The sequence below is a fragment of the Adiantum capillus-veneris genome, chromosome 13, assembly GCF_014529385.1.
Source record: "Adiantum capillus-veneris isolate H3 chromosome 13, ASM1452938v2, whole genome shotgun sequence".
NCBI classification, from domain to species: domain Eukaryota; kingdom Viridiplantae; phylum Streptophyta; class Polypodiopsida; order Polypodiales; family Pteridaceae; genus Adiantum; species Adiantum capillus-veneris.
This window is the reverse complement of record NC_140943.1, coordinates 160472773-160616951: the sequence shown is the minus strand read 5'-3', so window position 1 is coordinate 160616951 and position 144179 is coordinate 160472773. Positions and strand designations below refer to the sequence as shown.

At 43.6% G+C, this 144179-nt stretch overlaps 1 protein-coding gene across 1 annotated transcript; it reads right to left on the bottom strand.

The window, feature by feature from the left end:
* Positions 1-50579: 50579 nt before the first annotated feature.
* On the bottom strand, positions 50580-133660 carry LOC147445187 (serine/threonine-protein kinase 12-like). Its single transcript, XM_086527633.1, has 11 exons — positions 133294-133660; positions 131929-132003; positions 131740-131835; positions 131350-131432; positions 130906-131026; positions 130722-130801; positions 77008-77070; positions 74300-74421; positions 72307-72392; positions 71609-71733; positions 50580-50899 (listed from the first exon to the last, which is right to left on the bottom strand). The coding sequence occupies exons 1-11, from the start codon at positions 133603-133605 to the stop codon at positions 50767-50769; spliced, it is 1296 nt and encodes a 431-aa protein (XP_086383759.1). The 5' UTR covers positions 133606-133660; the 3' UTR covers positions 50580-50766.
* Between the last annotated feature and the right edge of the window lie 10519 nt (positions 133661-144179).

Here is a 144179-nt window from a genome sequence, read left to right as displayed (position 1 = left end):
ACGCTTACAATGCTACATTAGAGTAAGCAAATGTATGAATTTCTTGTGAATGACCATGTCTTTGTCTTATGCACAAATTTAAATAGTATGCATGCTTAGAGTCATGTTTGTGATTATGATGTCTGTCAAACACCAAGTAGAATTTGTCACTCTACTTTGGGAGAATGAAATGGACTAAGGAGAAGACATGTTTGCGGTAGCTATGTCTCCCAAGCACCAAATGGATTAGTCATCCATCTTGGAAAGATGTTGTAGGGTAAAAAGGGATCCTCTACCCTCTAAGCAAGATTGACTAATGACTATAAGAAAGATTGACTAATGACTAAGGCTTTATCTCTTCTACCTCATAGTTGAGGATGACTATGATTTCAAGAGAGAGGTAATGTCATAAAATCTAATATCCAACCAATCCAAATTCTTTTCTCATATTAAACTGATCATTTAATGTGGGAGAATAAACGGGAACAACGGTTAGAATATAGACATGTGCTTTCAGATCTATCTCAACACGGGGCCAATGGTAAAGGGGTCCAAATGAGAGATGATATGTCAAAGAGCAAGACTAGCTAATGGCGCTTAAAGACCCTAAGGTTAGCTTCATTAAAGACCTCCAAAGGTTAGTGTTAAAAAGTCCTTTGACCTTAGGTAAGCTAGGGCTGAGCTTGAGGTGGGAACCCGGCCCAAGCTTGAGGTCCTTGTCGTGCTTGTTGACTAAGGTGCTTGAGGTGCTTGTCGTGCTTGATGGCTAAGATGATTGAGGTGCTTTCCGTGCTTGCCGACTAGGGAGCCTAAGGTGCTTGTGGGAACACTACCCAGGCTTGACGTGCTTTGTCATGCTTGTTGACTAAGGTGCTTGGGGGTAAGGTGTGCAAAAGTCAACAACTATCCCTACAAGGAGGGGGTGAGCCCTACAAGAGGGGGCAGAGAGAAAAGACACACACCCTCACCCAAGGCAATCTTGGTACAAAGAAGGCAAAAGGGACACTTGTCAAGCTCCTCCTCATGTTGCCCTCATGGTGTGCATAAAGCCTGTTGGTTGGCCTCCCAAGGGGTCCAATGATAAATTAGTTAATTTAATTAATTGTTTTATCATTTATCAAGTCCTCTCTCTCAAAGAGTAAAGGGGGACACTTGTCCCGAGGCTACCCTTGTTGCTCTATATGCCCCTGCTTGTGATGGGCTAGGCCTAAAGGGGTCCAATGAGCTTGAAGCATGAGCTACAAGGGGGGTTCGACCAAAACATGCTAGGGGGTCTCTTGAGGGGTATACTCACTCTCTCTCTCTCTCTCTCTCTCTCTCTCTCTCTCTGTCTCTCTCTCTCTCTCTCTCTCTCTCTCTCTCTCTCTCTCTCTCTCTCTCTCTCTCTCGTTGTGTATTGTGCAAAATGCAAGAGCTCCGTCTCCTTTCCAAGCAAGTAGAGAGGTTGAGATCCTTCACCGACACTCTTGGCTATGGAATGAAAATCCAACCAAGAGCTATGCTTCAATGCTTAAGCTTTCCATCTTCATTACTATGCTATTATGTATGCTAGCAAGAAGACTGACGATAAGTGAGAAACTAATTCTTTCTCCTATGAAATGTTTCTTCTTTCTCTTCCCTACCCTCATTCCCTGCTATCTCTCTCCACCTTCAAAGGTGTTTGAGGTCTTGGGACTGAGGTTCAGGATAGTTAATGCTTTCCACAAAGTTTATGTTATGCTCATGATGCATGAAGCTTTCCATCTTCATTGCATCACCTAGGTCATAAGGAGCACAAATATTGTATTGTACCAAGTCTCCCTTGATGGGAGAAACTATAATACAAATGCCTATTGGAGGGGGGACCCGCTCCACATAAATCCGGTCCTCAACTGTTGTCATGTTCTCTAAACTCTCTCTCTTACAAAAGTATTGTTCATGTTAAGTTAACTAAATCCTATGTTTATGTTGCTACCATCAATTAAGTTCACCCACTATGCTCTCAAAGTAATTTCTAAACTGTACTCTCTCTAATTTCCACTACTCTCAAAGTTAATAGGCAATTTCCATTACAGCATGCACCAACACGCACACACATAGGGGGCAATAAGCCCGAACATCACCCAGCATCGGCCCATTTCTTAGGTTTCTTCTCGACTTCATATTTCAATGACCCGATATCATTTTCAACACTGATCCGACTCGGCCTCTACGGCTCAACACTGGCCTCGAGCATAGGCGTCTATAGCTATTCAGCTAGCCACTCCCGTTTGACGGCGGGAGACGACATCGACAACGATGATTAGAGCCGTTTTGACACTAAATCTCATGTTTTGGCATCAGCTCGCATTACTACCGTTATAAGCGGATTTTTTCGACATCCAATCCGACACTAGTTTCATGCGGACGACATTTTTCCACGATTGACAACTATACTTGCCACACGCATGGGTGAGGCGCTTCTACCATAGAGGAGTGAAAACCAGCATCAGCACCAAGCGCATTGATCGCGCCGTATGGCACGGTTTTTGGCTAGGACGGTGGAAATCGGTACATAGCGACACCGACACGCAGGTCACAGGTTACAGGGGGCTTTTCAGCCGGTTTACACACAGATTCTCTAGGTTTCTAGACACAACGCTTTCACAGGCAATTTGGCAGTCATTTCAACAGTAGATTCTCTACGGACAGATGCATTTTTGTGTGAGCACACCTAGTGCTACTGCGCTCTTTCGAGAGAAGATATCCCCACAAGGATCACTTTTATTGCATGCAACAATTCTTGGTGCCTATTTGAGCGCGGTTTACTCATGTACGTTGACCTGCAAAAATTACCCATTGTAATACGTATGGAGCCATTTTTGGCTATTTTGGCGGTTTTTCTCGGCCATTTCTAAGACTCGGACCGGAGGAGCCCTTTCTAAGACTGTGGCTAGTCCATTTGTGTCTGCATTAGCCTTTTGGAGGGTCAATAGCATGAGGTTTTCTTTGAGTTGGGGTGTGCTTGAAAGTTGAGACACCTTCGGTGATATAGATAGCTAGAGTTTCCCTTTTACAGTACCCTCGGCATAGAAAATTTATATGGACGATTCCATATGCTTTTGATGCCAAGTTGGCAATCACATTGGCAGTGATAGTATCAATTTTTTGATGCCCAATTAGTGCAGCTGGCACATTTATGCATATTTTGACTTGAGTTTTGACTTCTCATACAAAGGAAACTCCGCCCAAATTTCTGCAGCTTATCGACATAGTTTGACACCTCTCAAACCCTCTTGTCAGTGATGGCTTATTCTTCAAAAAAGGAGGAGTATTTCATTCACAAGTTTGCTGGCAGCAACTTCACCATGTGGAAAGAGCGCATGAAAGATGTTTTGACAAACAAAGGCCTATCAAAACCATTGAAAGAGCATGCAGAGGATGATGACTCTATGCAAACTCAATGGGAGCTTTTGGATGCGAGAGCCATGGCTACGATACGTCTACATATAGCAAAGTCAATGTTCTTCACTATCACAGGGAAGATAAAAACCAAGGAACCTTGGGATAGCTTATGTTTAGCATGGGAGAGCAAAAGTGCATCCAGCAAAGTTTCTCTCATCAAAAAGATTATGAAGCTCAACATGAAAGAAGGTAGCACAGTTTCTGGTCACTTAAATGAGTTCAACTCCTTGTTCAGTGAGTTGACATATCAAGGCTTTAAGGAATTTGACAACGAACTCAAGTCTAAATTCTTGTTATGCTCTCTACCCAATTCATGGGACATCTTTTGCACAACCATTAGCAATTCGACTCTGAATGGCAAGTTAGTGTTCAATGCTGCCACAAATGTGTTGCTCACTGAAGAAACTCGACGTAAATCTCTTGACGGTGCTAGTCATGGAGATGCATATATGGCTGGCAGTTCAATGAAGGCAAGAGGCCGTGACAGCAACAAATACAAAAGAAAAAGTAGAGAGAAAAATCCTCGTAGTCCTAGTAGACACAGGAACTCAAGTAGAGATTGAAGTACCAGAATGTCATGTTACTATTGCCACAAGAAGGGCCATTACAAAAAGGATTATTGCAGTTTCCTAAGAGATCAAAAAAACATGCAAAAGGATAATTTTGGCAAAGGCAAAAGTACGGTAAAGATTGAGGAGCCCAATGTGGTTGAGTCTCCCATACCTACCATTGCCGTAGAGGATGCTTCTCCTCTAGTGATGATCATTATGCCAACAGAGATTCATGCAGAGGTGACAGCATATCCCACAGATGTTCTCATTTTCACTTCAGATCTCACTGTAGATGCTTTGGTTGCACAGGATGAGGGTTATGCACAGAATTGGATTCTTGATTCTGGTGCAAGTTTTAATGTCACACCGCATAGAGAGTGGTTTTCCTCTCATGCATCCATGCATGGCATGGTCAAGCTTGGTGATTCCGATGAGCTTGACATTATTGGCATTGGTGATGTGAAACTTCATAAGCATAATGGCACTACTTTTGAGTTGCAGAATGTCATACATGTGCCCAAGCTTACAAAGAGCTTGTTTTCTATAGGGCAATTGGATGGTCTTGGCTACACTACAGTTTTTGGTAATCGTTCTTGTTTGATCCGCAAGAACAACCATGTCATGATGAAAGGTTGTCAAAATGGATCCATGTACTCTATGTTTGTTTTGAGTGTTGACGAACACTCTATCTATGTTGCCGAGCTGCTGTCTACTGAGTTGAGCCGGCTAGGGTATATTAGCCAAAAGGGAACGAAAACACTTTAGTGTTTAGGCTGCTTACCTGTGTTTGATTACACGAACTTTCCATTGTGTGAGCATTGTCTATACGCCAAACAAACTAGGTTGACATATTCACCATTGAACAAGAAACTAAGCGAACCCCTAGACTTAGTGCACAATGATTTGTGTGGTCCAATGCCACATAAAACTCTAGGGGGGCAAACTACTTTCTCACATTCATAGATGATTCTACCAAAAAGGTGTGGGTGTATCTTCTTAAGAGTAAGGAAGAGTTATTTTCAACATTCCAAAAATTCCTCTCCATGGTTGAGAACCAATCAGGAAAAAAGCTCAAAGCTTTTCGCACAGACTATGATGGGGAATACGTCTTTATAGATTTCAAGGATTTTTGCAATCAAAGAGGCATTTGTTGGTAGTTTATTGCTCCATACACACCTACACAAAATGGGATAGCTGAAAGATTGAATCACACAATTTAAGAGCAAGTTATCTCTATGATGTCTATGGTGAATCTTACTCCAGAGTTTTGGAGGGGAGTTATTCTGACAGCAGTGCACATCATCAACAGGTCACCTAGTTCTCCTTTGAGCTTCAAAATTTGAGAGGAATTATGGACTAGAAAAAAACCAAGCTATGAGCGTTTACGTGTATTTGGATGTGAGGCATATACACACGTGCCCAAGTAACTTTGCTGCAAGTTAGATCCCAAGTCACACAAATGCATTTTTATCAGCTATGGTGCAAATGGAGAGATGGGCTATTGTCTCTGGCACCCGGAATCCAACAAATTCATTCGTAGCTTACACGTGATTTTCAATGAATCAAAAATGCACAAGAATCCCATTAAAGAAGTTGAGTACAGACGCGTTCATTTTGAGGATGTAGCCTTCGAACCAACTCATTTCAGTAGTGTTGCACCTAATCCTCAAGTGCAAGATACTACTATTTCTCCAAAGAGATTAGAGTCCAGCAGTCATGCATTGAGATGATCTGTAAGAGTATCACGTGCACCCGAGCCGGGTATACACCACATTTTGGTCATTGCTGACAGTGGAGAGCCAACCTGCTACAAAGAAGTTATACAAATGGACGATAGTGTTAAGTGGGAGCAAGCTATGAAATCATAATACAATTCAATTGTGGTTAATGAAACATGGGATTTGGTTGAATTACCAAAAGGAAATAATGCTTTACCTTGCAAGTGGGTATACAGCAAGAAGAATACAGTGGAAGATCCCGAGCCTAGGTACAAGGCTCCTCTAGTTGCCAAGGGTTTCAAGCAGCAAAAAGGTGTAGATTTTGATGAAATTTTCTCTCCAGTAGTCAAGATGACTGAAGGAGTACGAGCGGAAGTGTGATGCGAGAGAGAGTGCGAGAAGAAGAGCACGACGATATGGTGAACTCGCTCTACTGTAATGTGTAGAGCATAGTGAGTTCTTATTAGGTTTTAACAAAAGAATATGTGTACATACCTGGCAGCCCTCCCACTTACCTGGGCGACCACATTGGGCTTTATACCCCGACAACCTCCCACTTAAAGTCCAATGTGGTACTTTAAGTGTGAGAGAAGCTACTATACAAGCTAATATACAAGAGATGTAGAGAAGTGATGTACTACCCTACACCTAACTGCTTGCAAAAATGCGCAAAGCTCTCTCAGGGAAGTCCTTTTGTAAGTAGATCAGCAGGATTTTCTGTGGTGAACTTTGACAAGCTGAAGTTTCTTATCCTCGAGCATTTCCCTGATGAAATGATACTTCACATCCACATGCTTTGTCTTTGAGTGATAAACTGGATTGCGAGCCAATTGTATAGCACTTTGACTATCACAATATAACACAGGCATCTCTTCTTTGATTCCCAAATCTGTTACTAGTCGATTAAGCCAAATTGATTCTTTGCATGCCTCTGATGCTGCAACATATTCAGCCTCTGTAGTAGACTGAGTAACACAATCTTGTAATCTAGAACGCCATGATACTGCTCCACCAGCCAATGTAAAGACATACCCTGACGTAGACCTTCGGTTGTCTAAGTCACCTGCATAATCTGAGTCTGTAAAACCCTTTACACTTAGCTCCTGACTCCCATATCATATACGCATACTCTTTGTAGCTTTCAGGTATCTCAATATTCCTTTCACTGCCTCCCAATGTTTCTTTCCTGGGTTTGACATGTATTGACTTACTACTCCCACTGCAAATGCAATGTCTGGGCGAGTAGCAATCATTGCATACATCAAACTACCCACTGCAGACGCATATGGAATCTTATCCATTTCGGCCTGTTCTTCTTCAAACACAGGACAATCTTGTTTGCTAAGTTTCACATATGGTGGCAATGGAACACTATTTCCTTTCCCTTCTCCATATTGAAATGTTGCAAAACCTTGTCAATATACTCTGTTTGAGATAACCAAATCAACTTCTTTGATCTGTCTCTCTCAATGTGCATACCAAGTATATGACTTGCCTCACCCATGTCTTTCATGTCAAACCATTTTTCCATCTTTGACTTCAAAGCTGAAATTTCTTCCAAGTGCTTGCCAGCAATCAACATGTCATCCACGTACAAAATAAGGATCAGCCAACTACCATCCTTAGCCTTCTTTGTATATAGACAGTGAGCGAACTCACTATGTTTGTAGCCTTGAGAAAGCATAAACTTGTGGAATTTATGGTACCATGCCCTCGGTGATTGTTTTAAGCCATAAAGACTCTTTAAAAAATGGCATACCCAATCTTCCTTTCCTTTCTCAAAAAACCCTTCTGGCTGCTGCATGTAGATTTCCACATCTAAATCACCATGCAAGAACGTTGTCTTGACATCCATTTGGTGCAACACCAAATCTAATATGGCAACCAATGCAAGAAAGCATCTCAATGTAGTCATCTTGACCACCGGAGAGAAGACTTCATCAAAGTCAATGCCTTGTTCTTGCTTAAAGCCCTTGGCAACAAGCCTTGCTTTGTACTTTGGCTGACTATCATGAGCGGTAATCTTATACCTGTAAACCCATTTACAAGGTAGAGCCTTTTTGCCCTCTAGTAATTTAACTAGCTTCCATATATTGTTTTTATGCAGAGCTATCATCTCTGACTGCATGGCCAATTGCCAATTCCCGGAGTCCTTCATTTGCACTGCTTCCTTGTAACATGAAGGCTCATTGCAATCAGTCAACATGACATAGTTCATAGATGGAACAAACCTATCAGGAGGTCACGTGACACGTCCAGATCTATGCACAATAGGTGGCTCAGGCTCAGCCACAACCTGTGGTTCCACTCTATCCTGTCCTTGCTCCTCTTGAGCCGTGACATTTTGTCTTGCACGTGCAGGTCCATCTTCTTGGAAGACAACTCTTCTAATCTCCTCAAACCTCTCTAGTTTAGAATGATATTTGGATTCATTAAAGTGAACATCATTGCTGCGGACAACCTTTCTGGATTCGGGATCCCAAAGTCTGTACCCCATCTCACCATAATTACCATAGCCTAGAAAGATGCACTTTCTACTCTTTGGCTCAAGTTTGTTCCTAAATTCCTTTGGAACGTGAGTATATGCCTCACAGCCAAAGACTCTGAGATGCTTGTATGAGGGCATTTTGCCTGACCATACCATCTCTGGCACTAAATCCTTCTGCAAAACCTTGCTAGGAGATCTATTTACAAGATGAACAGCTGTTGATACAGCTTCAGCCCAAAACCCATTTGGCAGATGTGCATTAGACAACATACTTCTGACCATCTCTTGTATGGTCCTATTCATCCTCTCAGCAACACCATTTTGAGGAGGATTGTAAGGAGCAGTAAGTTCACGTTTTATACCTTTTGACTCACAAAAGTCCTGAAAGGCCTTTGAAACATACTCTCCACCATTGTCAGTGCGTAAGCATTTAAGCTTCTTGCCACTCTGATTCTCCACAAGTGTCACAAACTTTTTGAAAACACTAAACGCTTCATCCTTGTGCTTGAGAAAGTAAACCCATACTTTCCTCGAGTAATCATCTATAAATGTCATAAAGTAAGAAGCTCCCCCTAGAGATAGGTTAGGCATAGGTCCACACAAATCACTATGAACAAGTGCCAACTGTGTATCTCTTCTACTGCTTCTATGCTTATGTGGCTGCTGTGTTTGCTTACCATACAGACAATGTTCACAGAATTCAAAATCATTAAATGAAAAGCCAGGCAAATAACCAGAACGAGACAAGATTTCCATTCCCTTCTTGGACATATGTCCTAACCGGCTATGCCACAAAGAAACGTTCGGCTGCTCGGTTACATTGATTACATTTTTAGAGACATTTGATACATAAATCATGTAAAGTCCTCCAGACTTTACTCCATGTGCTACTGTCATAGAACCCTTGGATATCTTCCACATGTTCTGTCCAAAAGTGGTGACGTAGCCAGCATCATCAAGTAAACCTGTGCTGATCAAGCTCTTTGTAATTGCGGGAACATGTCTCACATTCTTCAGCGTGAAAGAAGAGCCATTCTGAAACTTCATTTGAACATCTCCAACACCTAAGATCTCAGATGTCTGCCCATTGCCTAGCCGAACATGATCTTTAGTGGTCACATAAGAGGTAAACCACTCCTTGTTTGGAGACACATGAAGTGATGCCCCTGAGTCTATAATCCAGTCACTCAATGCATTTCCATCAGATGCTGTAAGAAGAGCTGAGTCCATTGTATTCTTCAAGAAGTAGATGTCTTCTGACACTAGATTGTCATCCCTTGCAACAGTGTTTGTCACATTTATTTCTTGAATCTTCACTAAGGACTTGTTCTTCTCACCATGCTCTTCAGCTTTCTCTTTGCCTTTTTCTGCTTTCCATTCTCTGCAGTCTCTTTTCATGTGACCCTTCTTGCCACAATGGTAGCATTCTATGTCACTCTTGCCTTTAGCACCGAGGGACTTGCTACGAGACTGATTCCTCTTTCCACCTTTGTACTTTTCTTTGGTCCTTCCCTGACAACTAAGGCTGTTCCTTTGCCTTTGTCCATTGTCTTTCTATTGGTTTCTTCAGTAAGCAGACTTCCTTCTACACCTGCTATGTTCAAACCATCTAGAGGTGCAGAATTACTCAAAGCTGTGCGAAAAGTGTCCCAACTTTCCGGCAATGTGATCAACAGGAACATAGCTCTAACAGGTTCATCAAACTTGACACATTGAGCTGACAACTGACTGTAGATGGTGTTGAATTCATTCAGATGATTGGACATAGGTGTCCCTTCTTTCATCTTCAAGTCAACAAGATTTTTAAGCCAATATACCTGTGAAGCTGCACTCTGCTTCTCATAAAGATCACTCATCTTTATCCATGCTTGATCAGCCGACATCTCGTCTGCTACATTGAAGTAAACGCTTTCTGCCAAAGTCAGCATAATGGTAGAAAGTGCCAATTCATCCATTTCGCTCCATTCATCTTCGTCCATATCTTCTGGTTTTATCCCCTTGAGCTTTATAGGTTTTATCTGCTTCTTTTGTACCAACACGTGCCAAATATGCTTCTTCCACAATGGGAAATTGGTTCCATCCAGCTTCTTGATATTGTAAAGAGCAGTGTCCTGTGATTCATCCATTGCTACGCTTCACAATGGTTTACTTTCCTAGGAAAAATTCGGCAGAGTTTCCCCTGTAAACTGACCTCTGAACCAATATCAACCTGTCAAATGAACCAAGAAAGCTTCAGATTCTGCATAAATTTCGGCAGAGTCTCCTTTGTAAAATGGCTCTGGTGTACTAAAAACAGACCAAAAAACAGCTCAAAAAACCACTGTCTCTCTAACACTGTAAGCTGTGGGTAAACCTGTCCTGCACCTGTACTGTCTCTGACTGTCCTGTCACAGTCCTGTAAGCATAGACTGCGACAATGCCTCAACGGCAGTAAAGCAAAGATGCAATCCCAATTGTCTAACTCACAGTCAATACATCCTAGCTGCCTATCTAAGGGTGCTTGAGGGATCGCTCTAAGACCTGTATCACCGAAAGGATCTCAACATTCGAGAATCCCCCAGCTCAATAAAACCTCACTCGACCCTCAACAAAGGCTACAGTAAATATGACAGTACATAGACTTCCCATAAAGTCATACATCCATAAATTTCCCACTGTATGTTGTAACCACTGCGGCGGTTGTTTGTTGCGTGACTCACAGCCAGCAAACCCTCAACAAACATACATCATCTCTGACAATACATCCCATGTGGAAGTACCTGCAATGTCAGGATGAAATCTAGAATATCAAGCAGCAAACACAAGCTACCTGATGAACTAGTGGATGTCGCCTACAGTCTGTGTGTAGATGCGCCTGTGTCGTATGTGACACGCCTCCAAGAACTGTGAGCCGTCCTTCGATGTGTATACAGCCACAAATCAACACTCTGGGAGTGTCGATATCCTCAGCACCTGCAGTCGTAAGCCGAAACCCCAAATTTGCAGAGTCGGATCTGCACCCGCCGAGACCACGTAGTCGAAAATGGCCTGCGCAGAACTTTGTCGAAGCCAAACGGTGGCCAAGATGACCTCAGAATGAAATTCTGAGAACACCAAGCCCTACGGGCTTACCCACAGGATTTGGGGCCGTGTCTTCGCCTGTCGAATTTCACTCCAATCTGAGCTGGTGACTCTACCTCCTGCAGTGCTGCCCCGAGCCTTGATCTGAGCTCTGATACCAGTTGAAGGAGTACGAGCGGAAGTGTGACGCGAGAGAGAGTGCGAGAAGAAGAGCATGACGATATGGTGAACTCGCTCTACTGTAGTGTGTAGAGCATAGTGAGTTCTTATTAGGTTTTAATAAAAGAATATGTGTACATACCTGGCAGCCCGCCCACTTACTTGGGCGACCACATTGGGCTTTATACCCCAACAATGACTACACCTTGCATTGTGCTTGGCTTGTTTGCTACATCGAGGACATGGAACTTGTCCAAATGGACGTGAACATAGCATTCCTTCACGGGGATCTAGATGAAGATGTCTACATGAAACAACCAGAGGGCTTCGTATGTGAAAGGCAAAAGCCAATGAGGGTAGAATTGGTTTGTAGACTTAAAAAGGCACTATATGGCCTCAAGCAAGGTTCAAGGCAGTGGTATCAAAAATTCGACAAATTCATGCAGTCTCAGGGTTACATAAGAAGTCAAGAGGATCACTGCTTATACACAAAGAGGTTGAATGATGGTTCTTGAATTATCTTGATCTTGTGTGTAGATGATATGCTTATTGTAGGCAAATCAATTGATGAGATCAATCAGTTGAAAAGAATGCTAAGCACTCATTTTTCCATGAAAGGTTTGGGAAATACCAATCACTTTCTTGGTATGCAAATCAAGAGAGACAGGAAACATGGAACTCTTGAATTATCTCAAGAAAAGTACATCCACAAAGTCTTGCAACATTTTAGTATGTAGGGGGGGAAGTCACTGAGTACCCTAATGCAAGCATACTCCAAACTTAGCAAGGAATATTCTCCCAAAACAGTGGTGGCTGATAAAGAGGAAATGGCAAAAGTGCCATATTCTTTAGAGTTGGCAGTTTGCTATACACTATGGTAGCCACAAGACCAGACATGGCACATGCAGTGGGAGTGGTTAGTAGGTACATGGTAAACCCTAGCAATAAGCATTGGAAAGCAGTGAAGAAAATCCTTAGATACTTGAAGGGTATAGCTAGCAAGTGTTTACGCTTCAGAAACAATGATGCATCTATTGTAGGTTACACGGATGCGGATTATGTGGGTTGTGTGGATCCACATCTGGCTATGTATTCATGCTTGCAGGAGCAGCTATATCTTGGATATCATGTCTCCAAGATTGTACGTCTTCATCTACCACTGAGGTAGAATATGTTGATGCGTCTAATGCAAGCAACATATGGTTAGCTTGTCTAGTGGGAGATTTGGGCATTCACAAGGTTCCAGTACTGCATTGTGAGCAGAGTGCCATTGCTTTGGCAAAGATTGGGTGTTTCACTCAAAGTCAAAACACATAGAGGTGAGATACCATGTCCTACAAGATGCATTGGATGGCTAACGCATCAAGCTTGTCAAGGTTCACACTGAAGACAACCCCGCAGATGCTCTCACGAAGAGCCTAGCCTTGGAGCAATTTACACATTTTGCAAAACTTATGGGTGTAGGATGTAGCCTAGGCAATGCTTCATCAACTTTGTATAGACTAACTATACTGATTCCACTATTGGCCACCATGACCTTCAAGTGGGAGGTTGTTGGGGTGTAGACCAGGTGGCAGTGGGAAACCACCCTTACTTACTTTTTTCCCTAATCAATATAGGGAGATAAAGTGAGAGGGTCAACTCTCTCATTTTCCTCTCCACTAACCCACTCTGATGTGCAGCTTCTCCTTCTTCCCCAATTCCTCCCTCTCTTGCATGCTTACCTCTCTTGCACACTCCACCGTAGCACCCATCAGTGTACTCCCTAATTATCTCTACATCTCTTATTGGTACTCTCTTATACTCTATCCTTGTCAATCTATTCTCTTGTGTGTGTGTGTGTGTGTGTGTGTGTGTGTGTGTGTGTGTGTGTGTGTGTGTGTGTGTGTGTGTGTGTGTGTGTGTGTGTGTGTGTGTGTGTGTGTGTGTGTGTGTGTGTGTGTGTGTGTGTGTGTAGTTGTTTTACCTTAGATAATAAGACATGATTGAACTTTTACATTCAAAAGACAGCTGGCTTTAGAAAAACAAAAAGATAAGTACAAAAACAACTCAATATTAGAATCATTTTTGTATAATTTTTGTAAGAATGAGGTCCCATTCTAGTATACAGATAGTAGATGAACTTCCTGAGTAATAAGTGAGTGTGCAATCCAGTGTAGGTCAGCTTGCCAAAGTCAAAAAACCATCCAAGATAAGATAGAGTCCTTACCTGCATCCATCCAAACAAGACAACAGATATGTTAGCCTTGGATGTGTTTTACAGGTATCAATGGACTATACCAGTTGTTATCCATGTCCATCTTACAAACTTTTTCTCTTCCACAAGCTAAGTTTATGGTAAAAAATGGTTATTAAATTAGAAGAATTATACATAATTCTGATTAGAAGGCCATCATACCTTCTAATCCAAGTGTTAGAATCCCTCCACTTCTATCATAGTTCCTTTTCCTAGATTAATGAAAGCTTTAACAAAGTTTTTTTAAATAAAATAGGTTTTCTTTAGCAAATAATTCTTATAATAGTTCCAATCCACCCATCGGCTGGTTCGAAGTTAGTTTTTAGTATGGTAAAATTTAGGCAAACCATGTTATCCAAACTAATCAATTAAAAAGTCATCAACTTTAATACATTAAGTTATGGCCCACCCAGGTGGCAAAATTCTTTTGCTGAATTGAGTTAAGAGCATGCGTCTACAAAAGTTTATACTAAACAATAACCAGTTCATTGAAAGAAAAAAGGAGATACTTGTATTTCTTTTATCATGATGGTTTTATCCATTCAACAAGTTACCCAAAAGAAGTGGGGTAAAAAAGAACCATCTAACACCCATATACAATAGGGTGAAGTTCCACCTTTTTGTAATTATAAAACATGATGCCAATGCAAACAATAAATCGGCCAAAGTTAGGGAACCGTTACAAACAGTCGTATCAGAATGTAATCCGGGCAGCTTTCCTTACCAAATGATGCCAATCCATATTGTAAAATAATACAACCCCTTTCTGTTCGGAAAAACCAGTCCAAAACAGCAACCAGCAGTAATTGTAATATCAAGTCCTTAATGGGAATACAAATAGCTAGTGGGCAGGCTAAAAAATCTGAAGTATAGCCCTTTTTCCATATAATGAAGGTTCGTTCAGTAACAACAGTAACGCACAACCTCACACAGTGAATTAAAACACACACTCTCAGTGTCCAGAGGGTGGAATACCACGCACCCCACTTCCCCAATTCACCATCAAAACCAACTATGGTTCAATTAGTCAAAAAGCAACAACCCATGTAATCAAGGCACCATTTAGCCGACCAGCCTGCAAACATATTAGTGCAAAAAAAACCCGTCTGTACCAATTACTAGGGCAAAAGGCCATCCCCAAACAAGTGGTCCAGCCACCAAAATAGTAGTTAATAGGACGATCAGTACCATGATAGCGAACCAAATAGTATAATAGAAAAAGTAGATAGTCAATTGTATCAAAAAAAAACCAGTAATACGTCATTTTTAACAAAAAAACGCAACACAATTTATAACCAAAGATTTTGGGATTAAATTCCAGTGGAAAAAACAATCCATTGTACCATACTATACTGAGAGAGAGAAAAATTCCCATAGCATAACATGCCCGTAGAATAAACATATTGCCAAAAAAGCAGGTGTAGAAAAATGTCGACCTATGTTACTTGAGTCGAGAGCTCCATGTTTTGATGCAGTAGCAATACAGTCAGACAGTTTTTATTTCTAAAAGAACAGAGCACAACCAAAGCTAAGTGAGGGGCAGAGATGCGCCCTCATCTTCCTAATAGAGGAATGAGGGCGGTTGCCAAATTATGCGCAGATTTCATGAGTGGAACGATCCCAGTAGAGATGGCGAGGCCACCTGCAAGATGTAATGAAGAGGCACTTAAATGTATTCACAGTCAGGTAAGCCCGAGGTAAAGATACGATGCAGCACTCAAGTCCTTACAAGGGCCATGCCATATGGTGGAGGTATTAGGCAATAAAAATCCAGTAGAATCCTAAGAGAGTAAACTTGGGTTTGTTTAATAGGTCGGTGTATAAAGTGTGTGTGTGTGTGTGTGTGTGTGTGTGTGTGTGTGTGTGTGTGTGTGTGTGTGTGTGTGTGTGTGTGTGTGTGTGTGTGTGTGTGTGTGTGTGTGTGTGTGTGTGTGTGTGTGTGTGTGTGTGTGAGATAATCATCCTGGGCAGAAAACAACCCAACCATGCTATGTCCCTTAAGATGGGTCCCGTCCCAGGGTGTGGATTTTTTGCAGTGAGGTAAAAAAATAAGCTAGAAGTACTATGTGTGTGTGTGTGTGTGTGTGTGTGTGTGTGTGTGTGTGTGTGTGTGTGTGTGTGTGTGTGTGTGTGTGTGTGTGTGTGTGTGTGTGCGCGCGCGTGCGCGCGCGTGTGCACGTGCGTGCACGCGGGCGCACTATCATAGTCTAGGTGTGTATGTGTACTTGGATTTGGGAGGGATGGTGAAATGTTGATAGGGAGGTGTGCAAGCAAGATTGGAAATTGGAAGCATCCATTCTCCCCATCTCCTTCCTATAACAGGGACACTTTCATAAAATGAGGCAAATGATTTGGTTTTCATAAGGGTACTTGCCACCGTTTGCACCAAATTTTGTCCGTTGTCATTGGGGAGGAAAGAGAGGCTTGTTGAGAGACCTTGGTCTTCAAAGTCAATTTGAAATTTGACCTTCTCTTCCTTTGCACTGGGATCTAGGACTTCCTCAAACACCTCATCTCCCCCTATCATTTGATCTTCCTCCTCACTAGAGTTGGGCTTTTGCAAGAGGATGAGTGCCATAGATGTTTCAGTATGCTCATCAACCTCTACGATAACTTTGTTTGATTCCTCCACAATGGTCACTGGCGGTTTTTGGCTAGTGTTTTTCTTTGATCTTACCTTCTCCATGCCATCAAGCACAAGTAAGACCAGAACCATGTCCCAAGAAATGAATTGGGTGCCTATGCACCCCATGCCTAAGTTTATGAGGTCATCCGCATCCTCTGCAGTAGTCTCATTCAGTGATCCCTTTAATAAGCCTCAACAAGTGAAAGAGAAAGTTTTTGTTGGCCACATAGAGGTGTTTGAGGGAATTTGCTGGCAACCATGCCATATCAGATCCCTTGAACAGTATGGAATATTGTTCCATGTGTTGCATCATGTAGTCAAGAAAGCTTTGGAATGCCTCTGCATGCATATTGGAAATGACTTGCATGTCAATTGTCTCTTCAAACATACTGACTAGTTCATATGCTTGCTCTTCAAAACCTACCTTTTCTAGTTGTGTGAGAAGTACATCAGAAGACGTTGCCATGGGTTCATTTGCAAAGTAGATGGGAAGAGAGCTTAGAGCTAGAGTTTTGTGAATGTGAGAAATGAAGTTTAAAACCTAGAAGTTGCTTATATACCCAAGGTCACTTTTTAAAAAGCACTTAAAATTAACGTCAAATTAACTTAAAACTATAATTTTAAGCAAAATCATGTGACAAAGCATTGGAAGACACCAACATTGAAAGCATTCGCACTCCAAATCAGAGAAATTGCACATTTCAATCAAAATATTGAACAAATTGAGAATGAACATGTACAGAGGCGAGACTGAAAACACCATATGTATTAATGGGAGCCAAATCCACATTAGTTACAAGATTTTACAAAAAATACATCGCCGAAACGCAATGTTCTCAGATAAAAATCTCTTCTCATTAGGACTTGTTTGGGATCTTCTTGGGCCCTTTAATCTGCCCCAATCCTAATGACAGTGTTTAAGAAGTGGAGCAAAAGGAGGAAGCCATGTGGGATCTTCTTGGGCCCTTTAATCTACCCCAACCCTAATGACAGTGTTGAAGTAGTGGAGAAAAAGGAGGAAGCCATGTGGACAAAAATGTTGGGTTTGTCGGTCCCTAAAAGATTTGGGCCTATTTTTTATTCTAAATACTATTGGCTGGAGTAAATGAGCCACCCTCAAAAAGTGGGCTACCCCAGAAATGCCCCCTCATCATTAATTTGATATTCAAGTCTACTTTCCCTTCCTCCACTCACTTCTTCTCTCTCTACATACCAGATCTGACCCCTCCTCTCTCTAGAACCAAAAATCTTGGTTTTCACTCTCTCTCCTATTGAAAGAGTACCTTATTGGCCTCCTCTCTCTCCAATCTAGCTTCCTCTTCTCTCCCAAGCGTAATTCTAAGTTCTGGCTCCTTTTTTGGTATGGAGAGCTTGTATTACAGTCTATTTTTCCCTTCGTGGAGGTCTTCCTCTCATGATTGCACCCATTCTCCACTCTCATCTTGGGGGATCACATACATCTTGTAGAGCTTAGTAGCTTCAGCTATCCAAGCTTAGGGTTTAGGGACCTTCAGTTTGCAAATCTTTAGGGTAAGGGAGCTTTAGCTTAAAAGGTTTTAGGCTTTAGGAAACTTCAACTTGCAAAGATTTAGCGGCAAGGGAGCTTCAGATTGCAGAGTACAAAAATCTTGGATAGCATGAGTCGTAGACCTCATTCAAGGATAGACTCATTCTGCTGCAGCAACGAGCAACACGACAATGGCCATTGGGTAACCACAACCTTTGTGATAAGCATGTGGGTGACAATGCAGCCAAGCATAAAGGGAGCCCACAAAATCTCTCGTCAATTCATTGGATTGAAGTCCCATCATTGGAAGGCTCATATATTGAAGATGAAGTAGGCAGTCAATGGAAGCAAGCAAGTGAAGATACAACACGTCTACAAAGCTTCTCAACTACAAATCATTGATGTCAATTGCAAGCGCTTAATTGTAAGTATGTCTACTGTTGTTTGTAAGCAAACGCTATGCTTTCACATGAACTCTATAATGAGGAAACTTTGTGGGCATGGTATTTGGCTTGTGCAGATATTTTTCCATCAACATTTATGAAATGGGTGCCTCTGGAGGTGCTCTTCAAAACTTTCAAGGCTCACCACTTTGAGTTCGGCTCATTGCTATCAAGGATTTCATTAATGTGATCATGAACATGTGAACATGTTAGTAAGTGACTTGCAAGGCCCATTTTAAAGTCACTTTCTTGTTTTTGACCTTGTCTCATCTTCTCCACTGCTTCCTTGCTCTATCCATCCCCAAGCACGTTCCATTGTCCCTTGCACTCTGCTAGTAAGAATGGTTGTTGCTAATCAAGCCCTCGTTTCCCATTTCCTTGTGCATGACCTAGGACACATGATGGAGAAGCTTAGCGCCGTGTTCTAGGTATCCATCGACATGACCTAGGACACATTATGGAGAATCTTAGCTCCGTGTTCCAAGTATCCATCAACATGGAAGCTACCATCAAATTGCATGCTGCTACATTTGAAGTGCTTACATCCTACATGGAGACACATATAGCATAGTACTCCATCAATTTTGAAGATGAAGAAGCTTTGTGGGTTCCAGTTGATCTCCTCAAGCACACCTTCAAAGAGGACAGTATCTTCCGCTTCAGATTGGGTAGGGTGATCAAAGGGCTCACCAAAGAACACTACCGAGAGGAAGAGGAGGACAACCTCATAGATCTAGGCATGGGTAACATTGGCACGGGATCTATGAGGTGGGACATGGTGACCATTGTGATGGTGATGGAGGCAATTGAAAATAGCAAGGGAAAAGGTAAAGCGAGTGATTGTAACAAGCCGTCTCCAAGGATTCTTGTAAAGGAGGTGGAGCCTAAAGAAGAGAAGATATCTAGCCAAGCAGAGACTCCGTTGACCCTCCTATGTCTTCAAGGCGAGCCTCCCTTGGAAGAAGTTGATCAAGTCCTAGAAGGGGAGGATGTGCAAGATGAGATCCCAAAGCTGCTCTTGTGCACCCTACATCCAATTATAGCAAACGGTCAAGAATTTCTCTTCCTTGATGACATTATCCACTCCCTTGAAATATATTAGGAGGAGGCCCTCTCTATTATTACAATATATGCTGGGGTTTATAATGCAGAGAACCCCACTCACAAGACTGAGTTCCAAGTGGATTGATCCTTTGCTCCCCTCATCAACACGCTAGCCTTGCCAGAGGGACACAATTACATGGATTCCCTTGTGGTGGTACCTCTACAAACCATTGAGAGGAGAAATGTTTCTACGAGAGTGTTCTCAAGAGTAGCTTTGCTTGCCACAAATGTCTCATGTGCTCGGAGTGCACTGATCTTGGCAGAACTGACATAACGAACAAGAACCTTTGCAAGCAAGATGATGTGACACTAGTAAGTACTTTATTATTCTCAATTCCATAATCTGACATTGTTTCCTTGCAGTCTGCTTTGGAGATGGATCGGTTTTCCAAATGGAAAGGTGGATCTTTCACGGAGGGTGACTCAAAGGATGTCGCCTTGTGGCATTATCTCCCAAGCTTCAATGAAGAGATGATATGGGTCATCCACAATGAGTATATGGACTATGCATTAGTGGAGATGTATAAGTGTAGTGTGCTAAGCTGGCTGAGTTTCCTATAGCCCTAAATTCCCACAAATGTATTCTTGCAAACAAAGAGGCAATAGTCCATAGTTTTGGTGAGAAAGGGGCCATATTCATATGGCCCGTGGGGCTCGAGATGGGAACCACATGAGCTGTATTTGTAACTAGCCAAATTACATGGATCCCACAAGCCTAGAAACATTTTTTTTTAGCAACTTGCAGATTCAATGTGCCTCATGAGAAATTCGCGTACTAACATGATGTTTTCTTGTCCATCCTGAGCGCCTCGGGCCGTATGAACCCCATAGCAATGCACATGGCAAAAAATTGAGCCGTTTCGTGGCCTCGTATGCCACTTGCCAAATAACATGGATCCTACAAGCGTAGGAGAGGAGAGAGAGAGAGAGAGAGAGAGAGAGAGAGAGAGAGAGAGAGAGAGAGAGAGAGAGAGAGAGAGACAGAACTCACAAACTTATAAAAGACTTTAAAAGCTCACTTGATATTTATAGGGCCCAACTTTTTAAGAAATTATAATTTGTCATTAATACGCTCCAAAAAGTGGAAATTACAATTGTTAATACGTGAGAAGCCATGTGCACCCTACTCTTGGCAATTTCTCCTCTGCGCTGATGCTCTCTCCCATGAATTTGGCCCATGGTATCCCTATATTTGGTGGACACTCACCACTTTCACAATATGGTGCCTAAGAGACAAGTTGCCCCATGCCTTTGCTTCTTCCTATCGGCGGTTAGTGCACGGTAGAACCAATTGAACATCTCATGAAACGCGTTGCTATGGATCTTGCCACCACCATGCTAAGTGCTCTTAAAATAGGTAGCCTTTGTTTGGTAGTGTGACCTTTCCATCCCTTGATTGCTCCAAGCGCAAGGGATCCATACTCATCAAGAACGTATGGACCGTGGGCGAGCAAGATATGCATGTAATGTGTGATATGCGTTTTGCCCCATGCATCAACCATTGGTTCTATGAATTTATTAATAGACAACTTTAATGATTGTATCTCATCTTCACTAAGGTGCAGCTGCTCAAGAAGCCTCATCATCTCATTGCATGCTTCCCACACACGCGCTCTCTTTAGCCCTAGTGTTGCCTTATTGCCAAGGTAGATTTTTATGTCAAAAACCTGCTTCCATATCTGAAAAGGAGTATGGCTTTGAGCATCACCATAGTTTGAAAGCAAGTGTCTTGCCCTTTCCCCACCCGTACATATCTTATTAGGGTTATCATGTGTGGTTGCTGGGTTTTTGTGGTGGGTTACTACACTGGATTGAATCCCCATTGATGACAAAGTCATTTCAAGCGCGCAAATGCACTTCTCTTGCCACGACTCTGGATCCATGTTCCATGCATAATTTATGTGGAGAATTAGCAAAATTATAAATCTCAAATGCAAGGAACACACATGCACTCGATTGAGGGGAATTGAAAGAATGGGATGCCAATCTAGATCCTCCTGGTAGGGGTCCCCTGAAAGGTCTTAAAAGACTAATGTGGAATGCATTGTGAATGTGCCAATGTGAAGGTAAGTCTAAACAAGATGAAACATCATTGACCATAGTAAAAATTTTGAATGGACCATTAAAACGAGGAGCAAGTTTAACAAAAACATTCGTATCAACACTTTTGATCCTTCGTTTTTCAATGTGAAGCATAAGATAATCACCTTCCTTAAACCGGTGTGCCTTACGGTGCTTGTTAGCATGCTTAGTGTAAAGTTCCTGTGAGGGTTTAATGGTAGAATGTACACTTGCATAAACATCATAAAAATTAGCAGTAAAATCATTAGCGACAGGCATAATATTAGAAAAACGTGAAACGGGATTAGGAAGAGAATGACCATACACAATTTCAAATGGAGATTTACCTGTGTGGCAGTGGAGTGGTGTTGTTATATTCGAATTGTAGAATACGCAGGTAATCATCCCATTTGTTGGGTTGAGAAGATACATAAGCTTTTAGCAAGTCAATGATAGTGAGATTAGTGACTTCAATTTGACCATTAGTCTCGGGATCGAATGCAGAAGTAAAATCAAGTCTAGTTCCAAGATTTTCAAAAACAGTAGTCCGAAAATCACTACAAAATTTTGAATCTCGATCGAATATTATGACTTTAGGCAGAACATGATGTGGAAAGACAGTTTTAAGAAATAGAAATGTAGCTTGATGTACTATGAGTGTTTGCTCACAAGTAAACACTCATTACTTGTGTTTGCTCACAAGTAATGAAGTATGCTTGTTTAGAAAAATGGTCAATTACAGTCCAAATCATATCATGCTTGTGAACAGTGAATGGAAAACCAATAAGAAAATCCATTAAAATATGTTCCCAAGGTTTTTTAAGAATAGGGAGAGGGTGTAAAAGTCCCAATTTCTTACCTATTGCTGATTTGATCTTTTGACAAATCAAACAAGTTGAAACATATTGTTCAACATTAGTTTTCATAGCAGGCCAACAGAAATCACAACATAAGTTTTGACAAGTAGGAGCAAATCCTTTATGTCTAGCATAGGGTGGTTTGTGAAACTCTTCAATGATCAATGTACAAAAAGGTTTAGCTACACACAATTTATGTTTGAAATAAAGAAAGTTTTCTTGAATAGTGTATTCCAAAAATGTGTACACATAATTATCAAACAAATGCAACCATGTGGTTTTGAAATCATCATCTTGTACATAAGTGTCAGGCATTGAATCAAATGAAGTACTCGTAATGGTTGATAGATTATTAAGAGATGTCTTCGACTCAAAGCATTAGCTACAACATTTTTCTTACCAGGTTGGTATTGAATGTTGGGTTGAAAACTTTGAATGAAGACAGACCACTTAATATGTTTATCATCTATTAAGGGTTGAGACAGTAAGTACTTGATACTTTGTTGATCAATTTTGATGATTAAATCAGCACCCATTAAATAGTGTTTCCAAATTTTCAAGGCATGTACAACAGCTGTTAGTAGTCAATTCTTTATTGTACGTACTGAACTTTGATTTAGAAGGTTTGAACTTACGACTTTCAAAAGCAAGTGGATGGTTATCTTGCATAAGAACTGCACCGATACCTTTTCCACTAGCATCACTAACTATGACAAAGAAGGGTCTATCAAAATTAGGTAGTTGTAGTACAAGTGAATTCATCAAATCATTCTTGAATTTTTCTTTAACAAGAGAGTGGGGTAATGAGATTTGTAAGAAAAGTTACGTACAAACTTCCTGTTATAACTGCATAGAGCAATAAAAGAACGAAGCTCAATCAAATTTTTGGGTCTAGGCAATGACTCAATGGTTTCAATTTTCTTGGGGTCTACATGTATTCTCTTGCCAGAGACAATGTGTCCCAAATATTCAATTTCAATTGAAAAAATGAACTCTTTTCAAGATTCAAATACAAGTGGTTGTGTGCAAGCAGATGAAATACACCTGTTAAGTGCTCTTTATGCTCTTGTTTTGATTTACTAAATACAAAAATATCATCAAAGAATACAATCACAAAATCTTGATGGTCTATGAAAATTACGTTCATCATGCGTGTGAATGTGGCTGGTGCATTTGTTAGACCAAATGGCATGACAAGAAATTCATAATGTCCCGTTTGTGTTCAGAAAGCAGTTTTGTAGCCATCTTGGTCAAACATTTTGACTTGATGATACCCTGATTTGAGGTCAGTTTTGCTAAATATGTTTGCCCCTTTCAGTTTGTCTAACAGATCATCCACTCTAGGAATAGGGAACTTGTTCTTGATGGTGATCTTGTTTAAAGCCCTATAGTCAATACACATACAAAAAGTTCTATTTTTCTTCTTAACAAGAAGTATTGGAGCTTTGTATGGTATTATAAGTCCTCGATCAATCAAGTCAACGATTTGAGTTTGTATCTCTCTGTCTGCAGTCAGATTTACACGGTAAGGTGCTCTACAAGGAGTTTCACTACCCGGTAATATATCTATTTTGTGGTCTTCTGGGTGCACGAAACAATTCTTAAATTGTGAGAGAAAATCATCATGTGAGCTATGTGGAGTTTCAGTTTCATCGGAGATTTGATTTACCAACACCATATATGTTTCCTCCTGTTTTTGAATTGCTGTTTTGGCCTGAGTGTGAGAGAGAAGTGGAAATTTTTGATATGCTAGTGTTGCTTGGATGGAGAAATTTTGATTATTATGAGTGAGAGATATGGTACATGTTTTATAATTAATCAAATTCATAATGGAATGGCATTCCCAAAATCATATCAAGACCATGCAATGGTGCTACCAAAAATGTACGTGCTTGTGTAAATTTACCGATGCAAACTTCAAAAGTGACTTGGATTTTGCAGTTAAAATGTTGACTATTAAAACAATTTTGACCTTGTGAGGTGAAAATTTTTCAAAGAGAGAGTGTTGTTTTGTCAATCGTGCAAAAATGAAATCATGGCTACTGCCATCATCCAAACGAATGGTTACACTTTCACCCTTAATTGTGCCTTACACTTTAAACAAAGTGTGAGAGATATAGGAGTACGTGAAGATGGATCGTCATTGTGATCATACTCAGGATCATATCCCTCACCGTAATTGGCTTCTACTTCATTGTTGTTGGGATTAGCATCTTTGATGAGGTTAACATTAGCACCATTGGGGCGGCTGTTGTTGAAGGTCTTTGGTTTGGATTTTGGGTGACTCCATTAGATTGGCCATTGGGCTAGCCATTGCACTTAGCAGGATCATTTGGACACTTATCTGCATAATGGCTATACCGAAAACATTTAAAACACTTCACCTTTTTGTTACCATTACAATTTTGAGCAGGACATTGGTTGGAAGAATTTTGGTTGCCTCATTGCTATGTGTTGTTGTTGTTGTTGTTGCCATAGGGTTGAGAAGTTATAGCAGAGTTGTCAAATCTACGTCTCTTGAAAAAGGTATGGCTTTGATGTTTGTTCCTCAAGGTTAGGAGAGACAGAATCTCTATTGTATATGGTTAGTGTTAGGATAGAAAGAAACTCTATTGTTATACGGTTAGTGTTAGCAGCTTGTTCTAGGTGAGAAGGTTGTCCACCTTTCTTCCTCTCCACATTAAGATCCAAATTAATATCCTTTGACAGTGACCAGTTCAAACATATCTACCTCAGCACCAATTTGTAGTGCTAAGCCAGATATATATACTTACGCTTCAATTTCTTGCGACAGACATGTTCAATAGCTTGCAATTGAATTATCAGTTTTAAAAACGATCGGCGGGGTACATCTTCATTTCGACCCTGTCAAATTAAATCCCACTGCCGTTATGCTTTAGCTTTAAACTGTGTGGATAAAAATTGAGGTGAAAACAACTTTTTGAATGCATGCCAAGTACGTGGTCTTTTACCATGTTATTTGGTGGCGTTCCACCACAATGCAGCGCTACTAGTGAGATGATCATTTGATGCACACTTTACCATTTCACGTTCGAGAAAGTCATCATTATAAAAATAGTCATGTAGCTGACTAACCCATGCTAGAACCATGCTAGCATCTTTAGTGCCATCAAAATCCTTGAAAGTAAAGGTTTTTTTGCTAATTTTGTTTTGCTTTGGTGCCGGTGTAGATTCTATGCGTGCAAACTTTAGTAATTTATCTTCAAGATCTTGCCTTCACATGCATTCATACGTGAGAGATTGTTGCAAATTAGTGAGCTGCTCAGCAATCGTGGGCAGCTATGAAAGATGTGTCATGATTGCGTGCTTTTCTTTCTTTCTTTCTTTCTTTTTATATTATTTTATTTATTTATTTATTTATTTTTTATAAATGGATGTAATTCTATATGTACTTGATGATATGCAAGATATTGCTATTAAAAAAAAGAATAAAGGAATAAGCAAAAATAAATGGGTACTTAGCTTGTCGATTAATGACACCGTCAAGTCCAAACTATGGAATACTAGGGCAAGGTTGAAAACGGTAAGCAATTGAGTAAGTCAGGTGCAAGTCAATTGAATTTTTGGCGTTTGATCTCTCTCATCTGGTTTTTTATCTCCGGTTGAGCTATATCGGTTAACAAAGTCATTGGTTATTGGAATTTGTGTGGCTTGAGGATTCTTGGACAAGGCAAGGTTAAAAGAGCTCCAATCGTAGTGGCATGTGTATATTCGAGTAATTGCCTTGCCCTTGAATCTATAGTGGAGGTCGGAGAGAATGTGTATATTCGAGTAATTGCCTTGCCCTTGAATCTATAGTGGAGGTCGGAGAGAATGTGGAGAGTGGGTAGCCGAGATTTGCTGACGTACGACCGCGAAGGAGCTCCTTTGTAAATGCAATAGCCCAGTAAGTGGTTTGTTTCTCAAACCCAGTGGCCAAGAGTTGAGGGGAGTGTGAATAGTCTCTTTAAAAAAAAGCGGGTTTAATGGTTCAATGGGCGGCTAGCTTGTTGGAGTGCTAAATTAAGACACACTTTGTAAAGCTTTAAAAAAAACCATGTGAAACCTGTCGAGGTCAGGGAGAACACGTGAGGAAAAACAGCTGATGGAGGCCACTGCAAAGGTTCTTGACTGTCAAGGCTTTGATAGCAATTGATGACGTCCGAGGGGCACTTATTTTGATGCAAACCTGGTGCAATTTGGCCGGGGTTGACTGAGGACTTGTCTGTATGCAAGAACTCGTTCCCACGGTTTTGACAGGCACAATTCAAAAGGGCTTATGTTTGTGAAGTTCAAAGTCTTAGAACTCTCATTAAATTCCCACCCTCTTCTTCTTGATTGGTCGTCTCTCTCTCTCTCTCTCAACCCACCACCTTTGTCTCTTCTTAAACTCTTTTAATGGAATCCAATGCCGAGGCGGAATCATCAAATCTCCCAAAACTCTTCAAAATCACCTTCTTCTCGATTCCTCACGTGCATATCTTCACAAATCCATCAGATTTAGCAATTATCTCGAATTAAATCTTGCACATACCCGATTATGTTGCCGATAAGCAAAAACTGTGGAATAAATTGCCAAGTAATTTTTCAATTCAAGAATTCCTTCAAAAATTTAAAATCTCGTACCAAGTAACTCAAACCAAAGCTCTGATACCACTCTTAGGAAGGATATGGGGAGAATGGATGCCTTCAATTTCCAATCTTGCTTGCAAACCTCCCTGTCAACCTTTCACCATCCCTCCCAAATCCAAATACACACACACACACCTAGCTATGACAGCACGCACACACACACACACACACACACACAAGAGAGAGAGAGAGAGAGAGAGAGAGAGAGAGAGAGAGAGAGAGAGAGAGAATAGATTGACAAGGACATAGTGTAAGAGATATAGACATAATTAGGGAGTACATCGAATAACAAATCATAGCATAAGAGAGAGGGAAGGAAAAAATTGAGAGCATCTACACAAGAAAGGCCTAAAATCATAGCCCCAAACTCCTCGACACCCCTTTTTGTGGAGTTTGGTATTTAATTTATTATTTGAGTTTTGGGTGCCATAATTGGAGGGCCCTCTTTTACAACCAGTCCGCTTTAGTACTTGAGTGGAGCACATCACTTATTGCATGTCTCCTAAGGGTGAGTTCTCGCTAGAGCTAGTTACAGCAGCCATAGTGGCTTATATAATAACAAGTCTAAAATATTTTGCAAAGGTAAAATGACCGAGAGGATTATTATTTGCAGGCAAAGGTAAAATGACCGAGAGGATTATTATTTGCAGGCACCTCCTTTTCAACTCCCAAAATTACAATCTACAAATCATCATCCTTAGTAAAATCAAATAGACCGCACATGATTAACCATTAAGCCAATTATCCACATGGTAGTTAACCACATATAACAGGAGAGATGCCCAGTCTCGTAACAGTCCCGAAAAGCACACCTGGCTTTGTCCCTCGGGCGCCAGGTGCTTGAATGGTGGAGGTGAGTTTAAATTTAACAACTTGAGCAATTCAAATACTAAAGGAACACAATGTACACAATCAATTGTTGCAATTGCTGAGAATGGTAGAAATTCGACTCATTGATATTATATGAAAAGATTACAAATCCATAAAGAGAGGTTACATGGGATAGACTAATTCTTATGCAGGCACCCTTCATTTCTTTGCTAGAGCTAAATACGTATATTTTAGGGTAATTAGCTTAGCATACACCATACAGGAAACACCATCCTAGAAAAGCTGCACCGAAATGTCCTCGGCGGTATCTTGTAGGGCCAATAAATCCGCACGTTGTATGCAGGTCACGGAATCACTATATTCATCTATTATCTCTCACACCACTCAAGAGAAGGTCACTTTGGTATGAGGGTGAAAGCATGAAAAGGTGGTCAAGAAGTAGTGTCTTTGACACTACCTTGTACACATATGGACACTCAACTTAATGTCTAAAATAGAGATGTACATGATGTGTCACATATGAGGAGAAATCTCTTGATGAGAGGGATGTAAACATGTAATCTCCGATAGTTTTTAATATTTTTCAAGAATATTTTACCATGTGACCATTTTTCTTGAAAGTACTTGGAAGGTAGAAAATAATGACCACCATTTCATGCTTTTGCCCATGATCAACTCAGTGCTCTTTTGATACTTTCGGATCTCCCGCAAAGTGATTGTGCTTGGCCTCCATCTGTGTTTCTTCTATGTTGTTGGCAGTGGTGGAGGAGCCGCTTGCCTGGCCCATTGAGGAGGGTCATTTTTGTACTTTTTTCTCCTCTCCTCCTCGGCCCGTTGCTCTTCTGGTGTGAGCTTGTCCTTCTTCTTCTTTGCACATTGTTTTTCTTTTTGAGGAATTTTGGAAGGCCTAGAGCTCCTAGCCTTTGCTTGTTGGGCTACTTAAGCTCTATCTTCTGCCTCTGCCCGTGCTTGTAAATTATCCAAGTGAGCTCTCTCGGCCTTGGCTTTCTTCCACTCCTCTTGCTCCCTTTGTCTTCTCTATTCTTCTTGCATTCTTTGTGCTTCTTTCTTAGCTGCCTATTTCTTTCCATCTCTTCCTTCTCTTGGCTTCTCATGCTTCGAAAATGGGGTCACCTGGTATTACATTGATCACCCTTTGTTTCCACTCCATCTCTTCCTTCTCTTGGCTTCTCATGCTTCAAAAATGGGGTCACATCGTATTACATTCATCACCCTTTGTTTCCACTGTTGAGGAGATTTACACGATGTAGTTGCCACAGTTCCTTGAGCGCCAAGTGTTATGGTAGCACGCGAGGGCTCCTCATTTAGCAGTGGACCTCAGTATTCTTCTTCACTTGCTCTTGTTTCTTGTGTGGGTCTATTTAGAGACGAGATTGGTAGGGGATCCGGTAGAGGTGTGCGGTTGGCGTAACTTAGTGATTGGAGATTACCAAAAATCTATAGCATGGTGGTTTGATCATTTGGATTTGAGGGTTGAGGAGGCAGTTAGGCTTCTAGAGCGGGTTGCAGTGTTGGGTTATCTACATGTGATTGAGGATGTGGATTTGAAGCCATAGATTCTGCATGAGGTGTTGGTCGCGGATTTTTAGTGGTGTGAGTGGTGGTGGTGACATTGATGTGCATAGTGGTCTGCTCTTGTGAATCGTCCATGTGGTGCAAGATATGAGTGTGTGCTCATTTAGGCTCGAGAGGATCTTTTAAAATGTGTAAACGAGAAATGAACTTCAAGTTGTGACTTTTGAATTGTATAGTACTTAGAGATTTTTTAATATTAAAAACTCAATAAAACGAATAAAAATTAGAAAATTTTTCAAAATAGACGAAACTAGACCCACTAGACCATTGATTGGGGCGTCAACAAATCACTTGGTTTTACAATGCATGTTTACAATGGAAATGGTTAGTATCAAAAATTTATTAGTTTTCCACCCCATGCCTGCCATTTCGGCACCTTATCTCCAACCATCGTCGGAATCGATCTTTGGCACTTGAAGCATGATATGATTGTGATCGTCTCATGCTAACCACTTTCCCTATTTTGCATTCCAAACTTCTTTGCACTCTAGTCTTCTTCCTCTTGAAGCATGATATGATTGTGATCGATCTTTGGCACTTGAAGCATGATATGATTGTGATCGTCTCATGCTAACCACTTTTCCTATTTTGCATTCCAAACTTCTTTGCACTCTAGTCTTCTTCCACTTGAAGCATGATATGATTGTGATCGATCTTTGACACTTGAAGCATGATATGATTGTGATCGTCTCATGCTAACCACTTTCCCTATTTTGCATTCCAAACTTCTTTGCACTCTAGTCTTCTTCCTCTCTCTCCCCCCGCTAAAACTCTATAGAACCAGTTGAACATCTTGTGTAGGACATTGTTCTTTTTCCTTCTACCTCCATGCCGTGTATTTTTCAAATACACAGCTTTTGCTTGATAGTGTGAATGCTCCATTCCTTGGCTACTCAAGACGCCCAATGAGCTATAGGTGTCGAGAAAAAAATCACTATGTGCATCAAGAATGTGCTAAAAAAAACAAAATTAAGTTCAAACACAAATGCATTTTGACTATAGATACCAAGTATTCAACCCACCAGGTAATGTGTTATGTGTGTCTCCCCCTAGGCATCCACCATTTGCATGTTATGAAACTATTGATTACAAAATTTAAGGTGGATATCTCATCACAGGTTAGCTTTTCCTTTTCTAGAAAACAAAAAAATATCATCAACAAACTTCTACACACAAGCACTCTTAATTCCTAGGGCTGCTTCGTTACCTCTGTAGGTGGTAATGTCACACACCTTTTTTCACAATTGAAACTCATTGGGACTTTGGGAGTCAAAATAGTCTGAAAGAAAATACTTAGCTTTACTACCACCCATATATATTTTATTGGGAAAATCTTGTGTACTTCCAGATGTCTTCTTGTCCTTTGATAGCTCAACTACACCAGCATGTAGACCAACACTCGATAGAGTAGCCTCGAGTTCTCTTATACACTCTTCCCTTCTTTGTGCATGCTCCATTTTCCAAGAATAATTAATATGGAGCATTAGTAACTTGTCAAGAATTTATAGACAGGAATGAAGGGTGCACACATGTACATTTATCAATGGAATCAGTAGACTAGGATCCCAATATGAATTGTCCATGTCTCGATTAGGGGGGTACACTTTGCTCACAATTGAGGATACCATGAAACCATTATTGTAGTGCTTTACCCATTGTTTGTGTAGTGGGCACACCTTTCACAGAGTTGACTATAACTTTGTCACCCTTACCCTTACCCTTACCACCCTTTGACTTGCTAGCCTTTGCACCCTTGCCCTTAGTTCCCATTGATACTTTACTGTGGCAGTAATAAATGCATAGAAAGAGGGCCAGCTTGCACCCTAACATACACTTGAGAGTTTTCAAATCTCCTGTTAATGCCACTCAACTTGGAACGTACCCATACCCGAAACCTGCAATCTTTTTCCTTTGTGTTATTGACAAATGACATCAACAATTGGGGTGTGATTGAGATACCATTTCAGAGACTCATGTGTCTCATGCTGCGGGAGATGAAAAGCTGACAGCCACCAAATATTCTTTTCTGATTAAACACCTAATTATGTGTTTCCCTTCTGGTTGGCATTTAGCTCAACATTGAAGCCCACTAAACCATTTTTATCAGTGTAACGCTTACCCTTTTGAGTCGTTGACCTTTGACAATCTGGCACTCATCGAGCTTCATTACAAATATAACTTCGTCGTCACACTCTTCCTATGTCAACCCATAAAATTTGATCATTGACTTCAGGAGATTCAACAAGTCAAGCTGAATTCGTTGTAGCAGAAGGACTTGTTGTCTTCTAATCACATGGCATTCTCCACATATTGAAATCCACCCATCAAGCTTGCAACATCATTATTGGTGCATTTTTTTTGCAACGCTGATATTGTAAGGTGTTGGCAGTAACCTAAACATACCATTTTCCCTATGACCTAGTGTGAAAATTCTGTACAAAGCTTCCTAGACCTTGAAACTTATTCTTGCGTTGCCACACACCTCCATCTTCTCATGAGGCTAGGAAATGCTCTTTATCTCACTGAAATACTTCTGGCGCAAAAAGTTGGCAATACTAGCTTTGGATGGATCATCTAATAGCTCCACCAACTCCTTTGTCTTGATGACATGCTGCAATAGAGTACGTCCTATCGTTTGAGAAAATCAATTCGCATCATTATCCAAGCCAAGTTCCTGCATATTGAAATAAAGTTACAGCAACCTGCAAACAAATAGGAAATCAAAAGCTTGCATTTGTAACCTTACCGAGTCTAACAGATACGTTTCTTTTGAGCTCCACCACTTAAAGATAGCATAGACATCGCATGTCTCTTGTGGTTACGAATGTGATAGCCCAAGGGAACATGTGTGAGATGATCAATTTGTCGACGCATATTACGTGCATCCTGTTGTAGCTGAGCGTAATTGTCTAGCCAGTGCTCTTGCTCCTTTTTTTGTTGCTCTACTTTTTTATTAAGCTTCAAAATCTCATCCTTCAGCTGCTTCGTCTTCTCGTTGGCTTCCACTCTGACTTGTTGAATGTCTTTCACGTACTTTTCTTCTTCTTTGCGTATATATAATGATTCACTTTGCTCATATGTCATTGAGACTTCATGAAGACACAAACTGGCGATACCATGCACATGCTTCAAACCATTAGGGTTCTTGATCTTGCACAACAAGCTCTCTTTGCCTTTAGCAAAAAAAACCCTCTTGCAATCCCATCTATATTTCCTCTCATGAATATTACTAGAAAAAATGGCACCTTCACATCCATCTAGACACGCTTCATGTCCTCTCAAGCAACCAAAGAAAGAACTATTTTGCAAAGTGTTAACCCTCGTGGCTCACGGACACCCTATCGCCTACGACGGACACCGTAACCGTATTATTTATTTAAGTAGAGTCAGGCACCGGGCTTGTCGGTCCAATAGGGAAAGGTAGAGTGATCGCCGATGAGAGGCGCACTCTAACACGAACATTCTAGGGTTAGTTGGCTAAGCATGGGCGCCCAAGTGTGAATGGGGTGAGCTCACATAAAAGCCAATTAAACCTAAAATTGAGGCATTCTCTCATTGTGCAATAGAAGCTGCTCTTGCTCCATCTCCACCTTCTCCTTCACCATCTCCTTGTGTGTGTGCGTGTGAGAGAGAGAGAGAGAGAGTGTGTGAGAGTGTGTGTGCGATCGAGCGTTGCGGCGGCACGACGGCGGCGAGGCGGTTGAGCGTGGGGTGGCGGCGAGGCGGTTGAGCGTGGCGTCTCCCTCTTCTTCGCGGCGCGGGAATCCTTCATTCGCAACTACGCAGGAAGGTGAGTGACACACCGTTCTTCCTTGTGAGCTTGTCTGTTGTATGACTGTGTGCTAGGAGCCTTTGTGGCTCGCACACGGCGCGTAGCAAGTCCCTAGCCTTGACATTTTTGGCGCCGTTGCCGGGGAGCTGCTGCGCGTGAAGCTCCAATGGTGACCTGTAAATTTGTATTGAAGCTATTTTTTATGCAGGAAAGGCTCGGCTTAAGTTTGATTATTGTTGTCTGCATTCAAGTTTTCTGTGTTCTGTTAAGGTCTGTTTTGCTAGTTCTATTAAGTTCAGATTTCAGCTTACACAGTTAGCATTTCTTGCGTTTTTGCATTTTCTGCATTTTCTGGTTTGCACTGCACAGTTCTGTCAAGTTTCAATTTCTGCATTTTCTGTGTTTTCTGGTTTGTGCACAGTTAGGCGCACAGTTAGTTAATTAAGCAGGTTAGTAATTAGGTGAACCACTGATTAGCAGGTCAGTAGGTAGGTGGGACAGTAAATAGTTAGGTGAGGTCAACGCGCACCAAAACGCGTACCAAATAATATCTCCAAAAAAAAAAAATTAAAAGAAATTTTTCTTTTTCGGAAAAAAAAAATTCGAAAAATTAAAACGTGAGTGAGGGGGAGGTTAGATTTTCGAAAGTAAAAAACGTGAGTTATAAAAACGGACGGGTTGGTTTGCCCAAGCCCAAGCCCAGGCCTCAGTCCTCAGTCTTATGATATATACTAGACTCACTCTTATATATATACCCTACCCCCTCAAGAGGGAATGAGAGCATGTGGGACAAGTCCTCCACTCTCCTCCCTTCTCTTCCCACTTGCACCCTTAGACTTGCTATTTGGAGCCTAGTTCCCCAGCTAGGAAAAGACTGTTTCGGGCTTTTCTGGAGCAAAATAGAACCAAACGGTGGGCTGTAAAGCACAGCGCGTCCCTCCTAGCGATACGCTCGTTTCTAGCTATCACACGGCCCATTCCACGACACGCTCTAAAAAATCTAGCAAAAAAACAAACAAAAAACACGCAAAAAACTAGTCACAAGGCCTCCTAGAGCAGCTTTTTGACACCTTAGGGTATCAAAAGCACATGCACTTACGCTCTGGGCGGGTGCTAGAACACGAGCATATTGAGGGTGCCTCTGTTCGTATGGACACCCATTACCCATCCACGATAGGCTCTAGACCCTCAGCGGGGACACAAGGTAGCACCACCCAAGACCCTAAAATAGCCGCTAGTGATTCCTCCTCCGACTCAGAAATCATGGAAGCATACCCTACCCAAAACACTGAGAGAGAAGGCCATGCACCTCCCGAAGCTCCACAGCCTAGTACTAGTATGTTTAGCCGTTTCATGGAAACATTAGGTAGAGCTACTCGCTCGGAACCTGATGCAAATGAAGCACACGAAGGGGGTGGGGAAGTGGACTCTCCTTTCACATCGCACGTGGACCCCACACCACCAAAGAGTGTCCATGTGGATATCCTGCCAACTTCTTACCAAGAAGGCCCTGTTGAGCTGCCTCCTTCAGAAGTTCCCTCTAGAGTACCGTTGGTTACAAGTAAAACCACGGGGAGCAACATTACTTCTACCTCACAAGAAACCGTTAACACGTCGCCTCTAGAAGGATTGTTCATTAATGATCATTGGACATACGACCTCCACACTGAGGTGTTGACGGATCTACACTCTAGCCACGCCTACCATGTAGGATGGATAGAGATTGTACAATCCACCTCTAGTGCCACGAGCATCGAAGATCAACAGAAAAAGATCTGTAATGTTATCCATGGCATTATTCAATCAGAAAGGCAAAACCGAGGGATAAATATACTCTCAACTGGCCCCATGAGATTTCTGGATACGAGCAAGGCTCAACAGCCTACTCTATCACAAATGGAGACTCCTCTAATGAGCCCCATGGACCCATCTTACGTCATTTCACCTGGGGTCTCTATGAAATCTGAGCTTCCGAGCGACAACTTTAGCTTCCCTAACTTGGCTCAACCCTCTATTAAGGAAAACACAGTGCTCACTCCAGGGATAGGCCTGACAGAGAATGTACCGATGACATCTACGGTTAGCGCAGTGCCACTACCTAGTGTCGTAGTACCTAATATGGGGCCTCGACCATATTTGCCTCTAGTCCCTTATGCACACATGGCCCCCACACCTCCAATTGTACCACTTGTTTATGCTCCTCGAGTGCCGCTCCCTAGCCCTTATCCGAGTGGACATATGCCCGGTTATGTTCCATATCCTGCATCATCCACACATATGCCAAGACCGGTACCCGTCCCTCTCCCACATATGATTCCAAGAGTACCTCCACCGGCCCTGCCTCCTCACATAGGTGACTTGGCAGCGTTTGCTCAAACCATAGGTCGATCTATCGCGGAAAATATGCGTCATGCATCTGATAGAGAGCCTAGAAGTAAGGCAGTACAAATTGCCAAACTCACGCAAATATTCAATGGGGACGAAGATGCTAGAAAACACATTGAAGTGTTTGAACAAGTATGTGATTCCTTAGGGGAACGCAACGAACTACATAAGTGCAATGCCTTAAGCTTGACATTAAGTGGGAAGGCTGGAGATTGGTATAGAACCCTAAGGGTGGACGAGAAAACAATCTACCCTACCCTTCGAAGGTTGTTTCTAAAGGAGTACATACGAGAAGGTGTGCTTTGGGGTGTAGCATCTCAGCTACAGAAGGCCGAACGTAAGGAAGGAGAGTCAGTAAGGGACTTCATTAGTCGTCTAAAGCACTTAAACTCTCGCTGCCCTGTAAATGAGCGCTTCAACAATAACCAACTGCTTGATCGATTCATCCGAGGGTTGAGGAATGAAGGAATCTATAATGGACTAGTGATTAGAGGTATCACAACCTGGGAAGATGTCACTGCCAATGCAATCCAATTAGAGGACAAGTTGATGATAGCAGGAATGAGGGTGTCTACTGACACGAGATCCACTAGCTCACAAGCCATTGAGTATGAACCCATGACTGCAAAGCCCATTGCCAATGAGCCAAAGGTATTTGAGACATTCTTGACAGACCTCACCAAGGCAATCCAAGAGTCTCTTAAGGATAATCGACCCCCTCAAAATAGTCACATGTATCCAAGAAGGGAGCAACAATGGTGTTCCATTTGCTTAGGTCCACATAGCACTAGTGAGTGCCCTACGTTTAGAGTAAATTTAATGGAACTTGCAATGCATGTGGTAGGTATGGTCACCAAGCTAAGGATTGTTTAATGATCAAACGTATGATGGCAAATAGACCACCTGTAGCCTGGACGGATGCGCCTCGAGCTCCTGTATTGATGCCTGCTCCACCTGTTGAGCAACTACCGCAACACATGGTCCCTAGATCTCAAAATGTTGTACAAGCTACGCCGCTACCACCTCCTGTGCTAGGACCGCAGCCACCGCATCCAAGAGTCGCCCCTATGAACCAAGTGGGTTGCGAGCCATCTAATGCTTATGCAAATGGCTGTGAGGAGGAAATAGACACTAGTATTGCCTACGGACTTGATACATTGGAAGAGTGTCCTATATACTACATGGAAGATTGTTGGGGGCAAGTCAAGCCGGTTTATCAAGCTGCTGCTCTCGCATCCAGAGGTCAAAATATCAACACCCAGGCTAGGAGGCCACCTCTTCAATGCTACGAGTGTGGTGGACCACATCGAGCAGCGGAGTGCCCTATTAGGCTGCAAAAGAATGCTGCACAGATGCAAATGAATCAAGGGAGCACGTCTGCAATGCCAATACTCACATGTAATCGTTGTGGCATAGATCACTTGATTGCCCAATGCCCCTATAACCCAAATGCGCCTAAAATCACACCCCTAAATTTGGTCGAAATTGCTAGTGTGACATCGCCAATACCACCCGTCGCACCCACTTATGCGATTACACGGTCCATGCTTCAAGGGCCAGGCCATATCCTCGAAGAGAGAGATACCGCATCAGTTATCCAAGCAAAGAAAAAGAAGACACGAAGGAAGAGGTCGCAGAATACGGGAAATTCAAAGCCAAGTTCCAAAACAAACATAGGAACAGGAGATGACCCCGTGTATATGAATGACCTCGAGGATGATTCAGATTCAATCGAGACAATGGAGACTAGAACCAATACCACAAAGGGAAAGACCGACAAAGAAAACCGTAACATGGAACCAAATGAAAACCGAATAAGAGAAAACCATAAAGAGCCTCTGAAAACACCACAAGTGTCTCCAAATCCAATCCAAGACCCCCAAGATAAACCGCAAGGGCAAAAAGGGAAGAATCGTAACAAGAAGATTGGGACGTACCCAAACCCAGTAGACGAGATTGAGCAGGTGAAACATCTAAGAGGTTTAGTGGAGGAGACTCAAGGGAAACTAGAACCAAAACCCATGCATGTCAAAATTCATGACACAGTGTTTCCCACGCAAGTTCATCCACCCCACATGAACCATAGACCGTTAGCCATATCTAGTATCATCCAAGAAGGGAGTGAGGACGGGACATCAGAAAGTGAGCATACACCCTTCTTGTTGGAAAGGATGTTTAATGAAGGAATACCTTATCCCATTGAGGAATATGAGATTCCATCCTCACCAGTTCCTAGTCAAGGACCTACACCCTGCAAAATGCCAATGAATGTTGCCAAACTAGTGGACTTCATGTCTTCTGAGGTCTGAACCACGATCATAGCAAAGCTGTATGGAGATCCTGAGTTATTCCTTGCACTTCGAGCATTCCTTAACGGAGAGCTACGAACGGGATTACCACCGTTTGCGCAACCAAATAGGCCTGAGTCGATTATAATTGATGAGGAAAATCATGTGCAATCACTTGACTGAGATGGACACGAGTCTGTGATCGAGGTACCCATTAACGAATTAGGGCAGTATTTTGAAGGCGACGAGTCTAATGCGACCCTACCCATCACTACCAAGGGATTAACTATAAAGGGAATTCTTGATGGTGGTGCGGGAGTTAGCATCGTTACAAAAGATTGTTGGGAATCCATGGGAAAACCCCGCCTCAGTGTTACTAACATTGTGGTAAAGATGGCAAATGGTACCATAGCCAAACCTATGGGGATGCTCAAGGATCTTAAGATCAAAGTTCTAGGACACAAGGTACGACATACGTTCATTGTAATGGATTTCTCTAAACACCTTATGTCATATGAAATGATTTTAGGATGACCATTCATGAGTGAAGCACAAATGGTTCATGATTGGTCTAAAAATCATGTCTATTTGCAATTCCAAGACTCTGTCCTTAGAGTGGATTTGGTGACTGGTAAGGTACACCCCTTAGGGAGTAAAACCATTATTGATCATCGCTCTGACACCACAGTTCACTCGGCCCCACTACAATATTGTTACACTTGTAAGAAGGATACAGACATTGGCCAAGATTCTCCTTACATGGATGTGTTACCGGGTATGACGGAATCAGACAACGTAGACTAGGTACACCTAGCTGCAACCATAGATACCTGGGGAAATAGAGGAACCACTTGGGTCACACCAGAGGGGGAAGAGGTACCACAAATTGCACCTCTGAACATGATAAGTGCCATACATGCATCTTCTAAGGGCAAGGCAATTGTAGACCAATCTGACAGTGACACCGATAGCTCAATAGAAGACTTTGACCAACACGACTCAGACACGGACTCCCACAGTGAAACGGATTCTGAATCTCATGAATTAGAGAGTGGAGCAAGTTCAAAGTCAAAGCATTCGGAAGGACAGAGCACATCAACCGATGATAGCTCCTCCGAGAGTGAAGAGGACACCAACGAGGACTCCTTTAGTGAGCCAGATCTAAATGCAAATCAAAAGCAGGTCTCAAATAAGAAAAAGAAAAACTCTAAGAGGCGTCGATATCGAGCCAATGTACGTGCTAGGATAAAAAAGAAGAGATCCTCAGCAGAATGGCTCAGTTATATAGGAGCATGTGATGCTCATCGAAAATTGGTAGACAATTGGGGTGAATATCTCCAAAATGTTATGTGGTGAGACCACGACCCCATGACATAGCCCAATTAGAGATTATAGACAAGCCAAAGTTGGGCCGCACTGCAAGGAGGCGTCAAAACCAAGAGTTAGCTCGACAACACAAGAAAGCAGAAATAGAAGCACATACCAAAGCACAACCAGAATCCACAGACTTGCATCCTGCACCAGAACATTTCAAATCTTACACCACTGGGGAAGCAAAGGTTGTGTACACAAAAGCCCAAAGAATACCTATCGATGGGAATAATGGAATCTATGATGGTCCGGCAATAGTTAAAGAAATAGAATTAGCTGACCCCGGTGAAGAATCAAAACCTATTTTTATTGCCCAAGACCTCACAGGAGTTGAAGAGGCGGTCCTCAAAGAGCTTCTCAAGGAATTCAAGGACGTATTCGCTTGGACATACCATGATATGAAAGGTGTTCCACCTTCTGTGGTCCAACATACAATCCCTATGATTAGCACTGCGAAGCCCGTACAACAAAGACCCTACCCGATGAATCCTAAGTATGCAAAGATCATTCAAGCAGAACTAGAAAAGCTTATCAAATGTGGGTTCATATATCCTATTGAACACTCTGAATGGGTGTCTCCAATAGTTATCGTGCCAAAAAAGAATAGGAAACTCAGGGTGTGTGTGGACCTCAAAAAAGTTAATGCAGCTACTAGAAGAGACCATTACCCCCTACCATATTCCGAACATGTACTCGAAAGAGTTGCAGGCAAGGAAGCTTATAGCTTTCTAGATGGGTACTCAGGCTACAACCAAATCACGATAGCGCTAGAGGACCAAGTTAAAATTGCCTTCATCACAGAATTTGGCGTGTTTGCATTTCGTGTGATGGCTTTTGGCTTAACAAATGCCCCTGCTACATTCCAACGATTAATAAACACTGCTTTTAAAGAATATTTGAGAGAGTTTTGTGAAGCTTTCTTAGACGACCTTTGTGTTTACTCTTCTTGGAAAGAACATCTATCATGTTTGCGGAAGGTGTTTGAAAATTGTAGGTTATATCGTATCTCATTGAACCCGTTCAAATGCCAATTTTGGGTCAAGCATGGAGTTATTTTAGGGCATATAGTATCTAACAATGGTATCTCAACCGATGAGAGCAAAATTAAAGTGATTCTAGAGTTACCACCACCAACCAATTACAAGGGAGTTCAAAGGTTCATGGGACACGTGGGTTATTATCGACGGTTTATTTTATTTTTCGCTAAGATAGCACGTCCTTTGTACAAGCTTCTCATTGAATTTAAATGGACTGAAGAGTGTGACCAAGCCTATGAACAATTGAAGAAAACACTAGCAAGTGCTCCAATTTTAAGGACACCTAACTGGGATGTCATTTTCCATGTGCATATTGATGCATCAAACTTTGCTATTGGGTGTGTTCTCACTCAACCAGGAGAACATAAATTGGACTATCCCATTAGCTTTGCAAGCCGTCAATTGAACGATGCTGAAAGGAACTACACCACTACATAGCGAGAAGGTTTGGCAATGGTTTATGCAGTAAAGAAATTTCGCTACTACCTTCTGGCAAACAAGTTTGTATTTTATGTGGATCATCAAGCATTGTTGTATCTGGTAAACAAGCCATGCTCCACAGGAAGAATCACATTATGGTTGTTAATTCTTCTAGAGTTTGATTTCACGATTGTAGTGAGACTCGGTAAAAGGCACGTCATGGCTGATCATTTGTCTCGCATACCCAATGGTGAAGCCCCTACAGGAGTTGATGATGAATTACCCGATACTTCCCTATTCATAGTTGAGACTATGCCTGAATGGAGTGAGAACATTGTTAACTTTTTAGTTAATGGTTTTCCACCCAAGGAACTTCGTAAGGATATCAACGAAGGCTAGTAAAAGAATGTGAACCCTACTGTTTGATTGCCGGAACTCTGTATAGACTAGGCAAGGACGATATTCTTAGGCGTTGTGCCCGCGAGGATGAATATTTGTATATCTTGCAAGAAGCACATATGGGCATAGCAGGAGGACATTTTTCAGGAGACCTGACTGCTAGAAAGGTGCTGCAATCAGGCTATTGGTGGCCAACTTTATTTAAGGATGCATCACTTTTTACAAAAGGGTGTGATGAGTGCCAACGTTACAAGACCACACAGCGCAAAGACAGAATGCCCTTACATCCTATTAAAGTAACCCAACCATTTGAAAAATGGGGCTTAGACTTTGTAGGTCCAATTAGTCCCGCAGCTCACAACACTCAATATCGATATATTCTAGTTGCTACGGACTATGTAACAAAGTGGGCTGAAGCTAAGGCTTCACAAAAACCTGACGCGAGGACAACAGCTAAGTTTCTTTTTGAGAACATTATCACAAGATTTGGTTGCCCTTTTGAAATTGTTAGTGATAATGGTACCCATTTTATAAATGAGGTAATAAGAGAGCTTACCACGACCTTTATGATATCCCACCATAAGTCTACACCTTATTACCCTCAAGCTAATGGACAAGCCGAGAGCACCAACAAGACTCTAATCTCTATTTTAACCAAGACGGTAGAAGCTCATCGCACTGATTGGGATTTGAAGTTGACATCTGCTCTATGGGCTTATCGTACTGCTTATAAAGTGGCTATTAATTGTACGCCATTCAAAATGGTATACGGCCAAGAAGCGGTTATGCCTTGGGAGTTTGTCATTCCTAGTCTTAGGGTAGCTTCGCAAGAAGGATGGAATGGTAACCCCTTAACCGAGCGTTTGTATATCTTAGAAAAACTAGACGAAGAGAGATAGTTGGCTGTGCAAAATGCTCTTGTGGAAAAGGATAGGAGAAAGAAGTGGTTTGATCGCCATGTGAAGGATAAGGACATCAAAGTTGGTGATAAAGTCCTTATGTATGGAGTACGTAAAGAGAAGAAAAAGTTGAAATATGCTGGTAAAGGACCATATAGAGTATGTGAAATTACCCCACAAGGTACCCTTCGTGTGGAAACTCTTGATGGAGTTGAAACCATTGGATTCCTCAATGGGAGTAAATTCAAAAGATATTATGATCCTTTAAGCCAAGAAGAACTACGGGCCATTCATCAAAAGAAGGCCGCCAAAGCACAAACCGAGTTAAACAAGATACAAGCTCAAGCTGAGGCTAAGGAGCGACAGCAACGTATAAGACAAAAACGAGAGGCTAACCTTGGAGTCACAAATGCATTCCACTTGGAAATCGAAGAGGATAGGTTGGACTCTGACACACCTCTACGATACCCTATTGAGTTAAATAGTGCCTATGGAAAAGTGCTATATAACGCCTTATTCGACACGGGTGCTAAATATAATCTGCTATCCTATGGGGTGTGGTGTCAGTTAGGGAAGCCACCTCTATCTGAGAGTATTATCCAAGTCAAGGGTGTCAACAAGAAAAAAACTACGGTTTTTGGAATCTGGCACACTTTTGTCAGTTATGACAATGGAATTGTAGCTCAAGACTTTTTGGTCATGCCTACTGGAACTATGGAGGGTAATATAAACCTAGGCCGCACGTGGATGATAGCCACCAAATGCACTATTGATTGGGGGACTGGGGGTGTTACAACGCAAAAACCAACTCTTAGCCCTACCATTCAAGACATAGTCCCTGAGATATTGCCTAAGGAAATAAAACCCAAGACATTGCATGTCCAGGAGGTTGAACCATACGTCCCCATAGCCCAACTCTCTAGAGCTTCAACTGATGTAGTTGAAAGAAATCTTGAGACACACAAGAACCATCCTAATATAACAGAGAAAACATACAAGTGGGTCCCTAAAGCTTCTGTAGTGAGCATGGTTGATGCAAAAAAACGAAAACCTCGTAAGAACCGTCCCACTCACACCAAGAAATGTAAAGAAACGTTGCGTTGGATTCCTAAACGACTATTGGAAGCCCAAGGATACTATGAAGGAAATGATCAAATCTAGGTGCCCAAACGTAAAGTGTACTCTTACCTGTCACCTGGCCCATGTAAACCCAATCCTGTGGCTCCAAAACAAATTGAAAATCGCGGAAAGGAAAAAATCATGGAATGTTACACACCCGCTCTAGAGTTAGTTTGGGTACCAAAGAAAGAACGATTTGTTCCACCTAGCTCAGGAACAGGGAAATCAAATGAAGCTTCTTGCTCTTCATGTAGTTCCTATACGCAAATAGAAGCTTCGACACAACCTCCACCTACCACTATACATATCCATACAAGCACGAAAGAGTTTGCACCTCCCGGGGTAAGTTCACCACCTACAACAATGTTGCAAATAAAATCATGGGAGAGTACCTTACCACCCTTGCAACTAGATGAAACGCATAGGGCGGTCGAAAACTATTGGTTAAAACCTTCACCCATAACAACTTGGAACAATTGGTTTCAAAAGGTGACGACCTCATTCCAAAAGGTACGATCTACCCAAGGAAGGGGGGAGTGTTTGCTAACATCAATCATTCACTCGCTCCCCTCTCAACCTTCCTCCCTGACCTCTCAATTCCAATCTTAGGGAATGTATATATATAGCCTTATACTCACAAAAAACAAAAATAGTAAAGAGCAAGAGCGACTAGCAACGAGAGAGCACCCTATCAGATCTTACATATAAGTCCAAATTCACTGTGTCAATTCAAGAAACACACAAAAACAACTCTTATGTTTTAAAGGCCTAACCAAATCTATCTGTATTGTCAGAAATGGCTACTTCACCAGAGGCATGCACTTCTATTTTTGATGAAAGGTACCCTTTGTCTTTTCCTCAAGTGTTCTACGTATGCTACCCTATACTTTCTTGCGAATGGGATTTGATAGAGAGCCTTGCATGTGAGAGAAATTTTGAGGAGTTAGAATGGCTGATACGTCTATGGCTAACTAGTGATCCCTACCCAGTAGCGAATGTGTCTCCAGTGGCACATGCTTATTCTTTTGCACAAGATGAGTATCCACGCATCGCGAGGTTCTTGATTAGCATGCTTGCACAAGAGGATGATGAAGAGGAACTAATAGAGACCGAGGAAGACTATGGCCTCACGGACAACGATTTTATTTATCTAGATGATGAGGATAGAGACCTAGCCTTAGGGTGGCCACCCGGTTTATATAATATCCTCTTTCCTTGATTCTAAAAGGGGTGACAGATAGGTAGGTTAGGGGTCTAAATTGTGTTTTGAGTTTGTTTTTTAGGAGTTTTAATTTTTCACACTGACATGCCTCCTAGAGGTATAGTGCCTGTTTTTGGATGTGTTAGGTAGAACTTATATGGATCTCCATCCACATGGCTGAGGACATCTGCTTCAACGAAATGAGCCACTCCATACCTCCAGGTGTACTACTTTCCATGATTCATGTTGGTGGATATGTGTAATTGCTAATAATGATTTTTCATGCTTTGTTTGAGCGCAATAGTTATGATTGTTATCTGCCATTATAGATGTATAAATTTGTCTTTGCTTAAGTTGATTGAACTCCAGTTTAATCTTATGGATGAGCCTGGAGATTAGGAGACCGTGACTTTAGGTTAACTCATTTACTTGACCACTAGGCCTAGCTAATAAAATTATCCGAGTATTTGAGACCTTAGGAATGTTTTAGGCAGAGAAAGGCTTGCTCACTTAAACAACAAAAAACACTAGTGCGAATACCAAGGAAATGGAAGCAAAAAAAAAAAAAAACAACATAAGTGCCACAAATGAAAAATCTTACGCTGGAAGAGAAATCCTGGCTTGAATTGGTACTTCACTCACATGTATTGTCTATGGTACTAGAGCCCTAGAGGTTCCCAGTGTGGGCGCTTTTCCTTGAGAAGCAAAAAACCCCGGACATACAAAACAAGCACACACGTCACATGATTGTGACCCAAAGTAAAAAAGTATTTTTTAAAAAAAATAATAATAATAATAAAGAAAAATTAAAAGACTTCCATTGAGCTTACAGTTAACATTTCAAGGTTTTGTTTGCAGTTGTGAGAGCGAGTTGGCTAATCAAAGCTGAAAAGCATAATAAGGGAATCTTGCATTTAGATAATCTTCTTAGCTTAGCTAGTACAAGAGTAGTTGTTTTAACCTTAGTCATAGCTAACTAATTACTCATTTCCACATGTACTTTACATTCCCCTCATGATTTATGGCAATATAATTCCGCTTGCTAAAACAGTGACTTTGCCTTGCAGATTCAAATCTAGATGCTCTACAACATGGACATACCAAGCTTCAACTCACTAGCTTCCGAGGACGGAATCTACATCAGGAAGGGGGGCAATGTTAACCCTCGTGGCTCACGGACACCCTATCGCCTACGACGGACACCGTAACCGTATTATTTATTTAAGTAGAGTCAGGCACCGGGCTTGTCGGTCCAATAGGGAAAGGTAGAGTGATCGTCGATGAGAGGCGCACTCTAACACGAACATGCTAGGGTTAGTTGGCTAAGCATGGGCGCCCAAGTGTGAATGGGGTGAGCTCACATAAAAGCCAATTAAACCTAAAATTGAGGCATTCTCTCATTGTGCAATAGAAGCTGCTCTTGCTCCATCTCCACCTTCTCCTTCACCATCTCCTTGTGTGTGTGCGTGTGAAAGAGAGAGAGAGAGAGAGTGTGTGAGAGTGTGTGTGCGATCGAGCGTTGCGGCGGCACGACGGCGGCGAGGTGGTTGAGCGCGGCGTAGCGGCGTCTCCCTCTTCTTCGCGGCGCGGGAATCCTTCATTCGCAACTACGCAGGAAGGTGAGTGACACACCGTTCTTCCTTGTGAGCTTGTCTGTTGTATGATTGTGTGCTAGGAGCCTTTGTGGCTCGCACACGGCGCGTAGCAAGTCCCTAGCCTTAACACAAAGCCGTCATTTTGTCAACAAGAGCAATACCTTGTCAAAATCTGTAATTGTGCATCTGCTTCACTTTTGGCAAATGTATCAAGTCTCAAGTTTAAGTCTTGCAAAAAGAACCATTTTTTTATGCATGGCTATCTTAGTTAAGCGTGTCACCCCTCAATATAGCTTCATTATAGCAAGACGGCCCTCTACTATTAATCAACTTGACATAATCAAGAGACAAAACATGTATATCTAAAGGACCTCAAACTTATTATATAGTTTTCCTCTATCATATGTCGCAATGGGAAAATTGCCAATTGGCATATCTTGTCCTTGTCATTCAAAATTTATAGCATTTGGTACATTTTTATGCACAATTTCATCTTTGTGGATGACCATCCTTTGTATATCAAAGATAGAAATAGGCTTGTTGTGCATATTGTCCTCAATTTTCTGGCTTTTGGATCATATGGCTAGTATCACATCTCACCTTACTTGCCATAACCAATATAATACACTTTCTAAATTTGAGACAAGCTTCCTTTGTCTTCCCTTACAAATGTGACAAAAGGCTTAACAAGTGAAGACTTTTAGATGCACATAAGCTCTTTTGTAACATATCTCCTTAGAACCTTATGATCCAGGTCGATAGTTCATCTATCAATAACTTGTAATTTTCTAGCACTATCTTCATGGTCCAAAATCCACCATATTACATGCCTTATCATGAATTGTCCTATTCTCCATTGTACTTCACCAACAGAGTGTTGCCACAATGATTTCCCACCTATTGAAATACATCTTTGAAAGGCTTGAAACATTGTATCTTTCTCTTTCTATTTAGAGGATATAGCCACGTTATCCACAAGAAACAAAAGGAAAATTTTGGTTACCTCCTAAAGACAGAGGCCTACAAATATCAATGTGAACTAATTATTAATTTCACTTCTCCTATTATCACTATTTTTATGTGGATTCTGTCCTTGCTTACCATAAATACAAGCTTTACAAGTAGACAATTAAAAGAACTGAAGACAAGAACATACCCAAAATGAGACAGTATAGTGATCCCCTATTGGCTTATATGGATGAACTCATGGTGCCACAAAGAAACATTTGGATGCTTAGTTAGTTCAATGGGATGGTATTCTTAATACAAGACACTTGTAGCATATAAAGTTTTGCATTCTTGGATCCAAGAGCACCAAAAAATCCTTTAGGGATCTTTTAAGAAGTACTACCAAAAGTGATATGGTGACCAAGGTCATCAAACTGGTCATTGCTAAGAAAACTCTTCTTTAACATGATGAATTAGAGAGGAGTGATCTTGCAATCAACACATGTTCTACTCCACTTTACATCATTACCGGTCCACATTCATATGGAGAATATTGATTACCATCCACACAGGGAGATATTTTATGAAAGGGAATGGGGTTATGGTGGAAACGAGTGTATCGTTCATGATGTGGTTAGAGTGTCAATTACAAGAAATTCGGGAGAGAGAGAGAGAGAGAGAGAGAGGTTTTCACTAATAGAAGTAGCAAAACATGATTAGATTAATGAGAAGCTAGATGCAAATGGTGGGTAAGAATGATAAGTAATGCTCGGATATGAGATGGATATAAAGTGTGTAGTTAGGCTTCTTTAATGAGTTGGGAGAGAGCATCCGATGATGTAATCAATGATGTCAAATGTGTAAGCTTCCAATGTAGAGGGGGTTTTCACTGATGGTGTGGATTTGTCACACATCCCAACAAGCCTCCCCGTGTGTGTCATAGTAGCACCCAGAACTACAAAGGTATCCTCCCCTAAAGAATTTAACAACAAGGTGTAGGATCAAAGTAAAGTCCAAACATCCTCCCCAAAGTTTTATCAACTAGGTGTAAAATCAAGATGCGTATCCCTAGAGAATTTAACAGTATGGTATAGGCCAAATACACTGAGAATGAAAGACAACTAGGTGGTAGGTCAAATACAAATGGGGCTTTCTCGGATGTTGGATATCAAAGGTGAAGGCCTACTACAAATCTTCAAAGTATTTGGTGTTGTGCTTTGTTGTTGATATGAACTACAAAGTATCCTCCAAATGTGTTATCAAAATCTTCAAAGTGGATGCCAATGCTAGCATGACATGTGAGCCAGATTTTGTGCAAATGTGTGCAAGTGAGGATAGTCTTACCCAAAGTTGGCAATGTTTGATCCTTGTACAGACCTTGTCATCTTTGTGATGCCGAAAGTGATCGTGCCTTAATACATTGCAAAGATGAATACAAAATGCAGAGACAAATGTGTGCAAATGCATAGTATGGAGCTACTATGGCCTTTAATCATCTTGCCATAAAATATCTTGGTATTGGGCGTGAAATCAAGCTCCTTGTAGATCAAAGCCTTTAGGCTTCTGCGGAAAAGGCCGCAAAGTGGAACTTTGGCTTTGAAGACTCTCGGACTCGACAACGCAAAAACAATCTTTGACGGACCGAGGGCCTCTTATAGGGCAGTCTAAACACAAATTACGTGTCCGATCGGTGACTCTGCTACTTGAAAGATCTTATTAACCGTCTTGTTGCTATCAATAGCACCTCTCGTCCCTCGTGATGCCCACATAGAGCGTTGCTAGATGTGCTTTTGCATCAAAGCATACCCTCAATCTTGGCTGCCTCTCATCAAAGACAACACAAAAATGGCTATAATCAACATCCCTACCTTGCTACTATCAATTCGGACGACCATTAACCAAAAAAATCTCTCCCTCTGACTGTGCCTTCCCACACACATGGCATCTCTCTCTCTCTCTCTCTCTCTCTCTCTCTCTCTCTCTCTCTTCTTCTCTTCTTTTCCCCTCATATCCATAGCAGCATCTGCTGCTATACCCTTCAATGCAACCCAAAACCAATTAGACTACATTTTAGTATATATATTTATTTATTTTTTATTTTTTTATTTTTTCCACATATTCTGGCTACAAGGAATTAATTTCTAGATTCCCCCTATATATTTAACACACACAAACACACAGCCCCGCCAAAAAAAAAAAAAGCTCTCTATCGCCTCTGCCTCCTCGCCCCGGTACCTTTCTTCAACAGCCCCCAATATACAAATCTCCATCGCCTCTGCCTCCTCACCCCCTCCCTTTCTACAGGCCCTGCAGCTCATTGGGAAAGTGGGCAGCCAGAGAGAGAGAGAGAGAGAGAGAGAGAGAGAGAGAGAGAGAGAGAGAGACGTGTTGCTGCCAAAGAGATCACGGAAAGAGAGGGAAAGAGCATTCGCAACCATTTTTAGAGGCATACATGTGTGTGTCCTCTGAAGTGCGACAAACAAAATAGACTGACATGGGAGGGGGTATGCATTACTATATGACAAGAGTGGGGGCTCTCTTAACTCTACTGGGTGTGGAATTATATGCATAGCAGAGTACAACCATGATATGCAAAGGGCTACCAGGACTAAACTCGGGATGTAGTATGGCATGCCCAGAGAGAGAGAGAGAGAGAGAGAGAGAGAGAGAGAGAGATATTTGACGTTTAAAGACCCTTACGCACCCCTTTTGATCAAGCACACGGAGCCCTTTTACTAGAGAGTACCCCCTCACTTACCCTAGAACACTTGCCACCCCCTACTGCAGAGTATGAAATTTATGACACTGATGAAGGATGGCCACCCACGACAACCAAAAACATTAATGTAACTTTTGTTCTTAATATATTCTTCCTCGCGTTTTTTTTCAAAAAACATTAATCCATTGAAACAAGAAGCACAACTAACCTTTGAGACACCATAATGATTCCCATGAGATGCATAAGCAAGTTACATTTAGAAGAGATTAATTGTAATGGACTCTAGAAACTACACAGGAACTCTAGTATCGCAATGGCTGTGTCCTTCTCAAGACACTCAAAAGGCTTTTGACGAAGCATTGCCTTTGAGTTATAGAAGCTACATTTTTCTCCGAGGTGCGGACCTACCTGTAGGCTACGCGGTTTTCTGCTGCCTACTTCTCAAAAACAACATAACTTTGTTATCACATGTGAGTCTTGCCTCTCGGTATCCTGCCCTTGTCACAATCTATCTGAATACAAAATGAGGAATGAACTCAACAGCCCATCTAATTGACACATGACACGGTCCCATTCTACAGATGGCTGGCATCCTTCATAATTGTGGAATTATAGGTTCTAAGAACTGGAATTGCTTTAAGAAGCACTTAGCTTAGCCAAAGGCCATTCCCGTCTAGACGCCATCCCTACTAGCATTGTGACCAAGAAGCTCATCCCTTAGCTCACACAATCAACTCCATTTGAAGAATTAATGAATGAGGACAATGTCCATCTTCTCTCCTTTTATGAGCCCGCGGTAGCATCTTTTATCGAAGTCCACTCTGGCAATGAAAGTATCACCCATATGAAACTAGGAAAAGTCTTAAGATTTTCCTACGAAGAAATCTGCAAGCTAAAGAATCACAAGATTTTAAAATAAACATCAGCTTCACTGTGCTGAGCATCCAAAAGAAAAAAAATGCTCGACATTTTACATACCCATTAACAGCATCAATGTGCACTAGAACATCTCCATTAATGCAGTCAATGCCCATTAGCCAGTGTAGAACTATGCATGAAAATATGTTCTCATAAATGCAGCCACACATCCGTGCGCACATACAAATAAGCATTACATGAATACAAATATCTCCATGCTCAGTTGCTGCCAAAGTCTGAAGATGCAAATTGTTAATCTTTTAAGCCTTTTATTTTTTATATTGTCAAACTCAAATAAATTTATTTCTTCAATGCCACAGAGAAAGTTGTAAAAGCATGTAAATTTGTTGCAATCTGAAAACAGCTGAACAAAAATACAACTTCAGAACCGCTCTGTACAGGGATTTCGTAAACCGGAAGGGTTTCATTGACTCCAAAGAGTTGCTACTCTCCAAATTGTTTTTCGTTGTTTAGCCTTGATGCTTTCTAGTCGATCTATGATGTGTGTGAATGTTGGCCGCTTCTTTGGATCTTTATCCCAGCATTCTTCAATCAACCTGCACTTTACAAAGCAGCAAAACAATCAACTGCCGACCTTAAATGCTGTAAGAACTTGTAAAACTAAGGACAAAGTAAGCGTGCCAGACAAGTCCATATAAGGGTTTTGGGTTTTAAGTTTGCTTGGGTTAGGTGCTAATCTTGGAGTGAGGTATTCTTTGGGAAGGAATGAAATTAAGGCAGGGAAATAAGGTCATTTAAGCAAACTTTAATCGTTCAAGGAATTTTTGGTGAATGGTTAAAACTTGTACTAGTTTACGTCATAGTCTTGAAAATGACGGCAGGTGAGGTGTCATAAAGGAGGATGGTAGGTTTGAGGGAGATGGGAAGGCAAGGGACGTGAGGCTTATTACGTGGACTACTTAGTTGGGATTGAAACCACAAGGTGTATGTAGGGCAAGTATTATGGGTACAAAGGTGTGTTTAGGAAGAAAAAGGGACTTTGTTGTAGCCCAAGGTGCAATTTTTGAAATAAGGCTAATGCTTGTAATGCAAGCTCATTACTCTAATCAAGGTGGCTCCTGCAAACTTACAAGATAGGCAATGCCAGCTGCCACAACGTGATGACATGGCATGACCTAAACGACAAAGCCCGGACAAAAAGGGGCCAAAACCCTAGCGAAAGAGGCAAGAGAAGTTTTACTAACTTGCAAATTATGGCCGAGCGGCCCGCAAGGGGTTAGGTTCAATAACCTAACCCATTCCAACTTATGGAACCCGGCCTAGGGGCCTAAAACCTCTAAATAAAGCAGGACCTCCCCTTTTTTGCGTAAAGGATGCTGATGGGCCAGGCCGTACGGATGCTTGCGTTTTGCGGCGTTTTGTGGCGGGATTTACAACAGCATAATGACGTGACAGCTGCATACGGTCAGCCCATGGGACACTTGCTTTTGGGCACCAGATGCTTTTAAAACTGCATCTTTTCATGTAACTGCTTTTGAGTTTGGCCAAAGGCCTTTATAAGTGTGCCCAAGTCCTCACTTCTACTCGGTTTTGTGTGGGAGGTTGAGACAAGGACCCTCGGACATTGTACTTTGAGAAGCATAATAATAAAGAAACACCGAGAAGGGGCGCCAGTCTTTGGGGCGAGTGCGTCTGGGTGCTGCACTCCGCCGTGCTTTGTCGTCTCTCCTCTTCTCTCTCCCTCTATTTTCAGTTTTGTCCAGTTGTTTCCAATTTCCCTCACATGTATGCTGTAGATCTTCGGCTTGGAGTGTCCAAGTCTGTTACAGTGGATCAGAGCTCAGACGATTCTTCTTCTACGAAGGATCCGATCCCTCTTCCCGCATCACACATGGATTCCGATAGTGAATTCGGCACAGAGGAAACAGTTATTCTTGAGTGAGAAAACCAACAAAGGATCCAGTGGGAGTCGGAGTTCTTCCAAGAACTCGAGAGAAGAGTACGGCCCTCTTCCACCGAACGATATCGAAAGGATGTAAGCGCAATGACAACTTCAGGTTGACATCTGTGCCAACCAGATGCTCAAATACGCCAAGAATCCGTAGTATGTAAAGTTATGAAGAATCATCCACTTGACGAGATTCATTCGAGATGGGAGGCGGCCATTCACTCACCTCTCAGGTCGGTAATGATTTCGAAAGAAAAGTCGCGGAGCAGACTTCCCCAGCTATCTAGGCCGAAAATCCACATTCAAAGCCGTTAGCAGATCCAAGAAGCGTGTACGCTTTGAGGATGATCCCAGTTCATCTTCGTCTTCAAACAACTCTGAGAGTTCCTCTTTCTTTGACTCCAACGGGGAGGATGTGAAGCACTCAAAGCACAGAAAGACTTGAAAGAGCAAGAAGAGCTAGAAGAACGGTAGGGACAAACGATCCAAGAAGAACAGACACCACAAGGGATCTTGGAAACACAGAAAGTATTTCGGAGACTTCTGACGAGGATACCTCGTCCTCGGACATTCTTGCCAAAGTGCCCTAACAAAGTATCCAATGATCATGTCGAGGACAAGCCAAAGAGTTCCAAAGCAACAGAGGAGCAAGCAAAGAAAGGAAAGACCGAGGCAGGACTCGAACCGGACTTTGTGGGGACCAACCCAGAGCAAATGGACGAAAGTACGGAGCTCTCCAGAGCGTGGGACAAAGGGGCAAAGCACGAGATCAGGAAGCCCTTATCTTCTTCGATGGAGGAGCCAAGGTCAACTTCATTTCGACTGAATTGGTAGCTCGACTTGGAATGATGCCCGAGAAAATGGGACCACCGGCAAAGGCAATTCTAGTGGCACCAGGACAGGATGTTGCCATTACGCCTGTCAGAGGCAAACTTTGGTTGTATCGTCAGGGGTATGTAGGGCACGAGGACTTTCACATCATGCCTTTTGAAGGGTGTGACGTCCTTTTCGGAATCCCTTAATACAACAAGAACAATGTTGTGGTTGAATAGAGGGCCAAAAAGGCAACATTGAAGAACAAGAAGGGTAGAGATATTATTCTTGAATATAAAATTAAAGGGCGATTTCGTCCCACTTGTATCGGCTTCAGCCATTTCAAAATTAATGAAATCGAGTCTTTTTATTTACTCGATCTACTTGAATGAACTAAATGACAATAAAACGTCAAATATGTCACACCTAGAGAAGGAACGACAAGACTTTTTGCAAGCTCAAGCCGATTGTTTCTCTCAGGGTTTGCTTGGAGAGTTACCTCCTCAGCAACCTGAAGATCACACGATTGATTTGATTCTCGGTAGCACGCCACCGAACCGGCCACCTTGCAGAGTAAGCAGAGCCCAGAATGAGGAAATTATGAACCCAAGTGAAAGAGCTTCTAGAAAAGGGTGTAATTCAGCCCACTACATCACCTTATTGTTCGCCAATGTTGCTAGGATTAAAGAAAGATGGATCTTGGAGAATGTGCATTGGCTACAGAGCTCTCAACAAAATCACTATCAAGACACGTTTCCAATACCCACGATTGATGATATATTGGACAGGTTACAAGGTTCTACATGCTTTAGCAGAATCGACCTAAAAAGTGGCTGCTAGTTTTGCGTAGGAGCGCTGAGCACAAGAGGACCCTCGGACATTGTACTTTGAGAAGCATAATAATAAAGAAATACCCAAAAGGGGTGCCAGTCTTTGGGGCCAGTGCATGTGGTGCGGAACTCCACCGTGCCGTGTCATCTCTCCTCCTCTCTCTCCCTCTGTTTTCAATTATATTTAGTTTCCCTCACGTGTGTTGTTGTAGATCTATGGCTTGGAGTGTCCAAGTCTATTACACTAGCAAAGTAAAAAGAGGTGTGAAAATCAAGAGTGAGAATCGCACGTGTGGTGTGTTTTGCATTCTTTTTTTTTTTTTTTTTGGGGGGGGGGGGGGGGGGGGGGGAGGGTTTCAAGCCTTTGTATATGGGAAACCATGTATTTATTAAATATGGAAGATAATTAAATTTGAATATATTGGACCTCTGTTCTTGTGTTTATGGAACCATGATTACTTGGACGCGCTTCCATGCCTAACTAGGGGAGTATGAAAATGTCACTTATGGCCATGTGACATACTTCATCCTATAATAGCGGAGTAAGAGTAGACATGATGATAGACTACATCCTCTTACCTTCACAGAAGAGGATATAGAAGGATACAAAGTGTATGGAATGGATGGATCTCACCTTTGGCACACGCAATAAGAATGCACTTTGTGTGCTGATTTGGAAATGCTTGAGCATTTAGGCATTCATGTGTAAGAGCACCGAGTGAATACATGAACACCCTTTATTGATATAGCAACTTGTATTTTGCAGAAGGATAAGTTTTTTTTTTTTTTCGACACAACAGAGGGCCCACAAAGGGAGGTGCTTATCCCTTCCAAATATTAGCCATGTTACATGGTCAAGCAAGGGCCGCGTAACATCGGGAAAGAGCCACACCTGAACATACTGTGGCCACCTAATTGATGCACCAAGTGCTGGGAACAATGGAGAGAACTTGTAGCAACCTGCTAGGAACCTCCTCCTCGTGTGACCCACCCCAAGAGGAGGATGCACTCGAGTGTCCAAGGGCAAGAGCCCTAGCACATGAACACTAGGTGAGCACAAGGTGTCCCTCTAGAGTGTGGCCCAACGGGGGATTTGAACCCACAACGCGTAGGTTGAGAGGCCAAAGCCTTACCGTTATACCAACTCTTTGGGACGCACAAGGATAAGTATTGCTTATGCTGAAATTCTATCTTTGCACTAACTTTCAGTCGTGTGAACTCTTCCATAGTGCAGCTTAGTTCTCAGCTTTCCATTCAAAATCTAGTGTGCATCTAGAGCTTGAGGGTGTGCATGCATGCATCGCAAAACGTGTTGCTTCTTCACTGTGCCTCCAATAAGGGGGGTGCAAAGTGGATAGGAACGATAAATACAGTACGCAAATAACGATAAGAAACATTGATGTTAATAGAAATACACTACTTCCGCGTGCAAATTCTTTGTGCACGTTTCTTGGTAAATTAGTGAAACAAAGAGACAAAATAACTTAGAATCTCCAACAATCAGTATTATGGTATTCCTGCAGAAGATCTACTATTTCTCACTATACCGATCCACTACACACTTTTTGTATTTATCTTCTACCTATGTTAATAGAAATACACTACTTCCGCCATATATGTGTAATATATACACATGTACATGTATATAACACACACACACACACACACATGCATACAAATGTCTACAACTTAATATATATGTATATATACACGTATGTAAGTGTACTGATGAGTGCATATACGTAACAACCACTATGTTAAGCACTAACACTAGTACACGTATTTATCCTATAGTATGGGGAAAATGATAAATACGAGTTTGGTATGCAACCTTCGAGGGGAGGGTCTCTTTATGTAGAGGTATGCAACCTTCGAGGGGAGGGTCTCTTTATGTAGAAGTAAGCTCCCCTCACATGTGGTGTCCTTTTTGCCATGTGATCATAAGAATGAGTTGTAACTCAACTTATAAAAAGATGAGTCGTAACTCAACTTCTAAAAAGATTTAGAGGTTGTCACTGAAGATAAAGTTGTTGAGTTGTCCAAGGCGAGTAGACCTGTTGCCACATCATCCAAAAAAAAAGTAACTTTTTAAAGAAGAATTTTTATTATTATTTTTTCTTAGCTCTTGGCGGTTCTTGACCATAATGATTCCAAATCTAGTGAAAGCTCTACAAGCTACCTCTCTCTCATCAAGCTTACGAGAGAAAGTAAGACATTGGAGGAGGTGTTGCCCGAAGTGATCGCTTGAAGGAGAACGCATGAAAAAGCCATTAATGAATTTCTCTTCATCAAAGGACATCACTCTCGCACATTCAACTTGCAAGAGAAGACGACGAGTTGTGACCCATTGATAGGCCTTTAGGGTGGCACCCAGACAGGTGAGATTCTCCAACTCTTGTATGTGCCTATAAAGCAACACATGCAAATGATGCGAAACCAACAAGACTGCTTGCTTAATTGTTAACTGGTGATTCCATGCTGAAAGTAAGTAAATTTTGGAGGAATAGGTCATATCCCTATGAAGGGGCCCGGCTGTTCTGGTCAGTCTTCTCTCTCTCTCAATTTCTCTCTCCAGTTAATCTCAGTCTTCTATCTCTTTCAATGTCTCTCTCACACACAAATTTCACTTGTGTCGATCTCAGTCTTCTCTCTCTTTCAATTTCTCTTTGTCTCCATCTTTCAAGTCATTGCTGATCTTTCAAGCAAGTCTTTTTGAAATTCAACAATAACCCTTTTTGCAAGTGTGTTTCACAGTAATTAAGCTTGTGGAGTTTATGAAAGCCGAGTTTCAGTGGTATCAGAGCAGAGTTACCTTCTTTATCGTCAAGGTAATTGAAAGCAATCCTTGGACACACTGTATTTTGCTACCATAGAGATGTCAAGCCACAGAAGAAGAAGAAGAGAATTTTTAACGTTGTAGGAAACTATCCCAAGAGACCTTAAAGATCTATCCGATGAGGTGAGTTGAACTCAAGACCTGTTATTCAAGAGGGAGATAAAGGTCATTAACACACTCGAGCCAATTCGAGGGAAGCCTCTTCCTCAAGAAAGAATCTTCTTCACAAAGAAGTAGCCATCAAAGAAGAACTCGGATCGAGTATGCATCGGACTGCAAACGTCACTATAAACAAGCTGCAATCCGCGAGTAGCCTGCACTAATTCATACTTAGGAAACTTAGAATGTTGTGTTTTGTCCAAAATACAGCCTTTAGATACATGTTTCAATGGGCCTAAAGAGGAGGCAACAAAGCAGCCATATCAAATTTCTACAAATGCACAAAAGTGCAAAATAAAGGTGACCAAAACATCACCATAAGTGTATTTCTTGCCAATGTGTACATACTCTAACCTCATATTTTTCTTTTATACAAATCACCCCCACATGCATGCCATAAGTTTTTCATGTGAAATTGCCTTCGAATCAGAAACTACACATGTTAAATGTTCCTCACTATTGCGGGAGCGAATCACACCACCCATAAATTGCATGTAACACAACCTAGATCAATATAATGTCAATCGAGGACACAGATGACACGATAGGCACACGGAGGAAATCTCTTTAGCTTGTCAAGCTAAGACCATCCTATACATACAACACTCTGGAAGGCCAACTAAACCACAATCTAGAGTCTCACTGCTCTCAACTACACCACCTAAGCCACATACACACAAACGGAAGGAAACCCATCAATTCATGCCAGAATCGTACAAAACTTAAGGAACACCACACGTCCCTAAGCCTCTACACTCAAAACCCTAGCTCTAGACCCATCTGCAGAAATTGCGTATAAAGACAGAGCCAGATTCTAAAAGTGTCCGAAACTGAAATCTATGAGTACCTATGCGTAGCTTATGTCGCTGCGATTCTAACAACTAATTGCAAGCATAAAATAGACATCGTTTGATATACTTCCGGCCACGAGTAGCTCGTAGATGCGCGAGCGCGTTCGCTCCGTTTCGCGAGGAATGCTTGGCGTTGTCGTGTAGCTTTTGGCGAGGCTAGCGCGATGGTCCAGTCGAATCTACAATGTGATGAACGAGCAGGGAGTTGCGTCAGGATGAAGCTCACGCACTCTCTCTTCCTCTCTCACACACAGTTGAAGGCAGCTTAAAACTTGATTATGATAAAAGTTGTTTACAAAAGTGACCCAGGTACCTTATATACTAAGGTGACCTTAGGTTAAACCTAAAATAGAGTTTGAGGGGTCAAATGGCTTTGTATTTACAATCTGGAGGTGCCATTGCACCCCGGCTTCGACAACTAAACTACCTACCTATTACAAATGTAACCATAATCCGCAACATTTCATAGTCTCAGAAAATAAGGCTTTGGTACGGAAAATGAGTTATGTCGTACTGTTGACCCAACCGTCAACACTCCCCCCCCTCCGCGATCATGTCGTCCCTAACATGACCTGGTTGTCGATGTCGGTGCGGTCTTTGTTATCGTTTTGCTGATGTTAAGAAAGTATAGGATGTAGCTTTTACACCAGCTTGTCTTGTTCGTCCAATCCAATGTACATAGTCTTCATTCAAGAAAATCATAATTGATGACGAACTTTATGTCTTTCACATTCATGCTCAAATGCAACACCTGTTTCTGTCATTATAGGTCTATTGCCAGATCTAAATTCAGAAAGAATTCAACCTCGTTCAACCTGACTCTTATCATCATGGATAGAGAAAGCTTCATCCATCACTTGCTCCAGCATGTCAATTCTGAGTATTTGTGATTCTCAGAAACGACTTCTACAATCTGTAGTATTTGAAAGCGCGAAGCAGAAGGTACAAAGTAGGTGCGCGTCGCGATGTAGTGCAGGATTGGGACAAGAAGTAGGAGACGGAGTGCAGTAGAGAGGAAGCGCTTTGCCAGGATTCGACATGTATCGACTAACAACTCCCACTCCATAAGCAATGTCGGAACGAGTGGCAACCATAGCATACATAAGAGAACCACAAGCTGATGCATAAGGGATTCCCTTCATTGCTTTCAATGCCACCTTATCCTTTGGGCAATCTGCTTTGCTAACCTTAGTGTATGGAGGTAAAGGTACCCCAAGAGACTTAGCATCAGCCATATTAAATATGTCAAGTACTTTTGCAATGTACCTTTCTTGATATAAAAACAGCAATTTCAGCTCTCTATCTCTTTTGATACACATGCCCAAAATATGCTCTGCATCACCCAAATCCTTCATAGCAAATGCTGAATTTAGCTTACGTTTCAGAGCATCAAGACTAGTCTTATGTTTCCCAACAAGCAGCATGTCATCGACATAGAGAACAAGTATGATGGGACTACCATCTTCATCCCTTTTCGTATACAAACAATGATCTGCATGGCTGCATTTAAAGCCTTGAGAGAGCATAAAAGTGTCAAACTTCTTATACCACTGTCGTGATGATTGTCTCAAACCATACAGAGCCCTTTTCAGTTTGCATACAAGTTCCTCGTGTGTAGGAACTACAAAACCTTCGAGCTGTTTCATGTATATGTCCTCTTCAATGTCACCATGCAAAAACGCTGTCTTTACATCCATTTGATTCAATTTCAAATCAAGCACAGCAACGAGAGCAAAAAGGACACATAAAGTTGTAAGCTTTATAACAGGAGAAAACATTTCTTGAAAATCAATTCCTTCTTTCTGTGCATTTCCTTTTGCAAAAAATCTTGCCTTGTACTTGGGTTTTCCATCCACTATCTTAATCTTGTATACCCATTTGTTAGGAAGATCCTTTCTCCCTTTAGGCAATGGCACAAGATCCCAAGTATCATTTGCATACAAGGATTTTATTTCCTCTTGCATCGCAAGCTCCCACTTACTGCTTGACTCACATGATTTGGACTCTTTATATGTAAGAGGTTCACCCTCATCCGTCAACATTACATGATCCAAAGAGGGGTTAAATCTTTGCGGTTGTCTTCTCAAACGAGTTGACCTGCGTACCCAATGATCTACATTCTCAGGCAACGGTTCTACATCATAAGGCAGCTCATTTTTAGCTCTATCATGCTGCTGAAAATCATTTTCAGCCAATTCAGGTGGTTGTCCATCCTCATTAGGAGCATCAAAATCATGTCCTACCTCTTTTGGCTCAAGGTTAACCAGCTGATTATCAATTTCAGCTTGCGGTAATGCATCATGAGGCTCTTTTTCAACATCAATGGGTGGCACGGAAGGCTGAAATTTGACTGTTTTCTTGTCAACATCAGATTTTGAGGCATTCTTAAGCAATTTTGCCTCATTGAACACAACATCTCGGCTGCGTATTACCTTTCCAAACTGTGGTAACCACACTCTATAGCCCATTTCACCTTCTTCCCCATAACCTAAGAAGACTCCTTTAAAGGACTTCATATCAAGCTTTGTTCTCAAGTCATTGCGTACATGAACTAAAGCTTCGTAGCCAAATACTCTCAAATGATCATAAGAGGCACGTTTGCCAGACCAAACCTCCTCTGGAATGTCATTTTTCAGCGTACTATCAGGAGAGCGATTGCAAATGAACTGCAGTTTTCAATGCCTCCCCCCAAAACTCTTGGGAAAGATTAGCGGTGGACAACATGCAACGCACTCTCTCGCATAAAGTACGATTATACCTCTTAGCCACACCATTAGAAGACAGATTATAAGGGGCTATCAACTCCCTTTTAATTCCATTTTCATCACAAAAACGCAAAAATTCAGCAGATACATACTCTCCTCCATTATCAGATCTGAGACATTTAAGCTTAGTACTCTTTTGCGTAGTGACAAAAGCATGAAACTTCTTAAAAGCATTAAAAGTCTCTCTCTTACTTTTAACAAATGCACCCATCCTTTCCTAGTGCAGTCATCAATGAATGTAACAAAATACAATGCACCACCAAAAGACTTAACAGGCATAGTGCATACATCGGAGTGAATAAGATCAAGAGGATTAGCTTTGCAAGAGACACCAGAGTAATAAGAAGATTTCTTTTGCTTTCCATAAAGACAATCGTTACAAAAATCCAAGTTTTTGCCTTTTACATCAACCCTCTTCAGAGAGGAAAGCACATCAATACCCTTTTGGCTCATATGGTCAAGTCTCTTATGCCACAATTCCGTGTGTGAAGCAACTTCAGCAACAGCAAAAAACTTGCCAGGCAAAGCTTTGCATCAAAGATAGTACAAAGTACCTCTTTTAGACCCTTTTGCAACAAGCATAGAGCCCTTAAGCAACTTCCATGAACCCCCAGCAAAGATGGTAGTATAACCATGTGCATCTAACTGGCCAACAGATAGCAAACTTTTCTTAATGCCTGGTACAAACCTGACATCATTCAACACAAGCTCTTGACCATTGTTAAGAGCCAAACGCATAGTACCCATTCCCTCAATATTGCAAGCAAAATTATCACCAAGATACACCTTGCCATAATTGCCTGCAGCATATGTAGCAAAACACTCCAAAGATGGAGTCACTCAAATCAGCCCAAAGGCCCAGAAAAGAAGCCAGAGGGACCAAAGAAAAGTAAATTCCTCACCCCCTCTCAATTGAAGGCATGCATGGAAGAGGGCAAATGTTTCTCTTGTGGCGAGAAAGGCCACAAGAAACCAAATTTCCCACGGCTTAAGAAAGATTCTCCTCCTCGTACATCAAATTCAGTACCTGACGTACAAGCCAACACTAAGAAGGAGAAAGGAAAAAGGCAACTACTCAAAGGGTGGGGTAGCTTGAATGGGCAAAGAGTATTGATCCTGTTTGATCCAAGCTCCACCGACAACTTCATCTCATTGGACACCTCAGAATCTCTTGGTCTCACTCCCGAGAGATTGTGAACTCCAATCAGTTCAGGATCAGCCTTTGAAAGCTTGACTACGAATTCCACTCCTATCCAAGGACAATGAATCTGAAGATCCGAAAGTACTCTAATTGAGAGTCTTTCCTAGTTGCCCCTATACAAGGATGTGATGTCATCTTGGGTATGCCCTGGCATCATCCCATCCCAGACTATGTAAGCAAGAAATTGTTCTTTTCCTTTAGAGGGCAGCAGTATGATGTAGATGCAAGTGCTAAATATTGGCCTATTCCTATGGTCGGTCACATCATTATTAAAAGAGAAATAAAGAAGCTTTTTTCTGCTTACTTGATTTTTGTCAAAGATAGAGAGATGAGTGCTGAAAATGTCTTGTCAAATTTAGATAAAGATCGGTTAACTTTTCTTAATCAGTATAAAGATTGTTTTATTGACACTCTTCCACATGAATGAGACTCGAAGATCATCGCATTGATCTAGTTCCGGGCAGTTCACCCCCAAATCAGCCACCGTACCGCATTAGTCTTTTACAACAAGAAGAAATTCTTAAACAAGTGAATGAACTTCTTAAGAAGGATCTTGTTCGACCTAGCACTTTTCCTTATTGTTCACCAGTCTTGCTTTGTGCAGAAGAAAAACGACACATATCGCATGTGCATCAATTATCGTTCTCTAAATAAGATTACGATTAAGAATAGATTTCCGATTCCCCGAATCGATGATATCTTAGACAAGCTACAAGGGACACATTTTCAACCGCATAGATCTCAAGAGTGGCTACCACCACATTCATATTGCTCCTGAAGACATACATAAGACTGCATTCTAAACAACTTTCGGATTGTACGAATTTCTAGTAATGCCTTTCAACCTTACTAACGCTCCAACAACTTTCAATCGAATGATGGACCGAATTTTTCGTACTCATCGACAATTCACAAGAATCTTCTTTGACGACATTCTAGTCTTCTCTCACACAAAGGAGGAACACAAACGAAATCTACACACTGTGTTAAAAGAATTGCAACAACATAAACTTCAAGGTAATGCTAAGAAGAGTGAATTTTTCTTGACACAGATTCACTATTTGGGATCCATTGTCTCCCATAATCAAGTACGCATGGACCCAACAAAGGTTCAAGCTATTTTTGGCCGGCCACTACTGTCACAGAAACTGAAGCGTGCACTTAATACTTTCAAATTAATCAAGCTTTTTCATATAAGATTCCATAAATAAAGATAAAGAGGATATGACGCAGAAGACGGACACAGCACTAGGGACCAAAAGATGGGTTGTTCCCCCCCTTGGAAGGAAATTTCTTATTATTTCTGAACAATTACAAGCACATGAATCCAAAACAACATACACTCTCATATTCCAGATACTATTATGTTGCATAAAAAGGCAATAGCACTTGGGAGTGCAAAGTTTCTCCATGGAATCAAAAGCATGCCTTTTTTGTGAGCATGAGTACGCCACAAATGAGACAAAATCAATGACATAAATGAAGTGAGACAATGTCGAGGCCAATACAACAAAGTAAATAGAACTATACATATGCCTCGTAAGTGCCGAATAGAAATAAAGAACTCCACGTAAGCCCATCCCAACTAGGGGATCGCCAGCGGCCCAATGAAACCAATGCACTATGCAATTCTGAATCAGTGAAAGGTTCCTCAAGGGATAGTGCATCCTGAGAGAAAATGATTGGTCGTACATGAGATAGCAACAACTGTCGTGTTTGACATACTGCTTGCGATTCTCCAGGAGCAGCAGCAAAAACCTGTCCATAATGCAAGACCATGGCATCAACAAGTTCGTGTTTAGAGGATGTCCAAGCACCCGAAGAAATCTTTACACGCTTAATATCTTGAGAAACCCTCGCGTGACGCAAATGCTTGAAAAATCGCTTCGAAGCACATCCTTTACCAACAAAAGCCCGTTGATGAGCCGCGTCTACCATTTTTTCAAGCTTCCGTTTATAATCAAGTTGTATGCATACTCGAGCTTCACACAACTCAGATAATTCATATTCAGTTAAAGGCCTCGAGTTAGCCAATTCCTGCAAATGTTGACAAACCTGCTTGGCATCCTTAACATTGCCGCGAGTCCAATGTAAGTATTGTTTGCCATAATCCTCAATCGCAGATTGCACTCGCATTATAATTGAAACCACGTGACATAGAGATCAAGATGCATGTGAGCAATCAAGGGAGGAACAAGTCCGGAAATCATATCTCGAACGGCCTCATGCGTAAGATAAGCATTATTAATATGTAGCAAACGCTTCCAATAAAGAGGTCTATCACAAAGTGATTGCCGAAAGTACAAATTCAACACCACAAGGTGATGATCCGACAACTGCAAAGTGTAATCCATCTTCATATCACACACATAGTCGTCATATTGCTGTATGTGAAGATCATACCATCTATTCAGACGTGCACGATATGAGTGATGAGCAGTATGCTGAAAAGTAAAACCCGGGAGATCCAAATGGATGGAACGCCATAGATCAAGCATTTGCACAGAAGCAAGGAGATGGTCCCATACTTGTCTTTCTACAAGCAACATATGCGAATTTCTTGTGTTGCTATCATACATGTCAGAAGTATTGTTAAAATCACCACATAGGAGTGCATTGGATGTCCATTGTCCGTGATAAGAAGAGATACCTCGCCATAGAGCAGCCTTTTGCCCAAAAGTTGTATATGCATATAAACCTCCAATTTCATAAATGCAACCATTCAACAAACATTACACAACCATTCAACGACCCCTCCAATCATTCCTCACCAAAATTGGTTGAAGCTCATCCCGAGCCAATATCATTACTTCAGAGTAATCATGAAAACCAGCATACGCAATCCAAGAACCCGCAAAATAGGAGCACTGACCCGCAAACTTGTATTGGTTATGTTCTTGCAAAACCACTATATCAACCCTACATGCATTTACATAGTGTCAGGTTAGTCGCTATTTATCAAGGTTACACAACCCACACACATTAACGAGATGCACCTGATGTGATCATGCATGAGAGATCATATGTACAAAGGCAACAGGACAGGAGGAACTATGTAGACGTGCCCAAGTGCACGTCTTCTTCTACCACATTTGTGCAAGAGCCAATGCGTTGATTCATTGCAGAAGAGGTTTCTGCGCAGTTCAAACGTGGGGTAGAAGTCTCACTAATGAGTATGTCTTTATAAGAATGCATCGGCTTTTCCCATGCATCAATCAACGTATGATTGTCATTACATGGAAGGTGCTTGAACGGTACATTCTTATTTGCATTCAGAGGTGGAACATAATTACGAGAGGAGGGAGGAGTGTGAATCTTCACCGTCTTTTTGGGCACCACCTAAGCACCGGACTTGCTAGACCCCACATTTTTACCCTTCACAGCATTGCCATTACTCGGAGTTGTAGACTGCGAAGGCTTGGCTTTCACTTTTTCCACATTGAGAGTTACATTAACAACCAAGCTTCCATTTTGCTTAGCCTCACTAAGAGGTTTACCAATAAAGACAGGAGCAAGCGATGGGACTGTTGAAGGAGGTGGTTGCAAAACCGGTTTGGGACATTCAAATTGCATATGCCCAAATTTTCCACATCGGAAACATGAACTTGCAAACTTGCCCCATTTAAGTTTAAATGGGCGCTTGCCCACCCACGGATCCCTTGAATCAACCATGATGCCTTTTGGTGTAGGTTTGTCAGTGTCCCATAGAATACAGAACCTGTTGGTATTCGCATCCAGTTTCGGGGGATAGATCACCTTCCCAAGTTGTGCAGCCAACAATGGTAGAAAGTGTTTCCATGTGCGGCGGAAATCCACTATTTCCACCCACACCGGACATTTGTGGCAAATAAGACTTTGATAGTCCTTTGTCAATGCCCACGGCAGGACATGAGTCATCTGCATACCAAAGAACAATGGAGACATTTCCAACAACAAGTTCCTGGCATCAGTATCTGCCAAAAGGACTTTGTAAAATCCACGAGCACCAAAGTAAACACCCCGGACAGCCTGGGGTTTGAGTAAAAAATCAACCGATTGCCCAACATCCTGTGCAGTAGGCATCATCCCCGGGAAAACAAAATGACTGCATTCATGGCATATTGCGCAACCGGGTCCATGAGTTCTTGCATAGGAATACGAAATTCGAGAGGGAGGAGGTGGAGCATTCCAAGCTTTCCGAGCTTCTTCTAAGTCCTCATGTAAACAAGCTTTGATCTCGAACGTGGCCTCCGAGAAGCTTCTCATGGCTTTCCGACGCTTAAAAACACATACAAGGAGTCGAACATACAGCAAGAACAGCTTACACAAGGAGCAAACACCTAAGAAACCAAGCACTGCGAAAATGCTCAGAGTCAAAATTCCTGTAACACTGTAGCTCTGTACAGAGAACGCAAAAGCAATTACATATATCCACAACTGTCATACAAGAAGCTGCACTTTCCCCTATCTAAACAAAATCCCTACCAACTTGGAATACCACCCTGCACTGTGACCACCTTCAGGTATACAGACCCGCAGGGCTGCCCAACAGGCTGCTGCAGCTAGATGTGTCGAGGCGGAAAAGGCGGGCGCAGGCACTGCCACGTGGGTAGTCAGCTAGCTCGTGCCACAGAGGGCTCGTGCCACCAAGGGTACACACTGCAGGGGCTCATGTGCAGGTTTCTTCTCTCTCTCTCTCTCTCTCTCTCTCTCTCTCTCTCTCTCTCTCTCTCTGCCCGCCCCTGCCCCTCGCGCTTCCCCCCCTGTTGCTCCCACCCCCCCTGCTGCTCTCTCCTCGCGCTCCCTGCCCGCCCCTGCCCCTCGCTCTTCCCCCCCTGCTGCTCCCGCACCCCCCGCTGCTCCCTCGCGCTGCCCGCCCCGCTCCCTCTCTCTCGCGCTGCCCCCTCGTCTATCGCGCGCGCCCCCCCCTCCTCAGTCTATCGTGCGTGCCCCCCATTAATTTAATGTTAGTTTTAGCCCTCCCTCCTCGGTCTATCGCGCCCCCCTCCCCCCCCCCCCTTTAATTTAATTTAATGTTAGTTTTTAAACCCCCCCCACCCCCCCTTTCCCCCCCTTCTGTCTATCGCGGCGCCCCCTCCTCCTCCCTCTACAATCTATCGCGCGTCCCCCCCCCCCCCTTCTGTCTATTGCGGCGCCCCCTCCTCCTCTCCCCCCCCCCCCCCCCCCCCCCCCCCCCCCATCTGTCTATCGCGGCGCTGTGGGTGCACGCGGCCTCTCAACCATGAGAAAGCTGAATAGCAAGGATGACCCGGTCAAGGATGCCATCCAAAAATGCAAAGAAGAACTGAGCGAGTCCATCTGCAAGATCAACCGCCACCTCTTAGGTACTATTAACGGCCTCGACGCACGTGTGGCAGCACAGGAAATCACGATACGTACACTCGAAGATCGCGTGAAGGCTCAAGATGAGGAAATCACACTACTCAAGAAAGAGCTTGCAGAGGTGCGATCGCAGAATGTCCTCGAAGAGGGAGAACTTCAACCCTCTGTCATTGAAGAGCTTAACACGATCAAGGAACAAGTACGGGCCATCAAAGAAGGTGGGGAGCAACAAAAAGAAATGACGACCTCGTGGGTAGATGTCATCACAAAGACCCAACAGAAAGCAAAAAAGGCCGAAAAATGGATCGAGATTGTCAAGAAAGGGAAAGGCAAGGAAATAACTCCCACCCCCACACCAACCATCATCAACCTGACACTCGAAGAGGAGCAAAGGAGACGTGTGCGGGCCTTACACGTAAGGGTATGTGGCCTCAGAGACCAAGATAATGTAGACAAAGAGGTGAAAGAACTCATGACCTTGGTGGGGGTCAACGAGCAGACACATACAAGGGCTTGGAGAGTGGGCACTAAGAAAAGTGGGAGCAACGGAGAAACCTCGAAGGAAAGGGCACTCATTCTCCGCTTCCCATCCATGGAAGCGAAGAAAGATTTCTTGAAGAAGAGAGCGACTCTAAAGAAGACGGGCATCTTTCTTGGAGATGACCTCACCCTCTCGCAGATTGCTCATATGCAAGAAGTAATGCCGGAAATAAGAGCCGCAAGGGAAAAGGGGAAGATTGCCTTTTATAGGGATGGAAAGGTGGTGATCTTGGAGCGACGCCCTACATGACGGTGCGAGACCTATGGGACCACACTAAAGATGGCAACCTGGAATTGTAACGGGTCACTCCGTCTTGATGTAGGGGCCTTTGAGGATAGCTTTATGGGGAGAGACATCATTTTCTACTCTGAGACGCATCAAGCACCGGGACAATCCATGCCACAGGTGAGCAGATATAGATGGGAGACAGCCTGCAGACAAGAGACCAGATCGGAGCATCGAGACCAGATCGGAGCATCGAGGACGAGGCTCAAGGGGAGTGGCAGTTCTATTCAGGGAGGAACTGCAACCAATGATATATATAGCACGCAAGGATGAACAGGCTAGGTACATGTGGGTGAGGCTCAGGGTAGAGACGGGCAAATACCTCTACATTGCTATTTGTTACTTCCCTCCTAGTACGTCGGTATATGCATCACCTAGAGGACAATCCCCCTTTGCTATTTTGGATAATGACATATGGAAGTTTTCCAAGGATGGGGACATTATTATACTAGGGGATTTCAATGCTAGGACTGTCCACCACCAGACAATATTCTATGATACTTCCGAAGAGATGCTCAGGGAGCTGGACGCCACAGAGATGGGTCTATCCATACTATCACAAGATGAGGAATACACTGAGTATGGTAGATACTTGATAGATATGGGAACCGCACACAGATTGGCCATTGTGAATGGCCTAAAAAGATTTTCGACAGCTGGAGGTTTTACTTGCTTTCCACACCGACATGGTGCAAGCACAGTGGATTATGTTATGGCCCGGCCAGGTCTCATCCCATTCTTTCAGGATTTCATGGTGGGCACTAGGCCAGTTGGAATAGCAGTTGATCATGCTATCGTGTCTTTCACCCTGACCTTTCAGTTCAGCACAGCTCCATTAGGTGGGGTCCCCATACACACTCGGTATACCTTCATGAGGGAGACGGATTCTGTGTATATGGATGAGATATACAGGCAGCTATGCACCCAGGAGACGGGACGGCCACTAGATGAACTCACTCAGATTTTGACAGAGACGCTCCATGATGCAGCATCAGAGGCATACCCCCACAGTGCCGAGAGCCAGACTTATACACAGACTACAGGACATGGGTGTGCCTACAGAGCTGATATGGGGTATTCTGGCTCTATACAGGACAGTGATGGGACGGGTACGCACCACTGAGGGAATGTCTGACATGGTCCACTCCACTATTGGAGTAAAGAAGGGATGCCCACTATCCCCGACTCTTTTTGGGATGTATGTGGATGAGTTTTCAGACTATGTAGAGCGGCAGGGAGACAGGGGGGCTCAGCTAGCAGGGACATGGATTCCACTGTTACTATATGCTGATGATATTGTGCTGATTTCAGACTCCCCAGAGGGGATGCAGCGTCATTTGGATGCTCTGCATACATTTGCTCGTGACAGTGGATTGTCGGTCAATCTAGGAAAAACCAAGGTTATGGTGTTCAACACCACACCACAGTGGGTCAGGAGGTCGGCACCCACATTTATGTATGGCCAGGAGACTGTGGAGTACACAAATGCATATACCTATCTTGGGGTAGTATTCAAGGGACCGGTGTTTTCACTAAGGAGAGCATCAGAGACTAGACTGACAAGAGCATATGCAGCTTTGGGAGGACTGGAGAGGATGTGTTCGCAGGTTCAGTTTCAGGAACCGCGCACAAAGCTATGGCTCTTTGACACTCTAGTGACTCCAGCTATGCTCTATGGAGTTCAGGTATGGGGACCCTCAGTAGACCACCATGGGAGATCTGGTAATACAGATGGATGGCGATACGCTCGGCTTGCCCTGGAGTCATCTCGACAACTAGTTCTACAAGGCGATACAGCATGTTGGTATGGACAGATGGCATCATGGTTCCAGTCGCATGGTCTCAATATGGATAGATTACCTCCGTTTCAATACTCCTTCGATGCACCCTCCTTGTCTCTCACACGGACAGAGATCACCAGGCTCATACGTCAGGATCTGATTCAACTAAATACCAAGAGCACATGGATACAACCGACACAGGAGCTGGGCACGAAGATGGCCTTCTACAGAGAGCATCTTCTCCAACTCACGGAGGACGGATTTGTGACTAGGCCACCATACATGGATACACACTTATCTCATGGAATAAGATGCGCTATTGGACAGATACGCACATCCTCACATCAGCTCCAGATCAAGACTGGCCAATTCCGAGGGGTACTGGCAGGAGCCAGGATATGTCACCTGTGTAACTTAGAGCCAGAGACAGAACTGCACTACACATGCCACTGCCCGGCATACTATGAGATACGCGGACGCTTCCACTGCTTGTTTAGAGAAGGGTTCGGACCTTTTTCTAGAGTTATGAGATACAAGGATCATAAGTGTCTCGGATTGTTCCTGCTAGAGCTGCGCAGACTTAGGGAGAGCTTGCTGAGGACATCAGGGGAAAGACAGTCTCAGAGACGAATCACAGAGTTCTTTACACCAGGTAGAGGAGAGCAAACGGAGCAGTCATTACAGCCTACTCATACTAGAGGTACACTGCTTGACAGAGCCACTGAACTTGGCAGATCCAGACGTCCACGACCTCGGGGGGTCTCCCACTACCGACGAAGGTTGCACCAGAAGATACAAATCACTCTAGCTCGACATGCAAGACGCCCAACCAGAGTTCTGACCATGGAGGAAGTCGATGAGATCTGACAGCGACCGATGAGAGATTTCATCTGAACCCACAAACCCCCCCCCCCTCCCCCCTTTTTATTCCCTTTCTCCTTAGTGCCTTAGTGTTTGAGTGTTAGTTCTTTGTAACTTGGTAACTTTGTAACCTGGTAATTTCCGTACTCTGACATGGTATCAGATTCACCAATTGTAACTTTTTGGTCTCATAGGTCATTTTGGCCTTTTGAAGACGTTAATATAACATTTCATTTCATTTCTCTCTCTCTCTCTCTCTCTCTCTCTCTCTCTCTCTCTCTCTCTCTCTCTCTCTCTCTCTCTCTCTCTCTCTCTCTCTCTCTCTCTCTCTCTCTCTCTCTCTCTCTCTCTCTCTCTCTCACGCACGCATAGAATTGCAAAGTTCTCTGCAAGCATTGAACAATCCCGACATAATACTCTACTTTGAAGTTCAAAACTACAGAGTTCTTAAAGCCAAAGCCAAGCCACAAATCAAAACAAGGATAAAACAGTCACAACCTCAGCCCAATGCACAAGCCATAATCAACAACCAATGAGTTGTACACATGTTAAATCTCTTACATGGGGGAGAGAATGATTGTTGGGTTTGTGGTCTTTAGTCTATGAGTGGGAACTACCTCTAGTCGACTAGGATGCTTAGTTGGCCTAGGGCACATGTGGATACCTAGGTGGACGGTGATGTGGAAAGCTTGTACTACATATTGTATACCCTCCAGCTCTCCTATATAAGAGCACTCTTGTAGCCTCTTTTATAATGCTTAATTATCTAGTTTCATTTGGGTCTACATTATAGCCTAATCTCTATTGCTTAACCCTAGTTGATTAAGCTTGTAATTAGCATGTCATTATCATGAATGCCTCTCTCTCTTATCCCCCCTAATCCTTACAATGACAAGCAAACAGCATAAGGAAAACAATTTAAAGGAAAAAGGATTTCCTTAATCAATAAATGAAATGATAATTTACCGCAGAGGTAGTTAATGTCACTCTTGCTTCAGGTTCAGGATGAAGGGACGGCACACAAAAATTTAAAAACTAGAGAATGCTGCTCTTCTTTCAGCACATAGTAATAACTAAGCCCAAAGAGGCACATATGATAGCAAGAAACTTACTTTTTCAAGTCGCCTGGGTAGTGTCGCAGTGATGCTTTAAAAGGAGGTCTCTTATTTTCATCGGCATAAGCCCTTGGAACTTTGTCATTATCCATGCCCCACATTGGCTGAACTCCTTCAATCATCTAGAATAGCGACAACCCAATTGTAACAACACAGTAGAAAATAGCAAACTTTGAAGGAAATAAATCAAGTGCATACACGGACACAATATTACTTAATTGAAGGAAATAAATCAAGAACACACACATTAATGAGGCACAATGTTACTGAACTGGCCCTACACCACCTTCGCAAACCTTGCTTGCACATTGATGTCAAGGTAAATTCACAATCCGTTATGTGCTACTGCAGTAATAAAAATTGTCACCAAAGAAATTCTACCCTCACTTCATTCCAGAGCAATTAATTTAATCGCATTTTTCAGATATAAAGCACTCGCTTGCGACCTGCAAAAAGGTCAGAATCTGATCCCTTGATGGTCCACTGATCATATACATACCCTTTACAATTTCTCAGATGACCAAGAAAGACTCTCTACTGCTTCATAGGAAAGCCACCCTTCTATCAAGAGCAGAAGTCTTCTCAAAAACACATAAATCTTGAGCTCGTTCACTCACAAAATAACTCAAACCTAAATATCACTGGAAGAGCTGTAACTTAAATATCCCCAGCTCATCAAGTTGCAATGTGTTTACCTCTTGGACAATTAATCCAAATGCAAAAACATCCACTGTCTTCCCATAAGCATTATCCTTAAAAACTTCAGGTGCCATATATCGACCTGCACATTTGTCAAGAGTTTGTCCAGATGAGTAAAATTGCACAACTTATTGACAAACAGTCCAGCACACATTGAACTGAGCTAAAGAGCAGGGGCAAGCTACTTGCAATAATTCTGCTAAATTTTCTTTTTCATCCGTATCAGCTGTGAACTTCAGCAACTTTGGGCCTCAACTTCAAACCTCAAAATCTCGATTTGTTCTTAAGAAATCACAATCAAAATTTTGTAAAAAATTTCCCACTATATATGACAGCACAAAAATGCAGAAAAACAGAAAGGTATGTTGTGCATTGGTGTTTATTTTTTTGGGTCAGGAGTTCTGTGACTACAAATCCGTTCCAATGTCTAGATTTCCCAATATCGGAAACATTGAAAATGCATGGGAGGGTAAGGAGTGAAGAGTCCCCACTGCTGCAGGCTCTGAGAAAGACCGTTCTATCAAGGCCATTCTATCTCCCTTTGTCTGATGTACTCTCTGGACCCAGCATCCTCGTGCTCTAGGGCATCTACGGGCTCGAACCATCTCTGCCTGCTATAGTGTGACCCCTCTCTAAATGTCAGTGGGTACTTCTGGGGCCATTCTCTCGAAGAAGTCTATGAGCTGTGACATCCATTGGGGTGTGCAGGTGACTGGAGAAGAATCTTCCTATGTCTTTGAATCTCTCAACTCCAATAATAGTGTGGGCTGTCCTGTGAAAAGAGCTGTATATCAGCCCTGTAAGCTCTCATATGCTGGCTACCTGCATACATAGTGCTCCTCGTTCTTCACCCCACCTCTACATAGCTTGCAGATCCTCCAGTCTCTGTCAATCAGGGCTGCCAGTCTAACCTCAATCTCTAGTCTGTGAGATGAAACCCTAGAGCTGTCCATATGTTGTGGCTGCTGGATGAGCCATCCTCTAGAATGGTCTCTATGGTTCAGTATGTTCGGTGGAAGATGCTGCCTAGGTGTAAACCATGTCTCTCGGATGTATAACTACCATGAGATATTAGACAGACCTCCCCAACTTGCTTTTGAGACAAAATGAAGAGTCAAGGGATCAGAGAGCTTGGCATGCTTTCGTGAGACAATGGTGATAGGAATATGGCTATGATAGAAACTCAGTATGATATGGATGAAATCCCCTGAGAGGAATACTGATAGGAGCTGAGGCAAAGACACAGAAAGGACAAGGTGGACAGCCACAGAGTCCCCACCCACTAAGTTGGCTTATTACCAAAAGCATGTCCTGCGGATGACACGTGAGGGCTTCATCCACAAATCACCCTACAGGGTGATAGGAAAGCTCAGGATCTCATCACATCCAACTGAGACCAAGGCTGGACATGAGCGTGCATACCTCAAGAAGTGAGATTATGCAGACCATATAGACAGGAGGCTGAGAACAGAGTACACCATGCAGATGCAACGATCAAAGGGGATATATGAGTCAAATATCCCACACTATTTGGAAGACTAGACACCTAATTACAGCCGACCCAGGATCAGAGACTCCTTGAACACTTCCTCCTAGACATGTTGGACACGACGGATGCTCCAGAGAGGGATCACTGAGGATCAGAGCAGGCAGGCATGCCTCACTAAAAGTTCTCAATCAGTATACCAACCTTTTATTCACTCGAGTTGTTTGTCTATGTTGGCCAAGTAGGTAGCCATCCCTACATACACATATTTTACCAGCTGTGTGTAACTTTAAGAGCTCAAAGATGAGCAATCACATTGAAATCGTCCCCGTATAGTGTTGTGAGATCTTTGAAAGACTCAAATAGCAATACACAGAGGACAAGACGAAATACTGGAAATAATGACTAAATTCATGAAAACAAAAGTTTACTACTTCCGCCTACCCCACAGTCGTGACAGTAATTGGAAAACGAGTCGATATAAAGTTTTACAAAAAACTCACAAGAGCTGCCTTTAAGTGGAGGTGGGCCATCTTCAGAGATTGTTTGAGCTGCAAACTTCAGCACCTTGCTGAGGCCAAGGTCTGCCACCTTCAAATGCCCCGAATTGTCTCGCAAAATGTTTCTGATATCTTACTGAACCAGTAAAAAACTTGAACATACTCCATAAAATATAAACAATATCTACTGATTGAGCCACATGCATGTGTTACACCTAATGTGGAAGGCAACACAAGAGGAGTAAAAATAGTTGGACTGAAATTATAGAAAACTGTTTATTTGGCCTTTAACTCACCTTTGTGTAGTAATAAACAATATGAGCACCTTTTCTGAGCTCCAGAAAGAGTGCAAGTCAATTGTGATGCTCAAGACCAGTTCTGATTCTAAAAGGATGCCAGTGCTTTTTTACAAATGCCACATTCTATCCAGAATAAGCGAAAGAATCATGCCGGTAAAAGGTTAAAGTCACTGATAGATATCATGCGCCAGGTAGCATGGTCATTAAATTACTGCACTAAAATTCACCGTGAAGCCGAACAGGGTGGACCCACTGAGGACCGCCTCAGACTTCGAGTCGTAGGTCATCGCAGCAGAAGCCAGGGTCAAAGGACAAAACTTGATAATGACCTACTTGAGGTTCTAAGAAACTTTATACCTGAATGTATCTATGGCACATATACCATGAAGTGCTCTCTAATCTCTAGAGAAACTTGGACAAAACTTGATAATGACCTACTTGAGGTTCTAAGAAACTTTATACCTGAATGTATCTATGGCACATATACCATGAAGTGCTCTCTAATCTCTAGAGAAATTCTAGCATCTTTTGACCACACCCTTGAACACACTCAAGCCTAGCATGCAGCTTGTTAACTATAGTTCCAATTCAAGTGCTCCCTCCATCAAACAGAAAAATTTATGTATCTATGCTGTCCTATACTTGCCGGCATACCTCAAACACAAATTACTCATGAATCTATTCACAAAAACCTATAAGCCCATCCTGGAAACATTCAAAACACCTCTCAAAAATATAACTTGTCAAAAGAGAACTGTCAATTGCCACATTATCAAGAGTTTGGCCTCTCATGTACAGATATACATTGTATGTATACCCGTGCAAACAAATAAGTGGGTGCATGTGTGTGTGCGCATGTGTGTTGTGACCTTACACCATCCTAAACGTTGGGAAGATATCTTCAGCAAGGCTGCCCCTTAAGTGCTCTGTTTTATGCTATTATTACTCATCCATTGTTGTACATGGACACCCTCATTGATTCGGGTTCGTTACATGGGCTGCAAATAGGCAGAGGTGACATTTTCGTGGCACAAACTTACGATGATTCCTTTTTAATGCCAAAAGATGATCAAAGAATTCGTAAAATTCCCATGGATATGTTGTCTGCACTTGGCCAGGCTGTGTGGCTTTGCATTATCTTCACTAAATCAAAGCCAATACCCTCGTGATATTGTGACTTGCAAACGTTGTTGTGGTCAGGACAAATTGTACCAATAACAGAGTAGTGATGCACTTGCAATGGAAAATTTCCACAAGAGAACAAATAAACGGGGTAAAACAGATGGCACTTCACCTTGGTAACATTCGCAGACAGCTAAACTTTTTCATAGTGTGGCATCCTCTTCAAAGCAGACTAGTCCACGAGCTATTAGAGTGTTTGAGGTTTCAAAGGTCCACTGCTGAGAGCACATTGGTTTGCAGCTGGTAACTTCATAGGAAATGGGAGGCTGTCGATCATCCTAAAACTCGCGAATGTCGTGTTCTTTTCGGTAGCTTTGTTGGAATCCAACAGCTTAGCTGTCAGTATTTGCCAGAAAATGCTGATGTAGAACAGTCCCCCATACGGATCGACGGGAGCAGGAAGCTAAAGTGCATTTTCTTCTTCTTTCTTTCTTTTTTTTTTTTGGGTGGGGTAGGGTGGTGGGTGGGTGTGCACATAGCTTCAAAATGGATAAGGCTCATGTATATGTGTCGCCTTCGCCTAGCTTCACCCCTGGCGCAGGACCCCCTCCCCCCCCCCCCCCCCCCCCCCCCCCCAATTCCTCTCATGCTGCCCACGTTCTTCCCGCTACCTCGTGCCACCTTCACTCGCTGTCGCACTGCAGCAGCATGGGTGGAGCCTGCATGCTTCCTAGACTGTATGTAGCTTTCTCCGTGATTGCTCCCTTAGGGGCTGATTTTCTGCTGCCTTTTAGTGATTGACCGTGTCATCCAAGACAGGGTGGTAGTCCGCCCGTCTGATCTTCTACAGGAATGATGTGGAGTTGTTGGCAAGTGACACGCTGCCAGGCATGAGGATATTGCGAGGACTCCTTGCACATGTTAAAATCTTCTTCTAATTTCATTGTTGTTCCTCATGGCAATTTGTTACAAGTTCGTAAAAAGAAGTAATCCAAAAGGGCCCTTGTCTTTGGGTGTCAGTCTCACATTAACCAAGAGCATTCTAGCTCCCTTCTTTTATGTGTGTCAAGTGCTGGATTCATTTAACGCGTCACAGGTTTTCGTCTCATTAAGCTACAGTGTAATCTTGCCTACAAATTTTGGCTCCATTACAGCCTTTTGGCGGTTTCACAGGCCAAGTTCATGGTTCCCTCCCTCGCAGGGACACACATAATGTTTTGGCAGACAAAAGATTCCACACTTTCAGAATTCAAAACAACCAGATAAAAGCTTGAACTCTTATTTGCTTACTTGGGCTTCAAGTCTCTGTGAATAATTGCCTCTGGTCTATGCTCGTGCATAAAATTTAAACCCCTGCAGCCCCAAAATAAAAGAAAAGCAAGCACAAGTCATGTACACAAGAAGAGACTCTTATGAAATTAAGAATGAAATGCAGCAGAGCACAGTTTTGTATAACAGTCAAAAGTTCTCAAGATGGTAGTTTTGCTGCGTAACAAAGGTAAGACTCTGGTAACAAACTGACCATAAGTACCTCATGTTGATAAACATTTACAACAAACGTGTTAAGACAATGTTGAGTAAAAAGTTTCAAAGGACAGTTATGTAGATATTTGAAAACTGCAAAAAGTATATTCTATCTCCTGTATTACCCAGTTTGCACAGTCTAACCCAATCAATTTGCATTGTTGATCTTGAAGAAGGGTGGTGGTGGTGATTTTTTTATTTTACTTTTTGGGGGTTGGGGGGGGGGGGCATTTATGGTTTGTTGTACCTGAACTTAAAAGTTGAGAGACATACCATGAGTTTGAAGGAAAGCATTGCCAGCTAAAGTCTTCCCTAGCAAAAGGCAAGCTCACAAAAACAGGCGCGAAGACAAAGACATACCACATTGCACGTGAAAACCGTAGCCAACTAAACTGTCCTCAACTTGGGATAAAAAGGAACGATGACTTCTCATGATTGTACCTGACAGGAACAAAGTAGAGCCAGCTGAAGCAGAACCAGAGAAACCAAACGCTGGTCAGGTGGGCCCACAAAACGTGGCGTGAATCCCAAAGCTGTGCAGACAATGCTGATGTGGCAACATAAGGACTGCTGACGAGGCAGCAGCGTACGGAAATTGCTAACATGGCAGTCTTTATGCTGTGTTTTCTTTCTGGGGCATCAATTATTTTATATCAAATGACTTTTAAGTGCTTCTGGACATTATTGAAAGTAGCTGGTGAGTGAGTTGCTTTTTGGGGCCAAGTGCCTGTAAGTAGAAGTCCACGGTGCCACGATCATTCTAATTATGTAAGTAAGCTCACACGAACAGTCATAACCGCAACAATTCATCAATATGAAAAGAAATATTGTCACAAACTGCTGATGTGTCAGGTCAATGAAGATCCTAGCCAACCTGCAAATCCCGGCCGAGGGGCCTAAACCCTAGAAGCAGTAGAAGCAGCAGAAGTGCCTACCAACTAACAGCTCCTCGTCAAGAGGGCCAAACATTTGAAGTCTTTTCAACTTATGGGACTCGGCCCCAAAATAAATAAAGCAGTCACCCTCACACACTTGCATAGCTGCTGATGATGTGGCACCGCTGTACGGACATTCCGCATTTTGCGCTGCTGACTGCCATGTGGCACTGTACGGATGCCCACGTTTTGCGCTGCTGGCTGCTGCCGTGGCAGAGTGTATGGAAAATCCCTGAAAATGCGCTGGCTGTTTTGAGACCAGATGCTATTAGTCCAGATGCTTTTGAGTTGATGCTCTTCATGTATAGCTCTTGGGAAGGCCTTGGGCCTTTAAATTCAAAGGGTGGTCTCTCTCTCTGGCATCTTTGCGGGAGCAGGAGCAGGAGCAAAGAAGAGCAGAGTAGAGCCACCTCCTGTGTTCGACTTGAAGCCATATAAAGAAATACCGAAAAGGGCGCCATCGTTTGGGGCGAGTGCTCTCTTGGGGTGGAACTCCACCACTCCGCGCGTCTCTTTCAGTTCAGTTGTTATTGAAAAGCTTAAAGTTTGTTCCATCTATTCTTTTCCATTGGCACGTGGTGTCTACCCATTACAGTGGTATTAGAGCTCCAGCCATGTGCTTTTTTGAAAGCATATTCCTGTCCTACCAAAAACAGACAAAGCACAGTGCCGTTTATGGATTCGGCAGAGTACTTGTAGTTTCTTCTCGATGAGCTTCGCGACATACTTTCGCGGCATCCTCAACAGAATCTCCCGATGCTACAAAGTTTCCAACAATTTTTGAACTAAATGTGGTACCACCTCCTCCGGCATCAAATGTATGAGAGCTTCCAACCGGCAACCTTTCCAACCGTCTATTTCTACTGGGGGAATCTTTAGAAACATGGTGCAGCCATCTGACCCTGATTCAATGCAACCGCCTCTACCACCGCCAATGCCACCAACGGCACGATAGTAAGATCTTTCACATTTTATGGAGTGAAAGATCGGAAGAAAGCCTTGCATTTTCCACAACAATTCGACAACATCTATGCTTTGGGGAATTGTATAGAAGAATCAAAGATTTCTCGGGCAATGGGATTTCTTAAGTATAATGTTATGCACTGGTGGAGTTCAATAGCGACACAACCACATGCTGCAAGGACATGGCAAGCTTTCAAGAGAATTTTTGCATGCAGTTATATGACCTCTGTCACAAAGTGATGACGTGTCTACCCGAGAGCATGCGGGAACCCTTAGCCTTGACTGCTGCTGACAACCCTAACCCTGCAAACCCTAACCCTAAAACCTGCAAACCATAAAATCTGCCAAAAACCCTAACCCTAAAACCTGTCCTAAACCCTAACCCTAACCCTAGGCAGCAGGACCAATTTCCGGATAATGCGCTGGCAGGATGACGTGGTAGCACCCGGATTTTGTGGCGCTGAAAAAGGCCAGCTCCACGCGACGCAATTTTTGCTTTTTGGCTACACAATTCGGAGCTTGAGAGAGAGAGAGCTAATTTGCTTTATTTTTACTCTCTGTGAGAGAGAGAGAGAGAGAGAGAGAGAGAGAGAGAGAGAGAGAATTTTTGCTTTTGTTTTGAAAGCTTTTGGGGCTGTTCTTTTGGGCATCCCTTGTAATCTTTACATAAGCGGTTTAGGACTCATTCTGCAGAGCATCTCGACGCAGAGTTTGAGAGTGAAACCCTAACCGCTCTCTTGTACTTTGACATTGATTAATACATAAAAAAATACAGAAAGGCGCGCCAATCTTTGGGGCCAATATCTCTAGGCACGGAACTCCGCCGGGCCAGTGCAAGTCTATTGTGATCTGTGAATTGTTTTGAAGTGTTTATTTGGTGCTGTTGTGATTGATTCTTGACTTGGGAGTGTCCAAGTCAGTTACAGTGGTATCAGAGCACAGCCGATTTCTCTTTTATGGGAAATCCGATCCCCAATTTTTTTTCCGCGGCACCTATGGCTTTACGCAAGGATCAGTCGACTCCCTCTGCATCTGGAGATGCGGGCAGGGATCACAACGAAGATTCCGGCAGAGAGTATGGCCCACCTTGGCCTACTCAGGCGGAGCGACGAGAGATGGAGCGTCGTCAATTGATCTGTGAAGCAACAAAGATGATGCTCAATTTTGCGAAGGACCCAAAATTTGCAAAATATATGAACGAGACTTCTTTTCAGAAAGTGCACGAGCAGTAGCAGAAAACCACACCACCACCCCCAAAACCCGCTCTCAAGAAACCTTTTGCTCACAAGAAATATTCAGAGAAGGAATTAGAAGAGGTGGTTGATGCACGGATTGCTCAGCTTTTTGACGCGCAAAAGAAAGCTAAAAAGTACGGCAAAAAGCAGAAGAAGGGCACTGACTTCACGGGTTATTTGGGTCGTCAGTCGACATTTGACAAAGTGTTCACTTTGAAGGAGTACCCAGTTCTTCTTCTTCTTCTTCTTTTGACAATTCTTCTAGCTCTCCAGATTCGAGCGAAGAAGACAGAAAAGGCAAAAAGCGAAGCAAGAAACAACGCTTCGGAAAGGGCAAGAAAAAGACAAAGAAGCCTAAATCTCGCCCAGTGATTGACACTTGTACTGAGGACTCCTCTACAGACAGTTCAGACTCCCATGACGGAAACTTTCATGCAAACAAGAAGAATTTTTATAAAGCCAACCAGTATGACTTTCTGGAAGATAAAAGCAAGAAAGTCCGAGAGTTTAAGGAAGGTGGACAGTCGATCAAATTTGACACTTTTTTGGGATACTCAGATGCTTCGAAGGCTTTGTCTTTTATACAGCAGTTTAACATCCCTTTCGCGGGAGTACACTACTCAGAGCACTCCAAGATTTGGAGAGCTGCCTCTTACTTTAAGGGGAATCCTCGAACTTGGTGGTCCACGCTTCTTTTAAACAACACTACTGGCTGCAATTTAAGAAGCTTTTTATTTCTTCTTGGTTGACGCAACAGTATAAACGCGATATACGAGCTGCTTGGAACCATCTTCGGATGACCAAGAAAGATACAATAAATGCTTACTGTGAGAGATTCTGGAGCTCTTTTCTACCCGCCTCTTCATTCAAGAAGATCTCATTCAGAGAACAGATTGAGCGGTTCACCTTGGGTCTACCTACAGAGATCCGAGATCACTCCTTGGAACAAAAGTAAGCTTCTATTCAGGAGTTGATGAGTCATGCGAAGCAGGGCTTTGCCATTCACTCTGGCAGTCTGACCTTGTCACAAAGTGATGACGTGGCTACCGAGAGCAGAAACTGCCAGAAACCCTAATTCCTGCAAGCTCTAATTTCTGCCAGAAACCCTAATCTACAGAAACCCTAATTTTTGGAAACCTAAACCCTAACTGCTGGCTGAAACCCTAATTTCAGGCGGCCATATGCCACGTGGCAGCAGTACGGGATATTTCCAGAAATTGCAACGGGATTCACGACGGAAAAATCAAGCTTTTGAGCGAGGCTTGCTTGGTGCTTTTCTCCACGCATGGGCCAGGGAGAAAAATTGATTGCTTTATTTTACTCTGAGAGAGAGAGAGAGAGAGAGAGAGAGAGAGAGAGAGAGAGAGAGAGAGGGAATTTTTGCTTTTGTTTTTGAAAGCTTTTGGGGCTCTGCTTTTGGACATCCCTTGTAATATACCTAGATGAATCCAAGATAAGCCCAGATTCACCCTTGAAGGAAAGTGCAAGGTATAGACCCATGGTAGTCACCCACAAGACAATATAACCATCAGCTCCATCATGCATAGTATTGACTAAATACCACGACATCCCCACTAACGTCGTCAGTGCCCAATAGTGGGTGTAGAACTACGTACTAACATATGCTTCCCAACACGACACACACCACACGCACACACATGAGCATACATCAACACAAAGTTCAGCGTACTGAGTTTCTGTCATGACTCCGGAGATCAAGGGCAGACTCAGCCATAATGAAGCCTAGCACTAAAAGAAGCATTAAATCGAAAAAATTAGCACAAAAATGAGGTAGTTGATAGGGCATACGCACCACAAAAGATAGAAAGAATTAGCACAATATCAATTGGTCGTAACTCGGACGAAAACTTCACAATGTGAAGTCTGCATGTCCGCTATACGACTAAAAAATATACCTAGATGAATCCACGATAAGCCCAGATTCACCCTTGAAGGAAAGTGCAAGGTATAGACCCATGGTAGTCACCCACAAGTCCCTTGTAATATTTAAATAAGTGGTTTAGGGCTCACTTTGCAAAGCATCCGGACGCAGAGTCAGAGAGTCCCTAACCGCTCTCTTGTACTTTGATATTGATTAATACATTAAAAAATACCGAAAGGGACGCCAGTCTTTGGGGCCAATATCTCTACGCACGGAACTCCGCTGGGCTAGTGCAAATCTATTGTGATCTCTGAATTGTTTTGAAGTGGTTATTTGGTGTTGTCGTGATTGATTCTTGACTTGGGAGTGTCCCAAGTCTGTTACAGTGGTATTAGAGCACGGCAGATTTCTCTTCTACGGGAAATCCGATCACCAATTTTTTTTTCCGCGGTACCTATGGCTTCACGCAAGGATCAGTCGACTCCCTCTGCATCTGGAGATGCGGACAGGGATCACAACGAAGATTTCGTCAGAGAGTATGGCCCACCTCGGCCTACTCAGGCGGAGCGACGAGAGATGGAGCGTCGTCAATTGATCGGCGATGCAACAAAGATGATGCTCAATTTTGCGAAGGACCCAAAATTTGCAAAATATATGAACGAGACTTCATTTCAGGAAGTGCACGAGCAGTGGCAGAAAACCACAACACCACCCCCGAAACCCGCTCTCAAGAAACCTTCTGCTCACAAGAAATATTCAGAGAAGGAATGAGAAGAGGTGGTTGATGCACGGATTGCTCAGGTTCTTGACACGCAAAAGAAAGCTAAAAAGCACGGCAAAAAGCAGAAGAAGGTCACTGACTTCCTGGGTTATTTGGGTGGTCAATCTACATTTGACAAAGTGTTCACTTTGAAGGAGCACCCAGTTCTTCTTCTTCTTCTTCTTTTGACAATTCTTCTAGCTCTTCAGATTCGATCAAAGAATACAGAAAAGGCAAAAAGCGAAGCAAGAAACAACACTTCGGAAAGGGTAAGAAAAAGGCAAAGAAGTCTAAATCTCGCCCAGTGCTGAGAGTTATACTGAGGACTCGTCTACAGACAGTTCAGACTCCGATGACAAAAACTTTTATGCGAACAAGAAGAATTTTTATAAAGCCAACTAGTATGACTTTCTGGAAGATAAAAGCAAGAAAGTCCGAGAGAATAAGGAAGGTGGACACTCGATCAAATTTGATACTTTTTCAGGATACTCAGATGCTTCGAAGGCTGTCTTTTATACAGCAGTTTGACATCGCTGTACGGGAGGACGCTACTCAAAGCACTCTAAGATTCGGAGAGCTGCCTCTTACTTTAAGAGGAATGCTCGAACTTGGTGGTCGACGCTTCTTTTAAACAAGACTGCGCCAGTTAAATGGCTGAAATTTAAGAAGCTTTTTATTTCTTCTTGGTTGACGCAAGAGTATGAACGCGATACGAGCTGCTTGGAACCATCTTCGGATGACCAAGAAAGATACAATAAATGCTTACTGTGAGAGAATCTGGAGCTCTTTTCTACCCGCCTCTTCATTCAAGAAGATCTCGTTCAGAGAACAGATTGAGCGGTTCACCTTGGGTCTACCTACAGAGATCCAAGATCACTACTTGGAGAAGAAATCAGCTTCTATTCAGGAGTTGATGAGTCATGCGAAGCGGGGCTTTTCCATTCACTCTGGCAGTCTGACCTACCCCACAGATGAGGCCATGACACAACGAGCCGAACAGACTTCTGGGAATGAAAGTAGAAAGAAAAAGAGAAACCCAGAGAAAAAGGATGCACGACCCAGGCTTCATCAAGGAGGGGAAGTGCTTTGGTTGCGGGGAACATGGACATATCTCCGCGAAGTGCCCTAAAAAGGCACAGAAAGAACAGAATGATAAGGACGATGATAGGCCTGAGAGTTCGAGCAGCTGAGGAACGTGGCAGAAAAGGCAAGATGAAAACAAGACTAGTTATAGATTGTGTGGGTACCGATCCCAACACCATGGATGAGAGTAAAGAACTTTGCGAAGCTTGGGGCAAAGTGAAAGATCAAGAGGCTCTCATCTTCTTTGATGGAGGAACCAAGGCCAACTTCATTTCACAGGAATTGGCGGCGCAGCTCGAGATCACTCCCGATCGGATGGGACCACTTGCGGAGGCAGTTCTAGCGGCACCCGGTAGGGACGTAGCCATTACGACTGTAATTGGCAAACTTTGGTTGCATTGTCAGGGGTATTTCGGGCACAAGGACTTCTTCATAATGCCTTTGGAGGGTTGTGATGTTCTCTTAGGGATTCCCTGATACCACAAGAACAACGCCGTGATCGATTGTCGGGCGAGGAAAGCAACTTTGACAACAGAGAAGGGCAGAACAAATGTACTTGATATTAAACTGAAGGACGAGTCTATCCCCATTGTATCGGCTTTGGCCATTTCTAAATTAATGAAATCCAGTCTGTTTGTTTACTCAATCTCTATGAAAGAATTGAGCGATAAGGATAGGACAAATATGTCTAAACTTGATAAAAAAACGCCAAGATTTTCTCCACTCTTACGCCGATTGCTTATCAAAAGGCCTACCAGGCGAGTTACCACCTGCTCGTCCTGAAGATCATACCATTGACCTAATACCTGGAAGCACACCACCGTACCGGCCACCTTACCGTGTGAGCCGAGCACAGAATGAAGAGATTATGAACCAAGTGAGAGACCTCTTGGAAAAGGGTCTTGTCCAGCCTAGTACTTCACCATATTGCTCTCCAGTGTTGTTGGTTTTGAAGAAAGACGGATCTTGGAGAATGTGCATCGATTATAGAGCTCTCAACAAAATCACCATCAACCCGATTCCTAGGATCGATGATATACTCGACAGGTTACAGGGATCCTCGTGCTTTAGCAGGATTGACTTGAAAAGTGGATATCATCAGATCCGAATCGCGTCGAGAGATGTCCACAAGACAGCCTTTCGGACTACTTTTGGGTTATTTAAGTTTTCGGTGATGCCTTTTGGCTTAACCACTGCTCCTGCGACATTTAACTGGATGATGGACAGCATTTTTCGAGAGTACAGGCTATTTGTTGGCACTTTCTTTGACGACATCATTGTTTTCTCCAAGAATGAGGCAGAACACAGAGATCATCTGCTTCACGTCTTTCAGGCATTACGAGATCACAAGTTAGTGATTAATGCAAAGAAAAGTGAATTTTTCCTACCAGAGATACACTTTTTGGGACACATTGTCCCAGCAACAATAGGAGTGCAAATGGATCCGGCCAAGATAGAGACTATACCTGATTGGCCCGATTTGAAGAATGTCCATGAAGTTAGAAGCTTCTTCGGATTGTGTTCGTACTACAGGCGGTTCATTCGAAAGTTTGTAGAGGTTGCTTCCGCTTTGCATATTGAAACCGGCCCGTAGGGCGGTAGGCGTTGGCTTTCACCCGAAATTCTTTACTTTATACACACACACAGAGCACTTTGCAAAGAGAACCTGTAATGGGAATTAACACTTCAACTCACACACGGCTCGGAAGCTAGAATGCTCCGAGCAGACGCCGACAACCTGTAGGCCCCAAAATTGGCGCCCCTTTCGGTATTTCTTTATTCTTTAGGAGGGTAAATTACAAGGTAAGGTCCTGGGAATCCTTCACGTGTATCCACCTAGATACCATTTGATTTGGCCAAATTTCGGCAGCATAACAGCTCCAAAACTTGCGCGAAACCAATTCCCCTGCTGGAACTCGCTTGCACTGGCGTATACCCTCTGATTCCTGTCCAAAAACAGTAAATTCAGCACGCTGTATTTACTGGTTTTTGCCCTGTTTTCAGCCCCAAACAGTCCCCTAACTGTCCTTTGCCAGTGGGGCACGATTCCCAATGATCCTGGCGTCCGTATGGCTGAAAAACAGTGAATTTACAGCGCATACACAGCGCTGATTTTGCACCTGTACGGTGAGGTTATGACCCTCACCAGTGCCTGCTTTGGAGCAGCAATTAGCTACCCCTGTTCCTGCTCAAGGAGGCTCTTGCCTCAGCACAAAAGCATGAACCCACACAACTGTACATCAGTCAAATGAGTAGCCCTCTTGTGGGGCATCACATAACTGCACGTAGGGGAGAAAGAGAGCAGTATGTAGCGTGCGGGGCATCACTCCCGTCACCATACTGTACATAGAGGGCAAGGTAAGCATTCCATAGCTTCTGTACCTGTTGCAATCCGCCTGTGGCTGAAAATGGCGCCCCCTTTGTTGATATGCAGCTCGTTTTTGCCTCCCAGAGTGGCACAATCGCTCACAAGCTGACACGTCGCCCAGTTTCCGAGTTTGGGCTTTCCCTGCTAAAAATATCTCAACTGGTGCGTCAGTTGACTTCGCGGCAGAGTTGTAAAGTGTTCCCCTAGTCATACGGAAGGTAATGACGCGAACACATTTCGTGGCCCAAAATAGCAGTTCCCTAAATTTTAGGAGATGCTTCCGTTGGGCTCCCACTGGTCTTCTAACCATCTATCCTCATTGGGACCGCATCCAAAAATGCAATGTGGCCCAACTGTCGGATACTTTTGGTTGGTAGTCCCACCTTGACTTTACGCCTTAATTGAGTTCACTTCCTAGTATCCACCAACTTGCTAAGTGCGACGGGGGGGACCTGTATGATCTTGCTCTAAGCCTAGACATCCTCTTACTGTACGAATTCCAGTGCCGACCAACTTCCCGTCTGCGGGTGAAACTACCGTTCACATTGGCCATACAATGTCCGACCATTTGCAACTTCAAAAAGAGGGTCTCAAAAATAAAACAAAAATCATTGGAAGAAACCAACAACTAAGGTTAGCAATTGCCACGTCCTCGTGACACATATCTTGACACAGAAAGGAGTCCCTTTCTCGTGGGACCCACAGAGGTGACTGCCTATTAGGCATTGAAAGAGAAATTGACTACAGGACCAGTTTTGACTTTGCCGGACTTGCAGAAATCATTTGAAGTATATTGTGATGCTTGTGGTCGTAGTCTGGGTGCGGTCTTAATGCAAGAAGGCCATGTCATTGCTTACGAGAATCGATTGTTCTCAAGGCCGGAGATGAGAGCACAGATTTATAAGAAAGAGCTTTTGGGGGTTATCCATGCTTTTACCTAGTGGCGGAATTACCTACTCGGAGCGGATTTTACGGTCTTTACAGACCATCAGAGTTTGCGCTACTTCTTGTCACAGAAGCAACTTCCGGAAAAGCAGATGCGGTGGGCGAACATCTTGTCACAGTTTCACTTCTTGATTGTCCACCTGCAGGGACAGAAGAATGCGGTGGCAGATGCTTTGTCTCGAAAACCGTTGGTTCTGGCTATTTCCGCGATACATCATAGGAGCTGCAAGGATATGGTCGACCAGTGTGCCACAGATAAAGATTTTGCATATATTTTCACACGGATACGGGATGGGGAGACAGTAGCAGGATACTCCATTCGGGAAGGCTACTTGATGAGAAAAACCATGTTGTGCGTTACACAGCCGTTCAGGGAAAAGGTTATGACTGAATGCCACTGTCCACCTTTTAGGGGTCATCGCGGCATTGCTACCACCATGAAAGGGATAGAGAGATACTTCTTTTGGCCGAGACTCAAAAAGGATGTGGAAGAGTTTGTGCACAGTTGCTTAGTATGCCAGAAGGTCAAGTTTGACAGGCATAAGGCACACGAATTGTTACAGCCTTTACCCATACCCACCTGCCCCTGGGAAAGTATTGCAATGGATTTCATTTTTGATCTCCCGAGAACACGGAGTGGTCACAATGGTATCTGGCCTATTATTGACAGATTTAGCAAACAGGCTCATTTCATTCCAGTGAAGAAAACAATCAAGCCGGATCACTTAGCAAGACTGTTTGTGGCCCAGATCTTCAAATTACATGGCATGCTTGAGACGATTGTCTCCGACAGAGACCCCAGATTTACAAGTTTGTTTTGGAAGGCAATTTAGGAGAACATTGGCACGCGGTTGCAATTCTCGTCATCGTTCCACCCGGAGACTGATGGCAATCCGAGATTGCAAATTCAGTGGTTCTCGATTTATTGAAGTCTTATATCTCAGATCAGAAGACTCAATGGGACAAGTACTTACCTTTGGTGGAATTTGCGTACAATAACACGATACACTCTTCGATGGGGAAGGCGCCATTTGAGATTGTTGAAGGTGCTGCAAAGGTTCCACCCTTCCTAAGCACGAAAGATAAGATCTTTAAAGCGGATGAATATACACGAGACTTGGATACGGCTTTTGCCAAGGTTCGCGAGACTTTGCAGAAGTCTGAAGAACGACAGAAAAAGGCAGCAGATCGCCATCGTCGCGACTTGAAATTGAAGAGGGATGTTTGGGTGCTCTTACGTTTTGAGAAGGCACGCCTGAGAAAGAAAAAGGGAAAGGAGAGGCTTTTTCCAAAGCTTAGTATGCGATACTAGGGACCTTTCCAAATCACTGACAAGATAAATCATGTGTCCTTCCGAATGAAACTGCCAGATACTTGGAGGATTCACAATGCACTTCATGTGAGTCTCTTGAAACCTTTTAAGGGTGATGTGTCTGATGATGAGGAGCCTGATGAGCAACCCGAAGTGGAAGACAATGAGGAGATGCTTGTTCCTGAACAGATTTTCGCACATAAAGATACGAAGAATAAAGGTAAAGTCCGAAGGCGGTTCTTGGTTAAGTCCAAGAACTATCCTGCATTGGATGCGAAGTGGATGGAGGAGGAGAACCTAGCACATACTCCTCAGATTGTGAAACTTTACCTCGATGCTTTTCGTTTAGCATAGTCTACTCCAAACGGAACCCAGAATTCAGCTTGGCCGGAGATCTAGTGCAATGGGATGCACAAGAGAGGAGTCACTCCGCTCCTTTGTCAACAGATGCCTTGATTAGATACTAGAGTCACTGATGTCTCTTTGAGCTTCAGGGATACTGAAAGCTGACAGTATTCTGTTGTATGACTTTGATTATGATACTGATTTGTTCTTGACTTCTCTCAAGTGCAGGAACTGATAGACGAAATGACTGCAGCATTTTGGTCTGATTGATCTCGAATAGACATGGTTGCAAAAGGGGTTAGTCAATCGGACATCGATGAGGTCCCAATTGGAACTAGATGCGATTGCTAGCTACATTGCCGACAAATCATGGTCTAAGATCCGAATGAATGTTGAATGTCATGTGATGTCCTGTGATGTCTAGTGATGTCCTGTGATGTCGTGTGATGTGACTGTCGATTTGGTACATGTGCTAGATGTGTGTTCCTAGTACGTAGGTACTAACAGTCAGTGTCTGCTAAGACGGTTTATGGTTTCTGTCGGTTTTGCAGGCGTAATCGAGGGGGATTACAATGCTTTCAAGAGGGGGGTATGTCACAAAGTGATGACGTGGCTACTGAGAGCAGAAACTGCCGAAAACCCTAATTCTTGCAAACCCTAATTTCTGACAAAAACCCTAATCTCCAAAAACCCTAATTTTTGAAAACACTAACCCTAACTGTTGGATGAAACCCTAAAGTGACTAAAACCCTAATTTCATGCAGCCAAATGCCACGTGGCAGTAGTACGGATATTTCCGGAAATTGCAGCGAGATTCACGACGGAAAATTCCAGCTTTTGAGCGACGCTTGCTTGGTGCTTTTCTCCACGCACGGGCCAAGAGAGAGAAAAAAATTGATTGCTTTATTTTACTCTCTAAGAGAGAGAGAGGATGGGAATTTTTGCTTTTGTTTTTGAAAGCTTTTGGAGCTCTGCTTTTGGGCATCCCTTGTAATCTTTAAATACGTGGTTTAGGGCTCACTCTGCAGAGCATCTGGACGCAGAGTCTGAGAGTGAAACCCTAATCGCTCTCTTGTACTTTGACATTGATTAGTACATAAAGAAATACCGAAAGGGGCGCCAATCTTTGGGGCCAATATCTCTAGGCACAGAACTCCGCAGGGCCAATGCAAATCTATTGTGATCTGTGAATTGTTTTGGAGTGGTTATTTAGTACTATCGTGATTGATTCTTAACTTGGAGTGTCCAAGTCTGTCACAGACCTACCCCACAGATGAGGCCATGACACAACGAGCCGAACAGACTTCTGGGAATGAAAGTAGAAAGAGAAAGAGCAACCGAGAGAAAAATGATGCACGACCAAAGCTTACTCCTCAGGAGCGAGCTCGCTTCATCAAGGAGGGTATGCTTTGGATGCGGGGAACATGGACATATCTCCGCGAAGTGCCCTAAAAAGGCACAGAAAGCACAGAATGATAAGGACGACGACGGGCCTAAGAGTTCGAGAGCAGCTGAGGAACGTGAACGAAAAGGCAAGATGAAAACAGGACTGGTTCCAGATTGTGTGGGTACCGATCCCAACACCATGGACGAGAGTACAGAACTTTGCCGAGCTTGGGGCAAAGTGAAAGATCAAGAGGCCCTGATCTTCTTTGATGGAGGAGCCAAGGCCAACTTCATTTCACCGGAATTGGCGGTGCGGCTCGAGATCCACTCCTGATCAAAAGGGACCACTTGCGGAGGTAGTTCTAGCGGCACCCGGCAGGGACGTATCCATTACACCTGTCATTGGCAAACTTCGATTGCATTGTCGGGGGTATTTCGGGCATGAGGACTTCTTCATAATGCCTTTGGAGGGTTGTGATGTTCACTTAGGGATTCCCTGGTACCACAAGAACCAACGCCATGGTCGATTATCGGGCGAGGAAAGCGACTTTGACTACAGAGAAGGACAGAACCATTGTTATTGATATTAAACTGAAGGGCGAGTCTGTCCCTATTGTATCGGCTTCGGCCATTTCAAAATTAATGAAATCGAGTCTGTTTGTTTACTCGATCTTTATGAAAGAATTGAGCAATAAGGATAGGACAAATATGTCTAAACTTGATAAAGAACGCCAAGATTTTCTCCACTCTCATGCCGATTGCTTCTCAGAAGGCCTACCAGGCGAGTTACCACCTGCTCGTCCTGAAGATCATACCATTGATCTGATACCTGGAAGCACACCACCGAACCGGCCACCTTATCGTGTGAGCCGAGCACAGAATGAAGAGATTATGAACCAAGTGAAAGACCTCTTGGAAAAGGGTCTTGTCCAGCCTAGTACTTCACCGTATTGCTCTCTGGTGTTGTTGGTTTTGAAGAAAGACAGATCTTGGAGAATGTGCATCGATTATAGAGCTCTCAACAAAATCACCATCAAGAAGAGATTTCCGATTCCTAGGATCGATGATATACTCGACAGGTTACAGGGATCCTCGTGCTTTAGCAAGATTGACCTGAAGAGTGGATATCATCATATCCGAATCGCGTCGGGAGACGTCTACAAGACAGCCTTTCGGACTACTTTTGGGTTATTTGAGTTTTTGGTGATGCCTTCTGGCTTAACCAATGCTCCTGCGACATTTAATCGGATGATGGATAGGATTTTTCGAGAGTACAGGCTATTTGTTGGCACTTTCTTTGACGACATCATTGTTTTCTCCAAGAATGAGGCAGAACACAGAGATCATCTTCTTCAGGTCTTTCAAGCATTACGAGATCACAAGTTAGTGATTAACGCAAAGAAAAGTGAATTTTTCCTACCAGAGATACACTTTTTAAGACACATTGTCTCAGCAAGAGTGCAAATGGATCCGGCCAAGATAGAGACTATACGTGATTAGCCCGATTTGAAGAATGTCCATGAACTTAGAAGCTTCTTGGGATTGTGTTCGTACTATATGGGTTCATTCGAAAGTTTGCAGAGGTTGCTTCCGCTTTGCATATCTTGACACAGAAAGGAGTCCCTTTCTCGTGGGGACCCACAGAGGTGACTTACGTTTCAGACATTAAAAGAGAAATTGACTACGGGACCAGTTTTGACTTTGCCAGACTTGCAGAAGTCATTTGAAGTATATTGTGACGCTTGTGGTCCTACTCTGGGTGCTGTCTTAATGCAAGAAGGCCATGTCATTGCTTACGAGAGCCGATTGTTCTCTAGGCCGGAGATGACAGCACAGATTTATGAGAAAGAGCTTTTGGCGGTTATCCATGCTCTTACTCAGTGGCGGCATTACCTACTCAAAGCAGATTTTACTGTCTTTACAAACCATCAAAGTTTGCGCTAATTCTTGTCACAGAAGCAGGTTTCAAAAAAGCACATGTGGTGGGAGAACATCTTGCCACAGTCACTTCCAAATTGTCCATGTGCAAGGACAGAAGAATGTGGTGGCAGATGCTTTGTTTCGGAAGCCGTTGGTTCTGGCTATTTCCGCGATACATCATAGGAGCTTCGAGGATATGGTCGAGCAGTATGCCACAGATACAGATTTTGCAGATATTTTCACAGGGATACGGGATGGGGAGACAGTAGCAAGATACTCCGAGACATAAGGCACAGGGATTATTACAACCTTTACCTATACCCACCTGCTCCTGGGAAAGTATTGCAATGGATTTCATTTTTTATCTCCCGAGAACACAGAGTGGTCAAGATGGTATCTGGACTGTTATTGACAGATTTAGCAAACAGGCTCATTTCATTCCAGTAAAGAAAACAGTCAAGCCGGATCACTTAGCGAGATTGTTTGTGGCCCAGAAAAGCCTACTCCAAATAGATTTAGAGTGGTCACGATGGTATCTGGATTGTTATTGACAGATTTAGCAAACAGGCTCATTTCATTCTAGTAAAGAAAACACTCAAGCCGGATCACTTAGCGAGATTGTTTGTGGCCCAGAATAGCCTACTCCAAATTGTTTTTGGTTGAGCATAGACTACTCCAAATGGAACCCAGATATATTCATTCCAGTAAAGAAAACAGTCAAGCCGGATCACTTAGCGAGATTGTTTGTGGCCCAGAATAGCCTACTACAAATTGTTTTTGGTTGAGCATAGCCTACTCCAAATGGAACCCAAAATTCAGCTTGGCTCGAGATTTGGTGCAGTGGGATACACAAGAGGGGAGTCACTCCGCTCCTTTGTCAACAAATGCCTTGATTTAGATACTAGAGTCACTGATGTCTCTTTGAGCTTCAGGGATACTGAAAGCTGACAGTATTCTGCGGTATGACTTTATGAAATGGAATTCCTTATTATGATACTGATTTGTTCTTGACTTCTTTTAAGTGCAAGAACTGATAGACGAAATGATTGCAACATTTTGATCTGATTAATCTCGAATAGACATGGTTGCAATAGGGGTTAGTCAATCGGACATCCATGAGGTCCCGATTGGATCTAGATGCGATTGCTAGCTACATTGCCGATAAATCATGGTCTAAGATCCGAATGAATGTTGAATGTCATGTGATGTCCTGTGATGTCGTGTGACGTGACTGTCGATTTAGTACATGTGCTAGATGTGTGTTCCTAGTACCTAGGTACTAACAGTCAGTGTCTACTAAGACGGTTTATGACCTCTGTCTATTTTGCAGGCGTAATTGAGGGCGATTACAATGCTTTCAAGAGGGGGGTATGTCACAAAGTGATGACGTGTCTGCCCGAGAGCATGCGGGAAACCCTAGCCTTGACAGCTGCTGAAAACCCTAATCCTGCAAACCCTGACCCTAAAACCTGCAAACCATAAATTCTACCAAAAACCCTAACCCTAAAACCTGTCCTAAACCCTAACCCTAACCCTAGGCAGCAGGACCAATTTCTAGATAATGCGTTGGCATGATGACGTGGCAGCACACGGATTTTGCGGCGCTGAAAAAGGCCAGCTCCAAGCGACGCAATTTTTGCTTTTTGGCTACGCAATTTGGAGCTTCAGAGAGAGAGCTGATTTGCTTTATTTTTACTCTTTGAGAGAGAGAGAGAGAGAGAGAGAGAGAGAGAGAGAGAGAATTTTTGCTTTTGTTTTGAAAGCTTTTGGGGCTCTGCTTTTGGGCATCCCTTGTAATCTTTAAATAAGCGGTTTAGGGCTCACTCTGCAGAGCATCCGGACGCAGATTCTGAGAGTCAAACCCTAACCGCTCTCTTGTACTTTGACATTGATTAATACATAAAGAAATACCGAAAGGGGCGCCAGTCTTTGGGGCCAATATCTCTAGGCACGGAACTCCACCGGGCCAATGCAAGTCTATTGTGATTTGTGATTTGTTTTGAAGTGGTTATTTGGTGCTATCGTGATTGATTCTTGACTTGGAGTGTCCAAGTCGCTTACAACCTCTCTGTTTGAAGTCCAGATTTTGCTAGAATGGGACAACTTGAAAATGCTTGCCAGAGTGAGACCATGGAAGACTATAACCAAAGGTTTCTCGACATCTACCTTCCAGTGTCTTTCTTCAAGTTGATTCCCTTGGAGGAACAATGCGAGCGGTGCCATAAACATCGAAAGTTCAAATGAATTGCACAGAGCATATGGCAAAATCAACCGCTTGAAAGCCCTAATCTTCTTTGACCCGAGAACTACTGAGAATTTCATCCATCCCGACTTCCTAAAGCAGATGGATTTTGAACATGATTCACAGGGTGGCGGACTTGAGGCCGAGCTAACCACAGGGCAAACTCAAAGAGTGGTACCGCTCATTGGTGCTCTTCCAATGACTATCCGGTGATACCAAGGATAAGCCGATTTCCACATCATGAAGTTGGGCAATTGCGACGCTCTCTTGGGCATGCCTTGACACGACACGAATCATGCAACACGTGAAATCTCGAACCGAACAATCACCTTGATATAGAAGGACAAGCCAATCATCCTCAAAGTTCGCCTATTTGAACGGAAACCTAAATAATTTTTCTAATTACTTTGTATTTAAATACTTTTTTAGTTTGTTTGAAATACTGTTTGGATATTGTTTGAAATGGATCTTATCTATTTTAAACATGTCTTGGTGCCAATATGAGAATAGCTTGACTCAGATTTTGGTATTAATTTCAATGATTGGTGACTTACTCCCGGGAGGAGAATTGAAGAGAAGAATTGATGCTTGAGAATGCTTGCACGTTCACCACACACACACAAACAATGAGATCAAATCTTTCTCTTCTGATCTAAAGCAATCAATTGTGGCAATTCACAACGGAAATGCCCATGCTTGGTGCTCATACTTTCATGTGCTCTTTCTACAACTATGTCGTGCCAAGGAAGAGACATGGAATGTGACTTCGTTGAATGCATACTGAAATTTTCAGCTTTTCATGAACAATCCACATACATTCGTGCTCATTCATGAGTGAAACGTGCTCAACGTACAATATGTCATGCCAAGAAAAGGGATCACATAAAGACGCTGACGAAATTACAAGAAACAATCACGAATGGAACACTCAAACAATGCGTGCTGACAAATCATTAGAACACATAGTACTTCTTGTAAGGGTTCTTTGGACCTAGGCTCGAGAGCCAAGATCTGTCCTTCTTGATTGTTCGAATCTTCCCGTGGGGGTTCTTTGGACCTAGGCTCGAGAGCCAAGATCGGTGCTTCGTGATTGATTGTCTCTGCAATGAGGTTAGCTGCAATAGAGAAAGTATCAACTAACACATCTTCCTTGTGAACACTCACATCATCTTCATGCAAATAATCATACTTGTGAGAAATCACATCTTGATCATCATGCAAATCATCATGCTTGTCATGCAAAGCATCATTGTCACGTGACACATCCAGCCCTATGTGTCCGTGGACGCTACAGCATGATCAGGGTTCAGTTCAATCAAGTCAAGTCTAGATTAGAAGTGATCTAGCACTTTTGTGAGTCTATTCGTAGACCGTGCATGTCCAGTCACTTAGTGTAGATGCATATCCTCTAGTTGCACACAGCATGATCATCAGTATTCCCATCAGATTCCATCAGGGGAATTTTCCATTGCATTTAGCCTATTTTACCTTTTTTTGGCATTTTTCACTTATTAATTTAAGTGACATCCCAACAAAAGTAGGTAGGGCAATTTTGCTAAGAAAATATATAAGCAAACCCAAGTTAGCACTAAATGGCAGTAGAGGCAGCAGGAGCACATGCTCAACAGGCACCTTCTCAACAGAACCCCGCAAGAACCCCTAGGCGTTTTGATCTCCCCATCCTCGCCACCCCCAATCAGCCCCTAGCGTTTTCTAGCGCCAGGCCATCTCCCCTCTTGGCGTTTCCTCCCCCAACAACCATCGCCAGAAAGGCCTACCTCTTGGCATTTTTCCCCATGACCGGCAGCCCGACACCGGCAACAAGTCCTAGCGTTTTTTTCAGCCAAAATGCTGCCGTCTTATTGGCGTTTTTCAGCGCAGAACATAGCAGATGAAACGCAGATTTTCAGCAGACAAAAACGCAAATTCAGCAGCCCATAAAAACGCAGCAGATTCAGCCTAATTGGTTGCAGATACACCCCCATTTTCAGCCTCGAAAACGCAGCCAAAACAGTCATTTTCAGCCACCGAAACAGTCCCAAAATTCAGCAGTTAGAAGACCACAGATTTCAGCCCTAAAGTAGTCGTCGTCATCACCGTCGTCGTCATCGGCATAGTCCCAAGTTGCATCAGTCCATTGCATACACATTGTACCACTTTGTGCAATCAAAAGTAGACCACTCTCGCCGACGAGAGTGGGGCCTTCGGAGGAGGGTTTTACAACATCTCTGGTGTAGTATCTCTCTTCTCTCTCTATCTCTCAGTCTCATACACTTGCACGCACAATGTCCATTCACTTTGTTAGGATCATAGCACTCTCTCATTAAGAACTGAAGTCTCTACCTTCCATAAGAACAAAAGGAACCTTGAGCACAGTTCAGAGCACTCATCTTGAGCAAAGCGCAAACAATCATTCCGTTGCACCTAACAATCATGCTTGTGAGAAATCACATCTTGATCATGCAAATCCTGTGTATCATGCTTTGGAGAAGAAGACACTGAGAGAGTCTCCTTCTCAATCCGTTCAATCTTCGCCTGCACATTAGCAATGAGAGATTGAGAATGAACAACTTGCTCTCCACGAATGACAATGGGAGAGTCACTTTTGGCATTGAAAGTGAACGTATTTTCCGCCCAATCAATGAGAGGGTTATGCTCACGAAACCATCGAATGCCCAAAATCATATCACATCCTGAGAGAGGAGAGACAAAAAAAATTCGACGGAAAGCAGCTTGTTGAACTGTAAACAACACATTAAGGCACTCTTTCGTGATGAGAGAGTCCATACCGGGAGCAAAGCCAGAGACCTGGAGAAGAGATTTATGACTAACCTCTAGGCAGGCTCTCTCAATAAAAGAGGGACTAATCACATCATACATACTGCCTGGGACTAATCACAATATGACAAAACGCTGCCCCATCATATGACCATTGTTGCTAAATTGGATTTATCTGACAGAAAAATAATTCTAAATGAATTATTGGATTTATAAGTGAGAGGGTTTTCTCGCTTGGAACACCAAGGAAAAATAATTCTAAATGAATTATTGGAATTTTAAGTGAGGGTTTTCCTCACTGGAGACATCCGAGTACAAAGTATTCCTAGTGCGTCATTGAAAGTAATGACGGGAGCATTGAGAACAGGAATATCTGTAAGGCCACCAGGAACGGGTACTTCTGATGCGTCACAACGGATGGGTGACAGGGAGCATCAGTAAGAAGTATCCGACCATCCGGGAACGGACATCTCTGATGCATCATAGGATGGGTGACATAGAGCATCGTGAAGGGGATTGTACCGTAAGTTCGGTAGGAAAGGACTAGGTAATGGGTATTCCTCATGCGTCACAAGGTGGGTGACGGGTGCATCGGAAAGGGAATATCCATAGTCGAGAGGAAACCCGAACTGGAAAGAGGAATACGCGTAAAGACGCAAGCACAAGAATAAAGATGGGTTCTGAGAAGCTTTTCTTAAAAAGCGGAATATTTTAAGGAGTTTTCCAAGAAGAGCAGACGCTTTCCCGCGAGGAATCTATGTTTGCATTGCATTCGTGCATGTGGTTGCATCCAGGGACGCCTGGGAAGTGTTGTGAAAGGCATTGTTTTTAACTTATAAGGTTTTATTGAGTTTTTTGGCAGGTTCAAACCAAGTTTAAAATATGCCGGCCGCCCACTTAATAAGTGGGCAGCTACTTAGAAAATAAAGCAACAAAACCAGCCAGCAAATTCTCTCTCCCTATTTCGGGTAGAACAGCAACCCAAAGGAAAAAAAAAAAAAAACGGTCATGATCTCTACGCGAGCAGCTATTCGTGCCGTGGCCAAGGAGTTATAAAAGCACCACATGTCCTCACTAAAAGAGGAGTTACCAACGTCAACAACAGAAGACTCTGCCGCCAGATAACACAAGAGATCTCGAGACTACGAAGCACCGAAGTCGCTTTTCCTGCGCAAGAGCCACAGGTATCTATTGTGGATTCGCCATACGAATTGTTGTCGCGTGTTTGCGTGTGTGTTTGCAGGTACTTCATCGCGAAGGAGAAGCGAGAAGGCTTTGGCCTACGCTTGGAAATTCCGGGAACGGAATTCGGAAATTGTCTGCGGAGTACTCCGAGTACAGACGAAAAAAGGATTGAGAGCTCGTCTCTCGGATTTGCCTCTCTCTCTCTCTCTCTCTCTCTCTCTCTCTATATATATATATATATATATATATATATATATATATATATATATATATATATATATATATATATATATATATATATATATATATATATATATATATATATATATATATATATATATCCTTTGGCTTCAACAATAAGTGATAAATCCTATTTATCCGAATGTATTTTATATTGTTATGCGCTCCCGTTTGTGACAGTGGTATCAATCTATTGTGGATTTGCCATACGAATTGTTGTAGCGTGTTTGCGTGTGTGTTTGCAGGTACTTCATCGCGAAGGAGAAGCGAGAAGGCTTCGGCCTACGCTTGGGAATTCCGAGAACAGAATTCGGAACTTGTCTGCGGAGTCTCGACTCCGAGTACAGACGGAAAAAGGATTGAGAGCTCGTCTCTCGGATTTCCCTTACGGGAAGGAACGACCATCGAGTCAGAGAATTAGAACGGAGGGGTTTTCTCCGATTCTTGTGCTTGTCAAAAGATTCTCCCTAATAAAGGATTCTCTTTAAGGGGAGGGACCAGCCCATCTTTTGGTCCCCAGTACTGTGTCGATCTTCTTTCTCTCTCTCTCTCTCTCTATCTATTTCTCTCTATATCCTTTGGCTTCAAACAATAAGTGATAAATCCTATTTATCCGAATGTATTTTATATTGTTATGCGCTCCCGTTTGTTACAACCATAACATTTAATGAGAGACTCATCAATGGGAGGGTCATGAGAAACTTGGGGCACGCTCATGTTGTCATTGATTGCATTGACAGAGGAAGTGGGTTCTATGGATTCTTTAGATTCATTAGAATCAAGCTTAAGACATGTTCTTTTTATGTGACCCTTAATGTGACAATGAAAACAACGACCTTCCTTAGAATAAGTGCTTTGCTCTTCCGACGTGATGTATCCTCCTAAAATTCCTTGTGCTACCTTTTCATCTGAAGTGAGCTTAGGTTTATCAATTGTGTTAGCCTTACCCTTAGGTTCATTTTGAGAGTTCTTTTTTGAGAGACTATTGGAAGATTGGTTAGAAGAGTTACCGTTCTTACCATTCTTACCGTTCTGAGGGTTCTGAGAAGTCTGAGAGGTACTTGTGGAAGTCTTGTTCTCCTTAGGCTTTCCCTTGTGCTTCATCTCCTATGCGAGAGCAATCGCTACCGCCTTGTTGAGATCGATCGGATCAAAGACTTCTACATCAAACTTGTCTAACCCAAAAAAGAAAGCCTCTTTGCGCTCATCATCCGATTTGCGTAATTGAGTGCCGAGCTACAAAACACAGTTAGGAAAAGACATGACTGGCATACCATGTTGCTTGAGATTGCGCCAATCTTCTTTCAATCGTGCTAGGTACTGAGGAGGCATAAATCGCGCCTTGAGCTTGTCTTGGAAGTCGGCCCAATTGAAGGAAAGGGGAACGTCTCCGTCGGCTTCGTCTAGGTGCGCGGCTAGCTGTGCCTCTTGCCATGCGTGCTACCAATTGATGGCATCACCGACAAGGTACATAGCAACCGTCAAAACCTTGCTCTTTCCTATCTTCTTAGTTGTGGCAAAATAAGCATTAAATTGATGCAACCAAGAATGTTGGCGTCCATCTTACCATCAAACTTCCTGAACGTCAACTTCTCGGTGGCAAGGTTGTTGGAGTCCAAATCTCGGCTTGCGCCACTTGATGAACCACCAACTTCTTTGGTTGGTTCGGGTTTCGAGGTGAGGACATGTAGTACCAAGTCGTTCATGCGTTGTTCTCTCTGGGCCTCACGCTCCAACTCCAAAGTAGCATTTCTTTCTTCGGCCGCTTCCCTTCTTGCATCGGCCGCCAAGCGCGCTTGCACAAGCTCACGCTCAATAATAGCCTTTCTTTCTTCGGCTGCCAAGCGAGCTTGCTCCAAGTTTGCCTTTCTTGCCGCTTTTTTTTCTTTCCGTTCCTCAGCCGCCAAACGATCGCGATCCTGTTTGTCTTGGCGGTCACGCTCCGCGGCAATGCGAGTCGCCTCTTGCTTTGCCATCATGTCCATCATCGACTTAACCAAAGCTTCCATGGGGTTTGATGCAATTCCTGCCGTAGATGGCGAAGGGGGAGGTCAAGAAAACCTCCCTGTTGCTGAAATTCTTCTTCACTACTTTCTTGACCATCACTCTTATGCCCGATATCCATTCCGCTTCGGGTGATGACCATGCACTGAAGTTGTGGGTTCTTAAGTTCACGAGGAACTTGGGTTCTTGTGGGTCTTGGGTTCTTGGGTTCTTGAAGGTCTTGAGTTCTTGAGGGTCTTGAGGTTCTTCTTTTTCTTGCAATCTGTGTTAGAGAAGGATCTTCTCTTCACCCGAGTTCTGCTCTTTTCCGCGGGCGCACCCCTTGGCGGCCTTGCCCTCACACCAAGGTTGCTTTTTCCCACCTCACGTCGATTGGTCGGCCGCTAAGTGCACGGTCCGCTCTCAATGAGTGAAAAGAGGCACAAGGGGAGGCTGGACAAGCCCTTCTTTCCTAGGATTCCTGTCACTCTTCAAAAACATGATTAGGAATCAACACGCCCAAGCGAACTTGGGTTCGTGCGACCGCAACAAGCAAAAAAAATTATGTGGTTCTTGTGGTTCTTTCCTTGAGTGATACAGAACACTGCCAAAGCTCTGATACCAATCTAAGGTGCAGCGGAATGAATGTTTGAACTTTGCTCAAGATGAGTGCTCCGAACTGTGCTCAAGGTTCTTTTTGTTCTTATGGAAGGGAGAGCCTTCCGTTCTTAATGAGAGAGTGCAATGAACACACACAAAGTGAATGGACACTGTGCGAGAAAGTGTATGAGACTGAGGGTTTGCCGATTGCTGACGTGGCCTGCTATACAAACTGATCCGTGATTTGCGGCGTAGATTCCGGCTGGTGGGGCTGACGTGGCAGCAGCGTACGGCAGAAAGCAGATTTTGCGAGGGCAGCTCTTTATTCTACGCAATTGAAAGAGAAGGCCTATTTGCTTTATTATTAAGCGCGCGCGAGAGAGAGAGAGAGAGAGAGAGAGAGAGAGAGAGAGAGAGAGAGAGAGAGAGACTCTGCTTTATTTGCCAAGATTTTAAGCTTTTGGGGCTCTGCTTTTGGCATCCCTTGTAAACAAATAAATAAGTGGTTTGGGCTTCCACTCTGCAGAGCATTTGGACGCAGAGTCTGAGATTGAGACCCAACCACTCTTGTACTTTGAACTCATATTAATACAAAAAGAAATACCGAAAGGGCGCCAATCTTTGGGGCCAATATCTTTAGGTACGGAACTCCACCGGGCCAGTGTAAATCAATTGTGAACTGTGAACTGTTTTGAAGTGGTTATTTGGTGCTGTCGCGGTCGATTCTTGACTTGGAGTGTCTAAGTCTGTTACAGATATCCCTCAGATTTGGAACTTCACCTCGACGCTTTTGATCTAGCTTTGGCTATTCCAAGAGTTCCCGAAGATCAGCAGGTTGAATCTGGTGTAGGCGGGACTGCAAAAGAGAGGAGTTACTCCGCTCCTTTGTCATAGATTACCTAGAAAGAATAAAGTCATTGATTTTCCTTTGGATTTCAGGGTGTCACATGACATGGATGAAATGTACAAGAAGGTCAAAGTGGCCTTAGAAAGGACTCAGGCAAAACAAAAGAAAGCAGCTGATCGTCACCGTCGTGAAGTGGTATATTCACTTGGTGATTGGGTGCTTTTACGCTTTGAAAAGGCAAGGTTAAAGAAGATGAAGGGCAAGGAAAGACTGTTTCCAAAGCTCAGCATGCGTTACTATGAGCCTTTTCAAGTGTGCGACATAATCAGTGATGTTGCATATAGGCTGAAATTGCCTGACAGTTGGAAGATTCACAATGCATTTCATGTGAGTCTTCTCAGACCCTATGAGGGTGATGTGCCAGAAGATATGCCAGCTGAAGATCAGCCGGAAGTCGAGGAACTTGACGAGATCTTGGTCCCGGAACAGATTTTGGCACACAAAGAAAGGAAAGTGAAAGGCAAGGTTGCTAGGCGTTACTTGGTAAAGTTCAGAAACTATCCACCAATGGATGCTAAGTGGATGGAAGAAGGTGAACTTGCAGAGTCACCAACTGTGTTATCACTTTACCTGGAAGCCTTCGATTTGCAAACTACCTTGACCCCTTGAGTTTCAAAGCTAAATGGATTGTCAGTGTGACAATGGCTTCTGAAACAAATCATGTACATGGTATTTAAAGTGAGCTCAAATCAAATACCTGGTACATGAATGTTAGAGCTGTACAGATTGTCAGTTTGGCAATTGCTCTTATGGAATGTACAAAAGTTTGGTTAGTGCTATAGAAGTGAGTATTTCTTGTCAGTTTGTCAAGGATACAATGATTGCTTCTATTAAAGAGTATATGTGTAACTGCATTCTTAAACTGTCAGTTTGGGTATGCTCGAAAGTGTTACCGGATCCAACGTGTACTATAAGACAGTGGCAAAATGTGCAGCTACCATTTGTCATTGGAAAGTTAGTGACTCAAAGCAATGGCAGAGTGCGAAGCTACCACTATGTCATTGGGACAGGGTTCACACGCAGGCAATACATGAGTCGACGAGGTGTTGAATACACCAGGGTTGACAATGAGCATGTATGTGTCGTATATGTGTCGACAGGTGTTGAATATATCAGTGTTGACAGTAAGCATGTACGACATAGATGCAAACGAGGACGTTTGAGATTTCAAGAGGGAGGTATGTCACCAGCGTGTGACTACTATCTATCCTTTTTGTTCATTTCTTTCTTATTATCTATTTACTTTCACTTTTTGGAAACACCCCTCGGGAAATCTAACTGCCCTGCATTGCATAGCTAGTGTGGAACTGTCCAGAGGGAGTCCAGGCCTGAGGGCAAGAGAGCACTAAGGTTGGACAAGGACTATGGTTAGCCAAGTGGGGTCATTGACTAGCCAAAGTGGAATCCTTTGCTACAGAGGCTACATTTCAGTTCTGGATGTGGCCGCAGTGTACAAAGAGGGTCGGATGACCTAGAAAGATACAATGGCAGCATCTCCTAAAATTTAGGGAACTGCTATTTTGAAACCTGAAAATGTGTTGGCGTCACTACCTCCGGAATGACAAGGGGAACATTTTCTTACTCTGCCGTGAAGTCAACTGGGCAACCGGTTGGGAGATTTTTAGGCGGCAACCCCGAAACGGGAAAATGCTTATAAATGTGCCAAGCGGCACCTTTTGGTGCACTTGCCTCATGCAACAAGAAGTGGCGCTGAATTTAGGAGGGGGAGAGCCTCATTTTTAGATTTTGTCACAGGTTAAGAGCTATGGAGTGCTTGCTTTCCCTCTTATGCACAGTGCAGTGCCAGGAGTGATGCCCTGCACGCTACGCACTGCCCTCTCTCTGCCCTTTGGCAGTATGTTATGCCCCTCAAGTGGGCTCTTCATTTGACCAATGTACAGTTGTGTGGGTTCATGCGCGATTGCCGAGGCAAGAGCCTCTTGCACAGGTACTGGATTAGCTAGCGGCTAATCCCCCCGCAGGTACAGGTGAATTCGGAGAGGTTTCACGCCAGAAATCTCGTCCGATTCAAAGGGCAAGTAGCCCTACAGGTGCGGGAGCTCGAGGACTTGCTACGGATGCGACCGGCACGCGAAACGGAGCCCGAAACAGTGAATTACAGCCTGCTGTGTATTTTTGCAGGTTTAGGGTTTTGGCCCTAAACGGACCCTAATACCCCCAGGAGGTTCGGGGACGCAAGGGGACCACTGTACAGGTGATCTGGCACATTTTCAGGGCTGAAAACAGAGAATTCAGCGTGCTGCAGATTCTCGCCAGGTTTTGCAAAGTGCCCGTATGCGTCGGGAAAGTCATTTAATGCGTGGGAATACTGACCGTGAAGGGTTCTAGTACAGTTATGCTGCCGAAATCGGGTTGGAACAGTGGAAATTCAGCCGAGTTTGTGCGGGGCAGCTTGTAGGGAACCACAGCGTTTATTTCCCTCTTTTGAACAATAAAGAAATACCGAAAGGGGCGCCTAAGTTAGGGGCCAATCTGGTGTCCGTCTACCCATACAGGTGCAATCTAGCAGCCTGTATCCCTCTCCCCTTTGTTGTGTCTTGAAAGTACAGGTAAAATAGACGACTAATAATGGGTGAAAGCTAAATCAAGGTTTGAAGTAATGTCTATCGCCGTTTTTGGATTGAACAGGCCGGTTTCATGGTTCCATCGACGGGATTAAATCACCCCCCCCCCCCACCCCCACCCTCGCGCTGCCCCTACAGCACATGCTCCCCCCCCCCCCCCCCGGCACAGGTACAACAAGAAATCAAAAATTCGCAGATTTTCATATATTGCAGATTTTCAGCAAATAGCAGAAAATAGCAGGTTTCAAAAACAGCAGAGTTCAGAAAGTCAGAAAATTGCAGAACTGGTAGAAATTGCAGAAATTGAAAAAAGCGGGGCTTGATTGTAATTTGCAGATATGTACGCCATGTATGCTTAATGTGGGAACATGTATGCATAATGTGGAAGCTCGGGTGCGTGTAGGTCTCCTTTCACCGCAAAATTTCGTCTCGTTTGTCAGCAACGACAAACATGATGTCACGTGACACGGGACGACCAAGCTAGGTACATGTGGGTGAGACTGAGAGCAAAGACTACAGATATCTTTACATTGCTATTTGCTACTTTCTCCCAAGTACGTCAGTATATGCACCACCCAGAGGACAGTCCCCCTTCTCTATTTTGGATGATGACATATGGGAATTCTCTAGAGATGGTGACATTATCATTCTAGAAGACTTAAATGCTAGGACTGACCATCATCAGAGAAAGTATTTTATGATACTTCATAGGAGATGCTGAGAGAGCTGGATGTTGCAGAGACGGGCCTATCTAGACTATCACAGGATGGGGAACATACTGAGTATGGACGGCACTTGATAGACATGGGGACTGCACATAGATTGGCCATCTTGAATGGCCTACAGAGATTTCCCAATGCGGGAGGTTTCACATGCTTTCCACAGAGACATGGAGCCAGCACAGTGGATTATGTCATGGCACAACCAAGCCTCATCTCTAGTATCCAGGATCTCATAGTTAAGCCCAGACCTGTTGGGGTGTGTAACAGACTTGGACACTCCAAGTCAAGAATCAACCGCGACAGCACCAAATAACCACTTCAAAACAATTCACAGATCACAATAGATTTGCACTGGCCCGGCGGAGTTCCGAGCCTAGAGATATTGGCCCCAAAGACTGGCGCCCCTTTCGGTATATCTTTTTGTATTAATCAATGATCAAAGTACAAGAGAGCGGTCAGAGTTTCACTCTCAGACTCTGCATTCAGATGCTCTGAGAAGTGAAGCCCTCTCCACATATTTAAAGGTACAAGGGATGCCCAAAAGCAGAGCCCCAAAAGCTTTTAAAATCAAAAGCAGTAGTCCTCTCTCTCTCTTTAGAGAGTCTTTTCTTTTTTTATATGAAAAAAAACAAAATTCGCGTCGCTCATCATTTCAACAAAAAAAAAGCCTCCGCGATTTCCGGAAATTAGGGTTTTTGGCAGAAATTAGGGTTTTTGTTGTCCGCCACGTCATCACTTTGTGACATACCCCCCTCTTGAAAGCATTGTAATCGACCGCGATTACGCCTGCAAAACCGACAAAAGCCATAAACCGTCTTAGCAAACACTGACTGTTAGTACCTACGTACTAGGAACACACATCTAGCACATGTACAAAATCAACAGTCACATCACACGACATCACAGGACATCCCATGACATTCAACATTCATTCGGATCTTAGACCATGATTTATCGGCAATGTAGCTAGCAATCACATCTAGGTCCAATCGGGACCTCATCGATGTCCGATTGACTAACCCCTATTACAACCATGTCTATTCGAGATCAATCAGACCAAAATGCTGCAGTCATTTCGTCTATCAGTTCCTGCACTCACAAGAAGTCAAGAACAAATCAATATCATAATCAAGAATTCCATTTCATAAAGTCATCTAACAGAATACTGTCAGCTCTTAGTATCCCTGAAGCTCAAAGAGACATCAATGACTTTAGTATCAAAATCGAGGCTTCTGTTGACAAAGGAGCGGAGTAACTCCCCTCTTGTGCATCCCACTGCACCAGATCTTCGACCAAGCTGAGTTTCTGGGTTCCGTTTGGAGTAGACTATGCTAAACCAAAACATCGAGGTAAAGTTTCACAATCCCAGGAGTATCTGCTAGAACCTCCTCCTCCATCCACTTCGCATCAAATGCAGGAAAGTTCTTGAACTAAACCAAGAACCGCCTTCGGACGTTACCTTTCTTCGTATCGTTATGTGCCAAAATCTGTTCTGGAACAAGGATCTCCTCGTTTTCTTCCACTTCGGGTTGCTCATCAGGCTCCCAATCATCAGGCACATCACCCATAACAGGGTTCAAGAGACTCACATGCAATGCATTGTGAATCCTCCAAGTGTCTGGCAGTTTCAATCGGAAGGAGACATCATTTATCTTGTCAGTGATTTGGAAAGGTCCGTAGTATCGCATACTAAGCTTTGGAAAAAGCCTCTCCTTTCCCTTTTTCTTTCGTAGGCGTGCCTTCTCAAAAGTAAGAGCACCCAATCATCCTCCTTCAATTTCAAGTCGCGACGATGGCGATCCGCTGCCTTTTTCTGTCGTTCTTGAGACTCCTGCAAAGTCTCACGAACCTTGGCAAAAGCCGTATCCAAATCTCGCGAATATTCATCCGCTTCAAATATCTAATCTTCGTGCTCAAGAAGGATGGAGCCTTCGCAGCACTTTCAACAATCTCACATGGCGTCTTCCCCGTCGAAGAGTGTATCGTGTTATTGTAGGTAAATTCCACCAAAGGTAAGTTCTTTTCCCATTGAGTCTTCTGATCCGAGATACAAGACTTCAATAAATCTAAAATCACTAAATTGGCAATCTCAAATTGCCCGTCAGTCTGCAAGTGGAACGATGACGAGAACTGCAACTACGTGCCAATGTTCTCCCAAATTGCCTACCAAGGACCAAAACAAACTCATAAATCTGGGGTCTCTGTCGGAGACAATCGTCTCAGACATGCCATGTAATCGGAAAATCATCGTGATCATTCTGTTTTCTTGGGAGATCAAAAATGAAATCCATTGCAATACTTTCCCAGGGGTGGGTGGGTATGGGTAAAGGCTGTAACAATCCCTGTGCCTTATGCCTGTCAAACTTGACCTTCTGGCATACCAAGCAACTGCGCACAAACTTTTCCACATCCTTTTTGAGTCTCGGCCCAAAGAAGTATCTCTCTACCCCCTTCATGGTGGTAACAATGCCGGGGTGACCCGTAAGAGGTGGACAATGGCATTCAGTCATAACCTTATCCCTCAACGGTTGTGTAACGCACAACATAGTCTTTTTCATCAAGTAGCCTTCCCGAAGGGAGTATCCAGCTACTGTCTCCCCATCCCGTATCCGTGTGAAAACATCTGCAAAATCTGTATCTGTGGCATATTGATCGACCATATCCTCGAAGCTCCTATGATGTATCGCGGAAACAGCCAGAACCAACGGTTTCCGACACAAAGTATCTGCCACCACATTCTTCTGTCCCTGCACATGGACAATCTGGAAGTGGAACTCTGACAAGATGTTCGCCCACCGCATCTGCTTTTCCGAAAGCTACTTTTGTGACAAGAAGTAGCGCAAACTCTGATGGTCTATAAAGACAGTAAAATCCGCTCCGAGTAGGTAGTGCCGCCACTGAGAAAGAGCATGGATAACCGCCAAAAGCTCTTTCTCATAGATCTGTGCTGTCATCTCCGGCCTAGAGAACAAACGGCTCTCGTAAGCTATGACATGGCCTTCTTGGATCAAGACCGCACCCAAACTATGACCACAAGCATCACAATATACTTCAAATGACTTCTGCAAGTCCGACAAAGTCAAAATAGGTCCCGTAGTCAATTTCTCTTTCAATGTCCGAAAGGCAGTTACCTCTGTGGGTCCCCACGAAAAAGTGTAACAGACTTGGACACTCCAAGTCAAGAATCGGCCGCGACAGCACCAAATAACCACTTCAAAACAATTCACACATCACAAAAGATTTGCACTAGCCCGGCGGAGTTCCGTGCCTAGAGATATTGGCCCCAAAGACTGGCGCCCCTTTCGATATTTCTTTTTGTATTAATCAATCATCAAAGTACAAGAGAGCGGTTAGGGTTTCACTCTCAGACTCTACGTCCAGATACTCTGAGAAGTGAATGCCCAAACCACTTATTTAAAGTTACAAGGGATGCCCAAAAGCAGAGCCCCGAAAGCTTTTAAAAACAAAAGCATCAGTTCTCTCTCTCTCTTAGAGTCTTTTTCTCTCTTTTTATTAAAATAAAGCAAAATTCGCGTCGCTCTTCATTTTCCAAAAAACATTATAATAGCCTCCGCGATTTCCAGAAATTAGGGTTTTTGGCAGAAATTAGGGTTTGCAGGAATTTTAGGGTTTCTGCTGTTCGCCACGTCATTACTTCCCTCTTGAAAGCATTGTAATCGACCGCGATTACGCCTGCAAAACCGACAAAAGCCATAAACCGTCTTAGCAGACACTGATTGTTAGTACCTACGTACTAGGAACACACATCTAGCACATGTACAAAATCGACGATCACATCACACGACATCACAGGACATCATCAGACGTCACAGGACATCACATGACATTCAACATTCATTCGGATCTTAGACCATGATTTATCGGCAATGTAGCTAGCAATCACATCTAGGTCCAATCGGGACCTCATCGATGTCCGATTGACTAACCCCTATTGCAACCATGTCTATTCGAGATCAATCAGACCAAAATACTGCAGTCATTTCGTCTATCAGTTCCTGCACTCACAAGAAGTCAAGAACAAATCAGTATCATAATCAAGAATTCCATTTCATAAAGTCATCCAACAGAATACTGTCAGCTCTCAGTATCCCTGAAGCTCAAAGAGACATCAGTGACTTTAGTATCAAAATCGAGGCTTCTGTTGACAAAGGAGCGGAGTAACTCCCCTCTTGTGCATCCCACTGCACCAGATCTTCGACCAAGCTGAGTTTCTGGGTTCCGTTTGGAGTAGACTATGCTAAACCAAAACATCGAGGTAAAGTTTCACAATCCCAGGAGTATCTGCTAGGTCCTCCTCCATCCACTTCGCATCAAATGCAGGAAAGTTCTTGAACTAAACCAAGAACCGCCTTCGGACTTTACCTTTCTTCGTATCGTTATGTACCAAAATCTGTTCTGGAACAAGGATCTCCTCGTTTTCTTCCACTTCGGGTTGCTCATCAGGCTCCCCATCATCAGGCACATCACCCATAACAGGGTTCAAGAGACTCACATGCAATGCATTGTGAATCCTCCAAGTGTCTGGCAGTTTCAATCGGAAGGAGACATCATTTATCTTGTCAGTGATTTGGAAAGGTCCGTAGTATCGCATACTAAGCTTTGGAAAAAGCCTCTCCTTACCCTTTTTCTTTCGTAGGCGTGCCATCTCAAAAGTAAGAGCACCCAATCATCCTCCTTCAATTTCAAGTCGCGACGATGGCGATCCGCTGCCTTTTCTTGTCGTTCTTGAGACTCCTGCAAAGTCTCGCGAACCTTGGCAAAAGCCGTATCCAAATCTCGCGAATATTCATCCACTTCAAATATCTAATCTTTCGTGCTCAAGAAGGATGGAACCTTCGCAGCACTTTCAACAATCTCACATGGCGTCTTCCCCGTCGAAGAGTGTATCGTGTTATTCTAGGCAAATTCCACCAAAGGTAAGTTCTTTTCCCATTGAGTCTTCTGATCCGAGATACAAGACTTCAATAAATCTAAAATCACTGAATTGGCAATCTCAAATTGCCCGTCAGTCTGCAAGTGGAACGATGACGAGAACTGCAACTGCGTGCCAATGTTCTCCCAAATTGCCTTCCAAAACAAACTCATAAATTTGGGGTCTCTGTCGGAGACAATCATCTCAGACGTGCCATGTATCGGAAAATCATCGTGATCATTCTGTTTTCTTGGGAGATCAAAAATGAAATCCATTGCAATATTTTCCCAGGGGTGGGTGGGTATGGGTAAAGGCTGTAACAATCCCTGTGCCTTATGCCTGTCAAACTTGACCTTCTAGCATACCAAGCAACTACGCACAAACTCTTCCACATCCTTCTTGAGTCACGGCCAAAAGAAGTATCTCTCTACCCCTTTCATGGTGGTAGCAATGCCGCGGTGACCCATAAAAGGTGGATAGTGGCATTCAGTCATAACCTTATCCCTCAACGGCTGTGTAACGCACAACATAGTCTTTTTCATCAAGTAGCCTTCCCGAAGGGAGTATCCAGCTATTGTCTTCTCATCCCGTATCCGTATGAAAATATCTGCAAAATCTGTATCTGTGGCATACTGATCGACCATATCCTCGAAGCTCCTATGATGTATCGCGGAAACAGCCAGAACCAACGGTTTCCGACACAAAGCATCTGCCACCACATTCTTCTGTCCCTGCACATGGACAATCTGGAAGTGGAACTCTGACAAGATGTTCGCCCACCGCATCTGCTTTTCCGAAAGCTGCTTCTGTGAGAAGAAGTAGCGCAAACTCTGATGGTCTATAAAGACAGTAAAATCCGCTCCGAGTAGGTAATGCCGCCACTGAGTAAGAGCATGGATAACCGCCAAAAGCTCTTTCTCATAGATCTGTGTTGTCATCTCCGGCCTAGAGAACAAACAGCTCTCGTAAGCTATGACATGGCCTTCTTGCATCAAGACTGCACACAGACTACGACCACAAGCATCACAATATACTTCAAATGACTTCTGCAAGTCCGGCAAAGTCAAAATAGGTCCCGTAGTCAATTTCTCTTTCAATGTCCGAAAGGCAGTCACCTCTGTGGGTCCCCACGAAAAAGGTACTCCTTTCTGTATCAAGGTATGCAAAGGGGCAGCAACCTCTGCAAACTTTCGTATGAACCGCCTGTAGTACGAACACAGTCCCAAGAAGCTTCTAACTTCATGGACATTCCTCAAGTCGGGCCAATCACGGATAGTCTCTATCTTGGCCAGGTCCATTGGCACTCCTACAATGTGTCCCAAAAAAGTGTATCTCTAGTAGGAAAAAATTCACTTTTCTTTGCATTAATCACTAACATGTGTTCTCGTAATGCCTGAAAGACTTGAAGCAGATGATCTCTGTGTTCGGCCTCATTCTTGGAGAAAACAATGATGTCGTCAAAGAAAGTGCCAACAAATAGCCTGTACTCTCGAAAAATCCTGTCCATCATCCGGTTAAATGTCGCAGGAGCATTGGTTAAGCCAAAAGGCATCACCAGAAACTCAAATAACCCAAAAGTCGTCCGAAAAGCTGTCTTGTAGACATCTCTTGGCGCTATCTGATGATATCCACTCTTCAAGTCAATCCTGCTAAAGCACGAGGATCCCTGTAACCTGTCGAGTATATCATCGATCCTAGGAATCGGAAATCTGTTCTTGATGGTGATTTTGTTGAGAGCTCTATAATCAATGCACATTCTCCAAGATCCGTCTTTCTTCAAAACCAACAACACTGGAGAGCAATACGGTGAAGTACTAGGCTGGACAAGACCCTTTTCCAAGAGGTCTTTCACTGGGTTCATAATCTTTTCATTCTGAACTCGGCTCACACGGTAAGGTGGCCGATTCGGTGGCGTGCTTCCAAATATCAGATCAATGGTATGATCTTCAGGCCCTCTCAAAAGCAATCGGCATGAGCGTGGAGAAAAAATCTTGGTGTTCTTTTCTTCAGGTCAAAACATATTCAACCTTTATCTATCGTTCAGTTCTCCCAAAAGAATGAGTAAGAAAACTAAAGTGCATCAAGTACAATCTCTAAGCCCTTCATTTATTAAAGTCGCTTTCTGGGCCCGGTAGTCAACCACGGTGTAGTTCTTGTGGTACCAAGGAATCCTGAGTAGAATGTCACTCGCGTGCCCTGAACACCCTTGTCATTGCAAACGAAGTTTGCCAATGCTTGGTGTAATGGCAACATCCCATCCGGGTGCAAGTCGAACTACCTCTGCCTGTGGCGTCAGTCTGTCGAGCGTAATTCCAAATCGAGCCGCCAATTCCAAGTGAAAAGAAGTTGGCCTTGGCTCCTTCAAAAGAGCTTCCTGATCCTTCACTTTGCCCCAAAAGCCGCAAAGTTTGTACTTTCATTCATTAGATTCGGTGCAGGTCCCACGCCATGTGGTACCAATTCTACTTTTCTATCTGCCTTTTCTGCCACATGCCTCGGCTGCTTTCGAACTCTTAGACCTGTCGTCATCTTTATCATTCTGTTCTTTCTGTGCCTTTTTAGGGCACTTTGCGGAGATATGTCCCTGTTCCCCGCATCTAAAGCACTTCCCCTCTCTGATGAAGCGAGCTCTCTCCTCAGGAGTAAGCTTGGGTCGTCCATCATTTTTATCTTGGTGGCTCTTTTTTCTTTCTACTTTCATTCCCAGAAGTCTGTTCGGCTCGTTGTGTCATAGCCTCATCTATGGGGTAGGTCAGACTGCCAGAGTGAATGGCAAAGCCCCGCGTCGCATGACTCATCAACTCCTAAATAGAAGCTGAATTCTGTTCCAAGCAGTGATCTCGGATCTCTGTAGGTAGACCCAAGGTAAACCGCTCAATCTATTCTCTAAACGAGATCTTCTTGAATGAAGAGGCTGGTAGAAAAGAGCTCCAGAATCTTTCACAGTAAGCATTGATTGTGTCTTTCTTGGTTATCCGAAGATGGTTCCAAGCAGCTCGTATATCTCGTTCATATTCTTGCGTCAACCAAGAAGAAATAAAAAGCTTTTCAAATTTCAGCCATTTAACTGGCGCACTCTTGTTTAAAAGAAGCGTGGACCACCAAGTACGAGCATTCCCCTTAAGGTAAGAGGTAGCTCCCCGAATCTTGGAGTGCTCTGAATAGTGTCCTCCCTCGAAAGCAATGTCAAACTGCTGTATAAAAGACAGCCTTCGAAGCATCTGAGTATCCTGAAAAGTATCAAACTTGATCGAGTGGCCACCTTCCTTAAACTCTCGGACTTTCTTGCTTTTATCCTCGAGAAAGTCATACTGGTTGGCTTTGTAAAAATTCTTCTTGTTCGCATAAAAGTTTCCGTTGTCAGAGTCTGAACTGTCCGTAGACGAGTCCTTTGTAGAAGTGTCACTCTCTGGGAGAGATGTAGCCTTCTTTGCCTTTTTCTTGCCCTTTCCGAAGCTGTGTGTCTTGCTTCGCTTTTTGCTTTTTCTAACTTCTTCGCTCTAATCCGAGGAGCTAGAAGAACTGTCAGAAGAAGAAGAAGAAGAACTGGGTAGATCTTCAAACTTGCGCGCTTCTTCAATTTCTTTGCCTTGTCAAATGTCGATCGACAACCCAAAAATCCCGGGAAGTCAGTGCTTTTCTTCTGCTTTTTGCCGTGCTTTTTGGCTTTCTTTTGCGCGTCAAAAAGCTGAGCAATCCGTGCATCAACCACGTTCTCTAGTTCCTTCTCCGTATATTTCTTGGAGGCAGAAGGTTTCTTGAGAGCGGGTTTCGGGAGTGGTGTTGTGGTTCTCTGCCACTCCATCTGTACCTCTTCCAAAGAGGTCTGGTTCATATATTTTGCCGTCTTCGGGTCCTTGGCAAAATTGAGCATCATCTTCGTTGCATCGCCGATTAATTGACGACGCTCCATCTCTTGTCTCTCTGCCTAAGTAGGCCGAGGCGGGCCATACTCTCTGCCTGAATCTTCGTTGTGATCCCAGCCCGCATCTCCAGATGCAGAGGGAGTCGACTGATCATTGCCTGAAGCCATAGGTGCCGCGGAAAAAAAAATTCGGGGATCGGATTTCCCGTAGAAGAGAAATCGGCCGTGCTCTGATACCACTGTAACAGACTTGGACACTCCAAGTCAAGAATCGGCCGCGACAGCAACAAATAACCACTTTAAAACAATTCACAGATCACAAAAGATTTGCACTGGCCCGGCAGAGTTCCGTGCCTAGAGATATTGGCCCCAAAGACTGGCGCCCCTTTCGGTATTTCTTTTTGTATTAATCAATCATCAAAGTAAAAGAGAGCGGTTAGGGTTTCACTCTCAGACTCTGCGTCCAGATGCTATGAGAAGTGAATGCCCAAACCACTTATTTAAAGTTACAAGGGATGCCCAAAAGCAGTCCCCAAAAGCTTTTAAAATCAAAAGCATCAGTTCTCTCTCTCTCTTAGAGAGTCTTTTTCTCTTTTTTTATAAAAAAAAGAAAAATTCGCGTTGCTCTTCATTTTCCAAACCCAAAAAAAAAAAAATACATATATATATATATAATAGCTTCCGCGATTTCCGGAAATTAGGGTTTTTGGCATAAATTAGGGTTTCTGTTGTTCGCCACGTCATCACTTTGTGACAAAAAGGTACTCCTTTCTGTGTCAAGGTATGCAAAGGGGAAGCAACCTCTGCAAACTTTCGTATGAACCGCCTGTAGTACGAACACAGTCCCAAGAAGCTTCTAACTTCATGGACATTCCTCAAATCGGGCCAATCACGGATAGTCTCTATCTTGGCCGGGTCCATTTGCACTCTTGCTGTTGACACAATGTGTCCCAAAAAGTGTATCTCTGGTAGGAAAATTTCACTTTTCTTTGCATTAATCACTAACGTGTGATCTCGTAATGCCTGAAAGACTTGAAGCAGATGATCTCTGGGTTCTGCCTCATTCTTGGAGAAAACAATGATGTCGTCAAAGAAAGTGCCAACAAATAGCCTGTACTCTCGAAAAATCCTGTCCTAATCATCCGGTTAAATGTCGCAAAAGCATTGGTTAAGCCAAAAGGCATCACCAAAAACTCAAATAACCCAAAAGTCGTCCGAAAAGCTGTCTTGTACACATCTCCTGGCGCGATCCTGATCTTATGATATCCACTCTTCAAGTCAATCCTGCTAAAGCACGAGGATCCCTATAACCTGTCGAGTATATCATCGATCCTAGGAATCGGAAATCTGTTCTTGATGGTGATTTTGTTGAGAGCTCTATAATCGATGCACATTCTCCAAGATCCGTCTTTCTTCAAAACCAACAACACTGGAGAGCAATACGGTGAAGTACTAGGCTGGACAAGACCCTTTTCCAAGAGGTCTTTCACTGGGTTCATAATCTTTTCATTCTGTACTCGGCTCACACAATAAGGTGGCCGATTCGGTGGCGTGCTTCCAGGTATCAGATCAATGGTTTGATCTTCAGGCTGCTCTCGAACTCTCAGACGTGTCATCGTCTTTATCATTTTGTTCTTTCTGTGCCTTATTAGGGCACTTCGCAGAGATATGTCCATGTTCCCCGCATCCAAAGCACTTCCCCTCTCTAATGAAGCGAGCTCTCTCCTCAGGAGTAAGCTTGGGTCATGCATCCTTTTTCTCTGGGTTGCTCTTTTTCTTTCTACTTTCATTCCCAGAAGTCTGTTCGGCTCGTTGAGTCATGGCCTCATCTGTGGGGTAGGTCAGACTGCCAGAGTGAATGGCAAAGCCCCACGTCGCATGACTCATCAACTCCTCAATAGAAGCTGGCTTCTGTTCCAAACAGTGATCACGGATCTCTGTAGGTAGACCCAAGGTAAACCGCTCAATCTGTTCTCTGAACAAGATCTTCTTGAATGAAGAGACGGGTAGAAAAGAGCTCGAGAATCTTTCACAATAAGCATTGATTGTGTCTTTCTTGGTCATTCGAAGATGGTTCCAAGCAGCTCGTATATCTCATTCATATTCTAGCGTCAACCAAGAAGAAATAAAAAGCCTCTTGAATTTCAGCCATGTAACTAGCACAGTCTTCTTAATAGAAGCATGGACCACCAAGTGCGAGCATTCCCCTTAAAATAAGAGACAGCTATCCGAATCTTGGAGTGCTCTGAATAGCGTCCTCCCGCGAAAGCGATGTCAAACTGTTGTATAAAAGACAAAGCCTTCGAAGCATCTGAGTATCCTAAAAAAGTATCAAACTTGATCGAGTGGCCACCTTCCTTAAACTCTCGGACTTTCTAGCTTTTATCTTCGAGAAAGTCATACTGGTTGGCTTTGTAAAAATTCTTCGTGTTCGCATAAATTTCCGTCATCGGAATCTGAGCTGTCTGTAGACGAGTCCTTAGTAGAACTGTTAGTCTCTAGGCGAGATGTAGCCTTCTTTGCCTTTTTCTTGCCCTTTCCGAAGCTTTGTTTCTTGCTTCGCTTTTACCTTTTCTGTCTTCTTCGCTCGAATCCGAGGAGCTAGAAGAACTATCAGGAGAAGAAGAAGAAGAAGAACTGGGTACTCCTTCAAATCGAACACGCTTCTTCTATTTCTTTGCCTTGTCAAATGTCAACCGACGACCCAAATATCCCGGGAAGTCAGTGCCTTTCTTATGCTTTTTGCCGTGCTTTTTGCCTTTCTTTTGCACGTCGAAAAGTTGAGCAATCCGTGCATCCACCACGTTCTCCAGTTCCTTCTCCGTATATTTCTTGGAGGCAGAAGGTTTCTTGAGAGCGGGTTTCGGGAGTGGTGTTGTGATTCTCTGCCACTCCATCTGTACCTCTTCATTGAGCATCATCTTTGTTGCATCGCCGATCAACTGGCGACGCTCCATCTCTCGGCGCTCCGCCTAATTAGGCCAAGGCGGGCCATACTCTCTGCCGGAATCTTTGTTGTGATCCCTACCCGCATCTCCAGATGCAGAGGGAGTTGACTGATCCTTGCGTGAAGCCATAGGTGCCGCGGAAAAAAAAAAATCGGGGATCGGATTTCTCGTAGAAGAGAAATCGGCCGTGCTCTGATACCACAGTAACAGACTTGGACACTCCAAGTCAAGAATCAACCGCGACAGCACCAAATAACCACTTCAAAACAATTCACAGATCACAATAGATTTGCACTGGCCCGGCGGAGTTCCGTGCCTAGAGATATTGGCCCCAAAGACTAGCGCCCCTTTCGGTATTTCTTTTTGTATTAATCAATGATCAAAGTACAAGAGAGCGGTTAGGGTTTCACTCTCAGACTTTGCGTCCAGATGCTCTGAGAAGTGAAGCCCTCTCCACATATTTAAAGGTACAAGGGATGCCCAAAAGCAGAGCCCCAAAAGATTTTAAAATCAAAAGCAGTAGTCCTCTCTCTCTCTTTAGAGAGTCTTTTCTTTTTTTATATAAAAAAAAAAAGCAAAATTCGCGTCGCTCATCATTTCAAAAAAAAAAAAAATCAGCCTCTGCCATTTCCGGAAATTAGGGTTTCTGGCAGAAATTAGGGTTTGCAGGAATTTTAGGGTTTCTCTTGTCCGCCACATCATCACTTTGTGACAGGGTGGAAGTGGATCATGCTATTGTGTCGCTAACCATCTCTTTCCAATTCAGTGTAGCACACAGTCCTCGGGTAGAAGCCCCTACTCGCTACACCTTCACCCGGGAGACGGATTTTGTATACATAGACGGGATCTACAGACGCCTATGCATTGAGGAGCCAGGGCGACCTCTAGAGGAGCTTACTACTATACTGACACAGACATTACATGATGCAACAGCAAAGGCATACCCACACACCCAGCCTGAGCATAGACGCCATTCTGGGAGCATGCCTCAGAACAGCTGGTATGATGAGGAATGCCGCCATACTAGAGCTACACTTCAAAGGGAGGTGCTTATGGGGGACACCACTCACAGACAGTCATAGATTGACTCCCGACGCCTAGTGCGGCGGAAGAAGACGGCATTTTTGGCTCGACTAAAGCAGGATCTCTACTAGCTATTCTTGAGTCAAGACTCGCATGAGGCATGGCGGCTCTTTCATGAGCTGTCCCCTCCCCCCCCCCCCCCCCCCCCCCCGCCATTACCTCTACAGAGACTTGGAGCCTATCTACGATTGTACCTATCTTCAAATCAGGAGACCGTATGGAGCTTGGGAATTATCGCACTATAATGATTGGACACACATTGGCACGGTTGTACGCATCCATTCTTGAGCAACAACTGAGTAGATGGGCAGAGAGAGGGGGAGTGCGTGTAGCTGGGCAGGTAGGGTTCAAGAGACTCTTGGCCAATACCTTGACACTCAGGGCCATCATCGAGGAGGGCAGATCCCATGGGAGACGGATCTATTGTAGCTTTGTGGACTTCCGCAAAGCATTTAACACAGTACCAAGAGCTAGATTGATGTGACGATTACAAGAGATGGGAGTACCCACAGAGCTCATTTGGGGAATCATGGCATTGTACAGATCAGTAGTAGGGCATGTACGCACCTCAGAGGGTCCATCTACACCGGTTCACTCCACTATTGGGGTGAAGCAGGGCTGCCCGCTCTCTCCTACTCTATTTGGTATGTATGTGGATGAGGTTTCTGACTACATTGAGAGAGATGGGATAGAGGTGCACCGCTGGCAGGGACATGGATTCCGCTATTGTTATATCTCCGGAGGGGATGCAACGTCACTTGGATGCTTTGCATAGGTTTGCCCATGAAAGTGGTTTGTCTGTCAACCTTAGTAAAACCAAGGTCATGGTATTTAATACCACCCCACAGTGGATCAAGAGGTCAACGCCCGCATTCACATCGGCCAAGAGACGGTGGAGTATACAGATGCTTACACTTACCTTGGAGTGGTTTATAGTGGACCAGCATTTTCATTGAGGAGTGCAGCTGAGACTAGATTGACCACAGCCCATTTGGCATTGGGAAGATTGGAGAGGATGTGTTCACAGGTTCAGTTTCAAGAGCCTCAGACGAAGCTCTAGCTCTTTGACACTTTGGTGGCTTCTGCACTGCTCTATGGAGCTGAGATCTGGGGGCCTTCATTGGATCATCACGGGAGGACAAGTCGCACTGATGGATGGTGGGACATGGAGAAGCCCCTAGTCTCTATGATCTCGCGGCTCATTAGAGCCAAGGCTTCAGTACCACGTGCCATTATCCAAGCAGAGCTAGCTGCCCCCCCACTAGTGGTTGAGGCGCTCACCAGATTTGTCTCATTAATACACCGCACGTGGAATCTTCCCAAAGACAGATACGCCCGCCTTGCACTTAAGTCCTCTTGACAGTTAGCCATGCAGGGAGACACAGCATGTTGGTATGGGGAGATGACATCATGGTTCCAGGCCCATGGGTTCAGTATAGACAGATTGCCCCCCTTCCAGTACTCATTGGATGCACCCTCCCTGACTCTTACACAGTCCGAGATCACAAGGCTCATCCGCCAGGACCACTCAGCTAGACACCAGAGGACATGGATACAGCCAGCACAAGAGTTGGGCACGAAGATGGCTTTCTACATAGAGCATCTTCTCCAGCTTACGACAGACGGTTTTGTGACGAGGCCCAGATACATGGACACCCACTTGTCTCATGGGATACGGTCACCAGTGTGCTATTGGCCAGATACGCAAATCTTCACACCAGCTGCAGATCGAGACTGGGCGCTACAGCGGAGTACCAACAGAGGCCAGGACATGCCCCCACTGTGACATGGAGCCTGAGACAAAGTTACACTACACATGCCACTGCCCCGTCTACTACAAGATATGAGGCCGCTTCCACTGCTTGTTCAGAGAGGGCTTTGGACCACTCTCCAAAGTCATGAGGTATGAGGATCAGAGATGCCTGGGTTTGTTTCTGCTCGAGCTGCACAGACACAGAGAGAGCCCGATGAGAGGAGAGGCCAGCCAGTCTCAGAGACACATCACAGACTTCTTTAGAGCAGACACTGGACACCCGGAGGAGCTACTACCACAGCAGATCTTGTCGCCTCACACCAAAGGCACATTGATCGACCGAGCGACTGAGTTGGGGAGATCCAGACGCCCACGACTGCGGAGGACTACACAGCATCGACGAAGGCTACATCAGAGGGTTCGGATCACTTTGGCCAAACATGCACGACACCCGGTCAGACTGCTAACCATGGAGGAGATTGATAAGATCCGACAACGACTAATGCTGGATCTCTTGTGACTTGTGATTTAGCTATCCCGGCTAGCTGCTTAGTTCACACCTACCAGCTTAGGATTTCATAGTATTTATATTTTATCATTTTGTCATTTCATTTTGTTACTCTGACTTTGTATCAGATCCACCACATTGTAACGCTCTGGTCTCACAGGTCATTTTGGCCTTTTGAAGACGTTAATATAACATGTCATTTCATTTCTCTCGACTGATCAGAGCCAAGGCCTCCGTACCCCACGCTATCATTCGAGCAGAGCTAGCTGCCCCTCCTATGGAGATTGAGGCGCTTACCAGATCAGTCTCCTTTGTGCACAGCTTGTGGGATACTACTAGAAACAGATATGCTAGATTGGCCCTTGAGTCTTCCAGACAGTTAGCTCTTCAGGGGGACACTTCATGCCGGTATGCACACATGACATCATGGTTTCAAACGCATGGCTTCACCATGGACACGTTGCCCCCTTTCCAGTACTCTCTTCAGGCACCCTCGATGTCTCTTACACGGTGGAGATTACTAGACTTTCGTCAGGCCCTGATCCAGCAGGTTACCAGGAGGACATGGATAGAGCCGCCATAAGAGTTAGGCACGACATCCAGAGTGCAGATGAGGATGGATTCTAGTAGTAGTATCTTTCTTCTAGTTCTTTTGTACCCAGACATGGTATTAAATTCACCATTTTGTAACAGATTGGTCTCATAGGTCATTTTGGCCTTTAATATAACATTTCATCCATCTCTCTCTCTCTCTCTCTCTCTCTCTCTCTCTCTCTCTCTCTCTCTCTCTCTCTCTCTCTTTTTTTTTTTTTTTTTTTTGGAAAAATCAAGGCTGTATATTACTGAGTACAATATGATCCCCAGCGGATGCCAAAATAGCCTATCACGTGAGGTGTACAAGCTGAATGTAAGGTTGAGAGCCACTATAGTGACAACTCGACTAGAACAATCTCATGGTGGTCGGTATGATGAGTGGAGGAGAAACCACTGTGGAGGTGCATAATGCCATGTAATATGTCCACCTGTAAGGGTAAAGAATAGTGGAGATCGGGCCCAACGCCGAAGGAAACCAAATCGACGAGCCTCGGCTGCTCTAGATGTACCTGAGGAAGAATCCCACTGCCAAATGAGGGTGTGAATGATGTCCAGCCAAATGGCAGTGAGGATGTCCGGTAGGAGCTGTGGAGCCGCACTGAGAATGTGAAGACAACGAGCTTTCCAAACATTCCGTAGTGCAATGCTAGTGATAACTGAGAAGATGTCATCACATGTCTGAGGATCCCCCTGCCTAGCAATCTGTGGTATCATAGCTAAAGTCCCTCGCCAATAACCAGTCAAGGTAAGCATAAGAGCTGGATCTGTGTCTGAGCCCTCGTAGAAAAGATGAGGACCGGGCATCGGCATCAACCAGGAGACAGATCCCCAAGTGAGAAATCCATGTTGAACTCCAGCTCTGCTAAGTAAAAAGCAAACTGCTAGCCACACTACATGAGAAGACGAGCATGACCAAAGACAGTGTGCAGGTGAATCAGGTAGCCGCAAAGAGCAGCGAGTACATAACGGATCATGACCCATAGAAGCTAACCAAGTCCCAACTGGAAGTCCTGCATGTGCAATCATCCACAGGAAAAAAGAAATACGACGAGCCACATGTAAATCCCAGATGGCCGACCAAAACTGCTATAGATAGGCATGGGAGATACCTGAATGTAACCAGAAACGCATACGAGTGGACTGCTTTGGGTGTTGTCTCATCAATGCGAATCTTCCAATTCTGATTGTGTACTCAAAGAATGATACATGTGCACCGTTGGGGTTAGTTTGAGGCCAATGCCACTCTCCTGGGTCCCAATAAAGCTGAGATAGGGCACGACCCTCCCACACCCAAAGCCTCCAAAGTGCAGCATCAGCGGAAGCGAAACGGGGGTCAACACAACGACGCTTCCCGCGGGAGCCAACTACTCGTATGGCCTCCCATCGAGCGCCGCTGTAGAGAAGGTGTGGAGAGGTGGTAGCATATGTCAATCTAGCATGCATCCCCGGAGAGTAGTCAGTATCAACTGTGAACAGCATGGTGTCCAAACGAACTAATAAGAGAGTGCTCTGAGCAAAGAGGCCTTCCCAGCCACAATGTGGAGGCATCTGAACCGTGCTTCGCATGACTGCTTCCCAGTGTGAAGGAATGGCGGAGTCAATCTCAAGCAGTATGTCTGTTACCCCGCAACCAATGTCATAATGTTCTGCCACAAAATCTGCATCCAGCATACGTGTCTCATGAAACAACCACATAGAGGCAACAGGGCCAGAGTCCCAAGCAGCCCAATCAATGTGAGTCCTCTCTCCAAGCTGACGGGGTGGATTAACCGAAGAATCAAGAACTGCAGCATTCAAAATGAGAGGCTGACGCTCAATCTCCTCACGGCATGAGGGAGGTGAGCGTATGATAGCTCGTCGCATGGATACCCAAATCTGAAGGAGCGATCGGATGAAGGGCGAGAGAGTGTTGGTGCACAAGGGGGCATCCGTAAAGAGAAAACGATACCCTGGTTGCCAAGTATGGCCATGTCTGGTGCCAAGGCGTGGAATCGCTGTGGAAAGAGCGGCTTGAAGAAGCATCTTCCAAGGTTCTTGGCTGGGGAAAAGACCCCGAACAATAAGCTTGGTAAGAAGGGCGTGGCTCTGTAATTCTCGATCAATAATGCCAAGGCCACCCGCTGACCTAGGACGAATAATCGTGGACCAACGAACTCGAGCACGAGTATCAATAGTCCCATCTGTGCCACTCCATAAAAAGTTCCGCACGAGTCTGCGGAGCTGAGCTATCACACCAGAATGTAGCATCCAACAGGAGGCTGTATACCATACTGTAGCCAGAATGACCTGGTTGGCGACCAATGCACGGCCAGCCAACGACAGATGACGTGAAGACCAATGACATAGCTTCCTGCGAATAAACTGTAGTACGGGTGCAAACTGCTGCTGTAAGGTAACGTCAAATCCAACTTGAAAGCCCAGATATCTGCATGTCTGACCTGGCTGCAGCCATGTGAAACCATCAATTACCTCTCTCTCTCTCTCTCTCTCTCTCTCTCTCTCTCTCTCTCTCTCTCTCTCTCTCTCTCTCTCTCTCTCTCTCTCTCTCTCTCTCTCTCTCTCTCTCTCTCTCTCTCTCTCTCTCTCTCTCTCTCTCTCTCTCTCTCTCTCTCTCTCTCTCTCAGTTCTTTGTTTGTAGTTTTCTTTGTTTGTACCCAGACTTGGTACTAGACTCATCATTGTAATCAATTGGTCTCATAGGTCATTTTGGCCTTTTGTAGACGTTAATATATCATTTCATTATCTCTCTCTCTCTCTCTCTCTCTCTCTCTCTCTCTCTCTCTCTCTCTCTCTCTCTCTCTCTCTCTCTCTCTCTCTCTCATACATGGTTTATGGGATACAAATAATTGCCGATATACTAGATTGGCCCTCGAATCCTCTCGACAATTAGCAATGGAAGGAGATACATCATGCTCTCGACAATTAGCAATGAAAGGAGATACATCATGCTGGTATGCGCAACTGTCCTCGTGGTTTCAGAGAAGAGACACGGGTTCAGTATGGAAAGATTACCCCCCTTCCAATACTCTCTTGAGGCTCCATCACTGGCAATCAGACGAACGGAGATTAATAAAATCATCCGCCAAGATCTTATACAGTTGGACACTAAGAGGACATGGGTAGACCCTACACAAGAATTGGGCACTACAAAGAAAACTTCCTACTGCTATCTGAAGATGGTTTTGTGATTCGCCCGAGCTACATGGATACCCACATGTCTCATGGTTTGAGATGTGCTATTGGTCAGATTCGTACATCCTCACACCAGCTGGAAATTGAATTTGGCAGATTTAGGGGAATCCCACCTGAGAGCAGAATTTGCAAGTTATGCGGAATGGAGCCGGAGACAGAATTACACTACATATGCCATTGCACCGTATACTATGAGATACGTGGGCGTTTCCATTGCCTATTTAAAGAAGGCTTTGGACCTCTAGATAGAGTCATGCAATACCAAGATCAAAGGTGCTTAGTCCTGTACCTACTGGAACTACATCGGCACAAGGATAATCTAATGAGAAGACAAAGAGCACTACAGCCTCAGAGGCAGATCACAGATTTCTTCGGATCAAGAGAAACAGGAATGGAAGGAGAAGCAAGAGGCCAGCAGCGAGCACAAAGGAGTACCCACATTCATACTAAAGGCACCCTCATTGACAGGGCGATTGAGCTTAGGAAATCGAGACGACTACGACCGAGATGCAGAAGCACACTTCACCGGAGGAGACTACAACAAAGGACTAGAAGCATTCTAGCCAGACACCCAAAATGCTCCTAAGAAGTTTATCTAATACTTTGTATTTAGTTTTTCGCATTTATTTTCACACTTTCACACTTTTCAGACATTGTAACAGATTCACCACTTTTGTATCAGTTTGGTCTCATAGGTCACTCTGGCTTTTTGAAGACGTTAATATAACATTTCATTTCATTTCTCTCTCTCAGCAGGTGACTGGACCATCCCGTTATAAATAACGAGACGGTGCTGGGAGCCAAGTCGAAGTAGATGTCGTCCATAAGCTGTGACTGGAGCTCTGTCTGCTGTGTCTCTCCTAGTAGCCTCCTCATCTAGAGTGTGTAGTGTCTCTGGGTCCTCATCGTCATATGTCTCACACTGCTCACTGCGTGTACGAGCATTGAAGTCTCCCATAAGGAAGACTTCACCCAGTGTGGAGTACTCCATAATCTCCTCCGTGAGGCATGCGTACGGTGACTCCTGCTCAATAGGGGCAAATCTGGAGCCTGTGGGAGCAAAATAGCAAAGGGCAATGTAGACGATCCTGTCTCGTGAGAGCTCGAGGCGAATCCACATGTAGCGGGCCTGTGGGTCCCGGGCAACAATCTGTAGTCTGCTGTGAAGCCCCTGTCTAAAGAGTATGGCCACTCCTCCTGAGCCGCGAGTGGTGTGCTGGCGCATACATCCTCGATGTAGAGACTCCCACTGAAATCCATGTATCCGTGGTAACCCTCTCTCCGGGCTCTCGTGTGTCTCTGTAAGTAGAATGATGTCTCGACCTCTCATCACCTCCTCAAGTCTCTCTGGGTGTGTCCATAAGTCTCCATTGCAATTCCAAACCGTGACATGAATCTCCTCGTGTGTCCCACAGGCCGCGAGTCCCTATGCGATGGTCTTGCCATCAATGATAACCCTACCATCCCGATATACTGCCTTCTTCCCTTCTTTGCGGGCTTGGTGGACTCGAGGCATGCACGCGCGACGGTGATCTTGTTGCATCTTTGTGAGGTCATCATCTAGATAAATCGGTGGGCCGTCGATCCCTCTCAGGATGACCCTCTTTCGGAGGAAGGAAGTTCGAGACTCCTCGGAGGCGAATTGGAGGATGAGAGCTCTTTTCTTTGGATCTTTGCCGGCTCTCCAAACTTTGGAGAAAGGGATCTCTTCTTCCTTGTATCCCACTTTCTTGCATAAAGCTTTCCCATCGCTTTCGGGTGTAGACCCTTCTTCTTCTTTGATGCCGGTCACTCGCACATTGAGACGGCGAGCTTGTCGCATCTTCTCCTCTTCGATGGTTGTGTGTACGATGAGTACTTCATCTTTTTGGGCTTCCTCTCTTGCTACCTTCTTGATGTTCTTTTTGACTACTTCGACCCATCCTTCTTTGGTGGCCTCTAATTTGTCCTCAATGCTTGCGGTGAGGGCTTTGGTGATCTCCTCCTTGAGGGCTTCCTTAGCCTCCCCTTTAATCTCTCCTTCCTCGGGGGTGAGGGATGTGAGGGAAGCATGAAGGAGATCGATTTGTGCCTTCATCTCTTCTTGCTCTTTCCTCCATCTCTCCCTCTCCTTCTCGTTCTCCCGTTCCCTTCTCTCCTTCTCCTCTTTGAGATTTTGGATTTCCGCTCTCATGTCCTCCTTCTCTTCGTTCCATAGCTTGATGAAGTTGGCTTTCTCCTCCTTCCATATTTCTCTCTCCATCCGCCATTCCTTCATGTCCTTCTCCAATTGTGCAAGCCTCTTATTCGTGAGCATGAAGGACGTTGTCTTCTTTGTCGGTGTCGGCGTCTTGATGATGGGGGAAGACATGGTTGGCTTCGTAGCTACCCTCTCTTCATATTGTGAAGAAGAGGGGAAGAGAACAAATTTTAAAGCCTGCAAAATCTTAACTGTTATGTTCTGTACTGACTGCCTTGACTGTAGTGGCGCTGAGGATGCAGCAGGTCGTTGAATGACTGACAGGGGGCGAGCCCACAGTAGGGTTAAGCTGTGCAGGGCTGAGTACTAACTGCTACAGCAGGTCACGGACGAACAGACCACACTGTCTGAGGGGCGCCCAAAAGCTGAGGAACGTGCAGGAATCTCTTGCCCACACACACGCACGCACACACACACTCACATACACCTGCTGGCTACACACCTTATCACATCCTTCACCATTCCACCCATACCCATCGGAGCCGACCACACATACCTCTCTTTCTCTATCACCGGAGATACCATCACACACAACTCCACAACACGCACTCCACACACCACCATCCATTTCACACATGAGTTAGCCTCTATTTACTCGGCCAAGGTCGAACATGGCCTATGTCTCCTCCACCCATCCACACCACTCTCAGTTCTCACATCACATATCTCTTCCGTTCTCCACACTTCAGCTATTAGCTCTTTTCCACACACCACTCACACAGGACGCACTCCCCCCCCCGGGGCTATGCCTCAGAACCGCTGGTATGATGATGAGTGCAGAGAGCTATACCGACGCCTCCAGGCACGACAAGCCTTAGGAGAGATCACAGAGAGAGAGGCCAGACGGCATATGAAGACGCTGACACGCCAAAAGCGGCGAGCATTCGAAGAGGCACAGGAGCTTGAGCTATACCGCCTATTCATGAGCATGGATAGCGCGACGGCATGGCGCACCCTACGCGAGCCACGTCCGACTACAGCTATTGAGGATCCACAGATATGGCATGATTATGCAGAACGACTTTATGAAGTGCCAGGGCAGCCTCCTATTCCACAACCACACGAGCCTCGCCCCACGTGCTCCTCCTTCTTTACGGCAGAGATGGTAGAGAGGGCCATACGCCGCATGCAGCACAGACGATCAGCTGACCATACTGGATTACAGAGTGAGCACATCATTTATGCGGCCTCCACTATAGCCCCGTTGATTGCACATGTCTTCAACCGGGCTATAGGGGAGGGCTTCCCAGAGGAGTGGACACAGCACACCATAGTGCCTATCCACAAATCTGGCGACACCCTGGACCCAGGGAACTACAGGACTATCATGATTGGCCACACGATGGCCAAGCTATATGGAGCAGTACTTGAGGCACAGCTCAGCTGCTACGCAGAGATCGAGGGTTTACGAGCTCCAGGCCAAGCAGGTTTCAGACGAGCTTTCTCCACCATTGACCACATCTTCGTTCTGCGCTGCCTCATTGATGGGGCAAAGGCGCGGAAGAAGAGGCTTTACTGCTGCTTTGTGGACTTCCGCAAGGCCTTTGACACAGTCCCACGCGAGAGACTCTTCCAGCGCCTTCACAGCATTGGGGTACCAACAGAGATGATTTGGGCCATATATGCTCTATATGAGAGGGTGGCGGGTCGGGTTCGTTGCCCAGGCGGTTTTTCAGAGACCATTGCTAGCACCATTGGTGTTAAGCAAGGATGCCCACTCTCCCCGACACTCTTTGGGCTATACATCGACGAGATCTCCGACTACATACTACGAGCAGGGGGAGAGGGGAGCGACTTAGCAGGTACTCCGGTCCACATCATGTTATATGCTGATGATATTGTGTTGATTTCAGAGTCACCCGAGGGCTTGCAACGCCATCTTGAGGCCTTGGACGAATTCAGCACAAACAGGGGGTTGACTGTGAACCTTGGCAAAACCAAGGTTATGATCTTTCACACATCCAGTGCAGTGAGGAGCGCCGCCACCTTCACAGCAGCAGGAGGACAGGTTGATGTAGTCACCTCCTATGTCTACCTTGGCATCACATTCACCAGCCTACCAGGACCCTTCACTATGAGGCAGGCTGCTGTTGACAGGCTCACCCGAGGATATGCAGCTCTGGCCATGCTAGAGCGGAGGTGCCACCAGGCACACTTTCAGGAGCCCCGCACGAAGGGGTGGCTCTTCGACACCTTAGTCACCCCGGCCTTGATGTACTCGGCGGCAGTATGGGCACCAGGATTGACAGCTGACCAGTGGACACAACTTGAGAGACCACAGGTATATATGATCTCACGCTTGCTCCGCAGCAAGAAGACAGTGCCACACGACATTATTAGAGCCGAGCTCGCCACACCACCTATGGTTGTAGAGGCACTATTCCAGACAGTTTGCTTCATCCAGAGGATGAGAGAGCTACCTCCTGACAGACTTACCCGTAGAGCATTTGAGGCAGCTATACAGCTATCAGAGAGTGGACATGAGAGAGCATGGTACTCACAGGTCAGAGCATGGTTTGAGGGACACGGTCTTGACATGGAGAGCCTACCACCATTCCAGTACGACCCCCACTCACCATATGTTCACCTCTCTCGCAGTGAGAGGAACTTGGTATTGAGACAGGATCTGTGGCAGCTATACACTAGGAGAGTCTGGGCGGCACCTAGCTTGGGGACGAGGATGTCAGATTACAGAGACCAGTTTCTCACCATATTATCTGGGGGGTTCATACAGAGACCACGCTACATGGACACATATATGCCACATAGCTCACGGGTGGCGATTGGTCAGCTGAGAGTGGCTTCACACAGGTTAGAGATTGAGATCGGGAGACATACTGGTGTTCCGAGGGGGGAGCGAATCTGCAGAGCCTGCACAGAGGAGGTGGAGAGTGAGGAGCACTTTGTATGTAGATGCAGAGCATACACTGAGATCAGAGGCAGGTATGAGGCCCTATTTAGAGGACAGCCCACTCTCCGAGAGATCATGGAATCTCGAGATCAGAGACAGCTCGGACGTTTCTTACTAGAGATACAGAGCCATCGGGACACACTACTACAGCCACACACAGCTACACAGACAGAGGGGAGACAATCGCAGCTCACAGACTTCTTTCAAAGGATTTCCGCCCCCCCCTCACCAGACACTCAGAGGGGAGTGACACTCCCACAGGCGGAGGTGAACCGAGCTAGACGACGACCACGAGTCACAGGCTACAGGGGCGCGAGCTCCCACCACCGACAGATCGAGGAGATCCGAGCCCGGGAGCGCCGTGCCACTGAGGAGCGAGTGGCTCAGATGAGGGCTGACCCGACCGCTTTCATCCGGGTAGCCTTGGCACCAGACCCACCCATGTACCACATCTTACACCCCCCCATTAGTACAGGATGGAGCTAGATAGCTTGATGCATTCTCATGATTGTACTACCTTGAGCATACAGACATGCATATACCCCTAGAGATAGAGCTCCATCCCTCCTCAGATACTCCACTACCTACTTTCAGCTCAGTTTTGTATCAATTTTGTTTCATTTGTCTTTCCGATAGACGGATGACATACACACAATGTACATTTGATTTGTCTCATAGGCCGATTTCGGCCTGACATAGACGTTAAAAATCTTTCTTTCTTTCTTTCTTTCTTTCTCTCTCTCTCTCTCTCTCTCTCTCTCTCTCTCTCTCTCTCTCTCTCTCTCTCTCTCTCTCTCTCTCTCTCTCTCTCTCTCTCTCTCTCTCTCTCTCTCTCTCTCTCTCTCTCTCTATATATATATATATTTATTAATGATTTGTTTATTTACGATAAATTTAGTTACTTATTTATTCATACACACAATCCAAGCATATTTCATGAGCCTAGCAGAAGGCCCCTTCGAGAATGCATATCCAGGGTTATGCAAATGAATTGTAGCATGAGTATCTCTTGGAACTCTTTTGAAGAAGATGCAACTGGCCTTTTATTTTCCCGATGATGAGCAAGAGCAATGCTAACCTTGCAATATCAAGAGAAAAATCTATGGCCTTTGATGACTTTAAAGCACCTTTCTGCTTCAAAAACTGATACAAATCCCCCTGTGTGGAAGAAAGAACACTGTCACTAGACAAGACATGCAAGACGTAGAATTCAATAGATGAAAGAGATCCCTTGTCAGTTAGGCTTGAGTGAAATAAATGACCTGAGGCAAAAACTCAAAAATGATCATCACAGGATTGCTTTTGGTGACTGCACCAAGAAATTGCACAATATTGGGATGGCGTAGCTTTTGTATGAGAGATAACTCACACCTGAATGTCATGCTGCAGAAACGAACATAAAGGGAATAAAAAAATAATCCACCTTATAAGAACTACAAAAAACAAAAAACTTAACAAAACATGTATGCTTCTAGAGAATAAAAGTAGAGAGTCGGCTCTCAACAACAATCTAAATTAAAGGCACACAAGTTCTTTGCTTATGCAACATTGAACCACTTTTAACAAGAAGAAGTTGTCACAAGGTGGCCAAAAACACAAAAGTTCACAAATAAATAACACCACCTATTTCATTTGAAACAGAATCCTTCACCAAGACTTACTCATTAAAGCATCTGAATACGAGGGACGAAAGTCAGGTCACTTACATCTCTTTCTCACCATAATTTAACGCTTTGAAACATTTGACAAAAACTTCAATCCCTCTCCAAGTTGCCACCTTATATCCTCTCTGGAACCATCAAAATGGGATCTATTTAAGGGTAACTCTCCAAAAGGCAAAAGACACCATACTTTCTTCTAGAATAGTTCCCCGTCGCTGGGGCTTAGCATGAAAGAAAATTGCTGAAATCAAAAGTAAAAAGTAATATCTTGATAGGACTATCTAAACAATATAAATAAATGTATCTGATTTTTGTTTCTCTCTCTATTGACAGTTTCTACACAGATGTTGAATCAATCTGTTTAAGGAGCAAATTTGCATACTTTAATTAAATGTGACATGAAGAGAAACATTATGAACAACTAAAAAAGGCAACCTTTGTGACGGTCTTGTCCAGATAATTCAGCTCTGCAGGATTCACTTCATATTCTGAAATTGAAAGGGAATCCAGAATTTGCAGGGGTGTTTTGTGCTGCAAAACACAACAATGTTCATGAAACAATGAGAATAACAAATGAAAACCGTGTATGGGGCTGAACAGAATTCTAAAACAAACGCTACATACGCAGAGTTTTCCACCATATTCAATTAATTGCTTGCAAACATCTCCGTTCTGATAATGCTCGGCATCATCCAAGGGCTACAAAAAGTTCAAGCTTTTGTTAAGTCTTGGTCAAATATTCGGATAAAGTTGATTATTATGGTCAACCCTCTACTTTTCAAAGCACCATTTAGTCAGACACGGTTGCAAGCAAATACAAGAATACAAGTACAATTGTAGCACCACCAAAACTTGTGTCTGCTTTGACTTTGTTTAAGTGCTTCATGATGAGCATACACCAATCTGCCACTCACAATGTATGCTTGTTCCATTCTTTCTTCCAAATTGACGATGTTGGTCTCTCTTGAAAATATTTATAGGAATGCAAACTACTTGAAACATCAAGTAAAAGTTTCCTGCCTCAAATAAACATCTAGCACCACTGAAAATTTCAGTTGACATGAGCTTCATAGAATCATAACACGTGATTAGACAGCAACCCCTTGAGAAAGTAAAGGCACCACATTCACTAAGTTTGTGCCTTCTAGCCAAGACAAATCTGTGAAAACTTTCAAGGTTCAAAGGCCATATAAAAAAAGCTGAAGGAATTCTACTCAAGGCAATCAAACCTGCTTCTTTCTCCCATGCATGCACCATGCACTCTCACATATAAGAGCTTTGCATACAGCTTGAATGTCAGTTTTGCAAGCAAAGAGAGCATGTATGCATAGCTTCATCACGTCGAGAAAAGATATTTTAGATTTTCAAGTCCTTCTAGACATTATCCCGGTGACAAAGTTCTTCTAATGGTACTGTGGATGTTAAAATGAAAGATGGCGCCTACCTAAGAGCCAACATATTTTATAAGGCGCAACTTGTCTGCAGGCTTCTCCAAGTATACATAGAGACGTACACTAAAAACTTTTTGCACCCATAGGCCTACGATCATGGCACCCCCTTAAGTCTAACTAGCCTTCACGATATTGTGAGAAGGAAAAAGTTGTTTATGAAAAAAATTGAACTGAAGAATGTGCCCAATAGCTTATTCTGCATCAGCAGTTTTCCTTCTCAAGTAAGATAGGGATTCGACAAGAAGGGAGAAAATTGTGCTCTATCAAGTAGCCACTGCAGAAGACATCTAACAGCAATATGGCCTCCACAAAATCCTTGAAAATGTCATTGGCCTCCACATGAAGGAAGGACTTGAATGCATTTGCTTTAGATGCGCTTTCTACGCATAACTCTTTGCAGTAAACTTGGCAGTGGCAGTAAAGGCCTGTGCGTGTGTGTGTGCGTGTGTGTGTGTGTGTGTGTGTGTGCACTTGAGAGAGAGAGAGAGAGAGAGAGAGAGATTGGATCGAGAGCAACAGACAAGAAGGATGGAATTACAGTGCTTCCCCAGCGATCGCGAGCATTGACATCAGCTCCCTTGGAAACGAGGAGGCGGACAACGTCAAGGTGGCCCTCACAGGCCGCAATGTGGAGAGCAGTACGACCATCGAAATCCGCAAAGTTGACGAGAACGACGCCTTCAGAGAGCAGGGCATCAACGTGCGAAACGAGGCCTTGATGCGCCAGGTAAAGTAGCTCCACCTCTCTCTGCTTATGATCGTCCTCCTCTTGCGCCTTGCTGCTGCTCCCTGCCCCCGATGAGGAAGCTGCTGCTCCCGACGACTGCCGAAACAGCACTCTTCTCGCCATTTGTTCTCCCTATTGCGCTCAGGGGAAAGAGAAGGGGTGGGCGGGGCGGGGTGTCAACAATTGACAATTTCATTGCCTTGGGACTGAAGTACCCATGGACTTCTTCCATTCCCGGTAGAAAATGCCTTTTTGGCCTGGCCAGACCTCGTATATATGTAACACGGGGTCCAACTCAAGGGATCAAAGTGGGAGTGAAAAGTTGGATCAAGATTCAATGAGGATCGTGAATTTTTGTCGCGTCGTGCAATTGTAATCTCTGCACAAAAAGTAATATCGGCACAGCCATCACTTTCGACTGCGGGGCCCGGTGCCTTTTATTTGTGCATTGAAGTGAAGCTTAAAGTACATTCTTCCATTTATGATTCTTGCAAGTATGCTCAACATTCACTCAACCTACTTTAAAGAGTTTAACTCTCGACTCATATCAAAGTAATGCAGAGACCCGCACTGTATGTAATCTCGGCACACTATGTGTAATCTCGACACAGGGCAAAAAATTTGGCCTCTCTCTGTCCCTCTCCTTTGCGCGTGCGCGTACACACACGCACACACAGTAACAGTCACACTCACGGACGGAAAGAAATGTGCTTTCTCATCCAATCACCCTCAACCACAACCAAGTGATGGATTGGGATCAAGCAAACGTGGAAGGTGATCATATGCTTGAAGAGTTGTTTGATGAGGATTCAAGTGATGCGAGTAGTGAAAGTATTGATGACGACTTCGAGGTACTCCATGAAGAAGGTGATGCTCTTGGAGAAAGCCGGCTTCTTGAAGATCAAATGGTTAAGGTATTTCCGGATCCAAATCTCTATGTGTCTACAACATATTTTTCCTTTCACAAAGAGGCATATAATTACATGATAAAAAGTGACCTCTCCACAAACATTGGAGACTCTTAAAACCTATGACTCTAGAGACATGTTGGATTTGAAGAAGTGGCGCAAGATGAAGGATGACTTTCATGTTGGGCTTGATGAGGATAGAAGGCTTTGTTTATATTTGGGAGATTCGCAGCCGGTGAGAGTTCCATGTGTTGAAGATTGGGAGGATATTGTAAAAGTTGCCCATATCGTTGAAGGATCAAAACACCAAGGGTTTAATAAAACCCTAATTTCCATCAAGTCCAAATGGTGCATTGAAATTAGGAAGCATGGTATATCTACCATATACATCAAAGAGTACATAAATGCTTGTGGATGTAGCAATGCAACTAACGCTTCAACTTCAAGATCATGGCGTCAAAGAATGGACATGAATAAAGAGCCTCCAAATGTGATCACTACAAACACGTCCGATGTAGAGGGGTGCCTAAAGACCATCATGATCGAGCACAAGACAAGGCTAGTGATGGTCCGTTCTTCCAAAAAATCGGGCACATTAAAAACTGTGATTGATTATATATGTCATCGAGGTGGTACGCTTCGACGAAGGGGAGATAAAAAGAGAACAAGGACATCAAAGAAATGTGGTTGTCCGTTCAAAATACAAGTGATAACTACCAATGGGAGTAATGATGTTCATATTTATCTAAACACTAGTCACAGTGGTCATGTTCCAGGTTCAAGAAGTGATATATATTACTTGCCCGTCCATCCATCCGTAATTGAGTGTTGCATGGAAGATCTCTTTGATGTCGGAAATGCTCGATATGTTGCTTCTATGTCTTTGTCAAAAGAAAGATTTCACATGGAGCGAGCCTCCCTTCTTGATTGTACTACAAGTTCTTTATGATACCGAATGAAATCAATATCTTGTCTTATCAAATGCGTTATCGAGGTAGCACTTTGACTTGCCTCTTTAGTAAATTGCTTTATACAGAGAATACCCTCTAAGTGATCAAGTTGATACAGGTCGCGTATCAGATGATGACTGGGTTTCTATGTATACGGAGGCTATGAAATTACACGAAACCAACAAGGTAATGTTTTGTCATAAGTTATATAGAGTAATTCAAATTTACATTCTTCTTACATTCAAATTATGCAGGTGGTTTATTGCCAACCATACAATCCGTCGGCAGTTAATGACAAAGATAAGCCTTTTATCTTGATCATCCAAGATGACTGGATGCTGCAAATGGCCAAGCGATTCTCTACAAATAACTCATGGGCTATTGACAGCACATTTAAAACAAACATATATGGTTTACCATTATATGCTGCAGTGTTGCCAAACCAAAAAGCTGTTGGCCTACCAATTTGGTTCATGCTGTGTACGACAGATCCTGGCTGTCATCATGACGTCATTGCTTTAAAGTTGACAGTTTTTGTAGTCTTTGAGAGGATGGGCCACATTTTGTCCGTCAGCTATTGTGATTGATAAGTCACAACAAGAACTAGAGGCTATATCGAAGGTCGTGGATGAAGACCCGCATAGTTGGAGTGTTGACGCCAATGGAAAAAAGTATCAGGTTGCATGCCGTGTTCTACTATGTTGGTTCCATACCAAGAAAGCATGGGTGGAGAATCTCTTACCTCAGGTATTATACTTCTAAGTTACTTAATTGTAACTATTTGATCTATATAAAAAAATTGATGTACAACATATGCACGTTTGTTTTGAAATGTAGGTTCCAAAGGAGTTAAGGGACGATGTTTATAATGATTTGTCAAACTTAATGCATTGTGCGACAGAATCAGATTTTGAAGGCAGATTTCAAGAGCTTTTGGTGAGGTATTCACCGTACCCAAATATAGTTCGTTATGTTACTAATGGATGGTGTGGGCGGGATTGCATGTGGAAAACCCGATGGCCAAGGTTTGGACGAATGTTTAGACATGGCAATGTTGACACCACAAACTTGGTGGAGCGCTTATGGCAATATATTAAATATACTAGTTTGGATGCTCGGATTAATCGATCTATCTTGGAGTTCTTGCATGCGCTTGTGGGTGACTCGAAGTCTGGAAGTCGCATCAGTGGTACCCTCTTGAGGTTCTTTCAACAAAAACAAGAAATAGGTAATTTGTTCTCTTTTCTGTTTATTGCAAAGCATACGTTGAAGGTTTGGATTCATGTCTAATTCATGCTTTGCATGGTAGCTGACTCTGGGCGATATGGCGTTCGGGGGGGGACAAAGATGCAGACAACAAAAATGCTTGAAGGGCAGAGAATCTTGCAAAGGTTTCAAACCACACCATCTACCTTTCAGGTTATAAATGAAGGGTCACTTCTCTTCAAGATTCAAAGTGCCACAACTGAGAGTATATGGTATTATGTCAGCTTGCAAAGCAATTATTGTGATTGTCCGGATTGGGGCAGCCAATGTAAGCATCTTAATGGTGTTCGAATGATAGTATTGACTCACTTTCCTCGTTTGAAAGAATTTCTACATGGTGCACATGAAGACGCATCCAACATCTACAAAGATGCCATGCATCGTGATTTTGAAGCACACGATAGTGACAATAATGTACAAGAGAGGGAAGATGATGTGGTGGATCTCATCAACCACCTCAAGGATGCACTGTCAACTATACAAAAAGAGGTGTATTCTAAGGATCCCAAAGAGATTGAAGTCATCAGGAAATAGTTGTAAAACATGAAAGGGACACTCTCAACATTTGTGATCCCTACAAAGATTGATCTCCCTGTCAGAGGAAGTGTTAAACAAATACAAGCCCATGTTACAGCAACTCGGCTCGGTCATGGCGTACCACTAGTTCGCACATGTGAAGAACAACAAAGCATAGACCTTGATGGAACGAGCCAACCTTCCAAACCATTGCGTCAAACGGGCCAACTCAGACGCAAGCACCAAAGGGGGAGATCGCGTGTCCGTTTTGATAAGCGGCCCCGTATTTGGTGTCCACATTATTGCACCAAAACCTTGCTAGTGGATTCTCAAATCACACCCACGTGTCACACGTGTCATGCTCTCCTCCCATTAAAGCCTATACACATCAAAGAAAATTTCATTCAATCTCTAGTGGGTCAAGTGATTCGCGTCTGTAATGAAGCTGGGAGTTTTGGGGGGGTGATCTCTTCTTACCAATCTGGTGGTGCAGAAGATGTTGAGTATTGCTTTACACTTACCCGAGAAAATGGAGAACAACTACTAGGCATCAAAGCTTCCATCGTCAGAATGCTATTGTTGTATTCCTCTAGTCGAAGCCATGTAATGACGTATTTATGACAATTATATTTCAAGCTTTTTTAAATACAAATGGGAAATTTTGACGAGTTTTATTCAATTTTGATTTAAACCAAGCATTATTCGTGTGTTGAGATTACGTTAATGGTACACAAATCTAAAGTTCTAACTCTCTTCCATAAAAGTAATCTTTGCACAATGTGTCGACATTACTTTTTCTCCAGAGAAATAGAAATTAACAACTCTCTGGAGAAAAAGATCTCGACACATTGTGCAGAGATTACTTTTTTACAGGGAGTGGCTAACAGTTCCAAATTTCTAGCTCTCTGAAAAAAAAGTAATCTCGACACATTGTGCTGAGATTACTTTTTTTCTAGAGAGTTAGGGATTCTAACTCTCTGGAAAAAAAGTAATCTCGACACGTTGTGCTGAGATTACTTTTTTTCCAGAGAGTTTAGAAACTAAGAGCTCCCTACCACAAAAGTGATCTCTACACATTGTGTCGAGATTACTTTGTTTCAAGAGGGTTGTTAATTTCAACTTGTCGAGATGACTTTTTACCTTTTGAACATAGTAATGAGTTGTTACATCAGTTTTTTGCTTTGCTTTGTTAAAAATCTCTTTGCATTTTTAAGTGTTTGCAGAGCCAAGACCTCTCTCCAAATAGTGTGCTTATACTTGCAACTAGAAATCATATCCCATTATGAAAGTGTGGGTAAACCAATTCTTGAAACGTATGTTAATTCTAGTGTGCTCTGAAAGCATAAGTCGACATGTATGTTAATTCTAGTGTGCTTTGAAAGCATAAGAATCCATCTTGAAGGATGGCATAATGCAAAGGGTGAAATGGATATTCGCTCTGTAAGCCGGCTGCCCAAAGTCTATGCGGCAGGTAGGGTAACAGCAGTGAGCCGAAGTAGGAATCCACTCTCTAGTCCAAAGCAACAGGCAATTTTGAGAAGCTGTATCTTCCCCCACAAACTATCTGTTCGCGCTAGGTACTCGACCGGGGATGTGACAACTAACAGATTGAGCCTCATTTGAGGAGGCTTGACAACAAGACAGGATACATAGTTGGTACTTTTGGTTGATTGGCATGCGCCTTTCAAGTTTCAGCCCCACAGTGGATGCACCCTGTAATGCAACTTGACATTCTGATGCAAATCAGGGTATGCATAGAGGAGGGGGCGTGTTATTTCCTCAAGATGTGCATGTAGAGGGTCAGTTGTCCTGCGTTCAGTGTGAGGCGGCTATGATCTCGGAGTGCACTTTTCAGAGGACTAGAGTGCTTGCAAGACATGGACATTGGCTACTTGATCCAAACCGAGTGGAGGATATCAATGAGGAGTGAGGACTGGTGTTTCTATGGGCTTTTGAAGCTCTGTCGTTAGCTCGGCTGCAGTGGAGAGAGAGAGAGAGAGAGAGAGAGAGAGAGAGAGAGAGAGAGAGAGAGAGAGAGAGAGAGAGAGAGAGAGAGAGAACTACACGGAATCAAGATTGCTAAGCTCACCCCTCGTATCCTTGCCATGCTTGATGAAGCCCAAAGAGGTATGTGTTGAGCGTGTTCCTTAGATCTCCAAGCTCCCGTCGATACGTCTGCACATGCGTGTCTAGCTTCCCCCTCCATTATCCCATGGTTGCAATTGCTCTGTATGCAATTGTTGGAGCCGTCCTGCGCACGCTGTGTTGTATAGAATTTCCATGGCTACCTTCAACATGTGCCTTCACTCTCTCTCTCTCTCTCTCTCTCTCTCTCTCTCTCTCTCTCTCTCTCTCTCTCTCTCTCTCTCTCTCTCTCTCTCTCTCTCTCTCTCATAACCCTAGCCTTTGGAAAACAGAACTCCCTCCACCTCCTTCTCGTCAACCTCCCTAGGGCAAGGGGTAGCCCTACGAGAGTGCTCTTAATAGCCACAATTTCGTCCATGCCCCCCCCCCCCCCCCCCCCCCCCCCTCTCCAAGTCAACCCATGGCCGAGACGCTCTTGCTCAGTGGATTGCAGCTTGGCTTCTGCATCTCGCAACTTTGCATGTGAGATGCTCTGACTCAGTGGCTTGCATCTCGGCTTCTGCATCTCAGTTCTCAGCTCGCGACCTTGGGAGGTGTTGGTGTTGCATACTGGTTGTCGGTTGCTGTGACGATGTCGAGCATATGGATGCACACGAAAACTCCTGACTGAGAGCAGTGCAATATAGGCCGGATGGTATGAGCCCGAGGTGGAACACTGGGATACACACTCAATGGATAAGTGTGCATAGTAGGGCAAGAGAGGTGGTACATGATGAGGAGAGCGTAGGAGGCACTGATGGGCAAAGCTAGGGGCTGCTACAGCACGCAGAGATTGTGATGATGGTCTACAGGCCAGCTGGACAGGGATAGATGTTGTGACTGCGAAAGATGACAAGAGCGTGGATAGCAAGGATGCGATCATAGAGAAGAATCTTCTGCCACACAACCATTAGGATGAAATGAGATGTTACCATATACATGTGGTAGTGATGTGTGTGAACACACTTAGGACCACTGGGGCATTTTTCCCTCACTAGGAGGTTTAGTCCACTGTGCATTGTGTATACGCCCATCATTCTAGGGATATCTATTTTTCCATTGCACACTAAGTAATACACTCTCTGTTGTGTACCTTGAGCTTCCTTCGTCTTCTCCAAGCTGTGTGTGTTTTTCAACAATTGGTATCAAAGCAGGTTGCATCCTCTCGAGCTTAGTCGCCAGCAGCTCCAGCATACACATGCTCACTTTCTCCAATTTCAATGAGCTTTGGCGAGCGTTCGCAGGTCTACAGATATTTTAGGTGATCTCGAAGAGATCAGTCTGCTCATGTTTCTGATTCGGGCTCATTTCGACCTCCATTTCCACTACAAGCAATAGTACTATGTAGGCTAATTCATTATTTTGTGCAAAAATTCTATCAGTGCCGTTTTCTGCATAACAGGTCTCGTACAGTCTACTACTAAAAGAACTAGGGATGCTAGACCATAGGATCCTCCTCCCAACCCCCCATTATATAGCTAGACTCCTAGCCCCTTGCCCTAGACGTATCCCCTGTCCACACTGTCTAGCCCGTCCCCTGGCCGTTGCCCTAGCCCTTAGGTTTGGGCCTTGCCCCTACAGAACCCTCTTCATCCAACGTCGTTAGTCGAATGGCATTGATTCGCAATGGTGCTCCACCTTGTTGTTGTTGTCGTAGAAGTCTTCATTTTGCAATGCGTTCTTTTGCTTATGCTTGAGCTTCTTTTCGTACTCTCTGTTTCTCCTTCATTTGTTGTTTTCCTTGATGGATTTGTTGAAGCATATCCTGTTTTAGTGGTAAATGATATTTCTTCAATCGACATCCACTAATCCAATTGGGCATTTCTTCACCTGCTAATGTAGCAAGATTGACAGCTCCGCTTTGCGATAGATCACTAATCACAAAGGGTCCCATCCCTCGCTTTTTAAGTTTCTTGGCATGTTGCTTCAAAGTATAAACAAGTACATAATCACCTGTTTCGAACTCTTTCGTGCGCACATGCTTGTCAAAAAACTCTTTTTGTTTTCTCTTTTTAGCATAGATCGAACCTACAGCTCTCAAGCGGAGTTCATCTAGTTTTTCAAGGTCATCTATTCTTGAAGAGAGCTCATGCGCTGTCCATTCTAAGCGTTTAGCTACTCGTAGAGTTGGAATTAAAAACTCTATGGATAATATAGCATTTAGGCCAAACACCATGATGTACGGTGTTGTTCCGATCGATGTTTTGTAAGCTACCCTGTATGCCCATAGTGTTGAGTATAGCTGCTGATCCCAATTTGTTCTTGTCTCTGACACAATTTTAGTGAGAACCGTGCATAGTGTTTTATTTGTGGCTTCAGCTTGTCCATTTGCCTATGGATGGTATGGAGCAGATTTCCTTTGTATGACCATGAATTCCTCTAGCAGATATTCAATGACTTCATTAAGAAAATGTGTTCCACGATCACTGACAATTTCTATTGGTAAACCGTATCGTACAAAAACATTCTCATACAAAAATTGTGCAGTGGTCCGTGCATCTGCTTTTTGCGTTGCCTTGGCTTCCGCCCATTTTGTGAGATAGTCCGTAGCCACAATGATATATTGGGTATGGGTGCGATATGCAGGGGGTGAAATAGGTCCCACAAAATCAATGCCCCATTTTGCAAACGCCCTTGCTCCCATCATTGGCCGTAGTGGCATCTCATATCTCTTTATCGGCACCATGGTGCACTGACACGTGTCACAACGCTTTACAAACTCTTCAGCATCCATATGCAATGTAGTCCACCATATTCCTGCAGTTAAGACAATTTTTTCCGTCTTATCGCCCGAAAAATGGCCTCCACTATTCCGCTATGTACATGTTCTAGAATCAGCAGGTATTCACTTTCACTTGCACAAATTCTAAGTTGATTGTCCTTTTCTTGCTTATAGAGTTGGTTCCCAATTAACTCAAAGTCGCGAGCCTCCAACTCTATAACCCTTTTCCCTGCTTTTGTTATGTTTTCAGGAAACGTCCTGGTGGTTGAGAAATCAATAATATATTGTCTCCATGCAGGTGCAATGTTTACCTGAAACAATGTCGCGTGATCCACTGGTCGTTTGTCACTACATATAGTACAATTGGTAACAGAATAATGTGTGTCTGCATACATAGTTGGCCTATAAACACCTAACTGTTTCAATCTCTGGTGTGTTTTCACTGTTGAACAATGAAATGCAAAATCCTGGACATGTGCTTCTTCAAGGTAACACTTGAATTCTTCCGGATTTATACATAATCGTAGAATTTGGTCCGATCCTAGATGATACACCCGTCCTGCTATCAACTGAAAGTTTTTTGTTTGTTGTTTGGATCTGTCTTCCGTGTCATCAAACCTACCTCCAAAGGAAAGAATGCTAACAATTTCCTGAGACCATTTGGGTATCATTTCAATATTGAAAAGATAAGCATCCGGTATGTCATCATCTATTCCTTCAGGAGCTTCCCCGTTGTATATCCTTGAAAGAGGATCCGCTTGTAGATGGATTTTACCCTTTTTGACCACCACTGTGAAATCAAACTATAGCAATATAATAAACCAACGTACAATTCTCCCTCTATTGCATGGTTTATTTACCAGATACAAAAGAGCTTGATGATCTGTGAAGAACACAAATTTGTTTGCGAGCAAATAATGCCGAAATTTCTTTACCACATAAATCATTCCTAACCCCTCTCTTTTGGTGGTTGTGTAGTTATTTTCCGCATTGTTTAGCTGTCGGCTTGCATAACAAACTGGAAAATCCATTGTTCCGTCTCCAGGTTGAGCCAGAATACTCCCGATTGCATATATAGAAGCATCAATGTGAACATGGAATATCTTTTCCCAATCTGGTGCTTTAAGTACAGGTGTTGATACAAGGTTTTCCTTCAGCTTTTGGAATGAAGTTTCACACTCCTCAATCACTCCTCAGTCCAATCGAAGTTGACTATCAAACGATACAGAGGTTGCGGCAATGACTGCATACAGATATATGAATCTTCGATAATATCCGCAGTGTCCTATGAAGGATTGCACTTGTTTCCCATTAGTAGGTCTGGGTAGGTCTACTTTGACTTTGACTTTGTCTAGGTCAGTGGTTATGCTATTTCTTGAGACAATGTGTCCTAAGATGCGGCCTTGCCTAACCATAAAAATACACTTTTCCAGGTTAAGACAGATTCGACATGTCCTGCATTTTTCAAATACCTTTTGCAAATGGTCAATATGTTCCTCTTGTAGAAGAGAGTGTACACAAAGATCATCCATGTATATTTCTAAGAATATTCTCAAGTACTCTTTGAACGCGTGCGTCATTAACCTTTGGAAGGTAGCTGGGGCATTAGTTAAGACAAACGGCATAACTCGATACGCATAAATTCCCCATTCTGTGGCAAATGCTGTTTTGTGTTGATCTTCCAGCGGTAATTGTCAGTTGGTTGTAATCCTGACATTACTCCCCCCTTAAGGAAGAGTTTTCGTCCTCGAAAACACAAGTAGTAATATCTTCTTAAGAATACTGATGTTTTCTTTATTGACGTCCCATACGTGGGCCAATTGTTTGTATGACTGATAATTGGTGCAGTGAGGAGGTTCAATGAAACCAAGAGCAACATCTTGATTTTCAACATTGTTGTCCTTTTGCAACCACTTGGGTCGAAATGGTAACTCCATTTATAACTCACTTGAGTATTGTAAAGGAGTAACCACAACTAAGAGTTGTCCAAAGGCATAACCAATTTTTAGATCTTCTGAGGGTACTGGAATAATGCAAGAAAACCTTGGCACAGCTTTCCATGAAGTTGTGAGCCACATTTATAACTCACTTGAGTATTGTAAAGGAGTAACCACAACTAAGAGTTGTCCAAAGGCATAACCAATTTTTAGATCTTCTGAGGGTACTGGAATAATGCAAGAAAACCTTGGCACAGCTTTCCATGAAGTTGTG

Coding starts and splice junctions, on each gene's coding strand:
- LOC147445187 (XM_086527633.1), bottom strand. CDS start 133,605: ATGGCGAGAAGAGTGCTGTTTCGGCAGTCGTCGGGAGCAGCAGCTTCC. Junction 132,004..133,293: donor GCGATCGCTGGGGAAGCACT/GTAATTCCATCC, acceptor AACTTTTTGTAG/CCCTTGGATGATGCCGAGCA. Junction 74,422..77,007: donor CACAGAGACTTGAAGCCCAA/GTAAGCAAATAA, acceptor GTAAGATATCAG/AAACATTTTGCGAGACAATT.